At 41.5% G+C, this 142,573-nt stretch overlaps 11 protein-coding genes and 1 long non-coding RNA gene across 17 annotated transcripts; 6 read left to right on the top strand and 6 right to left on the bottom strand.

Annotated features, from left to right (window-relative positions):
- The first annotated feature begins 3,897 nt into the window (after positions 1-3,897).
- Positions 3,898-8,913, top strand: sgk2b (serum/glucocorticoid regulated kinase 2b). Its single transcript, XM_084050821.1, has 12 exons — positions 3,898-4,065; positions 4,242-4,332; positions 4,420-4,486; positions 4,580-4,614; positions 4,702-4,759; positions 5,662-5,745; positions 6,395-6,526; positions 6,828-6,940; positions 7,348-7,567; positions 7,980-8,135; positions 8,262-8,351; positions 8,645-8,913. Exons 1-12 carry the CDS (start codon positions 3,999-4,001, stop codon positions 8,825-8,827), a joined length of 1,296 nt encoding a protein of 431 aa, XP_083906947.1. The 5' UTR covers positions 3,898-3,998; the 3' UTR covers positions 8,828-8,913.
- Positions 8,914-9,995: 1,082 nt separating this feature from the next.
- On the bottom strand, positions 9,996-11,965 carry LOC311042572 (putative transmembrane protein 244). The gene is made up of 6 exons (XM_084053377.1): positions 11,892-11,965; positions 11,429-11,514; positions 10,995-11,068; positions 10,786-10,911; positions 10,508-10,552; positions 9,996-10,420 (listed from the first exon to the last, which is right to left on the bottom strand). The coding sequence occupies exons 1-6, from the start codon at positions 11,922-11,924 to the stop codon at positions 10,326-10,328; spliced, it is 459 nt and encodes a 152-aa protein (XP_083909503.1). The 5' UTR covers positions 11,925-11,965; the 3' UTR covers positions 9,996-10,325.
- A 1,534-nt stretch (positions 11,966-13,499) lies between these two features.
- l3mbtl1b (L3MBTL histone methyl-lysine binding protein 1b) lies at positions 13,500-26,487 on the top strand (the record flags this gene model as incomplete). Of its 3 annotated transcripts, none has more annotated exons than XM_084053748.1 (22): positions 13,500-13,835; positions 16,173-16,316; positions 16,430-16,619; positions 16,944-17,163; positions 17,667-17,802; positions 18,262-18,313; positions 19,050-19,144; positions 19,340-19,444; positions 19,626-19,761; positions 20,007-20,098; positions 20,205-20,356; positions 21,163-21,239; positions 21,923-22,008; positions 22,424-22,534; positions 22,625-22,739; positions 23,180-23,279; positions 23,419-23,625; positions 23,757-23,858; positions 23,967-24,031; positions 24,156-24,328; positions 24,416-24,478; positions 24,878-26,487. In XM_084053748.1, the coding sequence occupies exons 2-22, from the start codon at positions 16,206-16,208 to the stop codon at positions 25,004-25,006; spliced, it is 2,517 nt and encodes an 838-aa protein (XP_083909874.1). In that variant the 5' UTR covers positions 13,500-13,835; positions 16,173-16,205. The 3 variants fall into 3 exon arrangements, with proteins under 3 accessions (XP_083909874.1, XP_083909873.1, XP_083909875.1); XM_084053747.1 differs by having other exon boundaries at positions 21,163-21,248; XM_084053749.1 differs by lacking the exons at positions 23,757-23,858; positions 23,967-24,031; positions 24,156-24,328; positions 24,416-24,478; positions 24,878-26,487 and having other exon boundaries at positions 21,163-21,248; positions 23,419-23,728.
- A 1,012-nt stretch (positions 26,488-27,499) lies between these two features.
- On the top strand, positions 27,500-31,967 carry LOC311041515 (uncharacterized protein). Its single transcript, XM_084051919.1, has 2 exons — positions 27,500-27,681; positions 29,316-31,967. Exon 2 carries the CDS (start codon positions 29,330-29,332, stop codon positions 30,206-30,208), a length of 879 nt encoding a protein of 292 aa, XP_083908045.1. The 5' UTR covers positions 27,500-27,681; positions 29,316-29,329; the 3' UTR covers positions 30,209-31,967.
- Positions 31,968-37,579: 5,612 nt separating this feature from the next.
- msh5 (mutS homolog 5) lies at positions 37,580-45,386 on the bottom strand (the record flags this gene model as incomplete). Its single annotated transcript, XM_084052292.1, has 25 exons — positions 37,580-37,846; positions 37,945-38,015; positions 38,099-38,236; positions 38,708-38,854; positions 38,961-39,035; positions 39,403-39,552; positions 39,676-39,802; positions 40,016-40,134; positions 40,386-40,453; positions 40,613-40,700; positions 40,801-40,881; positions 41,116-41,225; positions 41,369-41,441; positions 41,641-41,769; positions 42,402-42,464; positions 42,629-42,767; positions 42,925-42,970; positions 43,064-43,146; positions 43,240-43,275; positions 43,387-43,496; positions 43,815-43,936; positions 44,064-44,117; positions 44,337-44,417; positions 44,554-44,677; positions 45,291-45,386. The coding sequence occupies 25 exons, from the start codon at positions 45,384-45,386 to the stop codon at positions 37,735-37,737; spliced, it is 2,442 nt and encodes an 813-aa protein (XP_083908418.1). The 3' UTR covers positions 37,580-37,734.
- Positions 45,387-48,299: 2,913 nt separating this feature from the next.
- Positions 48,300-59,506, bottom strand: siglec15l (sialic acid binding Ig-like lectin 15, like). 3 transcript variants are annotated; one of them, XM_084051990.1, is made up of 9 exons: positions 59,428-59,506; positions 58,681-59,052; positions 58,132-58,494; positions 57,981-58,002; positions 57,863-57,903; positions 57,479-57,520; positions 57,259-57,357; positions 48,554-48,601; positions 48,300-48,352 (listed from the first exon to the last, which is right to left on the bottom strand). In XM_084051990.1, exons 1-9 carry the CDS (start codon positions 59,474-59,476, stop codon positions 48,318-48,320), a joined length of 1,071 nt encoding a protein of 356 aa, XP_083908116.1. In that variant the 5' UTR covers positions 59,477-59,506; the 3' UTR covers positions 48,300-48,317. The 3 variants fall into 3 exon arrangements, with proteins under 3 accessions (XP_083908116.1, XP_083908117.1, XP_083908118.1); XM_084051991.1 differs by lacking the exon at positions 57,479-57,520; XM_084051992.1 differs by lacking the exons at positions 57,479-57,520; positions 57,863-57,903; positions 57,981-58,002.
- A 2,464-nt stretch (positions 59,507-61,970) lies between these two features.
- On the top strand, positions 61,971-64,406 carry LOC311042103 (sialic acid-binding Ig-like lectin 15). The gene is made up of 3 exons (XM_084052656.1): positions 61,971-62,029; positions 62,853-63,242; positions 63,604-64,406. The coding sequence occupies exons 1-3, from the start codon at positions 61,975-61,977 to the stop codon at positions 64,020-64,022; spliced, it is 864 nt and encodes a 287-aa protein (XP_083908782.1). The 5' UTR covers positions 61,971-61,974; the 3' UTR covers positions 64,023-64,406.
- A 135-nt stretch (positions 64,407-64,541) lies between these two features.
- Positions 64,542-68,570, bottom strand: LOC311042102 (IgGFc-binding protein-like). Its single transcript, XM_084052655.1, has 4 exons — positions 68,542-68,570; positions 67,913-68,006; positions 66,550-67,650; positions 64,542-66,399 (listed from the first exon to the last, which is right to left on the bottom strand). Exons 2-4 carry the CDS (start codon positions 67,971-67,973, stop codon positions 65,987-65,989), a joined length of 1,575 nt encoding a protein of 524 aa, XP_083908781.1. The 5' UTR covers positions 67,974-68,006; positions 68,542-68,570; the 3' UTR covers positions 64,542-65,986.
- A 1,817-nt stretch (positions 68,571-70,387) lies between these two features.
- LOC311041458 lies at positions 70,388-73,700 on the top strand. Its single transcript, XR_014600409.1, has 3 exons — positions 70,388-70,548; positions 71,899-72,086; positions 72,358-73,700. It is a non-coding gene; the product is annotated as an uncharacterized lncRNA (long non-coding RNA).
- A 1,956-nt stretch (positions 73,701-75,656) lies between these two features.
- LOC311042643 (sodium bicarbonate cotransporter 3-like) lies at positions 75,657-131,138 on the top strand. Of its 2 annotated transcripts, none has more exons than XM_084053500.1 (25): positions 75,657-75,795; positions 86,944-87,025; positions 89,468-89,611; positions 90,688-90,826; positions 91,605-91,765; positions 92,497-92,685; positions 97,572-97,696; positions 101,172-101,329; positions 101,624-101,711; positions 102,365-102,511; positions 102,598-102,701; positions 103,200-103,374; positions 104,217-104,350; positions 110,369-110,614; positions 111,137-111,227; positions 111,592-111,753; positions 112,746-112,859; positions 113,320-113,481; positions 115,123-115,374; positions 115,569-115,637; positions 115,923-116,096; positions 125,862-125,993; positions 126,886-126,950; positions 127,519-127,629; positions 128,159-131,138. In XM_084053500.1, exons 1-25 carry the CDS (start codon positions 75,751-75,753, stop codon positions 128,238-128,240), a joined length of 3,351 nt encoding a protein of 1,116 aa, XP_083909626.1. In that variant the 5' UTR covers positions 75,657-75,750; the 3' UTR covers positions 128,241-131,138. The 2 variants fall into 2 exon arrangements, with proteins under 2 accessions (XP_083909626.1, XP_083909625.1); XM_084053499.1 differs by lacking the exon at positions 75,657-75,795 and adding an exon at positions 82,611-82,818.
- LOC311038620 (complement C1q tumor necrosis factor-related protein 4-like) lies at positions 105,462-108,301 on the bottom strand. The gene is made up of 6 exons (XM_084048192.1): positions 108,051-108,301; positions 107,342-107,621; positions 106,791-106,891; positions 106,648-106,698; positions 106,162-106,296; positions 105,462-105,894 (listed from the first exon to the last, which is right to left on the bottom strand). Exons 1-6 carry the CDS (start codon positions 108,232-108,234, stop codon positions 105,575-105,577), a joined length of 1,071 nt encoding a protein of 356 aa, XP_083904318.1. The 5' UTR covers positions 108,235-108,301; the 3' UTR covers positions 105,462-105,574.
- A 1,588-nt stretch (positions 131,139-132,726) lies between the features above and the next one.
- Positions 132,727-139,878, bottom strand: LOC311041806 (ectonucleotide pyrophosphatase/phosphodiesterase family member 7; the record flags this gene model as incomplete). Its single annotated transcript, XM_084052291.1, has 7 exons — positions 132,727-132,799; positions 133,311-133,379; positions 133,562-133,577; positions 134,045-134,270; positions 134,651-135,274; positions 135,837-135,982; positions 139,638-139,878. 7 exons carry the CDS (start codon positions 139,876-139,878, stop codon positions 132,727-132,729), a joined length of 1,395 nt encoding a protein of 464 aa, XP_083908417.1.
- Positions 139,879-142,573: the final 2,695 nt, after the last annotated feature.

Genomic DNA, 142,573 nt, shown 5'->3' with positions numbered 1-142,573 from the left:
AGATTTTGTCCAAACATCACGTAAATTGGTACTCAATATCTCTATACAGTCATTAAACCAAACAGGTATTTCAGATTTTTCATATACCATCCTGATTGGCTAAGATTGTCTTCCAAAGTTTGCAGGATTGGAATCATGACAGGAATCATGAACACAGCGTCTGATTGCTGTGAAAGGCAGATGAAGAAATGGCACCCTTTTCACATTGGCCTATTATAGCGCCACCAGGAGGCCACAATAACCTACCCGACCTGACAGAGACCTGTGAGCCGATCAGCACTTTTTGTAGTTTCAAGTAATTCCCATATATTTTTTTGAAAAAAGAGACTGATATTGTTATTTAGATAAATAAATAAATCTGTGGTTTGGGACTCCCACGGGGGTCCCCACATTTTGGATTTTGGAGGGGTCCCCAGATGACAGTGAAGTGACAATTGTAGGACTTTTAAGACTTTTTTTTTTTAATACCCAAAAAAAGAAAGAAAAGAAAAAGACCATTACTGCATCAAAGGTAATCAACAAAATAGACCATAACAACTGGTCCAACATTGGCCAAATTGTCAAATAACATAAGAAAGAGGCAAACATTTTGAAAACATTTCAACCCCTCACAATGCGAGGTGTTCCGACTTGGGTCCTAGTACAGTAGGAGACCTGTCAACCATGGATGTATTAAGAGAATTGGGTGGGGCTTGATTCGGATTCAAATAGTTTATAGGGGGACACCTCCCGTTTCAGCCAGTAGAACATTATGAAGCCTCTCCAGTCCAATGGGATTGGTTAGTGTGTTTTCCACTGACCTCTCTCAGAGGCGCTCCAGGAGGCTCACTGGGCCAGAGTGATGAGAATGTACGAGTTGCATGCATGCGGTGTCAAATGTTACAGTACATGCCTGGAGAGTCAAAACCAGCGCAGACCAGTTGCCGTGCCAGTGAAGGAATGAATCAAGTGACCGCTCAGAGTAACAGTGGTCAGTTAGTCCTGTAGAGACCGGTTCCCACGACTTTGGGGTGCTACGGAAAGGGCAGGGGATCATTCACCCACTCAGTCAAACACAGACAGACAAGGCACACACACACACACACACACACACACACACACACACACACACACACACACACACACACACACACACACACACACACACACACACACACACACACACACACACACACACACACACTCACACTCACACACACACACACACACATGCGCAAACGTTCTCTGACTTTCTGTCTCTCCCTGTGCTGGAGCTCCCTGTATCACTGTCAAAGTATCACTTTACTGCGACAGTAACTAAGACCTCATGCATGGCCTGAGCCTAAGCTCCCAAAGTATAAAAAACTGTCTGACCGAGGGAGTGAGCGTAATGATATGGTTTTGTCAAGAAAGGTAATAGTTAGTTATTTTAATGCTGCCACTTCACACCCTTCACTTCACCCTCTTCAGATAATCGTCTGTAGGCTATTGGTGTAATTTTAATGTCTACTATGTAGACTATCTTGTGCACCCCATACAGTTTTGAAGTTGCTTAATGCGATATATAGATATTTATTATTTGATCAGAGACCCCTCCTATATTCAATGAACTTCAAACACCATTTGAACCATGTTAGACTCATTGAAAACACACATCCCTGGTTCTGGTGACTGATGTTGTCCTTCTAATGCGTGAGGGGGGCACCATTTTTCAATTACTTTTTTCTTCTCTTTTTTAATTGTTTTAAAAATTAAAATGAAAAAAGCAATTGAAAAAACACGGCCCCTCATGCATTAGAAGGGTTTACATCACATCACAGGTTTACTAAAATCAGGGACGTGTGTTTTCAGTGAGTCTAACATGTTTAAAATTGAGTTTGAAGTTCAATGGGTTTATATAAGAGAGGAGCGTGTCTGATAAAATGAGTATCAAATGTCTAAATATTGAATCAAGCAACATAAAAACTGGGGTGCACACAAAAGCCAGACTTGATGTTAAAATTACACAATAAAATACCCCTTTAAAACATATAATACTTTGTTAAACGGTTTCCAGACTAAAATACACCAAATGACAATGTAAACACACTATTTCTGGGTAGAATGTCAATGGATATTTATACAATATAAAATTAAGTGTCCAGAACATGAGCTACATGTCTGGTTGTCAACCTGTGGATATTTTGAAAAAAACAACAACATATATTTCTAATAGTCGATAACAATATCACTAGTGTCCTGTTCTTACAGATAAGGTTAATGAATAAAAGTGCTCCAATGTGACGTTGCCGGCGTTAGATACCCGGAAATACATTTTTGGTTGTGGTGATGTCATGATGATTCGGTCTGTACTAGTACTGTAGGTGCCCTACTTTTTTTCCTCTTCATACTAAATCTCTTTGCTGAAAACTGCTGATCTAACATTGCCCCAGAACAAGGACACTAGGGTTCATGTGGTTAAATCAGGCACCAGTACATGAGGTTATGGGGCATTTCTCTAGCCTAGTCATGTATGTCTTCAAACTTCCATCTGTTTGATCACCACATGATCTCTCTCTCTCTCTCTCTCTCTCTCTCTCTCTCTCTCTCTCTCTCCCCCTCTCTCTCCCTCTCGGTCTCTGTCTTTTTCATTCATACATAAGAACATCTTGTTCACTACAGACTGTCTCATTTCCCATATCTATTTGTCTTTAATTGTGTGTGTTTTATGTATATATCCGTTAATGATGATGTAATTCACGCTTCTCTTGGTGCATTTAGACTGGTTGATGACATAGAATGTCTCTGTTTGTGTGTACTGTATATTTACAGTATCACCCCCAAAAGAGGCATTGAAAGAATATGGTGAAAATAGGTGAATGTGAAATGGCGAAGTAATTTGGTCATAATACTGCCGTGTAGGTCTGCTATGGTCTAGACAGGTCCCGTCATTCACACAGACAGGGGCCATAGGAGACACGAGGAGAGATAAAGTAGAACGTGTAACATGCTGGAATGCTGTCTAGCATTGCACACACCCTATGACTGTCTATCCTTAGACTGGGTTACTTAGCTTCCAAACCAGGTTGCGTCCTGTAAAGCTGGTGCCCTAGAAAATTATGTCACTTCCATTCTTTCCGTGTGATTGTGGGGGTCAAACACATAGAACACACACACACAACACACACACACGCACACGCACACGCACACGCACACGCACACGCACACGCACGCACGCACGCACGCACGCACGCACGCACGCACGCACGCACGCACACACGCACACACACACACACACACACACACACACACACCATATATATACACACACACACTCACACACACAATGCCATACATATTGCCTCAATATTAGTGCTGCCACTAGGGCTGCTACTATCGATTATTTTATTTGCAGTTATATATATATTCTTAAAATATATATATAAAGAAATATGTCAACAAATCTAATAATTTCTTAGAACCTATTATATACTTTGTTGCACAACGGTGCTCTGCAAAAATAGTTAAAAGAGCATATCTTCAAGCTCACAATGCATCGCATTGTTACAAAGAAATGGAAGCTTCTCGTATATTATTACATGCCCAAAATAGGCATAGATTATTAATTCTTATTTTAATAAATTATCTATCATGTTGATTAAGTCGATTAGTTCAATTAACTACTGTACCCCTAGTAAAGCATGAAATAATCCAGTAGATTGGATCAGTAGGTCAGGAATCAGGATTAGCCAGGGTTAGAGTTACAGTATGTCAGCCAGTGTTTGGGGGTGGGGGTGTTGAGGGGGACTCCAGTAGTCTGGATCTGAACCATGTCACAGTTACGTCAAACAGGGGAGTGGTGGAGTGTGTTTTGGGAGGGGGGCAGGAAAGGTTTTAATAGCTACAGACAGCTTGAGCTCACTGCATTGACAAGTGTCAGCGGTGCAGAACTCCAGAGCTGGATAATTCCATCTCCTCCACCTTTATAGGTTTTCTTCTGGATTTTGCCAGGACCTCTCTGGCCTTCTATCCTTTTTTATATGATGACTCGTGATCGACAGCCAACGACCAAGCCCAAAATGAGGGGGATTGTGTCATTTTTCTCAGGTAATAGTTTATAGACAAATATGTTTTTATAGAGCAATCATTTTTTAAGTTAAAACATTTTAATAAACAAGACAAGACATAAAGCATGAAGCCATATAAAGTAAAGTATAGATGATTAACAGTCAGCTGTGGAACACTTATGTAAGGATAAGGATTCAAACTTTCTTGTCCTACAGTTTTGCTCAAAGGGAAGAAAAGGGGATTCAGTGACTTAATCCACAACTTCCACAAGCTTGTTTCCAGTCAACACCTCTGTCATCACTGCCAGTAAGTCAATAACATTAGAATTTGGACAAATGTTTCAAAATGATTTAAATTGAAGATGGCCATTACTCACATATTCACATCTCAAAGCCTGGATAGCCAGAAAATCAGATCAGATGGACGTTTGAGAGAAGAGCAGGAAGAAGAAGGCAATCTGGTGAGTAGAAGGGGTTGAAGAACTGTTGGCTATTTGTCTGTTCATGATATAGCAACCAACATGTTTCATAAACACTCTTTCTCTCTCTGTCAGGCTCTGCAAAGCTCAGTGAACACTGCTGATATTCAGTAAGTAATTTATATTTATTGACTATTCTATCTATAAACATATATGATTCTAAAACAAATTGACACTCTTTCTGATATGCTCACCAGGGTGAAACCATCAGATTTCAACTACCTCAAAGTTATCGGCAAAGGAAGCTTTGGACAGGTGGGAACCATATTATTTTGTGTGTTTGGTAGATGCAGGTTTTGAGTACTAGTACACACAAGGACCTGGGTCACTGGGTGAGCTTTTAAGCGCAGCATTGCACATTCCATAACTAACTAACTAAAAGTAATGAAATAATTAAAACAAATAACTGGAATAAAAATAAAAACAAGTCTTTACTTGTTTTTATTTGTTTTGTGTGCTTACTGCTTACAAAACTAACTAAAATCATAGTAACTTAGTTTTAGTCTTTGTCAATTTATTCCATACATAAGACTCTATTATGGTTTTGTTATGAAATCTATTGTTTAACTGTGCCTGTTTTAACTGTACATAAAATGTAGTTTTTTATTACACAATACTTTTTCTGACCTTTTCGAATCTTAAAAAATACCCCATATTATGAAAAACTAAAACACTAAAACTAATAGGCCTACAAACTAAACAAAAAAAAAGCATTTTCACAAAATAAAAACTCAACTAAACTAGCAAACACACTTAAAAAAAAACTAATTAAAAAGTGAACTAACTGAAGTTGATAAAGATAAAGTCAAAACTAAATTGAACTAAAACTATAATAACCTTGATCCTTGTGGGAATTTATCTTGATTATCTCTATCTTTATCTTATTAGTATATCTTTATGTTTATATTTATTATTGTTGTTATTGTTATGTTCTGTTAATACAGTATTGCGGACCTTACCACACCTGCATTTCTCTGCTTGTACCCGTATGAGCGGTGACAAACCTTCTTGATTCTTGATTCATCAGCAGGGTGGCCGAGATGGGACCGTACTGCCACTGTGACCAATCAGACAGGTGTTCTATCCTCTCAATATGAGTGTTAAAGGGCTAAAGGTCTACCACCTGAATGTAAACATGAGGTTCTTAATTGTTACAGGTGCTGCTGGCCAGACACAGAGAAAGTGGAGTTTACTATGCTGTGAAGGTACTCCAGAAAAAGGGCATTGTCAAGAGGAAAGAGGTATGTTTCTCACTGTCACTTACCTGTCTGTCTGCTTGCCTATCAGTCTCTGTCTGTGGGGTTCTCTGTGTATCATATGTTCCAGTGGTGTAAAGTAACTAAGTACATGTACTGTACTTAAGTACACTTTTGAGGTGTTTTTACTATACCGGAGTATGTCCTAATTTCAGTATTTTTACTTCGACTCCACTACATCTCAGAGGCAAATATTGTACTTTTGTACTCCACTACAATTATTTGAACATTTTAGTTACTAGTTACTTTGTAGGTTTTGATTATTATTACAAAAAAAATACATTAATCACTTCAGCCCTATATACACTTTGGCTATTTGAAAATAGACGATTTACAAGCTCACAACGGTCGCAGCGCGACGCGTTGTGAACTTGTAGATCTGCTATTTTCAAAAGCATTTTATACATTTTAACTTGTGAAATGGGACATTCTGCATAATGAGTACTTTTACTTTTGGTACTTTAAGTATATTTTGATGCCAATACTTTCATACTTTTACTCAAGTAATTTGTTTATACAATACTTTTACATGTAATGGAGTATTTATATATTGCGGTATTTATACTTTTACTGAAGTAAAAAATGTGAGTACTTCTTCCACCACTGATATGACCACATGCTCTTCTCTCTGTAGCAGAGACATGTGATGGTAGAGAGGAGTGTACTATTAAAGGGACTGCAACATCCATTCCTGGTGGGCCTACACTTCTCTTTCCAAACACCAAACGCTCTCTACTTTGTCCTGGACTACCTCAATGGAGGGGAGGTATGTGAAGAATTGTTCCCAGTATAGGTAATTTCAAGATATATAATATCAGTGGAAACACAGTAACATGTTGCATCATCATCATGACACCCAAACATGATGGATGGATGCGTTGTGAGCTTGTAGATGCATGGGCTAAGAGATTTGGTGTAGACAGGAAAAAAAGCAGTCCAACTACAGTTGCAACTCAGGTCCGTTTCACTAAGACTTGAGGGTTTAAGTGGTTAAAATTGTAGTCTGTTGACCTTTTCCTTGTTCTTTGTGAAACTTTTCATTTGACTGCTAATATGTTTATCCTCAGCTGTTCTACCACCTTCAGAGAGAAGGGTCATTTCATGAACCCAGAGCCAAATTCTATGCAGCAGAGATGGCCTCTGCACTGGGTTATCTCCACTCCCTTAATATTGTTTACAGGTCCACAAACACACACACACACACACACACACACACACACACACGTGCACGCACGCGCGCGCGCGCACACACACACACACACACACACACACACACACACACACACACACACACACACACAGTGTGTATTGTATTTCTTCGCTCAGTTAATTTCTTCACATATGAATTTCTTTTTTTTCCACTATTTGACTTCGCCCAACTTCTACCTCATGTTTGATGACATAACTAAAATCCCATTGAGAATTATATGTAATTTTATTTAAAGAAGGGTGGGTGGGGTAAACTGTTTAAACTTTTTCTTTCACCAATGGGCAAGTCAAAATACCAAACACACTTGGTAGATGGGCTATTTATGCTATTTTTTAAAAAATGTGTTAAAATAAAGATCTTGTGTCTCCCTCCCTCAGGGACCTTAAACCAGAAAACGTCTTGCTGGACAGCGGAGGTAATGTGATGTTGACTGACTTTGGGCTGTGTAAAGAGGGCGTGGCCATTGGAGGTACTATGCAGACTTTCTGTGGGACTCCTGAGTACTCGGCTCCGGAGGTGCTTCGGGGTCATTTCTACACTCCTACAGTGGACTGGTGGAGCCTGGGTTGTGTACTGTTCGAGATGCTCTATGGGCTGGTAGGTGAGCATGTGTTTAGAAGCATGTGTATTGTGTATGAGAATATAAATTATGCAGGCAGTCTGGGGAAATGCACGCACATCCAAAATATTGGATGTGCAGGATTAGTAAATGAAAAGACAGTATCTGCTCAGTTTTTCTTTTTGCTCCCAAAGTGATTTAAATGGTACAACAATCAAGGTCTTCATCTGGTGCAGTGGATGTAGGCTACCTAATAAAGACCTTTGAGGTCGAAACGCTGTACCATTAAAGTCACCTTGGGAGCAAAATAAATGTGGGGATATATTCTTTCTTCTCACAGAATATATACATTACACTGTGAGTGAGTGGCAGAACGAGTTCAACAACTTAAATTCCCTGGTCACCCCAAGCTATTTATCTAGTCTCCCCCATCTTCCTTGGTTTCCCCAGCCTCCGTTCTACAGTCGTAGTAAAGCACAGATGTATGACAACATCCTTCATGCTCCCCTGGTACTCGGTCCTGGAGTATCCCGGGCTGCTCGTTCCCTGTTGAAAGGACTGTTGGAAAGGGACTGTGCCAATCGCATAGGGCGGAACTGTGACTTTGTAAGTATACAAACAAACAAACAAACAAAAGCAAAACAAAAAAGGAGACAAATGTACTTGTGTGCTTACCCACCTGCACACACTCAGATGTTATCACTGAGCTATGGACTTCCTGTGTAATTCCAGGAAGAGCTGCAGAGTCATCCATTCTTCCTGTCCATCAACTGGGATGACCTACTGGCCAAGAAAGTCACACCTCCATTTGTCCCCAGTGTAGTAAGTATCTCTATCTCTCAGAGCTAAATAGAAGGTGTTTTGATTTGTTTTGTTTTATTTATTTGTACAATAAAAACATTACATATGGTAACAATTAAAAAAGACACAAAAATAAGTGCAGGTGAGAAGGAAAACCCAAGTAGGGCTTGTGCAGTACAAGGTTCTCACAAATATAAAACAAGAAAGTAAGTTTAACATCGTAATAAAATTTAAAAAAAGCAATTTATTCTTTATTTTCAAATCGAGTGTACAATATAGTATCTGGGTGTAAATTCATTCCTCTATTTTCTCAGGCTGGCCCATGGGATGTCCGCTACATTGACCCTGTGTTCACACTACAGCCTCTACCAGCCTCTGTGGGCTTCAGTGACAGGTGCCAGGAGGGTGGAGCTACTGAGGCCTTCCTAGGATTCTCATACATTCCCCCAGTGGTGACAGAGCCACTACCACAGATAACCACACATCATAAACTGTAATTGTTGGGCCAAATCCTTTGGGCAGGGCCTATATTTGTTAAAATGCATATTTTTATATTTTTTGAATTAAATTAGGTTTTTCTAAATCCTTGAGTAGACTATTCTTCCCTGCAGTGTCCGAATGTTTATTGTCTCCGCCAGGAGACATTGTTTTCACTTTCCGTCCCCGTCCCCCTCGGCCAAGCTAACATTGGTCAAGCCTCACGTGACACGTGACAATAAGGTGAAATAGTGTGCTCTGATTGGCTAGTGACGTATAGCGGCCTATAAATACATGTGTCACTTTGAAAGAGTGTTAGCCTCTTTCAAAGTGAGGTAAGACAGGAATAATCACGAAATGGCTGAGAAATGGCGGAGCAATACATTATGTAGACACACTGGTGTCATCACAATATGTAATATAAATACACAGACAGGACGGATAGGACACTTACACAGACAGGACGGATAGGACACTTACACAGACAGGACGGATAGGACACTTACACAGACAGGACGGATAGGACACTTACACAGACAGGACGGATAGGACACTTACACAGACAGGACGGATAGGACACTTACACAGACAGGACGGATAGGACACTTATACAGACAGTGTGTCATGTTACTATGACACAGTAACATGTTCTATTTTTTGTAAGAATTAGAACATAAGAATTAGAACATTCCCAACATTCCCAACACAAGTCTGCTGGCGGAGACTTGTGCTCCGAGGAGCACATTTTCTAGTATTGCATTTGTTTTTTGTTAGTTTCATTTGGGGGGGGGGGGGGGGGGGGGGGGGGGGGGGGGGGGTCTGAGCTCCTCGAAGCGCATATCCAACCCAGAGCCCGCAAAATGTAAAACGGCAGTCATAGCCAACTGGAATGGAATCTGCCAAACCTGACTGATAAATCTTGATCACATGACTCCAGAGATAATATGTACCAATTCATGTGAGTTTTGGACAAAATTTGTAGGAGTGGTAACAAAAAGTGTGTTTTTGAAAAAAAATGAAATGGAAAATCTAGTATGGCACAAACCGCCCAGGCCTATATGTGGAGTTGCATCGTGATCCAAGGAATCCAGGGAAATAAATATTTTGATTGCATGAGGTTCAAGAGTAATAGGCCAAAACAGAGGCCTGTTTTTGGAGCCACCATGAGCCTGATACTCAGGATGTCTTCATATACTGAATCACAAGCAAAAAAGCAGAACATTCTTTGCATCCATTACACTAAAAACATAATTCTGTTTAGAATTTTGGTCTCTTTAGAATTCGAGAGAATTTGCCAGAGTGGCCTCAAAGTATGTATTTTGTGTGTGATGGGGAGGTAGCATTGTTTCAAGTTTGACAGTTCCACAAAAAGCACATCACCTCAGAGGCACTGTGAAAGGGCACAGAAATCTTTTAGTCTGATCATTTCTATCCCTTAACCAAAACACTGTGCATCAAGCTTTGGTTTAGAGAGAGAAAGAGAGAGGGAGAGAGAATCAATCCGCATGTGCGTGTATCTCAGTAGCTGCTGAAGAGGGGATAACTCTGGTCACTCTGGCAAGTGAAGTAAGCAATCAGCTGACCATTGCAGATCATCAGAAACAAACCGCTGCCTGCGAAACATGAAACCCAACAGCATTAAGAACTGGTCCTATAATATTGAACGTAACTATGACTGAGAAGAATCATCCTGGTCTTACCCAGAGCCAGCCACCATTGCCACACCACGGGAAACTCAAACATCACTGTAACACACATTGCATTTTAAAAGTATGGAATTAGAATAAAAAAAGAATAATCATCATCATGAATGTGTATGTTAGTAGGTCTGAAAACATATGGTATAAGATTTTATATTACAACAATGTGTTTAAAAGGAGAATGTGTGTGGTGTGCAAATGTAATTCAGTGAAAATATCAGTATTGTTTCAATAATGTCTGTCCCAATGTATAAGTGGTAGTGCATGTGTGTGTTCACCTAAACTGGTGAGCAGTACATGGAGCAGAGTGACGGTGAGGGCATAATCCCAGACCCATCTCCTTACCACTGCAGCAAACAGCAGGCCACTGAAGAAGTAAGTTAGCTCCATGGACAGCAGGTTTACTGAAGAAAACAACAACACATCAGTCACAACACAACACTGGTATCCTCATTACTTATCATGTTGTCTGTTAAATTGTGCTTACCTAAATATTTAGAATTAGATTCTGCAGGCTCTGTCTTAAAGTCAAATGGAATCAGTCCATCAAAGTGGTCCAACCTAAATAAGTGGGTTAGGGGTTTAGGTTAAAAGTTCCAAGACGATGACAATGTATGGATTGGGACCAGATAAAAATGGATAATAAACAAATGACTGCTCATGAGAAACTACTGTATGGCCCATTATTTACCTGGCAAAACTGTGTGTGTGTGTGTGTGTGTGTGTGTGTGTGTGTGTGTGTGTGTGTGTGTGTGTGTGTGTGTGTGTGTGTGTGTGTGTGTGTGTGTGTGTGTGTGTGTGTGTGTGTGTGTGTGTGTGTGAGTGAGTGAGTGAGTGAGTGAGTGAGTGAGTGAGAGAGAGAGAGAGAGAGAGAGAGAGAGAGAGAGAGAGAGAGAGAGAGAGTAGAGTAGAGATTCTTACCTGAAGGCACCAAAGCACACGCTTCCAATCATGTAGTAGAGAGAGTAAAAAATGACCAGACAAAGCAGCAAATGGACTAGCACGGTCTGAAAGAGTGACAGAGAGGGGTGTGCATATTAATATTAATCTGTCCAATAAGCATATTATTGCATATTTCTAATAAACTGCCTATAGGCTACAGTATGTGAACCGAACCTGCCTACGGTTGCCTCCTGCAGATGATGTGCAATTTGTGCAAGCAAAGCAGGCTGCAAATCCTACTGTAATCTGTTGCATATAGTATGATTCGGAGTAGTTCATAGTGCAAGCTGTCAACCTTGTAGCCAAAACAAAACAGGTAGCTATTCAATGTTCTATTTATTTACTATCGCATCAGACTTTGTAGCGTATAGTCGTCGACCCTGACACCCCGAACAGTTTTAGTGACACGTGTACATCTTGTTTGCATTGATCGCACTCTTACCTTAGAATCGACCACTTTGCCTTTGAATGCCATCTCATGGTTTACATTTTATGTTGTTTTGCAATAATAACGCAGGCTGCACCAATGCTGCGACTCTCTTAATCCTCGGGAGTTTGGACGTATGCTGCCATCTAGAGGCGAACATAAGCATAAGCTGTAACGTTGATGTGATTTTACGTTGTAGCAGCAGGGTTGCCATGTCCGCTTATTATAAGCGACTTTGGGCTTGTTTTTCCTGTAAAGTCGCATGTAAATATTGGTAGTTGCGGGTTGCGTTTTTTTTTGGCTTGTTTCTAAAGTGTAGTTGCTTAGTTGGGCTTGTTTGCTAATGTTGTTTAAACCAGTGGTTCTCAAACATTTTCATGGCAAGGACTCCCATAATATGTATTTGTCCGCACCACAGTCTGAACATATTTTGTGCCGGGGATCCCCCATACAAGTATGTATTGGTTAAAATGTTTAAAGATATTCCAAAATTACCCCTTGTTTTAGTTGTTGAAAATAGCAGACCTACAAGCTCACAACGAACTTGAAGAGCGGCTATTTTCAAATAGTCGTAGCCCATAGTCGCTTCTTTTAGACCTGGTTGCTTATTTCTGTCGCAGAATTTGGCAACACTGTGTACCAGCCCTACTACTAGTATTACCCATACGATCTGTTGTCTGAAGCAAACAAAAACCATGCAGGCAGCAATAAGTCACGTTTTAACACGTAGTAGTGACTGTGTTTTCACAACTGCAGTAGACCTAATCTATCACAGCTAAACACGGCCCGTAACGTTCTGTTTGCGGGTGCGTAGTTTAGATTATTCGGCAGAAACTAGCCCCACCCTGTAATGGAAGAATAAATGGTTTAGTGAGTGAGACTTGGTCAAACATCATTATACACTCACTGTATGACTATTATTAGCTGTCTAAAAGACTTCTTTAGCCTGGTTGATCAAAGAGTTCAAAGTCAACGAAGTTTAGCGCTTAGTTAAATCGGCGCCGCTCTTCTCTTCACCTTGGTGTCTGGAAAGCAATATTGTGCTGAAAGGTTGATGTTCTGTTAATGTGAAGGATGTCCGCCTGATGTGTCAAGATATGGGCCTTTATTATTATTATTATTATATAAGGCAACACTACGTGGGTTTTGTAGGCTTTAATATGAAGGGAAGCACATTCAGGACATTATTGGTTGGCAACTGAGCAGCACGGTCATTTCATACGGCATCGCACGACGTCGGTGCGACGCATCAGCTTGTAGATCTGTTCTTGTCGACAAGCGACACTACATTACGTCGTGCTACGTAATAAAATGAGGCAGTCGGAGGCCTGTTACTTTTTGTAACATATGAGGCAGAAGGAGGCGTCTCTTCAGGCAGTATTATTGGGTTTATGTTTGAGTGCTCATCATACACAGAGTGCGACAGTGTTGTTTGACAATGACATTTATAAAGCATCCCAGGACTGTCGCTTGACGACAGACAGGGACGTTATTATTATTGCGGTCACTCAGGCAGCGCTCCTGTCCTGGACTCACTAACACAGACCATCACACATTCGCTGTGATGTGATGGTCTGTGTTAGTGAGTTCTGAGTGTTATTATACTCGTATCATCCGTCGGATCGATATGGACCATCATCGATGGTGCTTATATGTTCCACATTGTTCCACATTGATGATCGATAGTGCTGAAGTTTCCCCTGTCATCATCATCATCATCGATAATACACAGTGAAGCAGAAGCTGAAGTTTTCCCTATTGATCGTCATCATCATTATAGTGAAGAAGAAAAGCTGAAGTTTTCTTTTCCCTATTGATCATCATCATCATCATCATCGTCGATATCAGTGAAGCAGAAAAGCTGAAGTTTTCCGAGATCCAAAGTTGTCAGGCAGCGCACATGACACGCATGCGCATCTCTCTATATCCAGCTCTAATAAGAGTTAAAACAGAAACGAGGTGAGTTGGATAATTTACAAAGAATAATAGACCGCGATGCTCATTCATTGCCGTTAAATGGCAGCGACGTCTGATAAATCTGTGTTTATTTTTTGGGGTGCGCAATAATAGATCTCACTATTTTCCACTTTGATTTAAAACAGGCGAGAATAAATCGGTTTTTCAAGTTTCTATTGAAGAAATTAATGAGGCAACACTATTGCATGTGGGGAACAATAACGCAGTGTTTATTACACGCACGTTTCATTTAATGCAAACTGTCGGCGGGCCGTTAGAATGCATTTTCCCCTTGTTATTAAGCGCTAAACTTATTGATTCCAGATTGTCCTTATAGCTCCAGTGCTAATGTGTCGCTAGCCTGTCTAGCCATCATCAATAGAAGTGAACGGATCGAGCTAGCAAGGAGCTGCTAGCTTTATGGCAGCTAGCAGCACAACCTGGGCTGACATTCCGTGACAAGGGGAAAGTAAAGAAAACGGCCAGAGTGACAGAAAACACTCCATCAGGAAATTACATGACACACACTGGCCTTTGTTTGGCATGTACGTGCCTCGTGTCATTTGTTTAGAGGGGTAACTTTAGTAATTTACATAGTTTAAACGTGTTCGTTGGCCTCTCTTTCCTATGCTCCGCCATTTTGTATAAGACGAATGCTAATCATGGGCGCTCTTACATACACTTTATTTATGGCTCAGAATAAAACTGAGGTCCCGGGGTGGGAAGTCTGACTTGATCATGATCACATAGCTTTGACTGCAATTTACTTCTCACATGATTATTAACTACCAGGCGAACGTGAAATGCAACCTAAATTCAATGTTGAACATGCGTCAAGACTAAAACGTTATATCGTGATGTTAATTTGATTAAAACGCTTTCAAGTTGGACCAATCGGCGCGGAAAACAACGTTCGCTTTGAAACCGATGAACAATTAAACGCCACATTTGTCCATGACCGGGCAAACGGCCGATTTTAAGAGATACTGTTAAAACAAGGAAAAGATGAAGTTGTGTCGTTAACTTAAAGTTGGCACATCTTTCTTCGTGTTTGTCAATGATGTTGATGGAGATTTATCCCCATGGGACCGTGTGTGTGTGCATTTGGCTGTTAGTTGACCTGCAAAACATTATTATTATTGACTGTTTTGTCTGAAATCGAAGTGCATGGTGTATCCTGCAAGCCAGCACACTTGCGCCCTCCAGCGGTGATGCAGTGCAAGACAGAATTTAACAAGTGACTATACAGTAGACCAGGGGTCTTCAACGTTTTCAGGCCAAGGACCCCCTAGCTGAGAGAGAGATGAAGCAGGGACCCCCTCTATATTGTATAAAAAACTTTTTTTCGTTTACTTGGTCTGCTCTTTTTTCCCTCTACACCTATACCTCTTTGCCAAAAAATAACCGATCTACAAGCTCACAACGCCTCGCAGCGCAAGGCGTTGTGAGCTTGTAGATCTGCTATTTTTTGGCTAAAGTTTTCCTCAGAAAAATGGATGCTAGGGTTCAAGTGGTTAAGGTAAAAAAAAAATATCCTATCACACAAAGATTTGGCGGACCCCCTGTAGTAACTCTGAGGACCCCCTAGGGGTCCCGGACCCCCTGTTGAAGACCCCTGCAGTAGACTATACAGTAGAATCTTCCTAGGACTCTAGAGTGACGAATACTTTTACATGTTATTTGAGAAATAGAAAACGGCCTCAAATAATCGGCCACAGTCAGTGGTGGAAAAAGTACTTAGTTATTTTACTTAAGTAAAAGTAGCAATAGCACAATATAGACATACTCTGTTAACTTACAACTTAAAAATGTTACTTGAGTAAAAGTAAAAGCATCAAAATATACTTTAAATACCAAAAGTAAAAGTACTAAAATGTTTGAAAGTAGCATCTAAAAAAAGTAGATCTACAAGCTCACAACACGTCGCATCGCGACGTGTTGTGAGCTTGTAGATCTGCTATTTTCAAATAGCCGAGGTATAATATAGGGCTAAAGTGGTTAATGTACGTTTTATAATGTAATAATGTATATCTGGAAAGTAACTAGTTACGAAAGTTTTCAAATAATTGTACTGGAGTAAAAGTACAATATTGGCCTCTGAGATGTAGTGGAGTAGAAGGAAAAGTATTGAAAATTTGAAATATTCAAGTAAAGTAAAAAAAATACCTGAAAAGTAGTAGTACAGCACTTGAGTAAATGTACTTTGTTACTTTACACCATTGCCCACAGTAAATACAATGGTGCAGAAAATCACACATGTAGTCTGGATGGTGTATTTTAGATGACCCTAAAGGTTCTAGAACATTTGTAACTGGGTCTTTTATCACCCTGTCTTTTCAGGAGGTCAGTAGAGCAGGGAGCAGAGGAGTAGTGATGACTGACACTCCCCCAAGTGAAGGCCCTTCTCAGGGTCCAGAGTTTGACATGATGGGGGCGCTGGATTGGAAGGATGGCATAGCCACACTGCCAGGCAGTGACATAAGGGTATGCTGAAGATTGCTCTTGTGAGAGGAAAATCCCTCTCCCTTCATGTGCATCTGTGTGTTTCTGTTATTGTGCACACAAATAAGCACCCCCCCCCTCCTTGTATCTCACAGTTCCGCATGACAGAGTTTGGAACTCTAGAGATTGTCACAGACCCAGAGGTCAAAGGGCAGGAGGCAGAGCCTACCTCTGAGACCTTGGACCCAGCACCGTCTCACAGTCCCACCCCGCCACCAGAGGGCCAATCAGAGACTGGCAAAGCTTCGGCTCCAGCCAGTCAGAGCAAGCCAGGGTCTTCGCAGGGTAAAGTGCCGACAGTACTAACTAAATACTTACACCATTGTTATGAGGCCAATCCTGCATACCATATTCATGAATGTGCTTATGTTAAATGCAGTGCACAGTTTCACTACTTCCAACCTGGCGTCCATATTTTGGGCATGTCATTATAGGCAAAAACATTCAAAAATAGCGAGAATAGCAGATCTACAAGCCACAACACGCCGCATCACGGCGCATTGTGAGTTTGTAGATTGGCTATTTTGGGCATTTGTTGTATGACGAAGTACATGGGGCTTAAGTGGTCACTGGTTACGTTTCATGCCTTGTGTTTACTCTGTTCTGCAGCGCCCCCTGGTCCTGTGCTATTATCTCTTGAGGAGGGTCCCAGTATGGAGGGTCCTAGTGTGGAGGTTGGACCCAGCATTGAGGTGGGCTCCAGTGCAAACATGAGTGCCAGTGCAGAGATGCCACGCTGTGGGGCCTGTGGTGGCCACGTTCCTCGAGATACTCCCCTACTGCAGGGCAAATTCTGCAGCTCCCTCTGTGCCCAGCCTTCCAGTGGCAGGTGAACTCACATCCTCTGTCTCTGTATTATCCATGCTGTTGTTGTGGTGCAACGCTGTGCTCTCTTGAGGTTGGACATGTTTAAAACCAAAACCAACGGACTTAATCTTGCTCATTTAGGTTAATCATATAATCGAGAAGCAGGTTTCTTTTCCCTTATATATCAACAAATCGACATATATTGTATATTATAATTACACACAATATATTATAATTGACTGAATCGATTAACCGTTTAACACGTATTATACTTTGTTGTACATTGGTGGCGTACAAAATAGTGAAAATATCTGCTCTACAAGCTCACAATGTGTCGCATCGCGACACGTTGTGAGCTTGCGACACATTGTGAGCATGTAGAGCTGCTATTTTCACTATTTGTAAAAATATATATATATCATTCATTAATCATAATCAAGGCAAAAGTTAGAAATAATCTTGATATTGATTTGAAGTCATATCGCCCAGCCCTAGCTGAACACCAGTCTTGCATGACTTCTGCAGGTCTTCTCCAGGGGAGCCCAGGGAGAGTCAGGCAGTGGAGGGTGAGAAGCTTGGTAAACGAGTGCGTAAAAAGAGGAAGATCTACATGGATTCTGGTGAAGAGGAAGAAGAAAACCGAGGAGAGGAAGAAGAAGAAGTGAGGACGAATAATACGATCTTTGTCAAAATGTACCATCACTGTTCAGTTCACCACAGTACACAAGCTTGCTGAGTCTTGCCCTGTATTTTACCGGTTTACAGGTTCAGTATAGCTACAGTACGTTGTAATTACTCGGGTGTACTGTACGTATGAAAATATTCAGGTTTCATACAAATTGAGGGAGTTGTTTATATTCTCTAAGCCTCTCTGCTTTCTCACTCTATGAATCAAAACCAAGCATGTAAACAGTAAAATCCTCTGCTCACTTATCCATTTGGAACTCTTAAGAATATACAAATGCAACCAAATAGACCTTTACGAGTCTATTTGGTTACAGTTGTATACTCTCGGAGTTAAATGAACAGTCAGGATTTTACAGTGTAAGGGCAGTGAACGCTGCTTCTTGTTTTTCCTTTAAAAAAAAGTTGTAATTTGGTTTGTTCTTTTGGTTCACAGGAAAAGACCAAGGCTTCCAAAGGCAGGAGAGCTGCCAAATTGGCCAAACTTGGTATGTCACAATGCTGTCACTTTAAGAAAAGGGAAGGCACTGAGGATTTGAGTGTTTGGGATGAAGGATTGGGGGAGTGAAGGTGGTAGAGCCAGGGTCCTCTGCAGCACTGATTGATGATGTCATCCAGAAGCATTCCACTGCTTGAGAAGCATTCCACTGTCAATTTAACCACATGAACCCTAGCGTCCCTATTCTGGGGTGAACATGAGGTAAAAATAGCCGGCTGTTTTCTACGAAGCTATTTGGTGTACAGGGAAAAAAGGAGGTGGCCTAGACTCCTGGTGGACTCCAGTCAGCTAAGTATATAGAGTTTAAGTGGTCAATTTAACTCTTGAGAGTGTACAAATGTAACCAAATGAATTTGGTTGCAAAAGGAAAACCTGCCACAATGTGATATGTTAACACACGTTGTGTAGATAATTGGTCAAATCCTAGATAAAGTTTTATTCTGGATAAGCTATTTTTGTGCATCTCATTATTTTGCACGCCAATGTAGCTGTATACGTAAAATGAGTGAGCAGTGTTTTCAGAATCTTACTCCGTGGAGACTGAGCTAACTCAAACTGAACCAATCAACCTGAGCATATAAGGCGTAGGGTTCAGTATCTGTCCCAGATATAGTTTGTGGTGGGTGTTCACCTGTACTTTCTAAAAACAGAATAATTGGCGTGGAATACTTAAAAATGAGAAACACCCTCACTCATAGCAGATCTTGTTTTGGACTTATCTCCAGTAACTGCCCCGCCCAATAAGAAGCGAGCGTGGAGCTGGCCCGCCTACCTAGAAGAGGAGAGAGCCATAGCTGCCCCTGTGAAGCTTTTCAAAGAGGTATTTCTGCCCAAAACTACACACACATTCAGGGTTATACAGTTGGAAATCAATGTCCTTCTTTAGCTCCTCCATGTAATACAAGAAGTGTGTGTGTGTGTGTGTGTGTGTGTGTGTGTGTGTGTGTGTGTGTGTGTGTGTGTGTGTGTGTGTGTGTGTGTGTGTGTGTGTGCGTGTGCGTGTGCGTGCGTGCAGCACCAGTCCTTTCCTCAGAGCAGGAATAGCTTCAAAGTGGGGATGAAGCTTGAAGGATTAGACCCCTGTCACCCATCTCTGTTCTGTGTACTCACTGTGGCAGAGGTAAGAACATGTATGTTTAGGCACATACCGTACATACAGTATGTATATAACCCCACACAGTAAAAGTGTCTGTGGTAATTTATCCATTTGTAACTCTGAGTGTACAATTGGACCACATTTGTACACTCAAACACTGGGGATTTTACCGTGACTTCTCCTGTCTTGGCATCCTGCCGTGCAGATTCAAGGCTATAGGATAAGGCTCCACTTCGATGGCTACCCAGAGTGCTATGACTTCTGGGTCAACGCTGATTCGTGGGATGTGAAGCCAGCTGGTTGGTGTGAGAAGATGGGACACAAACTACTGCTACCTAAAGGTACAATTGCATCTATAGAAATACCCACACACTCACCTCCGGAGACATTAACACACCAGCCACCCGTCATCACAAATGACAGCAAGAGAACCTGAGATGAACTCCAAAACTGTGCACCCTGGCTTACAACGTAACGTGTGTGTGTGTGTGTGTGTGTGTGTGTGTGTGTGTGTGTGTGTGTGTGTGTGTGTGTGTGTGTGTGTGTGTGTGTGTGTGTGTGTGTGTGTGTGTGTGTGTGTGTGTAGGCTGTAAGGATGGGGAGTTTAACTGGAGCATGTATGTGAAGAACTGCAGAGGACACCTGGCTCCCAAACATCTCTTCAAGAGCCTCAACACAGTGAGTCCTTATTGTGCTATTCATTTTAACAATGTTTTGGTTTTTCTCATCCATTTGGATATTTAATGTGAAATGAGTAGTCATAGAATGTGTGTTTCTTTTCTAGTCTGTGACTCCATCTGGTTTCCGTGCGGGGATGAAGCTGGAGGCTGTAGACAGAAAGAACCCGTCCTTGATCTGCGTAGCAACCATTGCTGGTGTCGTTGACAACCGACTCCTCATTCATTTTGACAACTGGGAAGACACATACGATTATTGGTAGGAGCCGTGAAGGTGTGGGTGTTGGTTGGACAATAGCCATACACACTGTAGCGCTGTTCTGTTATACTGAGGCTGAATGTCCATACAGCATCTGAAAGGCATACACAGTAAAATCCTGAGTGTTATTTTAAAGCTGCAATCCATAACGTATTGTGTGTGTTAATAAAAGGTTATCTGTATAATAGTGTATGTTAACACACTAGTTACACAGTTTTCTCCCCGCTCTTGAATGAATGAATAAATGGTTTATTTTCGTTTCTTTCACCAAAAATAGCCGATCTACAAGCCCACGCAGCACAACTTTGTGAGCTTGTAGATCTGCTATTTTTGGCAAAGAGATTTGGTTTAGACAGAAAAAGTGGTCCAAGTACAGTTGTAACTCAGGTCAGTTTTACTGAGAATATAGGGTTTACGTGGTTAATGTAGATCCTGTGGTTGGGTAGCACCACTACTGGTTGACAAGAGGTTTTTGATTGATTGAGTGATTGAATACGTTGTTAACAGTTTGAAAAAAAAAGCACAGAGGTACAGTTCCATACAAAAGGATGCTAAAAGGATAAACCCAACCAAACCAACCCAAGAAAGCACTATAGCTTGTCTCCATTGGGGTCCTGTGTATTCAATTCATCGAATCCCAAATGAGCTCTCTGTTATAGCTCAACAGTAAAAAGTTTGGTGCTCGCACGGTGGACCCGGGTTGGAGAACCGTATTGCAGATATTACTCTGAGAGTGACAAATGGCTAAATAAACACTGAGGATTTTACTGTTAAGTTTCATAACCCTGGTGTTCACGTGTGTTCAGGTGTGATGCCAGCAGTCCATACATTCATCCTGTAGGATTCTGTGAGGAGGCAGAACTAACCCTCACCACCCCAGCTGGTAGGACACGTACGCAAACATTTGAGTTTTTTCTTCACTTTTATGAACAGTGTGTAGTTGAATCCCAAATATGTATGAGAGAGCAACACATATGTATGAGAGAGCAATACTGAACTGTAGTCGACTATAAAACAAATTAGCTACATGAATAAATTATAGATAGATAGAGGGTATTAATCTTTTATCTTTGTGTGTGTGTGTACATAATGAACATTTAAAGTAATTTCTTCTTGTGTTAAATAACAGTTAAAACTACAAATATACTACCAGTTTACTCCAGAATGTGAAAGGCTAATATTGGCTGTAGAAAGTGCTGTTCAAGTCTTAGGTTGAAGTGTTTGTTATGTTAAGCCCTTTGACCCATTAACTGATCCTGTTCTATAGACACAGGGAATCGTACAAATTAATATCCCCTTACATCCAACCCAGCACTTTATTTTTTCTACATTCTTTGCAAATATCTACAAGCTCAGAGCGCGTTGCAACTTGATGCATTATGAGCTTGCAGATTGGCTTATTTTATACTTTGTCAACGATGATGTCTACAAGCTCTAAACACATCGCATCATGGTGCCTCATTTTTCTTTTAAAAAATGCACCTATAATGCCGTACCCCATATAGGGACAGCATGTTGAAAGTGGTTAAATGACTGACAGGCTTGTCGTGTGTTTCCGCACCTCAGAATATAAGCATCCCAAGAGCTTCTCCTGGGAGAAATACCTTGAAGAGACGGGGACACAAGCTGCCCCCGCACGGGCTTTCAAACCGGTTAGACACTCATACTCCTACGTACAGATGGCATGCATATTCTATTACAACACTCGTAGGGGCCAGAAGGGTTTGTCCACTGGGTTGGCTGATATCCTCCAAAACTCAACTGCCACCTTCAGTCTTTTGCAGATAAAATGGACTGACACATACATTTACAACAGTTAATCAAGCTAATTGATTATAAGAAATAATCACTTAGCGATTATTAATAAAAATATATGCCCTATATTGGGCATGTCATTATAGGCAAAAAGTAGTAAATACATAATGAAAATAGCAGATCTACAAGCTCACAACTCTTCGCGATGCAAATAGTTAATCGATTCATTGATATAAAAGGCTTACTAACGTATGAGTTGCAGCTCGCACTAACCTCTCACCCTGATCGCCATTATGTGTTGTTTTGTTCCAGCGGCCTCCTCATGGCTTCCAGTATGGGATGAAGCTGGAAGCCGTTGATAAGAGGAATCCCATGCTTATCCGCGTGACAACTATAGTCGACACAGAGGACCACCGGCTGAAGGTACAAATGGCGTCTGACTGTCTCGTATGATGACTTTGTGGTCGTGGTTTCATGGTTAATTGGCTCTCGCTCTCCCTTTGTGTCATGTAGATCCACTTTGATGGATGGGTTTCAGAGTATGACTACTGGGTGGACACCGACTGTCCGGAGCTGCACCCTATGGGCTGGTGTCAGAAGACTGGACATCCCCTACAGTACCCCAACGGTGTGATATGGACGTACACATACTTGCACACCTCATTCACATACACACATCGTCTCGCCATCTGCCTTCATTGTGACAGCCAGCAATGTAAAGTATGATTTATACCCCGTTGTGCGGCTGTGTCGCTTACGACGAGCCGATCTACAAGCTCTCGACGCATTGTGAGCTTGTAGATTGGCTCATGTCGGCTAGCGACAGAGTGACACCATCGTATAACGGTGTATAAATTAGGCTTTAGTTACTGAAGTCAGCTGAGGATCTTCAACATGGACATCTTAAATCTGAATGAATTGATGAGTCAGCGCTGTTGCTGCCTCTGCTTAGCTCCTCGGTTATTTAGGAGGACAAGAAAGGATTGTATAATTCAGTCAAAATGGCAGTGGTCTTCATCTCATCAGGTTTCAGTGTTATTAACTCTCCCTGATGAATGTGCATCTTAGGCTCCACGGACACGCCGGTTCCTCCAGGACAAGGCTGTCCTACCCCAGGATGCAATGGGGTCGGCCACGTCAGAGGACCACGCTATGGAACCCACTATACGTTAGTAACACACTTTTCCTTTCCTTTCCTCACATATAAACACAACATTAAAGCACCTTTCTCTAAATATTTGATAGACTTCATGTGTTTATAACAGTCAGAAATTTGTGTGTGCGTGCATGTGTGTTTGTGTGTGTAGTCAGGTGAGCTGTCCATACTCTGAGTTGAACTTGAACAAGGAAGGCTTGGTGCCGGACCGTCTCAGTGGAGAAAGACCCTCAGTCCTCAGCGGACATCCCCGTGGCCGACGTCCCGACACCCACACTAACCCAGCCACGCCCATGACGCACACCCCCACCCCACCAGAGCAGCCTGAAACAGCTGATGACGGCTCCCAAAACAACAGGTGGAGCCAGCTCGTAACTTGCACCAACACTCTCCACTTCACATCGTGCAACTGTCTTTTAAAGCCAGCAATAATCCCCAAGAGATGTTCTATTGGTGTTTAATGTATGTCACTGTTTTCTGTGTTGCTAGGAAACCTGTGGTGGCTGAAGGAGAGCGTTCTGGACGCAACAGCCAGCCTGAGCCACAAGGTGGGGCTAGTGAGCAAAGCCAGAATGGAGCCAGACCAAAGCGGTAACTAACTAGTTTCTTGCAAATAACTCCTGTGTGATGCTGAAATGACAGAGACTATGTAAAGTTTTCAATAGAGGAACCTCTGACATTTCTTTATGGTTATTGCAGGTCTGCACCAGTTCCGAAGTATCTCAAAATGCACTATGTTAAAGAAGAGATTGGAGATGGTAAAGGTATGAGAGAGTATGTGTGTGTGCGTGTGCGTGAGACAAAGAAGAATGGCATAATGTTACAATGACACATTATGCAAATGCATCACAGCTCTCTCCTCTCCTCTCCTCTCCTCTCCTCTCTCAGCCTCTCCAGACTCTATATCCCTTCAGCAGGCTCTCCATGAATCTGTTTTCTCCCCTGGTATATCTGCCTCCCCGCCCCAGAGGGTGGCTCTCTGCTGGGACAAACATTGTCAGCTTCTCCCCGAGGTCTTGGGTCTTACCGCCAAAAGAGTGGCAACCTGGAGTGCCGAAGAGGTCAGACACATGCTCATTTATTTAAAAGAAAGACAAAACGTACGCTCCATCCATGTGCATAACATGTCCTGTTTGTGTGTTGCTCAGGTGGCCAGTTTTGTCAAAGGACTCCCAGGTTGCAAAGAGCATGCTGCGACGTTTAGAACAGAGGTAAGTAGTTAATCACGACTACATATAACGGCAGACAGCTTATTTGAATTGACGACTACTATTGTGTAGCAGCGTTATGCTATTGTAGCCAGCATGAGATAACGACTCGCCTACTGCGAGGGACATCGAAAGAGATGATGTGTACAACTAACTGTACATTATGTAGGATTTAGCCTAAATATTGCAACTGGTCATACTGTCCTCCAGCAGCTCTGCTAGGGAATTACTTCTGTGGTTCCCAAACGGTGTCCCATGAGACAATTTCAGCTGTACCTTGGGATTTTGTATACAACTATACAAAAAGTTATGAATGCTTGTTTTATTTAGTATACAGTATCCATACTTTGTTGTTGGCCAATGGCATGGAGCTAAACTACTTTCTCTGCATCTCTTTTACAGCAAATCGATGGCGAGGCCTTCTTGCTTCTCACTCAAGCAGACATTGTTAAGATCCTGTCAATCAAACTGGGTCCTGCTCTGAAGATCTACAACTCTATCCTTATGCTGAAGAATGCTGACGAAGAGTAGGACTCGCCTCGGGGTGGAATCACTTCCTCTTATAACATAAACTTCTCCAACTTCCCCTTCATCTACACTTTTGGGTAAAGGATAAAGATTCAAAAGAAACCAGGGCTATCACCCGTGAAGTTCTGTTACAGTTCAGGTAGAGACAAGGATGAGTGGAAGCCGACTACTGCAGATTTCACCCATCTCGTCCCCAAGGCTCTCTCCGTGATGGACAGTACTTGTCGCCCTGAGGGAGAGTATTTACATTGTAATATAAGGATTCTTAATTTATATTGTATTCGTTTTCTGAATGACAATGAACGTAACTGCAGGCACCTTTAAGGCTTCTTAATGATGTACAGTTTGTGTATTGGATTTAATGTCATTGCTCTGCTGCATTTCCCTTTTTATTTGAATCATCTTGAAAAGGTGCTTAAACCCAGAGCTCACAGAACAAGCTAAGTGTGTGATTTGTGGCTTTTACTTTCTTTTTTAATACATGCAAAAACAGACTTGAGCAGAGTGCTTTTAGTATGGAACAACTAGATTGTTATCACTATTTGTTTCTCCTCTAGATGGAGACATTGGGCTGCTCTTCATGTCCATGGCAGAGGGTTTTTAAGGTTGGCTCCAGAAGAGAGTGTGTGTGTGTGTGTGTGTGTGTGTGTGTGTGTGTGTGTGTGTGTGTGTGTGTGTGTGTGTGTGTGTGTGTGTGTGTGTGTGTGTGTGTGTGTGTGTGTGTGTGTGTGTGTGTGTGTGTGTGCGCGCGCGACATGCGCGTGTGCGACATGCTTGTGTGCGACATGCATGCGTGCGCGACATGCGCGCGCGTGCGTGCGTGTGCGACATGCGTGCCCATGAGTGTGCTTCAGAAATGAGGAAGTATCTTCCTGCCAGCCCCTGTATCTTGCACTTCCGATCACAGGATTATTTTGTGATTGATTTGGAAGGGCTAATGGTTATTGATCAAGTAAGAGAATTGCAAGCAAGGCTAGATAGTGCAAGACAATATGAGCCAGTTCTGTTTTTTGTTTTGTTTTTTCTATACGTTTGCTTTTGTGGAAAGGCAAAATGTATTTGAATGTAAAAAGAAATATATATATACTGTATATATCTCATTTAGTTGTTTTCATTACTATTTTTTTTCTGTCCTGGTTGATCTAATTGACCTCTGGCATTTAGAGTGTAAATAGTATGGCTGCTGACAGTCATGGCAACCCCAGTAGAAATGACTCCAGAAAATATGCAAATAAATACTTTGAGCGGCAGGACAATTTGTAAAGATTTTGTGGAATACATAATACTGAATTTCACTCTTAACGCTACATGCAATTCAGTTGGGATGTGTACATTAAATTGTTTATACTCAAACGGCTATTATTTAATTTATGGGGTAAATGGTAGCCTATGCAACATTGGCTTGTGAGGTTACTGTAGCTGTTTGCTGGAATGTGTGTGACTGGACAAAATAAACAAGATGCACACTAACTGTTGTTGACTAACTGTTGTAATGTGGTCATTACCTCAGACCTGCAACTTGCAGATCTTTTTACATCCTCAAATTCCCAGCAGGGCCTCACGCAAAGCACGGGAAGTCTCTCCACACAACTTTCATTGCTCTTGATATTTGCACATAGAAATAATAATGCATAAATAATCAATAGGCTAGATGCGAGCAATATTGTAGGTTAATTACAGATTTGGGGTTTTGAATATAATTTCTTCATATTTGTATTTGTCATGGTATCAGCCACTGACACTCCCTCGCTCCCCCCTTCGTCTGACAAATTGTTTTGTACAAACTAATAATAACTGGTCTCGTCGTGGGACTGGCCTGGACTCTCCTTGATTCCCACGACCCTTAAACCACCAGTGGTGTGTAAAGTAAGTAAGTACATTTACTCAAGTACTGTACTTTTGAGGTATTTTTTACTTTACTGGAGTATTTCCAGTAAAGTAATATGTTTTCAGTGCTTTTACAGTACTTCTACTCCACTACATCTCAGAGGCAAATAATGTACTTTTTACTCCACTATGATACTTTGTAGATTTGGATTATTATTACAAAACATACATTTATCACTTCAGCCCTATATTTCGGCCATTTGAAACGCATAGTGAGCTTGTAGATCGGCTATTTTCAAAGCATTTTGCATGCATTACAGACAGTGCACACACACACACGCACGCACGCGCGCGCGCGCGCGCGCACACACACACACACACACACACACACACACACACACACACACACACACACACACACACACACACACACATGCATTGCATTGCAGACAGTGCACGCACGCACACAGCGAGAGAGAGAGAGAGAGAGAGAGAGAGAGAGAGAGAGAGAGAGAGAGAGAGAGAGAGAGAGAGAGAGAGAGAGAGAGAGAGAGAGAGAGAGAGAGAGAGAGAGAGAGAGAGAGAGAGAGAGAGAGAGAGAGAGAGAGAGCGCAGATCAGATCAGCAGCGTGCTTGCTGTACACTGGCTGAAGAACCACTGGATGGAAACATCTGAAGCCAGCAGGGACATGATGGGAAAGTCTTCCTGACTGATACACATCTAAATGGGAGAGAAGATAAAGCTACTATTCTACAGATGATTAGACCACGGAACTTATTTTTTATTTGTTAATTCTTATTTATTCTAACAATGCCGACGATCTACGACGGATGGACGTGAGATTGAAGGCGTGAGTATGAGTAGCTTATTGTTCATCAACTTTATGATTGTAGGATGCGTAGCGCATTCTGATTATAATATAAACACATAAGACGGTAAAGCTGCAGTCAGTGGTGTAAGTATCTAAGTACATGTACTCAAATACTGTACTTAGGTATTGTTTACTTTACTGGAGTATTTCCGATTTTCAATACTCTCAGAGGAAAATATTGTACTTTTACTCCACTACAATTATTTGAAAACTTTAGTGACTAGTTACTTTGCAGATATACATGATTATATTATAAAACATACATTAACCACTTTAGCACCATTTTATACATCGGCTATTTGAAAATAGCCGATCTACAAGCTCACAATGCCTTGCATTGGGAGTTGTGAGCTTGTAGATCTGTTATTTTCAAACATTTGTGTACGTTTACTTATATATAAGTATATTTTGATGCCAATACTTTTGTACTTTTACTCAAGTAAATTTTGGTTTTATCGGACCTTTACTTGTAATAGAGTGTTTCTACATTGCTGTATTTATACTTTTACTTAAGTGAAAATGTGAGTACTTTTTCCACCACTGCAGGCTGCAGTAGCTACGATGATACGTGTCAAGATAAGATAATGAAGGTGATGTTCCTTCCAGCGTTAAGCAGGATGAAAACGTGATCAAGATGTTGGCTACTCAGTTTAGCAACTTTCCTCATCAACTTTTGATTTGCTTGATTTATTTATTTATTATCTCTAGCCCAACTGCATGGGCTACTATATCCAAGAGTCCTCAAACATTCAAAAAAACACTTTCATAGATACAAACACAAACAAACAAACATGTGTACAAGTTAATCACTTAAAATCCACATTAATCCATCATTATGCAGCATACAAAATAACAATAGCAAAATAATATTAACATTAAAACAGTAATTATGCACTGTAGGGAAGCCATGCAATGCACTTTATCATCATTAACTATATATCTATTGTTGCACATAAATGAACTTAAACATATCTTTTTTTAAATCCATTAGTGGTGTAAGGTAGTTTATTCCACCTTTGACAAGCCTGATTCGGGAATACTCTTCTCTTCTACCAAGCTAATTTGGGTTTTGGTAGGACATAATCTGTGCTCTGCCTGTATTCCTTTTCTCATTGACAGAATGTATCTTTCCCCAAAGGGTGTCAGTCATAAATAGCTCTTGGTTTCTTTGTATTAACCATTATTTCTATGGGGAATACAATTTTAATTAGCTTAATTAGTCAGATCAGAAGTGAATTCATATGGTCTGGGCTTATTTATTACTTATTTCTATTAAATACAACTGATATAATAACTTTATATTAACCAACATCCATGGCCACAGTAGGGAGTTTTGTGAGTGGAGACACTTGCATTCCCCTAGAGGGACTTGCTAAAGTAGTTATTTCCTGTTGTGTACAATGCAAAGGAAAGCTCATATTAAACAAATTACATCTGTCATCCTGCCGGATCCACATTCTTATGCTCTGTCGTAAGATGTTTCATGCGCTGAAAATAGCAGATCTCCAAGCTCACAACGTGTTGCGTCGCGCAACGCTGTCGCGCGGCAAAGTATCAATCAGGTTTTAACCCTTCATGTTTTGCTCTCCAATCCCCTCTACTGTCATTTCCAGTGTGAAGCTGAAGGATGACAGCAGCGGGGTCCAGTGGAACGGTCAGTCCTGTCTGTAGCCCCACCCACTCCCACTCATCCCAGTCACCAGCACGGTCAGCCTGTCCCCCAACATGCTGGCGCCGCAAGAGGAAAGAGAGGATTCTTCAGACCAGGCTGCCGCTGCACCTCCGCTCTGCTCCAGGGGTGTGGCTCCTGCTGGGTGTCAGCGTGGTGCTGGTAGGGATGTCTGTGGCGGTGGCCGGCTACGTGGTCTCCGCGCCCCGACCTGGGGGCGGCCGTGGCAGCTCTCACGCCGACCGAATGAAGCTGGCCGGGCCCGTCGTCATGGGCGTCGGCCTGTTCGTCTTCATCTGTGCCGCCACTCTCCTCTATGAGAACCGAGACCGCGAGCTCCTCAAGCTGGTGGCGTCCGATGACCTCGAGGACCTGAAGCCGGACAGCGGCTGGGAGGATTCTGAACAGCACGATGATAGCTTTCAGGACCGCCGTGAGTCAGTGGACATGGAGCAGGGATCCTGCAGCATTTCCTCCCACGCACGCTCGCCCTCCAACCAGATCCGGGGTCCTCCTCTGTCTCCCCGGAATAGACGCAACATCAGCAGCTCCCCAGATGGCCAGCGTGGCCCATGGGAAACGCCGCCGCCACCTGAGAATGGAGAGGCTCTGGGAGGGAGGGAAGGACCGGGGTCAGAGGGGAAGGTGGAGGAGGGGGAGGGGGAGGGGGGATCAACACGACTGACTCGAGTTCTGCACCATCAGGAGCCAACCACTTGCTATCCCTCCTCCCACTGTCCGTCCCCCTCTACGTCCTCGGTATACTCTGACTCGTGCAACTCCAGCGAGATCAATTTTAACATAAGGACAGGCTTGCCCCCCAATGATGGACAATAACACATCAACCACATGCCTTTAAACTCTTACTTTCTAATCGAATGAAATACACACATGGAGATACATGGATGCTCAAGATGTTCCTCCTATTATTATTGGTGACCTTTCATTAAAACCCCAGCATCCGTATTGTGGGGAAATCCTTAGCAGAAAATAGCAGATCTACAAGCAGAAAAGTCACTAGTATAGAGCCCTGAGGGACTCCGGTCAACCAAGTGTAGGGTTTAAGTGGTTAAAACGGGCTGAATGTCTTGTATGCTTCAGAGTGGTGCAGTGGTGAGTGGTGAGTGGTGAGTGGTGCTCCCTTTTCGCCCACCCAGGTTTGGTGGAGTTGAAACTATGCTGTTTGATGTCAGCTTGCCAGCTTGTTGTCTTTACTCTCCCCAAATCCCCAAAGTCAGAGTTTGACCGTATTTGGTCCTTGAGGAGGATTGCAAAAAGTTGGTTTGGTGCCATATTGGGAGATGGACACACACACAGTCACTCATTCACTCCCACTCCCACAGTCATGTTCACAAACCCCCCCCCACGCACGCACACACACACACACACACACACACACACACACACACACACACACACACACACACACACACACACACACACACACACACACACACACACACACACACACACACAGCTTTTGTGTCCCAGGGGTTTTTGTAGGGAACAGAGCTTGATTAGAGGACAACCCAGATTAAAGTCTCCAATGAGTTTATATAATCTCACATTTTATTAATCTGAGAAAATGGCTTTTCGGTGTAAGATGAGCACATAAGGACACGATCCACTCACACAGTCAACACCCACAAACATGCACCATTCAGTATAAATATTGTTTGGTATTCCGTGCACATGCGAATGCAGACTCAAGCTGTTTTTAATTGTGATCCAACCTTTTTATGTTACACAGTGTCAGCCGCACAGCTTTGTCATTCTCAGGAGTCTGTTTAGGCTAGATGTTGAAGAATTGCAAACTTTGTGGTGTAGAGGCCGGGTAGAAAACAACAAGAACAACGGTGGTTGTTAGGAGTTATTCCTGACACGGCTGAGCGCACACATACGGTCCTCTGAGTCCTGTTACTGGAGGCTCACTCACCCACTGTTCTGACCTTTCATCTCTTCATCATCTGATTCCTACGCTTTATTCAAATGTGAAGCGCTTCGGAGCAGCTTGAATTTTCATCCTCTCAGGGCTCAGCAGAACTGCACAAAACAACAACAAAAAAGCAACAGGGAAGGTTCACAGCTATAATGATCCACTTTCTCATTTAGATTCAGGAATATATAACGTTGAGTAAAAACATAGTTTCCACAGGGCCAGCATGCAGACAAATTAAAGAGAGGTAGGGTGAGGCAGGGTGGGATTTTTAATTATCCCGAGCATTCTCCTCCAGCCGCTAATTACGCTGAGGATCAGACTGAGGGGTTTTATAGGTATTTTAGAACTGCAGAGCATTTCCTCTGTTTGGGCCCATGCTGGGTTTCTGCCATCCAGATGAGGACTGAGACTGAAGATTGCAACAATCTGCAAGCCACAATCACACATATCACTCCGACAGCACTTCTCTCTCAGACACACAATGAAGCACTTTTATACGCAAAGATATGATGACATCGATGGATTGCTGATATGTCAGTAGTAGGATTAGGGAGAGAGATCTGTCGTGAGGGTTATGCCATTGTAAATCTGCATACAGTTTTTGTTTGGTTGTGAAATTGTAATCCGATGTTTACATCAGATTAAATTCAGATGTGTTATCTGTCCCTGACTCTGACCCTAAACTCTCATATGAACCTCTGAATCTTTATACGCATACAAATGCAAGATGATCCAAGAATTCCAGAAGAGCTTATTCAGATTAATGTGTGTGTGTGTGTGTGTGTGTGTGTGTGTGTGTGTGTGTGTGTGTGTGTGTGTGTGTGTGTGTGTGTGTGTGTGTGTGTGTGTGTGTGTGTGTGTGTGTGTGTGTGTGTGTGTGTGTGTGTGTGTGTGTGTGTGTGTGTGTGTGTGTGTGTGTGTGTGTGTCTGTCTGTCTGTCTGTCTGTCTGTCTGTCTGTCTGTCTGTCTGTCTGTCTGTCTGTCTGTCTGTCTGTCTGTCTGTCTGTGTGTGTGTGTGTGTGTGTGTGTGTGTGTGTGTGTGTGTGTGTGTGTGTGTGTGTGTGTGTGTGTGTGTGTGTGTGTGTGTGTGTGTGTGTGTGTGTGTGTGTGTGTGTGTGTGTGTGTGTGTGTGTGTGTGTGTGTGTGTGTGTGCATGTGTGTGTGTGAGATTACATCTATTTGGTCAATATGTTTAGAAGCATGTTGTGTGCTATGCTACTCATCAGCACAGGTTTTATAGTGGACTAAGTATTGAGCAGAATTGAATCCTCTGCCCCCCTTTGTGAGCGTTGTGAGGCTGATCATTTAGATATATCAATAGCTGCTTAACCCATTTCTGACTCAAGACACATTCCTCCCACAGTTCCTCATAAGGAGAGGGGAGCTCGAAAGATAGACAAGATAGACGTTTGTGTTTGTGTTTCAAAAGACACAAATAACTGAGAATCACCCAAGCTGATCCCAGCTGTTATGTTAATTGATTCATCCATCCATTGGTTCACAACAGAGTCACCTTGTCAGTCGGTTTGACTGATGATGCCTTCATGAATATGGAAAAGACAAATATCAGTAGATGGACAAATGTTTCTACTCTTCTCTGAGGATGTCATAAAACCAGTGTTCTCAACTGGAACACACACTTCTTAAAAAGAAAAAAGGTGAAAAAACCTTATTGGACTAAAAGCAAAAATCAACTATTAATATCTAGGAAGTGGAACAATGCTCCAAGACACCCTCCACCCTCCGTAATTAACTCAAATATACTTATATCACTCTAGTTTCCCATATTGTTTAACAGTTGTGATTGGTCTAGATTATAGAACTAAACCTTTTAATACCGTGACCCACCTGTGGAGGTACTTTTGGCTCAGGATCCACCAAATATTGTGTGCAGTAATTAAGCACTAAATTCTCATTACCATGTCACAAATGTGAGATAATTAACATTTCTATTTGTATATTGTTCAATCATAAGTACAGTATTCTACCTTTTTAGTCTTCAAATATAGGCTACTAATGATCAAATGAAACACAAGGAGTGTCAAGATCACACAATATTTTTGTGGGATTCTTTTAACAATAATTTACATATATATTTTACATTCAGTGTACAAAGTGCCGTAAATTTCTGTCCCAAATAGTGGATGGAATTGTATTTTTAAAACAAATTAAACGTAGCATATCCTAAAATTGTGTCAGGCATAAACAATACTTATTCAAAAACTATGCATGCATTTCTTTCCCTCTACATGAAAAAGACCCACCTGGCCCTATGCTGTGACCCTCTCATTTATAGTCTATGGCTGTGACCCACTCATGGGTCATGACCCACAGTTTGAAAACCACTGGTCTATAAAATATTACGGGTGAATTACTGACTAATCCAATTGTAGTCAGACCTAGACCTCCTAAGCCCTTTTCTCTTTGCATGCATGTTGCAAGGAGCATTGTTCTGAAATGAACGGCTTCATCTTTTGTGTGTTTGCCATCTTGATGCTCACACCAACTAAAGGTAAGACAATCTGTTCCTTTCAAATTCCATTGATCACATCTGTTCATTTGAGCTATAAACCTAACAACTCTGTTTCCTGTCTGTAACCCATCTCCTGAAGGCAAATAGCGTAATGCGTTTTATAGCGTAAAATTTCATTCTTCAAATTTCAACATTAAGATATAAAAAACGAGTTCCCTTACAAGCACCATTATGCTATAACTTGTAACTGTATTCATTGCTTAATACAAAAAAGATATATATATTTAGGACAAGGGATTAGATGTATTAATTATAAATTAAACCGCTTGTTGATAGTCAACAAAGTGTTAAACTCAAGGGCCTATTCAATGTCATGGTCCATATCTTTGATACTAAAGTTAAACTTTCTTCTCTCATTCATCAGCATAAGAAAATGGATTTGACTGTCTGGGGTCTAGTTTAGGTTTGTAGTATGCAGATTACATACATTTAAATGTTTCACGTAATAAAACGTAATACAATTAGTAGAGGTCACTGACCAACAACACACTGTAAAACACTTTCTTATTCCAACATACAGTAGTTGTGCTGTGGCGGTGTAGCTACCTCAGCGTCCTATTTGGGTCCTATTACAGTAGTTTACCTGAGCTAGCATCAGCTAACAGGATGATAGGGGATAAGCACCCTGAGCTCCTCTCAAACTAGTCTGACTCCAGGAACCAGGAAACAAGATTACTTGTTTTTTCCACTGGTGGCCCAGCAGCAACAAAGCTAACTGTTTAACAACAGAATGTGCTCAGACAGTAAACTCCAAACCTGAATTCTCTCACACAAACAATGGGTTTCAAAAGCACAACGTTCTTTACTGTTTTGAGTTCATACTGTTACATTGTGAATGTGAAATCACATAATGACCGTGGGGGTTATGGTACTCATCATCAAGTACAAATTTAACAAATTGAAAAACCCCAGCCAATTTTGCTCCTGACCACTCATTTCAACATGCCCAAAATATTTCAACAGAACAAGATTATATATTACATTTTAAAATAAAGTTGTTGTCTTATGCAGCCTAAAATTAGTGCTGTGCAATGCCTTCTAGATGTCTGTAGCACATTGAAATCAGCTTTTCAGACATGTTTATGCTTTTCTTTTCTCTTTTTGCATTTCATAGTGTCCCTAGGGAATTAACCGAGACTCCACTTGGCTCTAAGCACTTGTAAGTGGCTGGGGTTGATAAATGAGTAACCAAGCTTCCAAGCTATCATTATGTCCCTAGGACAGAGCTTTAAGATGTGACTGGAATGTACAACTGTAGCAGATTTTTCTCCCTAATATGTTGCTGTCCAAACATTTGGCCATCATTTTATAACACACTCATCCAAAGCCACAGCTTGTACACAGTTCATGAATAATAATAACCACGGTACATTTAGTGCTATTCCTCATTAGTTTAGTTCTATTTCCATCAACAGGCCTCCACTTTCTTTTGTCACACTCAAAACACAATAGAGTAAATGGTGTTGTGTTGTATTTTTCTGGGGGTGTCAGGTGAGGAAGAGGAGCAGCTGGAACAGTTAGATCAGCTGGAGAATGAGGAGGAGGCAACGTTACTAGAGTGTTTCCGCTGTGACCTGGGCTTTTGGGATGCTTGCTATACCACCACCACTAACTGCAGCACTGGAGAGAAGTGTTACACTGGCCGAGGAAAAGCAGGTGTGTTATGAACATTTGGTTGTCTGTGTGTTACATTGTTGGGTGCAGGTCAAGGCATTTGTAAATGAGTATGTGTGTTTTTGTGTATTGTTTATAAATTAATAAAGTTAAATGTCCCAAGAGTATAAAACATGAAAATAAATTAATGGAAGATGTAACAGAGAGGACCTCTGTTACTATGTTAAACATGTACTTGAACCCTTATTAATTGAACAATATTTGCACAGCATATGGGCACTTTAGATATTGGCACTTTAATTATTTGCACAGTTGTATTTGGCACAGTCCTGATTTTATTGTTGATTGAATACATTTGTAACTGAACATTTGAATTGTGTTTCCTGTTTGTTGAGCTGGCCACTCAGCTATGTAGTTCCATCTGGAGACAAATGTTTAGTGGTAATCAGGAGGGGCAATGCAATGTGTAGAATAGAATGAGTGCAATAGAGACTTGAGTGCAATATGTATGGTGTAAGATAGGTAATGTTGAGTGATGATTGGAATCTTAACAGTTACTGTTCAAGTGCAGCTGTTCTGTCCAGTGTAATTGGGCTGGACCAAGTCAGAATGGCAGAGGGGGGGTTGTGATGTGTTTTAGACTTGCTTATGGTTGTAGTAGAGGGGAAAGAGTCTTTTGTAGTTCAGTCAGTTTGAATATACTTGTGGGGGTTAAGGGTATTTATGGGGTGTTTATTTATGTATTGTATGTTTATTTATGTTGTGCTCTGAGTCAGAACACCCCTTATAATGGTATAGTCCAGGCTGGCTCATTAGCTCAGCTGAGCATAAAAGGCAGTCACTTGCCATTATTGTGAGAGGTCTGTTGAGAGTGAAGAGCTGCTGTGATGTCCTTGTTCCTGTATGTATTTTCTGGGTGAATAAATACACCTTTGGTTACAACCTAGTACCTGGCTCTGTACTGATTTCCAGACGCTAAATGGCACATTCTCACAGAAGAACTGGAACGTGCATAAAGTTGGTGCAGAGTTTTCCAGTGGTTTTCTAGATTATCTCTGGACACACACAAACAGACCTTCTCATAGCCTCTTATCACACCATAAAAAGACATGTACTGTACTGTGTTTGTATACAGGTGTGTATGTGGTAACACTACAATACTAGAGCAAGGACGGCTCAACGTGTGCGGTGCTGATTAGTATGACGAGTCATCATGCTAAGTGTATTATACTTAAGTCTGACTGTCATCATTGTGCATTGCTGTCTCCTTAGCGGATGGCCTGGATGTCAAGACCCTGGGCTGTGTGAAGGAAGAGGAGTGTGGGACGGAGACCACAGTGGAGTTCTTCAACACCATTGTCTATGTCATGACCAAGCACTGCTGTCACACACCCTTCTGCAACGCAGCACACAACATTCACATCAACACACCCCTGTACCTGACTGTGGCTATACTAACAATCTGGCACCTCACAGGGGATTTAACCAACAAGATTATCCTGAGTCCCTCCTTCTCTTGATATATCATGGCTCCCCCAGAAGAGTTAGTGTCGAAGTGTCCTTGAGCAAGACGCTGAACCCCTAATTGCTCCCGATGAACAGGTTGGTGCCTTGCATGGTTTCCTCTGCCATCGGTGTATGAATGTGTGTGTGAATGGGTGAATGTAATCCATGTAAACCATCCATGTAAAGCGCTTTGGATAAAAAGCGCTATATAAATGCACCATTTACCGTATAAAAAAAACCCATCAGCTGTTCTTTGCAAAATAGTGAAAAACCTTTGATGGTTGTGTCAAACCAGTGGGATTTCTTCACCAGGACACATAACAGCAGTAGAAAATAGTCAATGTGATGATTGCGTCAAATGTAAAAAAAACCAAACAAAAAACATGTACTTAAAAGTCTTGGTCCGGGAATACAGGAAGGTAGTACGTTTGTGTGTAATTTATTGAACATTTGTACAAGTGTACAGTATTTTAATGAAAATGAACAAAATACATAACGTGGGAAGTTGATTCATGTTTTCTGCAGCAAAACATTTATTATTATTACCATGTACCACAGAATTATTTAATCCAAAAAGACAACAAGTAATAGGATTATTAATGTGGTTATATTAAAGTAAAAATCTGTTTGAAAGGGAAACCCCACATCATGACTATGACGTAAGAGCAAAAAGGAATGGTGAATGTGGTGGGGACCTAACTTCATAGTCAAATTGTGACTGAAGCACTGCAATAACCAACTTATACTGAGCAGTGTAGGCCAGGACATAATTTACAGTAGGTCTCCACCTGAGGGCAGTATCACTTCTTTCATGAAGCGCTGCAGATCAACATCCTTGTCCTCCAGGTCCATATGTAGGAACTTCTCCACCACAGATGCACACCTGGCACAAGTACATATACATTACACAGCCATACCATGCAAGTTCATGCTTTTGTCTTTGTATTGTAATTGCGTGTTATGGTTTGAGTAGGAACTCACCTGGTGGCCTGATCATCAGAATTTCTGTCGATGCGTTTGATGGTCTTTCCTGTTCTGTACAGTTCAGATACCTTGCCAAGCACACACCCACACAAACAGTAAGGCTCACTCTGCCTACACATATTATTTTTTTTGTGTGTAAGTGCGTGTGTACCTCCACTCCTCTCTGTACGAGGCTGGCTGGCAGGCCCGCCAGTGTAGCGATGTTGGCAGCATAACTGGAGCGGCAAATCCCTTCTTTCAGCTGGTACAGAAACACCAACTCATCCTTGTCCACGGCAGTCTCTAGAGTCTAACACACACACACACACACACACACACACACACACACACACACACACACACACACACAAAATACTGACATCAGATCTGATATCAGATAGTTTTTGATCAATTGATCATACATCGACACAACATCAGCGTTTCCTCCCAAATAAAATTCAACATACACACACAGACACAAATATAGAAAAATAAGCTATTAATTAACATACAAAACAGAAACTTAAAAACAGCATAAAATGGAAAGAGCAACGCTATAAAGTGCTGAGTGCAGCTGTTTGACTGGTCATTTGGTATCAGCAAATGTCTACTCTACTGTATAGGACATTGTTTTGCACCATTATTATTATGCAACCATAATTCTTTACTTTGATTAAGTATAAACTATCCTTTACATGCTCACACAGATGTTTGATTGGGTCAGGTCTGGTTATGTTTCTGTAACTGTCAATTCGTCAACATTATGCCAATCTGTCAGTACCATCAGGGACAGCTGCCCCGAGGAGGGGAGGAGGCCCATCTGGAGCAGACTGTGGAAGTTAGTAGCCAATAGGACATGAGGAACTTCCCCAGGAACTCTTTTGAGCCAATGAGAGATTGATGCCGCCAACAGGGACAGGCCATCCACCTAGAGTATTAGAATATTAATATAGTTAATTGTGTGATACAAATGCAAATATAGAAAGATTATATAGGCATGCATGTATACTTTTGCACAATCAAGGTTTTCTTACAGTGTTGGTTCCTTTACCGAACTCATCGATGAGAACCAGTGAATTGCCGCTACTGTTGTTCAGAGCGTGGGCCATCTGGAATACAGACACATTCAGATTCACAATTTGTTTTTACAGATAATTATGTATATTATGCACATTTATTATGTCTTTCTCTCTCTATCTTTCTTTCTCTGTATCTTTCTTTCTCTCTGTGTGTGTGTGTGTGTGTGTGTGTGTGTGTGTGTGTGTGTGTGTGTGTGTGTGTGTGTGTGTGTGTGTGTGTGTAGGCGGCATGCCTGCAATGCCTGAACAGGAGGATAGTGGGAGTGGACCTGGATACAGTAGTGTTGGAATATCAGTAAAGACACAAACGTACACAGAAAATGTACACGTATACGCCCACACAAACACAGCTGTTAGCGCACTGTATAATGCATGTGCGTAGGCGTACAACAGTTACCTGGTTGAGGTCTATCATGAAGGTGCTGAGGCCCAGAGACACAGACTCCCTGCTTTGCATGCGTGTGAAGATTCCGTCTACCAGACCAATCTCTGCCTCCTTCACTGGAACGTCTGAGCCAATCAGAGCCATGAACACAACCAGACCCACCTAGCAAAGTCAGTCAGGGGGGGGTAAAGGAGTTTGTGATCGGCTAATAAGATTCGGAGTAGAGGCGTTACACTGTTGTTAACTAAATGGCCAGAGACAGATGAAGTGTATTGACTGTAATACCTGTTTAAGGTAGATGCTCTTGCCAGATGAGTTGGGTCCGGTGATGATCTTAAGTCGGCCCTGTGACTCAGAACTATGGAAGGAGTTGGCCACAAACACGGGTGAGCACAGCTCGAACAGTGGGTGTCTGCAAGACAAAGGAATTCAAATCAATCTGGCTCTCTATTAAATTCCTCCAAAGTCGCGCGCACGCGTGTGTGTATGCATGCGTGTGCGTGTGTGCGTGTGCGCGTGTGTGCATGTGTGTGTGTGTGTGTGTGTGTGTGTGTGTACTTTGGGTGTGGGTGCACACGTGTCTGTGGATGACTATTTGTATGTGTGTATGTGCATGAGTGGGTACCTGGCCTGTATGAGTGTTATGCGGCTGTGGCTGGCTAACTTGGGGGAGGTGTAACCGTACTCCTGGGAGGCACTGCTCAAAGCCATTAGGCAGTCCAGCTCAGCACTCAGCTCTAGAACCTATAGAATGCACACCATAGATATACAACAGAACAGATAGGTCATATGTGCCCTACTTATGTGTTCACTGCCACCTGTGTTGCTGGGTGACCTGATGGCATTATGCTATGGATACCGTCAAATCCATCACATTGTCCTAGCCACTGTGATTTGATTTCTTCCTCTTCCATGTTTGACACACGTAAAGAACAGACAGAGGGCAACCAAAAAAACACAAACACACCTGGAAATTTAGTGTCATATTTACCTACCTTGTACAGAGAAGAGCTCCTCTCCAGGGTTATGGTTTGAAGCTGTGTCATAACAGCTGTCTCCATGTCTGAGAGGAAGGAAGACAAACTTCAGCAGGAAAGAGAGCTAAGAATCTAACATAGGTATCTAAATTGCATCAAATATTGTCTAAGACAGGTATCCAGGTGTTGTATAAGACAGGCGTCTAAGTAATTGTTGGATAAGACCAGGGGAACACAAAAAGCACCTCTGATGTCACAGTGTAAGTCACCCAGCAGATCATCCAGCTCTCTGGTTCTTTGGCTACGGTAGTGTAGACGTTCATCTGACAAAAACTAGACAACCAAACACAGACACGATTGCAGCAATTTTGTCTGCTGTGTGAGAGGACATGCATGCATTTGGGTGAAAACTCAATCACATAGAAAAACACACCATGAAGTCAAGTCCCGGTATCTCAAAATCCTCTTTGTCCACCATGCTGGGCAGCCGGGGGACAGACAGCAGGAAGCCTATCTGAATAAGAAATGTTGTGCTTGCACTTAATGTTTTTGCATATCACTCATATCTGCTTCTCTACTGTGGGTGTGGACACAAGTGTGGGCATCCTGGAGAAACTATGTTATCTTCACATAACTTCTGGAAATCATGAATCAGGAATTACTATGTGTATACATAAATCAAATAAGTGCAGAGAATTGTTTTTAAATTCAACTGCCAGCGTTGTAGGTAGACATGACTGTATCACACCAGAGGGATATAGATCGCACAACAAGATGGGATGCGAGCGTCCAGGTGTTCCAGCTCTCTCCTTGCCACATCTGTCAGGAAGTCTGACAACCCCATCATCTTCCTCTTCTCTATGGAGGATGTGCAGAGAAAATGTTTTATTCTATGTATACATGTGTGCTGTCATAAAACAACCTGCATTTTGAACAGAAAACATGTTTACTATTTGCAGAAAGCTCTAGTTTTAAATATGGAAAGGAAAGGGCACACTCACTCTCATCGATTGCAGGGTCCACATTTGGTTTAATTGTGAAGCGGTTCTCTGTTGCACTGCTCTCAAAATCCACCTACACAAAAACACATTCAAACAAATTGACACTCGAAAATTGCAGGAAAGAACTAATGAATGTGAAGATGAGAGATAATTCAATTTCATAGGAGTGCATACAGCACGTGTAATCAAATCACATACATATACGTATGTGTGGTCATACCACAAATGTTTGGGTGAGACAAAGAGAACAGAGATAGAGGGAGAGAACTCACCACCCTGCTGATGACAGAGGTGATGTATTGTAGGTCATCAGAGAAACCCTCACTGATTTCACGGAAGAGCTGAATGGACTGAGGCAAGAGGCGCACTGTGTCTCTGATGCACACTGCACTATACACCGTCTAACACACAAAAACGTTGTAATATATTATGCATTGCCATGCACATTAAAGTAATACAATGCAGGTCCACAAATGACGATTTTTAGCAGCCTCTGCTGGTCATTACCGTCACTGCAGGCCGTTTGTTTATTCCTCCGTTACCCAGAATTCCATTTGTTTTCACCGGAAGACGGAAGCGTTTCAAAAAGCGTTCTTTTAATTGTTTTATACTATCTGTGGATCGTTTCTCTTAGCCAGTGGAGCTTTAGTTACCGTGAGCTGTGTTTTCTTTTTCTGTTGTTTTTCGATCTTCAAATCCTACAATCTCTTAAAAACAGCGTGAGATTCCTTTTTGTTATTAGCGCGGTAGTTCCTGGCCAAACAGGAAACTGGTGCGGTAGTTCCGGGCCAAATAGGAAACCGGTGCGTTTCCGTTTTCCGGCCGGATGACATTTTTGCGGGAAAGGCTCACCGAGCCACCTTTTCAATAGAAATTATAATAGAAAAGGCTTTCGGGGGTGAAATTCATGGAGTGGGTGTTGTGAAACATTTGCCACTCACAAAATATATACAATTTAACTTTAGTTTTGTTGAAAAAGTTACCTAGTATTACTTTAACTGTCTGGTGACATCATGAACCAAATAGCTGTTACCTTGTAGAGACTCTGCCAGTCAGTGACTTTGGTGTGAGAGAGAGACATCCTGCGCAGCAAGGTCTACCACACAAAGAGTACAGATGTGCAATCACACACACAAACACAAACAAAATGGACATGCAGGGACACAAACTTCAGGCAAATAAAATGTCATCTGTGGTTAGTGATTTAGGTGATGGGGTACAGAGATGCACAGGAATCAGAGGTTATGGGTCAGAGTTTACTGGGATGTTCCTGATGTTGCGTAGTGTAGACTGAAGAGTGTTGAGGGCGTCAGAGTTGCGTGGCGTTGTGAAGAAACGGATCACTTCCTGCCTCCTGTTTAAAACTGCCAGGTCACGTGTTGGCCGCAGGAACCACTGACTGTGAGAGAAAAGGCCATCACTCACATTCACAACAAGGCCACAAGTACTGCTACACCAACAAATGCATCATAGAAAACTAATGGCATATGTTTCATTTTATGTCATTTACAGTTCTTCTAAGCTGTGGTAATTTCTGTGTCTCAAGCAATTTTCACCGTAGCATTCTGGAGCCAAACTTGGACCTGCAGCGGTTTAGTATCCCTGCAATACACAAGTAAGGGTAAGAGGGAAGTGAAACACACACCACTACAAAGGTCTGGGGAGGTGAAGTACTGAAACACTGATGTCACGTACCAAAGAGACTGAGTCCCTCCTTCTCGCCAGACTGCAGCTTGTACACTGATGGGTGAAGTTCTGCCTTAAAGATCTGCAGTACACTGGACACATACAGTACAATACATGGTGATCTCTCCCCTCCTTTCTCTAATACGTGTGTGTACTGTGTTGTGCACATCTTAGAATACTCTCACCTGTATGTGTCCCGGTCCACATACACCACATCTTTTCTATGAGAAAATTGAATACAACACAACATCACCATTTCAGAGAATAAATACTGGTTAAAGTACAGGTCTCCCTGGTATTCTGTGAGTCATGACCCGCCATGAGTTTCTTACAGTGTGAAGGTGTGGACCTGTAAAATAGGAACTCCTACACTGCTGTCTTCCAGCTCCACTCCCACTCTCCTTCTGTCCAAGCATTTCAACAGGGCACCCACAGCCCGCAACTAACACGCACGCACACGCACACAAGCACACACACAAGCGCGCACACGCACACACACACACACACACACACACACACACACGCACACACGCACACACGCACACACAGTTGATCAGCTGCAAAATGATGGACTGATTGAAGTGCTGTGTGTAGCAAAGCAAGAAATCCAAACAGCAGCCACAGAGGCTGGTTGAAGTAGCCACTTAGATTACTTTACCTTTTTACCTTTGAGTGTACAGCTGGTTACCTGCCATAGTGGCTTGCAGTATAAACTAACTTCCCAGCCACTGACAGTAAGGGTTAATTTTAATTTGCTCACCATAAGGGGAGAGTTGAATGAGATGCAGGAAGAAAGGTAGGACAGCTTCTCTCTTTCAGTGATGGAGGGAGGAAGGAAAGGCAGGTGGGCAGACAGTAGCCTCTGCTTACTGACCTCCAGACCTACACCATGAGAAACATCACGTGGGAGCCATAGGGACAAGTGCAATATGAGACACAATCATACAATTATTTTTGTCATGCAAAACTAAAACCAAAACATTATGTTGCTTTATTATTTTTCTTTTACCAAAGTCAACATATGGATAAGTCACCACCTCTGGTTTGTAGTCCGGATTGGAAGCTGTGATAACGAGGGAACAGAGAAAATTGCTGCTTGTGGATGGAGATCAAATAAGTGAAAGAATGGTTCATTTCATGAGTGAATAACTTTGAAGTTCATATGGGTAGACTAGAGAAACATTGTTCACTGTTATTGCTAGTTTGAACCACCTATAAGTCACACTGTATCAGAGATATATATCAAAAACAATGGCAGTATATTTTGTGCATATTGCCCCACCGAGTCTCTGCATGAAGCGAACCATCCTGCGCTCCTGCTTTGCGCTGGTAATGATCACGTTGGGACTGACTTCCTGGAGAACTAAGATGACAGAATGAGACCATAGAGAAATAAGACGGAAGATTAAAAAAAGGTTAATAACAAGATACATTTTTGACTTGATTCATGAATAGTACATGTTCTGAACATTAAACTGATCAGTGCCATTGTAGTTCACCTCTAGACAGCAGGTGGAGCTCGTTGTTGTCAGGAGTATCTGCCATGTAATGCAAGGAAGAGTCTCTGCTGTCATAAAAGCACAGGCCCACCTGGTCATTCTGTGCCAGAACACTCAATAACACCTATGGAGAAGAGACACACACATCATTCATGTAATAGTGTATCATCATTAGACATGAAAGAGCAGCACATTTTGACATGAACTGTGCTGTAGACCAGTGGTTCTCAACCTTTTCAGGCTGTGACCCCCAAAATAATGATATTTGAACTGGGGACCCCTCCACCCTGATAAGCAATGCAGGAGTTGAGGTATTACATTTCTTTTTACTCGGTTCCACAGATACAATATTTTGCCTCTTTCTTATAATATTTGAGAATTTGGCCAATGTTTGACCAGTTAGTTTGTTGATTACTTTTTATGCAGTAATGGTCTTTTTCTTTTTCATTTCTTTAAGGTATTAAAAAGGTCTTAAAAGTCTTTAAATTGTCACTTCACTGTCATTCAGGGACCCCCCAAAAAATCAATCACTGACCCACAGGTTGAGAACCACTGCTGTAGAGTGTAGACTGTCAGTTATCCATAATATATCGGCTACAATTTAAATACGAATGACGGTAGTATCCACATACACCAAAAACAGCAGATCTACAAGCACGTAGATCAGCTATTTACAGCACAGGACACTGTCGGTCATACAACTAATATCAGGCTGTTAAGCCCACAGGGGGGCTCACATCTGGTGACTCTTCCTCCTCTTCATCTTGTCCATGTAGGTCGGTGGTGAGGCCAAAGCTTGTCCCTTGTCTTGGAGGATTCTCCTGAACATCCATTGTGTCCTTGTTCTGGTTCTGAATCTGCCTGCAGCGTCCTATGAGAAGAATAAGATAAGATGGCTACTGTAAGTATTGGCATCAAAATATACTTTAAGTACCAAAAGTTTTCAAAATGTATACAAATCTTTTTAAAATAACCAATCTACAAGGTCACAACGTGTTGTGAGCTTGTAGATCTGCTATTTTCAAATAGCCAAAATGTATATATAGGGCTGAAGTGGGTAATGTTTTGTAATAATAATCAAAATCTACTAAGTAACTAGTAAATAAAGTTTTCAAATAATTGCAGTATAAAAGTACAATATTTGCCTCTGAGTCGAGATGTAGTGAAGTAGAAGTAAAAGTATTGGAAATTAAAAATACTCAAGTAAAGTACAAATACCTCAAAATTGTACTTTAAGTACAGTACTTAAGTAAATGCACTTACTTTCCACACTGTAGTTCTTGTAATTACAGCTCAAATGACATGGTTGTGAGATAGATATTAAGGTTTATAACAAGGTAAACAGAGCTAAACAGCCGCTGCTTCATTCCCGCCCAGAATGTGTCATGTTTTACTTGATGTGCTCGAGCTGTGCAAGCCAGGTGTCCCATAGCCCGCATGCACGGTCTTATTGTGTCCCATAGCCCGGATGGAATCGCGCTATCGCGGTGTGAATGGCTGATATATTATAACTGAGAGTGATTGAACACTAATGTTGTTGAGCTGTAAATAAATATATTCACGTCATATTATAACACTGTAAAAAGGAATGTGTCATATCTCTAATGTGAGAAGTAGTTGTTTAATACATTGATGTATTCCCCATAATTATATTAGCCTACTAGTTGGCGTAGGCTAACTATAGGCTACATTTACTCGAGTAGCCTACTGGCTGCTTAAGTCAAGTAGGGCTATAGCCTAGTTTTGAGGTAGGCTAAGGCTACTATTTGCCTATACTTCATACTTCTACTCCACTACATCTCAGAGGCAAATTAGTAGCCTTATTTTATTTCTTTATTTTGTTTATTTACTTCACTACAATTATTTGAAAACTTTACCTAGGCTATAATATCCTTACTCTGGTTGTTGATTTGGAATCCATTCAGTGCACCAGCTATTTCTAGGCACCATTTAAAAAAAAAAGTATTTATTTTGTTTATTTATTTTATAAATGAGGGGCCAAAAAGCCTACATAATATTTTTTAAATTACATTTAAGGCCCAATACTTATATAATTTCTACAAATTGCTGCAAACCCTGTGATATCCAGTCATTTCGGGGATATTTTGAGGGGTAGGCTACGTCTATGTCTGATAATGATGTGCCGTGCATGTTCAGATATCCAACCATTTCCCATAGGCTACATTTATTCTTAATTTATTTTACATTTAGGAAAAACAGCAAATTTAACATTGAGGTGCACAGAAATGCCTGGTGCGCTGCACACCTGTACAGTATATCTGTTGATTTCATTCACCGTGCATGCATGCTTTTATTTATATAAAAAAAAAAAGAATCTGCTTGCTTTAATCATTAGGTGTTATTATCGCTGTTGGCTGTTCGGTTTCAAAACCAGTCAGGAACAAACACAGTCCATCATCATCATCATCGTCATCGTGATAAAACACCACATTGGTCCATAGCGTTAGATGGAGTTTCTCCTTAACTCCTTCTAACGCTTCTAACGCTATGGACCAGAGCTAACAGTAGCCTAGGCTACCGTGATCCTGTACGCCCGTCCATTGTTCTATCCTCCTCCTCCTCATCCTTTCATTTGGCACATTGCTTCAGCGCGTTCTGTAATGAATATACACATAAACAGCGAAACAAACGAAGAGGATCAAACTTGGACTTTTAATAGCTAAGAAAAGAAAAAGAGAATAGAACCAAAAGCGGCTCATTATTCCAGAGTGCGCGCACCATGCGCACACGCGCTGACCTGACGAGACGCGTGGAGAAGGACGCTGACTGCACCTGCATCGCCATAGTAGGCAAACAACGCCCCTCCCTGGCAGCCCATCATTACCGCAACATTGACAACAAGGTAGCCTAGTCTCTAATTTCTCTACCACTGCATGACAAATTAAATTGATACAAATTGATTCATTGTCTTTTGTAACCGTGGTTCTCAACCTTTTCAGGCCGTGACCCCCCAAAATAATCATATTTGAACTGGGGACCCCCACCCTCACAAGCACTTGGAATGTAGGAGTTGAGGCATTACATTTTCGCTTCCACAGATAAACATTGTGACTGTGAAAATAGCAGATCTACAAGCTTGTAGGTTGGCTATTTTAAATTGTTTTTCCTCTTTCTTATATTATTTGTCAATTTGGCCAATGTTTGACCAGTTTTTATTGTATAGTTTGTTGATCACTTTTGATGCATGCAGTAATGGTATTATTTCTTCCCACTTCACAAAATACAATTAACTGGTCTTTGGATCTGAGGGAGTAGGACAGCCTATTGCTCCCATCACTATAGAGTCAGCACAAAATACATTACATCATAATTGAATTACATTGTATTACACAAAGTAAGCTATAAGAGCATTTTAGACTATATAGATACTACTATATAGACATCAGATTTAACAGAATAGTCATTCTTTGTGTTCTCCTAATCAATCTCCAAATAAAGCATTTTATTGATCCTGCAGAGGCTAAATAAAATTCAAGTACCGGTAATTACATCAGCCAATAAAGGTATGAGGGTGCACATTGCACAGGTTCATAAAAGAGATTTTAAAGCATCATATGCAGTCAATTATCTAAATCAGTAATGTTTGTGCACAATTCCATAAGAACAGGTCTTATGAACAAACAGTACATATAGGTTTGAGTCAGTAAAGAAAAAGTCTTTAAAAAAAAGAGTCTGTTAAAGTTTGTTTAATTAGATCCAGAATAATTGGTAATACTACAGCATTATTACAGATTAATATGGAGTTATTGTGGGATGTTCAGAGGGGAATAGATGACACCTGAAATGACAAAATAGTGAAAGTCATTAATAATCCCGAATGTGAAATATTCTAAATAGGTATTCTCTCATTTCATGATTTGAAACCACACCTATAGTAGTACCCTGTTGTGGCAAAAAAAGATTGTTGCAGTGCTATTACGCTGAACTTTAATATATTATGGATATGGGATGGTTGCAGGATCAAACCATATTGACTCACATGACTCATCACTGCCTTGTGTTGAGAATGGAAACCCTGTCTGGAGAGCTTTTTAAAAAAAACAGTGAGATGTTTTATAATCTTACAATAAATGCATGGAATCTCTGTACATACGTCTGTAGTTTATGAATGGGCATAAAAGGGACACAGACAGACAGACAGACAGACAGACAGACAGACAGGTATACTTGACCCATATATTATATATACTGATGATATCAGGGATCTCTGTATATGAGCATAAAAGGGACACAGGCAGACAGAAAAGGGACACAGGTAGACAGACAGATACAACTGGGTGGTGCATATGTGACAAGGGTGAAATGAGGGGTTCTTAAAACTTTTGTAATTTGTTTTTATTGGTGCTTAATGTGTATAATTGCCTCATTTAACCCCACCATCTTATTATTTTTGTACCAATTATTATTACGCACTGTATTGTTTATAATTGTTTTCCCCATGATCCACTGGTCACATGTATTGAGAGACATTGAGTGGCAGAGCGGCAGTCACGCGGTCACGCCCAAGGCCACGGTCATGGCCAATGTCCCCAGACAGACTGTCACCACGGACAAATGAAAGAAGAGGGAGGTGTGGTTTGGCAGGTACAAAAGCGGAGGCGGGACCGTTTGAAAGAGAGAACAGAGCACCCAAGTGACAGAGGCGTCAGTGAGGAGAAGGACAGCAGAGGGGAAGGTTGTGCCGAGACACGGAGTAGAGGAGTGCATAGATGAAGTAGACATACCAGCCACCTAGGAGTTTGGAAGCCGAGGTGTGCCTACATTCAAAGGAGAAACCAAGAGGAGAAAGCGATCGAACCGAAGGGGAGGAAGAGGCGAGTGAGACCAGACCATATGAGAGACGAGTGAGACCAGACCATATAAGGAGCGCTGAGACTGGAAAGTGGCGATAACGTTGCATACGCAACCAACTCAGCGCCAGGTGTAAAAACCTGGCTGGCGAGTGAGTATTCGAACAAGCAACGTTGAATCCCTGTATAACCACTGCCTGAGACAACGCAAATGTATCGTGTAAATGCACAGTGAACTGGTCTAGATCTCTATAATTGCAGGCGGAGAGAAAGAAGAGAGAAGACGAAGACGACTGGCCTCAAACCCTTTCCCATCTTACCCCCATATATGGACATGCAGCATTACCCCTGAACAAACCGTGTTGAGTATCTTGAAGCACTTTATTGGCACAGCACTTTACTTGAAAAGTATTTGTTGCACAGAAACCCCCCATGCTAAGGAACCCTTGTGATTAAGCCCCGCGTAATTTGCACAACTTTATAATTTATTTTATAGTTGTTGTGTAGATTAATTGTGTTTTGTATGTTTATATAGGTTTTATTAGTATAGTGTTTATTTGATTGTTTTTAAGGCACAGAAGCCAATGTATTAGGGACCCAATAAATATGACTTACCTTTTTTGATACACTGTATTCGTGTCCAGTTTCTTAAAGGGATATTCTCATGCCAGTGTTGTATTCTCAAAACCAAAAGTATTGAAACTTACCAGTTAACCTCGAACCTGTGAAAGCCTGAAGAAGAAGTTAAAGTGTATTCAAAGGGGACTTCCCTCTATAACAAAAGTGGCGTAGTCGACAAACAATTAGTTCAGATAGGACTCACAGTAATTACGCACCCAGCACTTTATTGTGCATTTATATTTTATTGTTGTGAGTTTTATTCTGGATTATTTATTAAAGGAGAAGAGTGCAATAGTACAAACGAATTGCAAGTCAAATGTGATACAATTTCGGCCCTGTTCACATATTTGGCGTTGGCGGCAGGACTGGTTGAGAACAAACACATGAGAATACCCTTAAGAGAAACTGTACTGTTTTGTTGTTTTTGTTGCTTTTTGTTTTTTGCTTTACGGATTCAGAATGATGATGATGGCGGTGTATCCCGGTGCCCCATGGTTACCCACCTTTGGTGGAACAGAAGGCGAGAGTAAATATAGGGAATGGAAAGACCAGATTAGAGGATTATTAAGTACCCAGGAACTACCAGAAATCAGGAAAGTTGCTATTATAATTAAAACGCTAACCAACGAAGCTAAACGGCAGATTAGTGTGGTTGAGGAGGGCGAACGCGACACAGTGGCAAAAGTTTTTAAATACTTAGATGCTGTATATAAAGAAACTGTCTCTGTCGCAGAAATGCGCTCACTATTCTATCGGTGCGCACAGCGCGCAGGAGAGAATGTACAAACTTACACCCTGAGACTTAGAGAGCTGTTTTGTGGGCTGCGGCAGCACGACCCAAGCACCGCTCCCTCCGAAGCCATTCTTCGTGATCAGTTTGTTATGGGTTTAGCTGAGGGCCCCCTGGGCCAAGCCTTAAAAATATATGCTCGACGACACCCAGATGAAGATTTTGCTGCTTTACGCGAAGAAGCCTACCTGTTAGCTGCTGAACATGGAACTACTGAAATAACGTGCCACGCTGTTAATCCTATTTCTGTCCCCTACCCTTCTCAGGACCCTGCTTGGAGAGAAAAATTAAAACAGGAAATCATGGACGACGTAAAAACTCAAATGCAAGGATTCACGCAGGAACTCATGAAAGAAATCAGACCGCTCCTCCGCACTGGCACCAATGACGCACGAGCGCGCACTCCACCGCCACCTGAGCGACGGTATACGGCCTCTCAGCGCTACGAATGGGATGAAGGAGGTAGGCCGATATGTAGCCAGTGTAGACAGGCGGGTCATATAGCGAGATTCTGTAGATCCGACCGAAGTCAGTTAAACTAGTACGCCCTGTCGCCGAGGTCCGGGGGGCAGAGGTGCAACGTTCACAAAAAAAGTTAAGGGCCAATGAAGTGTTTGTGGGGGAATGTCCGACAATTGGGATAACAATGGGGGGAGTCCAAATGAGGGGTTTATTAGATACGGGGTCTCAAGTCACATTGATGCAGCAGAGTTTGTTTAACGAAAAGTTCTCGCAAGATAAAATGGAAAATGGGCCTCTGGTGTTTAGCCTACGGGCAGCAAACGGCCTTGATCTACCCTATTCTGGCTATGCCATATTCGATTTAGAATTAGAAGGACTGAAAATACCGGGAAGAGGAATCGTAATTGTAAAAGATGAACATTGTATTGAGCCGCTGATCATTGGGATGAACGTAGTCCACGCAGTGTGGCATGCATTATTTAAACTCTCTGGGAGGTCTGTGTTTCCATGCCAACAGGAGAGGACACCATGGAAAAAAGCATTCGCCGCCTGTAGGAGAGTGGAGGCAGTGACCCACGAAGACGGAGCATTGGGCTATGTGTGGCCTGTCGGCCGACGGAGAATCCGAGTCCCCGCCCGCAGTGAGTTAGTAGTATGGGGCCGTGCCTGGAAAGGTCCAAATGGAGCCGAATACGAGGCCCTGATGGAGGCCATGCCGGAAGGAACTGATCTGGGAGTGGCCCGAGCGTTGGTCACCGTGCGTAATGGCCGAGTCCCCGTGCGCATCTGCAACCCCCACGCGTATAGCGTGACCGTGGGCAGACATCAAAAGTTAGGGAAGCTATATCCAGTGGAGGAGGCCGACGTCCGTGGACGACGAGACCTGAACCTGTCCCTAGGAACCGACGGAGCCGTGGAAGTGTCCCTGGTGAGCATCGAAGACGAGGGACCCGTGAAGACCTTACCTGAGGAGATGGAGGCGTTGACCCGGCGAGATGACCTACCTGACCAGCAGAGAGAAGAGCTGCATGCGATGATGTGTAAATGGAAGAAGGTGTTTGCAGTCCATAATGAAGATTTTGGGCAGACGGACGTGGTGCAACACCAAATACCAACTGGAGACGCGGCACCCATCCGCGAGAGGCACCGACCGCTGCCGCCCTCCATGTATAGAGAAATGAAGACCTTATTGAGTGACATGCTGGACAAGGGAGTGATAAAAGAGAGTTGCAGTCCCTGGGCAGCGCCCATTGTCCTGGTGAAGAAGAAAGATGGCAGCTGGCGTTTCTGTGTCGACTACCGTAAACTGAATGCCGTGACGCACAAAGATGCCTTCCCTTTACCTCGGATTGAAGAGACTTTAACAAGCCTGACCAAGGCTCAGTGGTTCTCCACACTCGACCTGGCCAGCGGTTATTGGCAGGTGGGTATGGACCCTCGGGATCGAGAAAAGACAGCGTTTACCACCCCTTTAGGACTGTTCGAGTTCCAACGTATGCCGTTCGGTTTATGTAACGCCCCCGCGACCTTCCAAAGATTAATGCAGCGATGCTTGAGTGGCCAGGTGACAGAGTCATTATTAGTGTACCTCGATGACATTATTGTATATTCACCTGACTTTTCCTCTCACATGCAGCACCTTGACCAGGTTTTCGAGCGGCTGTGGAGACACGGATTGAAACTGCGCCTCGATAAATGCAAGCTTCTCCAACCGGAGGTAAAGTTCTTGGGCCACGTTGTAGACAAAGAGGGAGTGCGCCCGGACCCTGAAAAGTTGGCTGCGGTAAGAGACTGGACCCCACCCTCGACTGTCCGCGAGGTCCGCGCTTTTCTAGGTCTGGCTGGTTATTATCGCCGCTTCGTGTCCTCATTTGCTGCCATAGCTAGGCCGTTAAATAGTTTGTTGATCGGAGTCCCGAATGATGTGAAGTCCCATCAGTGTAAAATAGAGTGGTCCCCTGAATGCCAAAACTCGTTTGATGCTCTTAAAACTGCCCTTACGCAGGCTCCAATACTGGCTTATGCAGATTATGACCGACCGTTTGTAGTGTATACTGATGCGAGTGGCCGCGGGCTCGGCGCCGTTCTGGCACAGGTCCAAGATGGCCAGGAGCGAGTAATCGCCTACGCCAGCCGAAGTCTACACCCTACCGAACAAAATGATGCAAATTATAGCTCCTTTAAATTAGAACTCTTGGCACTTAAATGGGCAGTGACCGAAAAATTTAAAGATTACTTAACTGGCGCTCATTTTACGATTTATACAGATAACAATCCTGTTGCGCATCTTCAAACAGCTCGACTAGGCGCGGTGGAACAGCGCTGGGCAGCCCAGCTAGCATCATTCACCTATGATATAAAGTACCGACCTGGAAAAAGCAATGCGAACGCAGATGCCCTGTCTAGGTTCCCTGTTCAACCTGTAGGAGTGGCCGTAGTGGAGTTGGCACCGGTGGAGAGAGAGGACGGGTGGGCTGGAGCTGAGTGGCGGGGAACACAGGATCGAGATCCGGACATCCAGATGGTGAAGAGTTGCGTAGAGCGGAGGAAACTGCCTACCCTTATGGAGAAGAGGAGTTGGTCACGGGAAGCCAGGCAAATGTTACGACAGTGGGACCGGTTGCGCATCAGAGACAATGTGTTGTATAGGCAAGTGATTGATCAGCATACACAAGAATGTTACTTACAGCTTGTTTGTCCAGGGGCGCGACGAGAGGAGGTGTGGAAAGGACTCCATGAGGCCTCGGCACACGCCGGAGTGGACCGGACTTTGGCGCAGCTTCGGCGCCGGTTCTACTGGCCGGGCATGGAGGGGGCGGTGCGACAGTTCCAGCGAGGTTGTGTTGCCTGCAGCCTACTGAAAGACAGGATAGAGCCCAGGGCCCCCTTACAGCCATTCGAAGTATCGTATCCTATGGAGGTAGTGGCTATTGATTTTCTCACATTAGGTAGGCCGAATGACGCATGGCAGAATATTCTTGTAGCAACCGATTTATTCACCAGGTACAGTTGGGCTATTCCAACGCGTGACCAAACTGCGCCCACGACTGTCCGTGCGCTTTGGACACATATTATTCAGCCATTCGGTTGCCCGGCTCGTTTCCATTCGGACCGAGGCCCGAATTTTGAATCCGAATTAATGCAGCAATTGTGTCATACATACGGTATTACTAAGAGTCGCACCACCCCTTACCACCCAGCTGGTAATGGGGGGGTGGAGAGGTTTAATCAAACACTGTTAAACATGTTGCGCTCTCTAGATACTGATCGCCAAGGCAGATGGAATGAACACTTACCTGAGTTAGTACACGCTTATAACAATACTGAACATGGTGCGACAGGTTATGCGCCTGCGTACTTAATGTTTGGTCGCCACCTGAGGCGTCCGGTAGATGTAGCATTAGGAGTACCGTTGTCACGAAATCGAATGGGAGTGGGAGATTGGGTGCAAGATCACCAGAAACGAATGGCCACAGCGTATAGGACAGCCGAGAAAAAAATGGTGCATATAGCAGGACAGCGTAAACAGGTCTATGACCGCCGAGCCGGTATGCCACCATTGTTACCTGGAGAGAGGGTGTGGGTACGAAACCGGAACCGACAGGGACAAGGTAAACTGGGCCCATGGTGGGACCCAGAACCTTTTGTGGTATTGGAGAGGGTGGGGGATGCGGGCCTAGTATACAGGATCCGACCTGAAAAAGGAGGGCGAGATAGAACGATCCATAGGAATGCATTAAAAGTGTGTATAGCCCCCAGGTCACCGATGGAGAGCCCCGAACCTGCCCCAGTAGCCGAACCGGTGGGACCAATATGGCCGCCTTATGTAGGGTTTTTCCCCGGTCCTAGGGAACCTGAAGGTCCGCGGCGCTCTGGAAGAGCGAACCAAGGACAGCCACCTGAGAGGTACGGGCATGACGTTTAGAACCAGTTGCCAGGGACTGCCAACGAAAAAGTAGGGGGGAATGTGACAAGGGTGAAATGAGGGGTTCTTAAAACTTTTGTAATTTGTTTTTATTGGTGCTTAATGTGTATAATTGCCTCATTTAACCCCACCATCTTATTATTTTTGTACCAATTATTATTACGCACTGTATTGTTTATAATTGTTTTCCCCATGATCCACTGGTCACATGTATTGAGAGACATTGAGTGGCAGAGCGGCAGTCACGCGGTCACGCCCAAGGCCACGGTCATGGCCAATGTCCCCAGACAGACTGTCACCACGGACAAATGAAAGAAGAGGGAGGTGTGGTTTGGCAGGTACAAAAGCGGAGGCGGGACCGTTTGAAAGAGAGAACAGAGCACCCAAGTGACAGAGGCGTCAGTGAGGAGAAGGACAGCAGAGGGGAAGGTTGTGCCGAGACACGGAGTAGAGGAGTGCATAGATGAAGTAGACATACCAGCCACCTAGGAGTTTGGAAGCCGAGGTGTGCCTACATTCAAAGGAGAAACCAAGAGGAGAAAGCGATCGAACCGAAGGGGAGGAAGAGGCGAGTGAGACCAGACCATATGAGAGACGAGTGAGACCAGACCATATAAGGAGCGCTGAGACTGGAAAGTGGCGATAACGTTGCATACGCAACCAACTCAGCGCCAGGTGTAAAAACCTGGCTGGCGAGTGAGTATTCGAACAAGCAACGTTGAATCCCTGTATAACCACTGCCTGAGACAACGCAAATGTATCGTGTAAATGCACAGTGAACTGGTCTAGATCTCTATAATTGCAGGCGGAGAGAAAGAAGAGAGAAGACGAAGACGACTGGCCTCAAACCCTTTCCCATCTTACCCCCATATATGGACATGCAGCATTACCCCTGAACAAACCGTGTTGAGTATCTTGAAGCACTTTATTGGCACAGCACTTTACTTGAAAAGTATTTGTTGCACAGAAACCCCCCATGCTAAGGAACCCTTGTGATTAAGCCCCGCGTAATTTGCACAACTTTATAATTTATTTTATAGTTGTTGTGTAGATTAATTGTGTTTTGTATGTTTATATAGGTTTTATTAGTATAGTGTTTATTTGATTGTTTTTAAGGCACAGAAGCCAATGTATTAGGGACCCAATAAATATGACTTACCTTTTTTGATACACTGTATTCGTGTCCAGTTTCTTAAAGGGATATTCTCATGCCAGTGTTGTATTCTCAAAACCAAAAGTATTGAAACTTACCAGTTAACCTCGAACCTGTGAAAGCCTGAAGAAGAAGTTAAAGTGTATTCAAAGGGGACTTCCCTCTATAACAAAAGTGGCGTAGTCGACAAACAATTAGTTCAGATAGGACTCACAGTAATTACGCACCCAGCACTTTATTGTGCATTTATATTTTATTGTTGTGAGTTTTATTCTGGATTATTTATTAAAGGAGAAGAGTGCAATAGTACAAACGAATTGCAAGTCAAATGTGATACAATTTCGGCCCTGTTCACACATACATTTCTAACTTGCATTGTTTCCAAGTAGGCTGGTGCCCAACGGGAACTGGTCTAATAAAATCAATGCTTGTTCTATCACACTGAAATGTGTTAATGTGTTTTGGGAAATTGGAATAATAAGACATTTGGGAGCTTGTACTGTTTGCATTGTAAAAGAATAGTGATTTTCTTAATAGGACTCACTAACCTGTGGCGATTTATCATAATATTACAACAAAGACCACATGAGATGCAAAGCTAGTAAGCTACCGAATAAAATCCTCAAAACTAATTTCTCCATTTGTAACTTATAGTGTGCAAATGAATGAAACCAAATGGACCCATAAGGGTCAGAGTTAACACTGAGAACTTTACTGTGTAGTATCAAATGGTTTATGTTTAAGTATCTGTGAAAACAGTAGGCTATTAAAGCACTGCTCTCACTCGTCTCAATATGTTGTTTAGTCACTTCACAAAGAAGAGAGCAGAGCAAATTAGTTGCAGACATTTCAGTGTGCTTTTTGAGTGCCTCCATGTTTAAATATCACAATAGGGGTAATAATAACACCAGTTTGTCCTAGCCTATAGAGTAAAATGACTCACATAGAGGAGAGGAGGGCAGGTTGATGGTTGAATAAACCAACTGAAGCTCTGTAGCGTCATCTCTTTGATTGTCAGAGCTGCTCAACTGGTGGCTGGTCGCTGGCATGATTACAGATAACAAAATGTTATTTCTAAATAACATGAACGATGTAAGCAAAACAGTTTGGCGTAGATACATTACACAATAATAACTTTGAATCATATAGGTTCAGTGACTTACCCATTTCTGCATTATCATAAATGGGAGAATTGTTAGATTGGGCTGTTAAAATATGAAATATAAAATGTAATAAAAGCATGCATGGCATTTAAACATTTATAGAATGTTAAGAGCAAAGTAACAGCGTTAATTTTAGGGCATTTTCAACCACACTCACTGACCAGTTGGAGAAGTAAACTATTTTCACATGTGGTATCTCCATATCAAGATGTCCTTGTGCCATGACAGTTTAAAAATTATATTTTTTGTCTGTAAGTTATTTATTTATTCATTATGTTTAGTCAAATGTATCTTCCTCTTTAATCACTCTTTTAACTCTTTGTATTTATAAAACTAAATGAATATGGCCTGTTTCTTTGTAAGACAACATAAACATCAACAAACCTGTGTCATGTTCAGTGTTGGACTCAGGTCGCCTTTGACAGCTGAGGAAAGAAAAAAACTATGAAGTGTTGGAAAAGTGTTTGACACTGACAATTGATATACTATTAAAAAATCTCACCTGCTATTGGAATATTTTAAACCTTTTAGGAGAAGAGAGTTTTTCAATTGGCTTGATGTCATCAGATAGATCAGTGCATGATTTCATTAATGTCAGTACCCCCACGTTTACATTATTGTGCCATGCAAAACAGTATAATGTAGCCGCCTACCTCTTTTTCTCAGATAGAAAATCACCACACCAAAGAACAGCAGCAGTATTAAAGAACTCCCACACACAATGAGGCTTACTCTCAGTGTACTACTGCTAGGGAACTGTCTCTCTACACTCCCCAGCTGGTTCTCTGCCTTGCAGGTGTACACATCGCCCACCAGGTAGGGGACGGAGCTACTCAGCCTATAGGGCCCATGTTGTTTAGGCTGGACATTGTGATGTACTGCCCCCTTGGAGGAGGTGAACCACGTGATGTTTGGCGGAGGATTTCCCTCAGCGTCACAGTTAAGGTGGTGCTCTGTGGTGCCATCTGGACTGGGGGGTGTTTCGACCTGGGAGAGACTCAGGATTTGAACCTTTGCTGGGGGTGAGATGAAATGCTCAAAATAACACATTATTATCCCCTTCTAGTATTACAGAGTCATTCTTCAACAACATCCTTTTTATCTTCCCTTTATGGCTTAAAATTCAATTAATAATGGTGTGGAGGGGATATTTGTGCACAGACAGTGTAGGCTAGGGATGAGTGCCCCAATACAAAACTCACCTGTGACATAGATCTGTGTTTTCTTTTCAAAACTGTCTTTCTTCTGTTCCAGCTCTACACGGCAGATGTATGTTCCATTGTCCCTCAGCTCCAGCTGGTTGATCAGTAAGGAGATCTGTCCTTGTCTAGGGTCTCCATCCAGTGAATAATGCAGGTTGGTCCCAGACACACAGTCTGTAACTCCTTCCTGCGTGTTATTTTGCACTTTACATTGAAAGAACAGATCGCTGTTCTTTAACCATTTAACTGTGATCATCCCAGAGTATTCTACTTGTTTGGGGTGAGTGAAGGAACAGGGCAGGACTGCTTTACTCCCCCTGCTGCCGTTAACCACAGGTGTAACTGCCATGGTCCAGTCTGTGGCCTGTGATCCTGAAAGGATAGAGGTAGGATAGTGTCATCAATGATTATATTTCGTCATATGACCTTGTCACTTGACAAAAGAAGTAATTGAAAATATGTTGTTTATGTTGAGTTATATACAAAAAACACCAGTTTATATCTATGTCTGCAAAAAGATATATCTGTGAAGTTAATCATTCAGTGTCTATAAAATATTGAAGCAAATTCCGTATGCACAAGTGTTCATTTATCTCCTTTTTAGTACACAATTTGTTTTGTGCTATTAATCATAATGCGAGAGTTGGCCTCACTGTTTTAAATAAAACATTTGGAGCTATGTTAGATATGCAAAACAAACCGGGTAAAATACTCCAATAATGATAATAATAATAATAATGAACTTACCTCTAAAAATTATAATTGAGATAATAAGAAAATAGGACTGGGTGTGCATTTTCTTCAATTTAGCAGTAGAAACCAAAAGGTCTACTTCTATACCATGTCAAAAACAATAAGACACTCTGAAACAGTTGTGAAACACATGAAACCACCAATGTGGCTATTTCCTCTTAATACAAAACAGAAAGGAAGGAAAGACGTTTGTGGGTGACTCACCCCACCCCGAGTATTTTTCTCCCTGCAAAAACACCACTAAAGGAGCTTTATAAAATTGTTCTTTGCTATCTTTGTCCTCATTTAGTATTGCAGGATATATGAAGATGTATAAGTTTGAACATTTAGAACTACAAAACGGTACTCCTCTGAGCACTTCCGCCAGGCTGGGTTTCCTATACCCATAACTGCATATACTGTAAGTCGTGGGTTGCAGCGAGGATGCGAGGAAGCTGGGGTAGCATTTGTACGACATGTGGGGCAACCCTTGCGCAGAAGTAACAGAGCTTTTGGCTCTGTAGAGACCCCTCACATTTTGGGGTTTATTAGATGCTGCGTTCATGACACTGTAACATTGAGAGGATATGACCGCGCAGAGGAGGGGGTAAGCCAACTAAGCCTATAGAGGGCGCCATTACCCGCAGCAGCTCTGGTCAAATGTCCATTCATAAAAGAAATGATCTTCACCGGGTTTAATGAAAGTAGATTAAATTATGCAGTTTGTAATACCTTGTTTACTCAATAAAAATGATTTGTTGGAAGTTGTATCTGTTTGTATATAATAGCAGCATTATGCCTATTATGCCTATAATAGCAGAATTATGGCTAGCTAACTCCCGAATATAACAACAGAGTGAACGGCGCAACAATTCGTTTCCCCCAGGCATGCGCAGATTGCGCATTCTGCTCTGTGATGACGTCGCGCGGAAATCCGTCTATACAGTAGGTGTTTTTTTTTTGTAAGAAATAGGCCCAGCCCACTATATTTTAAGCCAATTACAGACAAACAGCATGGAATAGCAAAAGCTTGTTTGACTCATTTTGACATGACTCACAAGATCCTTTGTACCTAATTTGGTGAAAACAAATCATGTAGCATTTGTGTTAACCCCATATGGGTCTACGGGAAATCGCTTTTGGCTCTGCGTTGTTTAGAGGGCCCTCAATATGTGATTCAAATATGGGGTCAATTTGATGCTGTGTTCATGAATTTTGATGTTCATGACCTAGCATGGGAGCACCTCACGGGACACCAAGCCTGCTTCTCTCGGCACGCCTGCCTTGGTTTCAAGTGGTGTAAAAAGTAATCAGAATCCGGCCTGGACCGCTGGCGTAGTGGGTTCAAGTCCCGATCCCGACGGCCTTTGCTGCATGTCACTCCCCATCTTTCTCTCTCCCCATTTCCTGTCAGCCTATACTGTCCTATCGAATAAAGGCAGAAAAAGCCCCAAAACAAATCTGAAAAAAAGTCAGAATCCAAATGTTATCAGGAACATTGTTGTCATACTATAAAGGAGAACTAGAGATTGATAGGGAACTAACCGTGTTTGGCTGTTGTCTTCTGGTTTTAACTTTGCGCTGAGGTCTGCCCCTTTGGAGCTTAATGATTATTTTGGTCTGGGTTGTGAAACTCCCTGGTCAAGAACTGCCTGGGCTGTATGCCTGTGCTCCAGGTCTGCAGCCTCTCCATATAGAACTTTACTAGACTCTCCTTTAGCATGTTGATTGGTCTGGCCATGAACATACCTGCCGGTGTTGTGGCTCATAATGAACAAACACGCCAATCATTTAGCCAAATGATTGGCTCATAGTAAATGTCATTCTCATAATTCTTTGGCATGTCTTACAGTACAACAGGATGCAATTATGTAACACCACTACTGAATATGTCATATAGCTGCATATAGTGCTGAATGCATAACTGGTAATGGTCCTAGATATGCCATACTTGTTGAATGCATTATTGCCATGGTAAAAGTCCTACTGGGTACAGTAAGTTAATACAGAAGAGAGTAGACAAAAAACACAGATTATTTGTATCATGCTTTCATTGCCTTTGTACTCTTTCTTTCTTTCTTGTTTGCTTATTTGTTTTAACTTTATTTAGTATTGTTCCTGTCAGATAAATAAATGACATAGCTATGGAAAAAAGAGGAGACAGGTCAGTGCAGGAAGACAGCAAGATACAGTATTTAATTTAACACTGCAGCAACAATGTTGTTTAATCTAACACCCACAACAAGTGTTTATCGTAATACCCCCAAATAATTAGTCTTTGTTAAAAGGTTTTCATTCAGTGTTGAGTAGACTGTATATTTTCATTTTAAATGACATATTTAAATAGATTGGAAAGAATTAACCACATGACACTGTCTGGGGTGATGGTGAGTCACACTAATGACAAACACAAACACACACACACACACACACACACACACACACACACACACACACACACACACACACACACACACACACACACACACACACACACACACACACACACACACACACACACACACACACACACACACACACACACACACACACACTCTCACAATGGATGTTCAACAGATCTGCTGCGTTCTGAGCCTGCTGTTATCTTCAATAAAAGGTGAGCTTAGGCTATATTGGCTATATTGTGTCTTTATACACAGACTTATACATATGCACTGAAATGCTCAACTTGATTGAAACACACATGCTACTGTGAGAAAGTAAAGTAAATACTGTAATGTAATCAAGTATATCATTATTGTACATATACCAGGGGGGGAAAGGGTATGCAGTCACAACAGGTTCCTAACGCCAAATCAAATGGGTTCAGATCTGAGCCAAGTCTCCTGAGGAGGCACGACTGAAGCCTGTCCTGGACAGGAGTCTCCGGACGTAAAACAGATGATGATGATACCAGAGGGAAAGAATGCTTTTATTACAGGGGTCAATTCACTTGGTCATGTCAAATGATTGTCTCTCTCTTGATAAGTGCTGGATGAATAGCTACTGGTTAATAACATGCTCACAGTTGTTTGGGGTCATAACAGTCAAAAGTGAACTTTACATGTATTAGTAATTCTTTGCACTGTTTAAAGGGATATGACATTGACATTCAGACCAAAAAGCATGCCGGGCTTAATGATAGACACATTCTCTTCATAGAGCTGTTTACAGGCTACAGCTAATGAAACATTTTAAATTATTAAACTTTTTCTTTGAAGACTGATTGCTGTTTTGTTTGTGTCAAGCACATGTGGTATCCCTGTAGGGCCTACTCTCCGCATAAACAGGCCTATCTTTATGCCAAAGTAATGCTCTATCATATGAAGGTGTTGCACACTGAAAATAGCAGATCTATAACTTCTCTACTCATGTGATGCAACGTATTGTGAGCTTGTAGATGTACAGTATAATAGTTTTACGACTTTATCCACCCCCAGGGCAGAGCTACAGTGATGATGGCTGGTCCATGAAGGTGCAGGCCGAAGTGAGAGCCATTGAGGGCTACCCGGTGGTGCTTCCCTGCTCCTTCAGCCACCCACAGCACACCCAACACTCCTCACTGCAGGTGGTCTGGCGTCTGGGTCATGGGCAGGGCTCCACCATTCTCTTTCACTGCACCAGCCACATCGTGTCTCAAACCTGTGATTCGGGACCCCAGCAAGATCAGCGGTACCGCCTGGAGGGGAACCCGCGTCAGCATGACCTCTCGCTGCGTATCAACAGCGTCGGCCTGCAGGACAGCGGCCGCTACTACTGCCGTGTAGAGGTGCCCGGCCACGACCACACCAGCTATGAAGATAAGATGGGCACAAGGCTCAGAGTGGAGGGTAGAGTTTTTTGTATAATTTTCAGTCAATATCCAGTATCCTGTTGCCTTTTTAACATCTAATTTTCTTTCATCTAATTTGTTCCCTATATTATGTTAACAAGAATTCTTCTGTTTATGTTTCTGCTGGAGTTTAAATCCTGTCTGTACTTTTACCATATCAGTCATCTTTCATTGCCCCTCAAAAGGAACATCTGATAAGGGCAGTTTGCCCTTTTAAAATATGTAGGCTATGTAAGCTAAATCTTTTGGATGGAATAATTGAATATTGTCAAACATGGCCAGATGTGTGTGTAGGCACTGGTCTTGCTGTTTACTTCATAGTTTGGATTTCTTTTACATGCAGTGTTTGTGTTTTTCAGCTCCCCCAAAGATCCTTGGCCTGTCAGTAGAGGGCAATGAGGAGTCAGGCTACAGAGCCCTGTGTCGGGTCCAAGGCTCCCCGCTACCAGATGTCCAGTGGGTTGGTCCAGAGGAGTTGCTGGAAGGACTTGCCATTTCCCCCCTGGCACAGGGGTCTGCAGCGCAGCACCGCACCATCAGCCAGTTACAAGACGTTCACCCTGGACAGCAGTACACCTGCAGTGCCTCCAACCCATTGGGCAAGGAGCAGGCCACCCTGTATGTGCTGCCCCCCAGGCTGGAGCCGACCTCTGGGGGGACGTCTACTCCTCTCCTGTTCCTGATGTCTGTCTCTCTGGGGGCCAAGCTACTGCTTCTGCTGGGCGTGGGGGTGTGGATGGTGCAAGGGCGAGCTCAGTTCACATGTTGGTGGAAATGACCTTGTCTTTCAGGCTTCCTGACTAAACTAAACTATTCATCCCTAATGATTTATGATAACAGCAAACAACATATATCCAAATACGACCTTGTTTATCTATATAAGCCATACTTGTGCTTTTGAAATTTTGTATTATGTGACTTCCATATGCCATATTACACCTTGCGGGGAGGATTTTCAGACATAATTAATAAGCATGGGAATTAAATAATTAAATTCTACATTATTGGATTTGTGGCACAGACTTGTCGTCAGTGTCACCGTTTCCAAACTGTACAGCATCGCTGGTCTTACTTCCATCTTATACATCTTCCTTCCAGTGGTATAAAGTAACTAAGTACATTTACTCAAGTACTGTACTAATTTTGAGGTACTTTTACTTTACTGGAGTATTTCCAATTGTCTATACTTTTACTTCTACTCCACTACATCTCGGAGGCAAATATTATACTTTTACTTCACTACAATTATTTGAAAACTTTAGTTAGTTACTTTGCAGATATAAATTATTACTTTATAAAATATACATTAACCACTTTAGCCTTATTTTATACCTAGGCTATTTGAAAATCTGCAATCTACAAGCTCACAACGCGTCGCATTGCGACGTGATGTGAGCTTGTAGATCTGCTATTTTCAAACATTTTAGTACTTTTACTTTTGCTACTTTAAGTACATTTTGATACCAATACTTTTGTACTTTTACTCAAGTAAATTTTGAATTCCGGACTTTTACTTTTAACAGAGTACCTCTACATTGCGGTATTGATACTTTTACTTAAGTAAAACATTTGAGTACTTTTTCCACCACTGCTTCCCTCTCGCTCTTGCTGGTACCCTTCTGTCACAAATCACTCTTGACACTTCATCCATATAAGTTCCACCCTGCCTGCACTCTCTTCACCTCTCTTCCACTTCTTAGTTAGATAATTGACCCCAGGTAATTAAACTCCTTCACCATCGCTTCATACTTCTTCTTGCAACCATTGCACTGTCCTCCTGCTTTGATTCTTCGTCTCTCCATCTCTCTATTACAGTATTTGAATATGTATAGAATAATTGAATTTGTGAACAGTGTATTTTGATTTACATTTTAAACATGGTATGCAAATAGATCCCTGGACAGTCGGTTTGGCCATTGTAGGAAAATACTCAGATGAGGATCCAACTCTTTATTTTTATTTTATTTTATGAAAGGATACCGATTGGCCAAAGTAACATGTGCTTATCACAAAACAAAAGGTTTGTTAAATGATTAAACAAAAATGATCAGAAACCCATCTGATCAATGGGAGTACCGATCCATTTAGGTGATAGGCCTACAGTATATGGTTACAGGAAGGTGCAAACTTCCTGTTTCTGCTAAAATGTTTTTATTTCTTGTAGTAAAAGTAGTGATTTTGTTTGATTCATGTCATCATTTTTAAACAATTACATAATGACCAGGTTCTTATTGTAAAAGAGGGCAAATGACTAGGCGGGTTTTGCAAACTTTTATTAATAATGATGATGATGTTCTTTATCATTATAAGTCTCCAGTCAGTCATCATATGTTACAAATAAAGTTGAAACAGTAATGTTACAAATATGGTTGATTACTTATACTACTCAAATACAGTAAATGTAGCCTACATCTTGCAGCATGTAGCCTAAATCAGGATCATCAATAATCGTCACCATAATAGACTTTTAAGCCAATAAGCTTCACTCAACCAGAGACTGGTGAGAGTGAAAGTGAAATAGCTTTCATTGTTAAAACTGGGTGGATTTTTTTTTTAAAGTTTAAAACAAAACTTACATTTCAGAACCAATCCAAAGTCTTAGGGCAGCCCTTCATATACAGTAGGGACGGTGTTATAAGCAGTATAGGTCTATTATTCTATCAGCTACATTGAATTGAGATGTCACCATCGGTAAGCAGAGATCTCTGCTCGTCTGGCAACGCAAGACTACTGTAATCATCATCAAGTCAAAGGAAACAAATGTGGGCTTCTGTAGCAGATAGGATGGGCAGCCTTACAGCAGTCCTCATCACTCCAGCCAAAGCCCTTGGTGGGATCGAGACTCATAATGGCACATTGGCCATCTTGAGGGGTGCCTGGCTCCCCTTCGGCCCAGCTAGTGTTCTCCACTGTTGTCCCATCTACCCAGTACCAGTTCCCTGTCAAGGAACTTCGACGGAGACCGATCCATGCCTCCTTTTGCTCATCTGTCTTGGCCTCCATCAGCTTTGGGCCGATGTGTTGCTGTAACTCAGAGGTGACTATGTTCATCAGCTCAAGGCCCTTGCTTTTGCAGTATTGGACTGATTCAGGCCAGCCCATCTTCTCAGCTCCGATTTCCAAAGCTTCTTGAGCCACAACACAGCCCTTAAAGTCTGTTCAGGAGTTGAGAGAGTTGAAGAAAAAAAACCCAGTTTAATTAACAATAATACATTAATTTAATTGTAATTAATAATCTGATCAATTCACTATGAGTAACATTATTATTATCGTGATTATAAATATTATTTGTGGTATTATTATACCTGGATATTTGCTGATGCTAGAGGCTGCATTCCCAAAATAAAGACTTTCTTTTTTCCCAATAAAATAGACAGCTATTTTAGAGGAAGTGTGCCAGATGACATGTCTTTTTTGTGTCAGACCAATCTCTGCCCAGGAGTACTCTGTACCGTCCATCACCTCCCACCTAACATTTGACAAAGGAAGAGTCTCCAAGTGAACCCCATCTGTTTGGTCTTTGGGGACAACGAGAAGGGCAACGTTTTTTATGTCTTGGGACTCTTGGAATGTGTTAAGTATAAAGCAAGAGGAAAAGTCTTGTATGGAGATGAGGCTGAGGAGCATGCCAGGTCGGTAGAAGACAACAGGACTCAAGGTCTGCAGGGGCAAGGCTTGAGGGCTGTAGGTTTCTGGACTGGGCTTCAGAAGTAGTAATGACCCACTTTCAGCATTTTCTGCCAGCAGTGGTGGCACCAAGAACTGCAATTTGAACCCAGCCCTGGTTGGTGCCAGAGGGGTGGAAAGCATACCACAAGTGCAATTGTCTATGGTAGAGCATGGGTGACTGAAGAGGACTGCCACAGGTAGCACTGCCGACAAGCTCCGCATGGACTCACTTACCGCAAACTGAGCCAACTGATATGGACGAAGCAAAGCTTTCTGTGTCTCTGCTCCAACCAAAGTGACTGTGTTATCTTTGTCAGCATTGATGATGATAATTTTGAAGCCTCGTTCAGAGGTTACTTGGGGCCATGATGGGATGTGGTACTCTGTGCCCAAGTTATCAGTTGGTACAACAAGGGCACTCTGAATACTGCCAATTTTTTTGCTGATCGCATAGACGACAATTGTTTTTGTGCTCTCAATAATGACTGTACGATTGGTCAATTCCTGCCTTTTGAGCTCCATTGCTGCTTTGAGTAGCAAATCAGTTGTCTCCCCAGCACTTAAGTCCTTTGTTTGTGTATTGAAGGTATGCTCCTTAAGGACGACATTAGTGTTGTCATACAGCGCCGTGATTATGATGTGGTTCTCGGGTTTATTGGGATGATAATGAGCAATGTTCTCAGGAAAAGCAATGATGAAGTTTTTGCCACTGGTGTTTAGAGAGGTGGCTGTGGATTCTAGAAGAGAGACAGCAGTAAGACAGATTTTCATCTTAACCTTAATTACAGTATACTTTTGTTAACATGTATCCTATGTCCTTATCTCATATACAGTAGGGACTGTATGAATGCATTTTAAGAAATACCCAACTAATTTTAAAAGCATTTGTAATTAATATCAACATCATAATGTGGTTTAATGGATTCAAATCTAAAAGCTTATACAATACAGTAAAACGTGAGGTTATATGATAATGAGTTAAGTTTGGATGTGACTTACCTTCATGAAGGGCTAATAGGATAAGGAAAATAACCAGGCCCATTGTGGCAGAGAGGTGCATGGAAGCCAACCTCGTTCACTTTGTTGCCAGTACCTAGAATTAGTTTAATGTAAAAGTATGAAATGTAATAAGTGTTCATTACATTTACAATCACAATTATTAGTCATATTTTTTTAATGATCTCAGTCAAATGACAGGATTTTGTATGACAATATATGAAGCAATGGAAATGTACATGACTTAATATTTCATGCATAATAATGGGGATGTTTACCATGACATCAACAACTGTTATCATACATTTTTGATAAAGACAATTATGTTCAGTTGCCTTGTTGTACATTCTACAGTATTGCCCTTTTTTGTGAAGTGAAATTTGTGATATATAAACGTAAATTAACAGATTACCAGAAGTGACAGGGTAAAAGAACAATACAATGAGGGTGACAGTCTTCACGTTAATGTCATGTAAATGTTATGTCAAATATTGTATTTCATTTTTGGTGCTATGGTTACTATAAAGGGTAACTAAAATGTTTAAACTAGACGGTCAGAGAAGCTAAACATTTTCTTAAAACATGTATGTGTTTCTAATTATCAATTATATGACAAAAACAAAATGTCTCACCTGTCAGCAAGCCAGCTGTCTTCTACCAGCAAACAGTGAGCTGCTATTAGACTCTAGTAATATGTCATCTTCAAAACAGGTGAACACACATTTGGGAGTCAAATGCTGCCCAATTTGGTAGTCAAGAGTTTGGCACTTTGCATACGATGGGCAGGATGCTGGCAGGAAGAGAAAACTAAGGCTTAAAGAGTCTATAGCATTTACTGCTAACTGCTTAACTTGTGGGTATATTCACCTTTTCTCAGCAAGCCATTTTTATCATTGCTTACAAACATGTCATGCAGATGCCAAAGGGTTGTTATGGTGCAGTAGGCTATCCAAAATGTAAAAGTACTTTGGTCCAGTTATGGTTCTGAATCTGACATGAGTAGGCCTACTAGATATCTGTCTAAATATAGTATATAAACTAACTAGATTTACCTCTGTGTGTCCATGATTTATTTTAATGTGTATGGTATAGGCTACATGCCTAAGACTGCATATTTAGTTTGACAGTACCAGATGTGTCGCCTCAAATTAATATTAAAGGCAATAATGTCAAGGTATTATCACAGCAATAACAATAATGATAGATTGGTGAAATTTAAAATGATCAAATATAAACCTACTTTAAGGAGGTCTCCTCTGAAAAGATGTGTAGCTAGTAATTTACTCATGCGCAGGCCACAGACAAAAGTGATTTTGATAGTAAAATAAGCTCTCATTCAAATTAACACGCTGCTCAAAGCCACTACCAGCCACCATCTGCCATATTGTCAAAACAGTCAATGTAATACAGTATCTGGATTAAATTAATTATATTTTCTTTTTGTGGCAGACAGAGGGCAGAGTGAGGGATTTTTTTTTATCATAATGTTGCATCTGAAGGAGCTCACTTTCTCTAGTTGAATTCAGAATGTTCTTTTTTCTTAGGCTATTTTGGCACTGTAAAATCCTGAGTGTTACTGGAACTCTGACAGTGTACAAAATGGAACCAAATGGACCCAACAAGTCCAATTGGAAACAAATGGACCCTCACATGTTCATTTGGTTCCATTTGTACACTCTCTGTTCAATTAAAAGGATTTCACTATGTGGTATTTTCATTAAAAGGATCTTCTTAATGCTCAAAATTAGAAGGGTGTGAATGAAATAGCTTCTTTATTCGCATAATACTCGAACCTCATTTTCATTATGTCAATTCGAACTCAAAATGGAAAGTAATAGCTTTAATCTATTCCAATAATTTCACCATATGTATTTTATCTCCATTCCCTATTTATTTTAATTGAATATATATGTAGATCTGTTGAGTCATTGTTAAGCCCTACAGCCCAACTACACATAGCCCTGCAATGCTCATGCACACACGCACGCACATTCTCTGCTCTCTTTCTCTCCAGATTGTGTGCGAGAAACAAGCAACCAGTTCTATGTAAACCCAAAAGAAGCGACTTAGGCCACGTCGGCCCACGTGACATGAGCACTTTAAATCTATCATCAGCTCACAGAGCTTGTAGATCTTAACACAAATCTGGTATGGGGGTCCCTGGCAAAAAAAAAAAAATGAGATGGGGGTCCGTGTGGACAAATACGGAATACAATTTGGTCCTTGACATGAAATGTTTGAAAGTCCGCAACCCGCAACAACCAACTTTACAGAAGCCCAAATTCGCTTACAATAAGTGGACATGGCAACACCGTTTCTCTCTAGTCTAGTCTATTTCCCCCTCTCTGCCTAATTTTGTTCTTGCCCAAGTTATGGTAAAATAAGCTGCCAGAGCCAATCAATGGCTTTGAAAGTGCCTATCTCTCTGGTTGGTAAGTGGTAGCGTCACTGGTGACAGACGAGAAGAGCCTTGAAGAAGAGCAGGAGCACCAGCAATCCAGTCCGTCCCTGCACCTGCACCATTGGCACTGACAGACAGTAGGCTACATTGATTTGAATTCATTGTTCATTCGTATCATAGGCTACTGAATATTTGTCCACTTCAGACCTGACAGCACGGCATGGCAACCTTTGTTACCGTAAGTAGCCTACCTTTCCCCCCTTTTTTACGTAATCTTAACACATATTTATTTCGCCTTGCTTATCGCAATGATTCATCTGACAGATATTCAATGGGGTTTCTTTTCTGTTCTTTTTTAAATCGTTTTCTGCACATGTGATTGTTTCTTTATGTACTTGTTTTTCTATTATTTTTTCATTTTTATTTTTCAATTTCTTTAGTTTTATGATATATATTTTTTTGTGTAAAGCACTTTGAGTTGCATTCTATGTATGAAAGGTGCTATATAAATACATATCCTTATCATCAGGCTATAGCTCTTGGCAGCAGTAATTTAGCAAGGCTTATCCTTTTTTACAGACTGTGGGTTATGATTATAGCATATCCGTTATGAAAACTAAAGAGCCACTAAATTGTTTGATAAATAAGAACCTCAAAAGCAGATGTAGGCTACTGCCTGCACAGAACCTTTATTGGGTGGTTTAAGGCTTTTGTGTAGACTGCAACTTTTTTTTTTTTATACAAAATTGAATACAGTGTTTGTCACTTTAGGTCTATAATTATTATTTGTAGTTTACTGAGAAGTCCTCAGTATCCTACAGACATTTTGAGCCAACATATAATGAAAGAGACTAGCCAAATGATTTGGCATCTTTCTTCTACACAGCCTCTATACAGTATTTATGTGAATATGCACAACAGACAGCAGAAAGATAATGAATTATTTCATGTTGAGGTGGTCCACCACAATAGAACAAGAAAATGACTGCATAAAAAAATCAATTTATACAAAGGAAAAGTCACACATGAATTAAAACCAGTGTTAAGATGAATACAAGAGATACATACAAGAGATACATAGAATACATGGAAATGTAGAATAATGCGGCAAACCTGTCTGTTTACAGGCTAATGAAGAAGTGGGTCTTTGACAAGTTCAGGGCCTTCTGGGAGCTGTCCTGATATTCTGTTATACTTGCATGTGTATATGCCTGGAATTAGAGCAGCTATAAAAACACTGCATGGGCTCTAGGGTTATGTGTTGCATCAAGGCGGTCCATAACATGCCATTTTGACTCTAATGGGAAAATGGATGAAAATCTGTCATATTCTTTAGTTTATGAATTAATTTGTAAAACCTCATAATCATTACAACATAATATAATTCATATTTAAAGGGTTACTCAATCATGACCAAAGATTATGCATATTGGAATGTGTTACTTAAATCTGAAAAGTACTGAGTGGTGCACACGTTGTTGTGATCCAAAAGGTCCCTTTAGAACTATATATGTTTGTTTTTTAAATGGCAATCTGAATCTGGACATTCATACTGAACTATCATATTCCTCGGTTCTTTGTCTTTTAGCTGGCGACATGTCATCACTGTAACTTGTCTACTAGACATGGTCTGGTCTACAGAGACTCCCTTTCAGCTCTGTCCAGGAACCTCATGGGTCCTGGTTGCTGTTACAGACCTCCTTCTATGGTCCCACGTCTGCCTCTGGTGGCCCATCGGTCTTACATTTACAACAAACATGGCTCTAAATTGCAACGGTAAGGAAAATCGTAGTGATTGGGTCCTGCATTCCTCAGCTGCCATAGTTTTTAGAATAGAAAAGATTGGCTATGGGATGACAAAGTGACTCATAGAATCTTAGCAGACATTTGACTGGTGGCTGTTATTGTTGACAAGCTCTCTTGAAGAGTAATCGGAAGAGGAATGCGAGCATTGTAATAATATGATGAGCATATCACTAACCTGTTCACATTGCTAATATTAATGAACACTAAATATTGTTACTGCTGTTTCTCCTTCCTTCCTCAGCAATCTCCGAGCACATCCCCCAAAAGCCATTACTTTGGCTCACTCTAAACCAGCCAACGTGAAGAATTTTGTCTTTTCCCAGCTACGCAAGCTACTGACACTACGTCACAACAAGAGGTGCAGAGAACAAGGTCTTAACCTTCTAGTCTGAACCATAGGTCTGAACTTCTCCACGACATACAGTACCACTACCGTACCAGGTGATGTTTTAGATTCTGCTACCCAGTAGGCTACCATAGGAGGTGTCATCCACCAGAGGGCACTGCAGTGGTTCTGTTGGACAGGTTGAGGAGGTTTGTGAGACTGCAATGCAATAAGCCTTCAACAGTTGTAACATAGATTGGCCATAGAGTCACTCTATGGTGACAAAAACAATACATTTAGTCTCCCAAGTCTCTAGGCTGAGCAGTGCCAGTGCTGGTCATGTTGGGAAGTTTCTGACTGACAAAAGAGCATTTTATAGGGCTTTGGATCATTTCATTATACTTTCACAGTCGCTATAATTCAGTGTGCAAGTAACATTACATTACACGTTGAATCAAACAAACACTAGCACTGATTAAGCCTAATTTGTGTTGTTCATATGAAAAGTGTATTTTTTGTTGTGTGACAATTTGACATCAGACTAGCAGTATTTGATAAGTGATTTATTTGATTTTGTATTTAAAATTGAGAATAATTGAGAATAATTTGGCTTTGCATTAGCTTTACTCTGAACTGTTGAATGGATTCAGAATAACTGTACCAACTAGTTAGTGCCTACTGCTACTTTGAATATGATTTGAATATTATGAATGTGATCTACACTGTTAGGGTGTAAAGGGAAATTACTTTGTACAATCATGTTTGCAAAAGCAAAGTGTAATCCATGTGATGCAGAGGAGAAGCAGATGATACTTGATTTGTCACATAAAAATATATTAAGTCTGTACAGTGCTGCTTAAACAGAACTATACCTCTAAAGAATATATATATCTGCATTCGTGTTTATGGAGCATTTGTGACAATATATTAATAATAATGCTAAATGTTTTTATTTTTCTGCTTAAAAGTATGTAATTGCACTGAAAATAGTCAATATGCTCATCTCAGATGTTTTTGATCTGTGGCAATGCGACCAGAAATAGTAGCAACTATCTTTCTCTAACATGGTAAACAATACTTAATTCAGAATTAGCAGATAGCTAGATAGCTTGTTCCCACTCAGGAGGGTGATTAAAAACGCTGCTTTTAGAATGAAAGTTTTCATTTGACTACAGTAAAGATGTGGTTTATAAAGGTCTGGATAACGTTGTATTCCAGGGGTCAAAGATCATCTACAATATTAATTTTAATCCCAGAAGGGGCCCTTTGATGCTTGCTGAGAGCCTATATTAAATCCCTTAAGTTAATAAATCCTACCTGCAAAACTGGACCACTTCTTGTGCTGCTTCTCTTCTAATGCCATCTAATTCCACAGCATACTTTCCAGTAACTAGCAATGTAATCTAAAATAAACAAGAAATGTGCATGAATGCGTGGACATACTCATGCACACATGCATGCATGAACACGCATGCACGCGCACACACACACACACACACACACACACACACACACACACACACACACACACACACACACACACACACACACACACACACACACACACACACACACACACACACACACACACACACACACACACACACACACACACAACCTGGCACATTACATGAAACGGAGACACAACTGCTCTGCTACTAGAGTTCTGCAGATCTGGTATTTCGGCGTTGCTGCATATTTATTATTCACCATCATTTTTTAAGTTCACTGTAGTAGTGGGTGGCATCATGAAGGCATAGGATTGGTTAGTTATATAAACTGAAGAATTTTGTGACATCTTCTCTTATATTGCTTGACAGTAATGACTAATTGTGACACTTTTAAGGGTCATGTAGGATACAGTAATGGAAGGACAATTCAGAGATAGGAAGGGAATCCTCTGTCGACAAAATGATCGCTTTTAGAAACAGGACATCAGATAAAATAATGAATGATTAACTCCCTCCAACATGAATAAACCACGAGAACCTTTCATTTACTTGTAAATAATGAAAAAAATATTTAATAACTCTAGTTGTAATGGATACGATGTTGTCACATGTTGACTTGTACAAGTCATCAGGACTGCTTAATGAATAAGTATCTAGAAGGGATTGAGAATGACAGAGCTTTCTCAGATTCAGGTGTTAGTTGATTTACTGTGGTCTTTTAAAGAGGCTTATTGGTGATTAGCCAGTTCATATTTGAGTAGCATTCCCCCTTGCTGGCTTAATCCTGATGGATTACTTCATTACTCTACATGCCCTGCTTCTCAATATGTGGGCCCACAAGTCCACACGTTTGAGATTTTCAAGTGGGCCCTGATCAAGAAAAGGTTGAGAACCACTTCTTTACATGTTTACCATTTACAAAAAAAGAGCTTAAGTTTGAGGTCAATTTGTAGGTTATCACTTAATGCAGGGGTCTTCAACAGGGGGTCCGGGACCCCTAGGGGGTCCTCAGAGTTACTACAGGGGGTCCGCCAAATCTTTGTGGGATATGATTTTTCTTTTTACCTTAACAACTTGAACCCTAGCATCCCTTTTTCCGAGAGGAACTTTAGCCAAAAATAGCAGATCTACAAGCTCACAAGTGTGAGCTTGTAGATCGGCTATTTTTGGCAAAGAGTTATAGGTGTAGAGGGAAAAAAGAGCAGCAAAAGTTTAACTGAAACACACTTGTATACCATATAGAGGGGGTCCCTGCTTCATCTCTCTCTCAGCTAGGGGGTCCTTGGCCTGAAAAGGTTGAAGACCCCTGACTTAATGGAATACAATGGTTTAATGTGGCTGCCTACAGCTGTGTGTGCCACTGTCCCTCCTACTACACCTTTGTGTTTTTATAAAGTAGGTCTGTTTAACAGGAGCTGTGGTTTAATTACTTCTCCAATCAAACTTTGACAGGTTCTTGCTACAATTCACATCAAGGTGAACCAGATGCCATGCCAGCCCATCCACAGCCCATTCATAATGTACAGATTAAACCCATGGCCCATGGGAAAGACCCAACGGACTGAAATGAGTGATGAAGGATGTTTGATGCTTTGTTTAGCAGGCTGGCCTCGGCGAGCACAGCGCCCGCCCCTCTCACTCCCCCGACCAACCGTTGGCAACCGTCAAACAACTGCTTCGATGTGGGGAGACACTACAGCTGTCGCTCAAAAAAAACGGGGCGGGTTTAATTCGTACTTACATTTGCCAAGCAGTTGTAAAGTAGTGGAGGTGGCTGACACGTCAAAGGAAGGGGGTATTTGGCAGTTGTTTCCAGCTTCTAATTCTCCCAGAGGACAGAAATAAACGGGCAAGACACATGGAGGAAGATACCAGCGAACAGATGCGACCTCTCCTGACATCAGTAGGTTCACTACTTTTCCTTTAGTATACCTGTTAGCTGAGAGGCTAAGCGCTTCACTTTAGTAGCCTGCTCATCTATCAACGAATAGGAAGAAAGAAGAAGGGATGAGGAGCCTACTAGAGTAGATCTGGTTGTTTTCTATGGACTTGCCTGGACTTCACTTGGGAGTCCCCGTTGAAATTGAAGTGTTGGTGATGCGGTGTAACTTATTAACCGGGGTTGGACGAGCAGATGGACGTTATAAAGAAGAGTAATGTAGCTTTGCCTTTGTTGCCTGGGGACCATGCTTATGCCAGGAAGTGGTTATCGCCGGTTTCTGTTGAAAGGGTGATTCATACAGACAGGCAAATGATGTTGGGGAGACAATGAGAGAACATGTGCTCCGCTCCTCTGACTGGTGCCTGACTAACAGATAATCACACAAAGAATTGTGCTTTTATAGTATTTAGAGTAGACTACTATTTGTACATTACACGAGAGAATCTGCATGGGCAAGTTTATCACTGTCTTCCTTTCTTCCACTTGGGTATGAGAGGCTGAGAGCTAATATGGACCTCTATACAGAAAGACTACTTTTCTGAAAGGTACACAGCAATTTGAAGTAAGCTTTTCTATGATCTTGAGTATTGTGGTTTTAATCTTTCAAAGTGTAATACTTGTAAAATATTCAGGCTATTGTAGGCCCTGTGACATTTTCATTGATCCAGCTAGTATGCAGAGAGATGTCACAAGAAGTGTGACCATTTACCCATGGTGGTCTGAAATGCTCTGCGGACAGGACACAGGAGATGATGGAGATTGATTAATTGTTAGGTTATCAACATAAATGCTCTCAAATACAACTGTCATATGCTCCTATTACACTGGGATTCATTCTCTGTCTTGTGTGATATTGGCTCATCATGTTGACGGCTGCTTCAAAGGAATGGTCATGAGTCAGTGTTAATCATCTTTCTGTCTCCCCAGTCAGTCTCTTACATTCACCTGGGCTAATCCTCCTTTACTTTCTGTTATTTCTAAACTGTGAGGTTTATTCCAAATTTAAGGTTGAAGTTGATGCAAATGTAAGGTTAAGTGTTGCATTTGAACATTTAGTATTTCATCTCCCTGAACATAAGCAAGATGTGCATGGCACAATATTCTATCCCATCTATTCTCTATTAATATCTTGGCTAATCTAATCTGTGTCTTCTGCAAACATTTAGTGTGTGGACAAGCTTTTTCCTTCTAGTCAGGCCCTCTACCCCATCCATTCTACTGTGTTTATGGTCCGCCTGTATCATTAACAGATGTGGCTGTTCTAATGCCAAGCAAACTGGACTGAATTCCTGGATAATGGTGTTGCCAAACTTGCATTGTTCTTAAAGTGGGGCATGACTTTGTCAAAGAATTCATGTTATTCCTGTGGTCTGAGACTGTCCCATGAATGTTTGTGAAGATCAACAACTGTCTCTCAAAGCTTTGAAATGTATACAAACCAAGACTCAAACCTACAGTATGTTGTTGTTGATGTAAATTCTGGAGTTTCTCCATAAACAAAATAGATTGAAGCCTGTTTGACTCAAGTAAAGTGTGCTTGTGCTATGCTCAAGCAAAATGTTATTACTACTTAAATACATCACAGGTTTGAATCCTTGTTCTCTGGATTTGGATATGAGTTCTTCTTTTAGACAAAATGTATTCTGTTCATATACCTTTTGTCCTGCACACACACACACACACACACACACACACACACACACACACACACACACACACACACACACACACACACACACACACACACACACACACACACACACGTGTGTAACCAGTGTCTAGAGAGGCCTCCCAAGTGATGCACCCTGATGTCAGCAAAACTACACTCTTGTGGCCAGATGATCTCTGGTGGAATATAAGGCTCTACTTTATGCTAGAATGTAAACTGGTTCAGGAAAAAAAAGTGCTGTCCAAACATTTCACTGCTTTGTTCAGTGTGTTATTTCCACATTTAAGAATATTTTGAGATTTTTGCCCTGCTAGCGGGCCAGCGGCAGAACTTTATTTGGCTGTACCCGTCGGTCAGTCCATCCACACTTTCATCTCAAACAAGATATCTTGTATACTATAGGCTACAGTGTCATGGAATTTGTTTTGCACCTTCATGCTCCTCAGAGAATGGTCTCTACAGATTTAGGTGACGCCATGGCCTTTACTTTAGCGCATTAGGCCAAAATTATAAATTGCACACGAAATGTTTCTAGAGCTGGAACATCAATTCCAACATACATTTCTGATTACAATGACACTGCTGAGCTTCATGACTCTGTTTACACAAATATCCCTGCTCATTGACCAATTTTCAGTTATACCACAGTTTAATTTGCTCTGCTATAATTTCACATCGACATCCCCCGTGACACCTACGCACGTGCACACGTGAACGCATACACGAACAGTCATAACATTTCCAGCTGTAAGGCCAGAGTCATTAACATCATGCTTTTCAGCTTGGAAAGTTTTCCTGGAAGGTTACACTCATGTTTCCTTGCTTATAGCTCCTCAGAGATGCCTCCTAATCCTCACTCCTCGCTCCTTGGAGCTGGAAGAAGAGACCTGGCATGACCGTCATAATGCCGGACTGAGTTGAACTTCCGGTTAAAGTGAGGACAGAGGCGGGAGGAAACATGAGGCAAGAGACTTGTGATCCGGCCCATGGGCAAGATGAACCCTACTGATTATGGTGACCCCTTTATGGTGATTTCCTCTAGCACCACCCTTCGGTCAACATTTCTATTTGGGTGTAAGGAGCAGATTGGACTCTAGGGGCTGCTAACAGGACTGTTGACTCTTATGATGATGACCACACACTGTACAATATCGTCCGCCTCAGTATCTTCCCATAATACATTTTCACATCGTAGCATAAACTTGACATTCTGACAGTCTCGCAAAGGTTGGGTCATGTTCGTGCAATGTGGCTGGTGCTAACAGAAAATTCTACCGTTTCCTATATGCTAGTCTATGTGAATGCAGATTTGTGGAAAATGGTGGAGATATTGTCAACACACATCTTCTGCCAAGCCCGGTCCAAATCTTCCTTTCAAAAAACATAAATATTTTTGTATTCTTGTGGTAAAACAAATTCCAGCCAGTAAAGGTCATGCTTTAGTTTGCACATTATGTCAGGTAGACTCACTCAGTTCAACTTGCCTAGTCTGACAAGGTGGATAATTAGTCTTAAGCACACAGTGTGACATGTAATGATGATACTGTATAAGGCGACCAAAATCGTGCAGTGTGCAAGCACCCATAGTCTTTCTGTTTAATTGAATGCCTATTGCCTAATTGTAACTGGGGACTGACCGCACGTTTGCCTATTTGTCACTGGTGACTGACCACATTAGAAAGTTCAAATTTGACACTGTATATCAGAGACTACTCCTTGGCATGCAATAAAACATCAGACTTGCCTTTTTGTTAGAATTCCTTTTCTTTTTCACATTAGTGCTACTCCAATTTTTTAAGTGGCCGACAGCTCACAGTGGCTGCTTTGTGCTCAGCATTTCGTGTAAAGTCTGGACTTACTGTAGCTACGTAGTGGAAAGTGTTGCCTAAATTTAGAAGTTTTCTAAATTGAGAATTCAGTATACAATTCAGTTTTCCGATTTTGAGCAATCATATATTTTCTGTCTTTTTAATTTCCTTTTGAAATGATCTGTCTATCTCATTTTGGAATTAATCTGTACATTTTTAGTTTGGGTCTTGTTAGCGGGTGGAGGAAGGTGATTGGTTTCTGCTCTAACCCTGACTTTAAAAAGGAGCTTTAGAATCCAGGAAGTATGTCATTGCGTTGGTTGAAACTCAGCAACTCAGCCTGCTGTCTGGCCTGTGCCTGACAAAGCAGGGCTCAAAGCAGCGGAGGTGCTCAATACAGACAATTAAACACACTCACATGGCACACAGACACTGGTTCAGCTATTCATTGTAACACACTCTGTGTAACACATGCCCTCTCATATGCACACGAGCTGGATGGGTGACAGAGGTTTTCATGAGGTGAAGAAGTAATTTGCTCCTCGCAAAGTGTCTACAAAGCGTTCCTCGCAAAGCGTCACATTCTCACAATACTACTCAGATTGATGCTGGACCGTACAAGCAACCACTTGAACAGAACATAGTCCACGCACAGTCTACTGTTGTGCACGTGCTTTAAGAAACTTATCTTTTTTCATCTCTTCAGCTAGCTGGTGGGGTAGGGTTTAGGAGGACTGTGTCACAGGAGAACTGGTGTATCATGTGTGGTGAAAATGCTCTCTGCCACCCCCCACCCACCATTGGTTCAAGACTGGTTCGTATCATCTATCGGGCGAGCCAGCGGGCGGATCTCTGATGTCACGCTCATGTCACCATGTATATAACCGTATATAACCGTACATAACCATATAAGGAGTTCCCAATACAGCTACGCCCAAATATGGAGCGTGTTGTCTAACCTCAATGTGTCGCCATGGCATCAGACGCAAACAAATCAGTCAGCTCCATATATGGGCACAAAAGTGGTATGCCCTTATATGGGCATATACTGTTGACATCAGGGGCATAAAATATATGTGCATAAAAGGGACAAGGACTGACAGATATCCATATATGAGCATAAAAGGGACAAGGACTGACAGATACAGAGATCTCCATCTATGGGCATGTCAGTTGGATCGTGGTGTGACGTAGGTGTGAGGGCCGCATACTAGCCCGAACCTCTAGTGTTTTACTAAAAGCAGAGTGCTGTAAGAGAATGCCTTGCTTGGCTATTCTAAAAGGAAAGTTCAGTCAAGTTTTTAGTCATGCTTGTAATTGTATTCCGATGCTCTCACTGTTGTCTTCAGTTTCCATCTGTAGAGAGTTTGCAAGTACATTCTGGTTTCCTCTTATAGAAGTCATAATAGAAGGAAGGGCTGAGGGAGAACTAAAGAGGCCAGGCTGGCTGGGCTATTATGAAGCTATTATTTATATCATAGGTCTGATTCCTGTCAAAAGGTAACATTAAAAACATCTCCATGCAGTTCAGTACACTACATACTTTATTTTCTGTAGCTTTTACTTATCAAAAACATGGCTACCAGCCATGTTCTGGTATTAAGCTTACAGCACGTTTTTATGTTCTGGACTGAGCTAATCTAACCTGGGTAACCACACCCTATATTATTTCTGCATATGGTTTGATTGCTTCATGGAGTTACAGTTTTCTATACTTTTCAGCTGCACATGGATTGGAACCCCTGAGGACTTCACTGTATCACTGTACTGTTCTAGTGCCCATATCATATAATTGTCTTATACTGTCTCTTTAAAATTCTGTAGGTGAATTCATGTTTTCCATGTACTAGGACAGATCATTGAATGATATGTAGGCTATTAATATGCAATATAAAATATTGGAGTTACATAATTTCACAAAGATTATTGTGACTTGGAAATAAGGTAGATGTTCAGTACTCTGTGTTTTGGTTAATTTATCAGTAATTCTCAATTGGTCCACAAGGGTCAGTCTTTGAATTAATGGTTTCATATAGTTTTTTTCCTCTGAGCTCGGCTGGTTTTGTAAATAAGGAGGCTATCCTGGAGAGAAAGCAGAATGCTGGATGGTTTCATAGTGTTTCAATCTCTGGTCTATGGAAGAGATGATCTATATATACTGTGTGCACTGTGTGTGCACGTCTGACGCTGTCCTCACTACATGTCACAGTAGCTCTAGAAGGGAACGTTATGTGACCAGGTGGAGTGAGACCTGCATGTGAGAAGGTCTGTTTGAAAATGAGAGGAAACCTGAGAGAGGTAGAGTGAGAGGGTGTGTACTGTGTAAGTGTGAGAGACGTTCTCTCTATGCATGTTGTAATTCTAATAAAAGCTCTGTATAGGCCTGGTTATTTAGAACATGCAAAATGTCTTGAATTGATCCATTTTAAAAGAACTACAACAATTGCAGTTTCTGGCTGGAATAGAAAGTTGTTGTATTATGTAGCAGTCAGTATTGTTATTATGATAGTCTCGCACCCACACACTGTCATCCTCTCATATTATTTTGTGAGTTTTGGCCTGTGGCTCTATGCTGTGATATTATCATTGCCGTATACAAATGCCTGTGTGCAAGGTCACAACTGAAAGAGAAACTTGTGTAACATTTTGTGGTTCAAGTCTTCCGCTGACTATTCTCTTCTTGGTACATACTGCATGCAAGGATTTACTGTATAATGTCAAACTGACTGCACAGCAAGATCCGGACCGTTAATTAGGGATTAATGCCCAGCTTTTTAAAAGGATTACTTTGAAAGCAATTCATTTAGTAGTATCAGATATCTGGTTTGATATTGAATAAACTTTCATTTGAAGTAGTTGGACCACATTTTTGTACCTTTTTTAGTGAAGGGTTGATTTATAACTACAATGATGGGGGCAAACTTTTTTCTTTATTTTTTGCTCTGTAAGCAATAGCATTGTAGCATTGTATTTAAGTTTACAGTCCGACATACAGGGAGACAACCAGCAGAGAGCATGTTCAACATGGTCCTGCCCCCTTTTTGCCTGATTTGTTCCTTATTTGTGTAGTGCTTTGCTCACGCACAGGATTGCACATGCAGCTATAAATATAGAAATCATAGTTGATCCTCTCTGGCAACGGATGTAACACCTGAGAACTTACATATTTACTCCAGCATGCACCCACGGGTCCCACGTGTATGCAACTACGCAGCTGCCTTGACTTGGGCGGAGCAGATCTGCTCAGAGCTGTTTGCCTTCTGAACTAAACTTGCTGAGGTTTTAAACAGTTTGCCAGGACTAGGCGGATTTCAACCTTTTTGGGGATTTTTTTATATCATTTAGTTTTGTTTCTACTTCTGAAGTATCAGTATTAGCAAGGTTGAAATTGCTGCGAAAGCAGTGTTTAGAAGACTGCTGTTTCCTGCTGCTGGGTAGGATCAACCAGACATGGGGGACTTTTGGGGAGATATCGTTAATCACAGGAGGGTCAGAGCAGCTTCTATGGTATGTACCACTGTTTTATATTTTACATACTCATTTTAGACAGCTCACACTGCTGTATTATTGTTCTTCTTCAGAGCAATGTCTAATGAATACAATGGTAGACTGAGCTTAAATTCCTACGCCGACAATGTTCTCAGTAGTAAGGAGTGGGACTGCAAGAGATAGGTGCCAAAAAAAACACCCTGGCAAAAGATGTGACAAATATTCCTGTATCCCCAGAATGTCAGCGTTGAGTGGTGGGAAAGCCAAAGGGAATATGACATCTTGTGGAAAGAGACGACGCTTTTACTAGTGGTGCAAATTGGAATCCAAATTCAAACAGCAGTTATACTTCCATTTTGTGAGGCAGTGCAGTTTGACTAGTCAATATGTTTATGTACGGTATGTTTATGTAGTTTACACCTGTAAACTTTGATGTGACAATAAACTTGAAGTTAAAGTTAATGTGCTGGAATGAAAGCTGAACAGACTGACAGCTCCACAGTACACGGTACAGACTGCATGGATTTAAGAATGCATTTTATTTAACCTACGGATTTAATGTAGGCTATCTTCAGTTTTTCAAATCTCAGCCACGATTGCTGTCATTCCACAGAATAAAGGGTTCAACTTATGCACTTCAACACACATGAATGAAATGTGAAGGGTGATGCTCAGCTAAACTAATCATGTCATTCAGAACAAACTACTTTCATGTTATCTTGCTTGCTTGATTGAGAGGCTGGCATTTACTTATTACCAACATATTTGCAGCCCAACCAGCCAACCATATTAGACAGCCAAACAAACTTAACAGGCTTACAAATGGGAACCATCTGTTTTGTTTTTTGCTTTATGTCTTACCTCAACTTGCTTCTAAGCTAGAATGACTCCATTATTGACAAACCCTTAAAAGTGTTGTTGACAATACTTGATATCCATTTATCATCATTCTTTGATCCCAGTTTCTGGTTTTGTTTGAAATTAGTTGTAAGAAAAGCCTGGAGGTGTAGTTGAAGTTGGCATTTTTTCAGTTGTGCATTCCCAACATATCCTTGTACATTAGCCAACACCCACATGATATTGTGTCAGTCCCTGCTACGATCTACTCCATTCATGCTGTTTTTGTTCTGATATTATTGTATTCTCTTATCTTGGTTTTGAGTCATTTAATCGTGCAACGGCTCGTGCTGCTATGATTTATACCAGGGATGTTATCAGGAACATAAGATGCAGTAATCTGTTATTAATGCATAGGAGGAAAAAACTGAAAACAATAAAGGGAAAGAAAAAGGTAAATATGTATGTGTGTGAGCTTAAATGCACAAAAGGGTGCATTGGGGCACTTTTTGTGAGGCTGTATTTAGCCCCTGCTGTATTTCAGGTAGAGCTGTCCTGGGAACCACTCTGAAAAAGTCCAAACAACCAAAATAGCCATGGCACGGGGTCAGTGATCTAGCCTTTCATGACATTATCAGACTGCACCAGTCGCTGCGTCCTCCCAGGGTTATTGAGACGTTGTATGGATTACATAATCTGGGACTGCTCTTTCCCTGGTTCTTCTAGTATGTGAAATTAAGCACCAACATTTTCTGGACATTCTTAATGCCTTTCTGGAAGCTTGTGATCTATATAAAAGGTCTACAGCAGCTGCAACCATTCATCTCTGTGAATAATTGATTAATTGAATGATGAAAATAATACTTTTAGTGAATAATTTCTAATTGTTGTATCATCATGATGATCATTGATTTGTGGTATTATTACATAATAGTATAACAAACATTTACACACTTTGTTCCACAATATGACTACAGGGTAAAGAATAGAATGCACAAAGAGCAAAGAATTGCTCATTGTTGGAAGACAAAAGCCTGATTTTATACCACTTAGTCGATAGTTGGTGTCCTGTGCAAAAAACAGCCGATCTACAATCTCACCATGCATTGTTTTGCACCCGGACGATGGAGTATAAATGAAGATGGTTCAACTTTAAAATCTTAAAAAGTCAATTTAGATGATTTGAAGACTTGGTTAAACAAGATTTTGACTATCTTCAACTTTGACTGCTGGACACGTGATGAGCATGATAGCATCTACAGTCATTGTGTGCTTTATTACCTCATTTTACTGTCATTTTATGTCCTGAATTAATTACATAGATTAATCAAATAGTTGACAGATTAGTCGTTTATGAATGTAATAATTAGTTGCACCGTGGGCCTGGGGTGAGGATATGGTTGAAACCAGAATGAGTCTAGAAGTCCCCCAGCAGATCTAGCTTTAGGCTCTGCTGCTCCTTACATCGGATCAAAGTGGTTTGAATTGCCCGACATTGCCATCCCTAGAGCCCTGCCACTAGCTGGGCCAAAATGGTCACTTTTCAATATACTGTAGATGTGAGCTAACGCTCCTTCACGGCTGCTCTTGTCCAGCATTTCAAAAATGCTACTACTACAACAACTATGGTAATTCCTGGAAATTGAGTACAGGTCATTTTAGGTCAGGGACTTTGGCTCTCTCCTCTTGTTCCCAGAGTCAACTCCACTATCTGTTGCAAATGTAATCTCTCAAGATAGATTAAGAGCCCAAATTCAAAGGATCCCCCCCCCCCCCCCTTTTTGGCGATGGGTTCCCTTCCCAGATTGGTTGCAATGACATAACATGGCTCTGTGTCACTTCTGTTATGATCTTCAGTTACTGTATCAACTTTGTTCTGTCTGTTTTATTTTGGGTTGAGCACAAAGGCCAAATTAAGCGAACATGTCTACACTCAGTGTGTGACAATAAATAGTTTATCAACCACTTGCCACCCATTGTTATTGAAGATAAGCACCGTAATCCCTTGATTCCAGGGCATTCACATCATAAAGTACAATAACCACAGGCTTAACAAACAAGTTATGTTGTGCGTTTGCTGTGTATTTAAGTTGTGTATTTTAGTTATGTTGTATGTTAATTCAGCCAAAAAGTTCTGTGAAGCAGGCAAGCAGCTGTAGTGTAATTGTTGGCTTTTAGCATGCTGTCCTGCAGGAATGATGGGATCCGATTCCTCAGCAGTATCAGAGGGTTAGTTTTGGTCACTCCAGTAGGTGTGTGACTGGAGGAATGTAAATCGACAGATGATGATTATTTAGTAGGATCTCAATGTCCGTTATCACTGTTGTGGCTTTAGTGTGGAAAGAGATAATACTCTGTCATAAAGTACTCATCAATAGCAATGCTGGAGCAGTCATTTCCTGTGATGGTCTGCTCTAGTCAGGGAGATCACAGTATACTATTTTCTCTACTGTAATACAATATTGTATGTGTGCACATGTGGTGTACAGTATGCTATCTGCTCTAGTATGTACTGTATACAGTATACAGTATGTGTGTGTGTGTGTGTGTGTGTGTGTGTGTGTGTGTGTGTGTGTGTGTGTGTGTGTGTGTGTGTGTGTGTGTGTGTGTGTGTGTGTGTGTGTGTGTGTGTGTGTGTGTGTGTGTGTGTGTGTGGTGTTTATTGTGTTTGTGTTAGCCATGTGGCTTTGTAAAGTTGAGGTGTTGTTGGCTTGTGGCCAACACAAATATTGACCTCGTGGCTGCAGGTGTTGGAGCAATGCCTAGCCTTGCCTAGATCTGTTTCTCGCTGGTCTGTCCTGCCTACCACCTCTCCCAGGCTCTGCCACCTGGAGTTGAGTCACATTTATTTATAAACTACATTTAATGAATATGTTAATCACAATGCTCTGCATTACAGAGCATCAAATCATGAGAAAAACAAAGGACACGTCACACATTGTAGCAGTAAAATACCCGTGTTTATGTTGTAGAGGGTGTGCATGCACACATGATATGTACAGAATAGATATGTTTAAATTGTTTACACGGATACATGTATGTTTGCTCCCAGTTCTATTCGTATTTCCAGTTTCAATTCCTTTTGCCGTTTAAAAAGAGTCTATGAAGCAAATTGTTGCTTGTGGTTTTGTAAATATGCCGAGCATGTGCCTTCAGTGTAGATCTTCCCTACAGTGTACTCTAACTGATTGTTTTAACATGTTTTCTGTCATTATTATTGTACAGCACTTCATTTCAAGGAAACAACTAATGTAATATAGAGTATTTTACAGTGTTATTATACTAAATCAGTGTGTTTCCTCTCAGGGGAATGACGAGGAAGCTGTGGTGGACCTGGGGAAGACCAGCGCCACCCAACACACCAACTTTGAGAAAGAAGAGCTGGAGAGTAAGTGCTGAATGTGTTTACACATAAAACACCATGTAGCAAAAGACACACACACACACACACACACACACACACACACACACACACACACACACACACACACACACACACACACACACACACACACACACACACACACACACACACACACACACACACACACACACAGTAGCAGATATGTCTCAGACGCTGTTTTATGTACCCCACAGACATTCAGTTATCGTCCTCCCTATCCCGTTACACACAAGCTGGTGCTTGACGCATCAAATATTCTGGAAGATTTAACAACGTTTACTTTGTCCTGCTTGGCTGGGGATTCCCAGATAAGGTCCAAGTGGCACAGGATGTATATAATACATCACATAATGTTGCCGGCCTTCTTTCAAAGGTGTAAAAGAATGAGCAATGAAGTGTCATCATTGCTGAGGTCTGGAGGAGAATTATGTGATTTTAAATGGAAAATGGGTAGGAATCATCCATTCTGTGTGGAGACTGTCTGTGCTTATTCTCGGTGTTTGTTAATATAAATCTGACATGTTACTATATAAGGTTTGGCCAGTGTCATTTTAGCTGAAATTCTAGAAGTCTGATTGGAGAGGCAGATTGCACAACGTTGGTCTGTGTGTTGTAGTTACTGTACTGTACTGCTCTGTTCCACTTTCCACTTAACAACATGGACTTGATTACACCCAAGCTCTGGTCTGGCTCATTAAAAGGAACCAACGCATGTGAGTGCGGAGCACACATGCACACACGCACGCACGCACGCACGCACGCACGCACGCACGCACGCACGCACGCACGCACGCACGCACGCACGCACGCACGCACGCACGCACGCACACTGTATTCAGGCCTCTACATGAGGTTGGCAGCGTAGAATAATAAAACAAAGATAACCTCCTGCTTAACGGAAGCAGTGGAGGCAGAACCCTAAAATGTTCAATCAATCATTGGGCAGGACAGGAAACATCACTCTCCTTTTATAAATTCAATGTTTATTGTTGCTGTTGTGTCTTTTCTTTGCCAGGTCTCTCAGTCTGGATAGATAAAGATTAATATAGTCCATTGTCATTCAACAGCTGAAAACGGCACAGTGAGGTCAAATAAGAACATGCTTGAATTAATTGATCACATTAAAATGTATTTAAATCAGTGTAAAAATGGACATTCAAATAATTTTATACTCAGAGTTGAATCTCTGAGTAGAATTGGACTTGCCAGAGTCAAATTTACACTGGGGATTTTATTTTGTGGTCTGTATTTAGTTATAATTTGACCTTTTCATCAAGATGCATGTGGTAAAAGATTTAGTAGACTGTGTTCTGCTCGTCATTCTAAAACACACTTGGTAATGAAGTAAATTATAAATGCATCTCCAATCCACAAAGGTGACCAGCAATTAAGAGTAATTTAAACTAGCAGAGAAGTCAAAAAATATATATAAATGACTGGCATGATGCAAGGGGTAAACGTGCGTGCCTTCATTTTGAAATGTGTAGTTGGAAGAATGCAGCACTTATGTATGTATGTACTGTATGTATGGGGAAGAGATATGTGAATTCAATAAATCCGGATAGGAGATGCAAGTTATTGGGGCCTAAATGTGTTTGAGCCTGCATGTTCAACCTGCATGTTTGGGTCGGGGGAGAGCAGGTGTTGACATGTTGCATGTCTCAGTGGAACTGCTGGTGGGAGAATGGAAACAGGCGTGTTTATGCTACTGTAGGAGCTAGGAGGAAACTGGAAGATCTTGACTTAATAAATAAATGTAAAGCAATAAAATGTCAAGCAGTCAACAAAGAACAACATACTGACAATACATGTTGGGCTGCTAGTAATAATAGTTATAGTTGAAGGTAAATAAATAAATAAATGGCTGCATTATTGGTTAAACTGAATCTATTAAGGCTAAAAAGGTTGCAAGACTGCAAGTGTCAGTCACGTATTAAAAGATACAAGTATTTTAAGGTTGAAGTATAAGATACAATGAATGAACATGTATTTGCTACTGCACTGTCTGCCATGTACGTATCTCTACCATCTCCATTGACGTCAGTAGGAACACCACACAGTAAGGGATACCATCGCCAGCAATATAGTGTTTATAGAGGAGAGGAGCCTGCATGTCCCCTCGTCTCCTTTTTAAGTCTTCCGTTGTCTCCGTCCTCTGGATGAAAGATGGCCACTGTCTTTGTTCTCTAAACTCCCTTGTTCTAATCTCAAGGGAACAAGGAACCACACACACACACACACACACACACACACACACACACACACACACACACACACACACACACACACACACACACACACACACACACACACACACACACACACACACACACACACACACACACACACACACACACTCTGTGGGCAGCTGCATATCATTTAATAGTTGTTACATCCAGCGTTGCTCTCTGCCTCCTCTTGTCCCAGGCCACAGAGCGGTGTATGTCGGTGTCCACGTCCCCCTGGGCAGACAAGGACAGCGAAGACATCGCCACCGCGGACACAAGCACCACAGGAAGAGAAGGGAGCGCGAATCGGACAAGGACGATGGACGAGAGTCCACGACCTACGGTACGTTCAGCGCCACCTGCTCCCGCATTACTTTCACCTACAGTCACATTTGAGTCAAACGCTGAGCCACCCACCTCCTCCTTTGTGGAGTACATCTAAACATGCACAATAAAAAGTAGGATGACTGAAGCAATTGTTGCAGGTTGCTTTATGGCAGTGATTTTCAACCTTAGAAAAAAAAGTTTGATACGCATTAGACCACGGACGTACATTTGATAGGTTTTTTATCTCGGGATCCCAGTCTACTCTGTAAAATCCTGTTTTAATTTAACTCTGGAAGTAAACAAAGGGAATCAAAATAGGGATACTAGGATTCATGTGCATTTGCAAGTGGTGTTTATTTCCTCCTCACCTTCTCTCTTCAAACAATTCCTGCTTGTAAGGGTGTAAAATAATTATTGCCGGATCCCTGTTCTTTTAAATCCAAGCCCTTTTTCCTTTATATTTTTCTTGCTCGTCAGAAGCATGCTTGATTGATGTCAACAAGCAGCGTGTTGCACAACACCTCAACAGCGACTCAGCTATGCTGCAGAGCTTTGTAGTTTTGTATCTTTTGTAGCTGCTAGTTTGAATGCAGCACAAAAACAGTTGCTCAAGGACATTTTGATAAAACAGAATAAACAAAAAACATCTGAAGCAGTAAAGGAGTAGTTCACCCTAAAAAAATACTTTCTATCAATTATTACACACCCCATAAAGCCTTGAATTCATGGAGATTTTTTTGTTTTTGTCACATTCCTAATAATAATTTGATGACCGGGTCTTCGGTCTATAGGAGACTCATCAAATTATTGGCTTAGGAATGCAACAAAAACAAAAAAATCTCCATGAATTCAAGGCTTCATGGGGTGTGTAATTGATTGAAAATATGACAAGTTTTGGGTGAACTACTCCTTTAACATCAAACATGAAATGCTTACCCACAAGATAAAAACTTTTTTGCTGAATATAATACAGCAAAAATCATCTGCATATACTGAGACTTATTGAATCACAATTTGTCTATTTGTCCAAATTATGGACACGCTTTTAAATAATATTGTCCAGCTACAGTATTCCTATCCTTCTCTCTTCAGACACACCTTCCCAGAGAGTACAGTTCATCCTTGGGACAGAGGATGATGATGAGGAGCACATCCCCCATGACCTGTTCACGGAGCTGGACGAGCTGTCCTTCAGAGACGGACGCATGCAGGAGTGGAAGGAGACGGCCCGGTATGGAGAAACACTTGATGCTTGATTCAGGCTTTTTCCTGACCTGGTTCTTAGCTTTAGTAGGGGGCTATTTCAATCCAGCTAAAATAAAATATTCTTTTATGTTTGGCAAAAGCAGAAAAATACGTAGTTATTTTGATATTCTGGTACCAGGCCAGAATCTGTTTGTATTAGTATGTAGATATTGATTAAAGCCCGACCAATATATCTGCCATTATTTGACTTTTTTAACAACATATCATCATGTAGGCAATGTGTCACAACTTTTAACCACTTTCAACCTGGTGTACCTATTTTGGGTATGTCATTCTGGGTGGAAAATCTCAAAACAAAATTAAAAAATGAAAAGCTTGTGGTGAGCTTGTAGATTGGCTATGTAAAGTTCTTACCTCTCTCTTATCTCTTAAGTAATTAAATAAAATAACGTTCAGTTTATATATTTTATATTTACTTGCTTGTTCATTGTATAATTAAAGTTCAATGTTCTTTATATATTAGAAGTTTTATATATTTACTAATAAATATATTTATTGTTTATTTTTGTTTGCTTATCAGTTAAATGTTCTCAAATAGAAACTTTAATCAAATCAGTTTTTCAAATTGATTACAAAATGTTACACTTTCTGACACTATCGGTCAAAACATTGTTAATTGCTGAGCTGGGACTCTCCAATATCGAGATTGGTATCAGACCCAAAGATCTGGCATTGATCAAATTCTAATATTGATGCATGTGTAGCTTGTTTTTAAACGGCTTACTTTTGTGCATGCATTTCAGGTGGCTAAAGTTTGAGGAGGACGTGGAAGACTGTGGTGAGCGCTGGAGTAAACCCTATGTGGCTACGCTGTCCTTGCACAGCCTGTTTGAACTTCGCAGCTGTATTCTCAATGGTACTGTCATGCTGGACATGAGAGCCAACACCATTGAAGAGATAGCAGGTCAGTACTGCAAACAGGCACTGCAGGGGTCAGTGCATGAGAGCTAACACCACTCTTGAGTCAGTGCATGAGAGCTAACACCACTCTGAGTCAGTACATGAGAGCTAACACCACTCTGGGTCAGTGCATGGGAGATTAACTCCCATGCACTGATGATGACTCAATCAGGCAATCCGGTATAGACCTCCCCTTCTTGAGATTCTAACTCCCTCTTCTGTGGAAGTTCTTGATGTCCGACTTCCCAGTAACTGACAACATTGACACGTCATCATAGGTCGCCAGTTCATTAATGTACTGTTCCGAAAAATTTAAATATCCATTCCTTCATTACTAAATGCATGGTCAGGGACCCCATCACACACCATCATACATCACACGGACCCTGGTGTAGAGGGAAAAAAGCAGGGGGCAGTATATAGTGTATACATTACATAAAGACCCCAGGTTGATTCTTAGTCAGGGTGGTGGTCCCTGGTTCACAATCAGTTGAAAATCCCTGCTCTACACCAAACGTCTCACAATCGCAAAGCGTTGCATTGCGCCACGTTGTGTGAGCATGATTTGTTGTTTTCCCCGAGAATCATGTGATTAAGTATAATTCAGTCTAACAACATTTTTACCATGAAAAAAGTAAAACAAAATGAATAAATCTGCTCTTTTCAGTGAGTGATGTATACAGTAAATGAGGCTTTACACACTCACTCAGGTGTCTCTCACCCCTGTGCCCTCAGACATGCTGATTGACAACATGCTTGCGTCTGGCCAGCTAGAGGAGGGGATGAGGGAGAAGGTGAAGGAGGTCATGTTGAAGCGCCACCACCACCAGAATGAGAAGAAGTTGAGTAACCGGATCCCATTGGTGCGCTCCTTCGCCGACATAGGCAAGAAACACTCTGACCCCCATTTACTGGAACGCAACGGTGAGGCCACACAGCTCTTCTCATTCTCTTTACTGTATTATCACTATGAAGAGTCGTTACTATTACTGATATAGATACATTCTCATCAGTACTTGGTAGGAGGGATATTGGTGTGAAATACTGCACTGCAGAAATAGTAACTGATAAATTCACACATTGATATTTGATGTTTGATGTACTATTATATTTTAATGATGCCATGGGTTTTCCTTCAACTGCGGTCATTCCTCTGCCATATTATCTTATCCAATCAAAGTTAGTGTCCAAAGTGTGTGGGGTCTGTAAAAAACATATAACATGCCTATTGTTTGAGGTAACAGGGATAAGACAACAGGACAGGGCAAACAGGACTCTGATTGATGCATGGCATTCAGTTGGCATGTGTCGCTACCAACATCCTGTTGTTTTGGCTGCAATGTGCTTTTGGATTGAAGACGGACGTTTCTTGAAAGTTCTTGGCTGAATTATTAGCTTTGAATCCCTAATGCCTAACCTTTTTGCCGACCTCTCAGTAAGAGGTGTAAGGTGGTATGCGGGTAGATGTGGGATTATGGGATGATGATGAACACCATATGGCTCGGTGAGTTCAGACCCCAGTGTGGGCTGGGTCTATCCGAAGGGTTGCTGGACCCTACTTTGAGAACCATTGACATTCTTTTAATGATTAAGTGCTTTTGGTCAGCACATATTCTAATAGGCTAAACTAATCCATGGCTGTTGTCTGCTAATATGTTGAGTCAGCTTGGTAAATAACTGTCTAATGTCTTGTGACTAGTCAGTGTCATCTGTGGTCATCTGTGATTTATAAAAAACAAGTCTATTGACAACTAATTAATATTTTCTTTCTTTATACGGTAATGCAACCTAAAAGGCATAGGTCTGTCTCTGCTGCTGCTAACATTGTGCAACCTTGTAACAGATGTAACCGGTTTGTTAATTTGCTGCCTAACTTGTTGAAGTTGCAGCTTGGAACCTGTCATTTAGCTGTGGAATTATGGCATTCAGCACTGTTATGGCTCTTTTCAAGTACCACAAAGGGAAACCCAGAACCTTTCATATCCTGAACATTACCAGAATCCGTGAAGTTCTGTGATTTTGTTTAGTTTAGTTTGTTTCCATTATAACCGGGACCACCCCTGAAGGGCGAGGTACGTCATAAAAAAAATAGTGTGCAATATCAGTTTTTCCAGTTTGATTTAGTTTTTTTTAATTGTTTTTACAGATGTACTTTAAGCACATCAACCCTTCCAGTATTTTGTGATTGTCATTATAGTAAAACATTTTCCAATATTTTCTAAAACTTTAGGGAATTTGTTTTTTTTTATTTTTAAATGGCAAGGAGCCCCCCCCCCCCACATCATCAAGCTCACAATGTGAGCTTAGATAGCTATTTTTGAACATTTGTGAAAGTATAAAATAGGGCTTAAGTGGTTAAATTGCATCTGGTTCCAGTGTCACCACCTCAGCTTGACTAATCCAGAGCAATAGAACCGCTTGCTCCTCCAATGGCTTTCCACAACTTGGGGGTTAGTAAAGTGCAATTACATACTCCCCCGGTTCAGAAAGGCTTCCGAACTATAGTTTGGTGAGTCAGGACATCTGGAGGTCCACAGGTTCCAAGGAAAAGTTCTGGGACCGCCCTTTCGAAGCTCGGAATGAGGTCAATTTGTAGTTATATATCGCCTCCCTTTCCGATGAAAAGTTTGGTCTTCGGAAGGAGTATGTATTGCACTTAATGCCTCCTGAGCAGGGCCCAAATTAGGTTCTGAGAACCTTATCTGAAACCCAGCCGTAGCGTATGGAAATCCAGAACCCGTGAAACATGGCATGACATGATTCGCTTAATTCTTGTAGTCAAACTCAGAATTGTCTGTGCACAGTGCACACGCATGTGTGAGCTAGGACAAAATATGTCTTGTTAATATGCTCTATATTCCTAAATCCCTAATGGCCATGTTCTTACTGACCTGGTTGCATTGTGACTTGGTGTTAAATTGTCTTCTAACTAACCCACCATCTGCACTCCTTATTTATACTTTTCATGTGACCGTGTCACTCGCTGAAAATAACAGCAATACTAATATACCAACTATGCCCTTTCCTCTTATACTTGACACCTCTGCTAACATTTCAACTCAAGTCTTTATTGTCCTGTCAGGGAAATGTGTTTTGAAAAAACAGCATGATCATCATTCCACCAATCAATAGTTTTCTTTGTGATCAACCACATTTCTTTTTTCTTCTGATGCTCTTTTCTGTCCTCCATACTATACCCTCTTCCCTCCCTTTCTCTCTCTCTCTCTCCTCAGTCTCCCCTTCAGTGGAAGGCCTCTTGTCCTCCCGTCCCTCTCTCTTCCGACGACTGTCCTGTCCTGTCACTTCCTACCACACCGCCACCCCCCCTCTGTTTCCACGAGCCACCCCCCCTCTGTTTCCACGAGCCACCACGGTGTACGGGGGCGCTGGCCTCCTTGCTCACCTCCTTACCAGCCCTACGTCCTCTCCCGGTGCCTCCCCGTTCAGCACGCCCCAGAGTACACCTCTGTTAGCTCGACGCCTCCATAATTCCCCTCCACTACGCACTGTTGACACGCCCCTTTTGAGCGTCTGTCACTCCTCCACTCTTGAGGATCTGTCTGAGGAGGGTGAGGAGTGGCTGGAGCAAGGTGAAGGTACTAGGATTCCCCATGTGGTGGTTTTCTCCCCTGAGGGAGAGGAGGAAGAGCTTGACTCGTCTGAAGACCGTCTGGACAGATCTCGACTAGATCTCCGCTTTCCCTCTTCTCAGCAAGGCAAATATCCTGCCTACATCGCATAGCACAGCATGGTATCCTTGCTTTTATTGCAGCGCTCTAAATACAAGTTTATCAACTCATTTTGTGTGTGTGTGTGTGTGTAAAGAAATAAACAAGATACTCCCTCTGTGGTCAATAATGTAAGGTATTTTGCCCTCCACAACTTTAGCTCCAGTTGGATCTGACATGGCTAGTGGTTGTGTCGCTGTCATCAACGCCAGAGAATGTGTGTGTGTGTGTGTGTGTGTGTGTGTGGAGTTTGGTAAAGGTTAACCACTGCCAAAGGGACATGATCTGATCAAGTCACCATCGCCAGCTCCAATTGCAATCTTTCACATTTCCCATCTACTAACATCTAGTCGCAGTTTACATAGTTTTAAAAAGGCTTTATAACCCTGTGAAGTGAGCACCACTACTATAATAACACAGATCCAGTTTCAAGTATGTGCAGACACGTTTCTCATTCATGCACTCAGACACGTGTGTGGGAGCTTTCTGACACAGCCACATTACAACCACTGATGGCCACTGAGCAAGCTCCACCCAATCAATTGGGGTTATGTGCCTTGCTAAAGGGCAACCTTGAACGTTAAATCATCACCGGCCCTCAACTCCATGTGCCGATTGTTCCACTCAGTCCCTCAACTCTCTCTCCTGTGGAGTGTGGTCACAAGCCCCTTTCTCTAATCTAATCTTTTGCTGACGCTTCTATTCTATTCTGTTCTGTTCTATTCTGAGTTAGGCCCACGTTTTCGTAGCATCAGCAGACGTTTCATTTGACCCACACTGATCTCTGCACAGTAAAGTCCGGAGAGTTAATTTAACTCTCCAGAATTTCCTGCATGGTCATTCCCTTCTATTTATTATTGATTTTTAGAGGTGCCAAACCAAAGGTGCCACACTATCACTTGACTCGTCTCATGACTCACACGTACTGAGTTACTTTGGTTTACATATCAGGGTTTTGCCAGGGATAGCGATATCTTCTGAGGAAATATTAACTATCCAGTTATGGTCATTATTAAACTAGAGCCATGATCATGTGCTGATGAAGGATATCATGTTCACAGAGAACACTCCTCAGACATCGGTTAGCGTGGAGAATGACTTTTAAAAGTCCTCCCCTTTGCTCTAGAAGGCCTGGCTCTTATAGACGGTAACATGAGAGCAACGTAATCAGCGTTAGTGATGTAGTTGGTGTAGGGTGCCGTCTGTCTGTGTGGTCACGTGAACACTGGGGCAACATGTGAGTGAGAGTATTCCTTTGGGTCTGACTGGGTCCATGGTTTCTCAAGTTTAACCGCTGGGACCATTTGGCCTGAATAGCAGGTTTAAATTAACACCCTTCAGCTCCTCCAGACCACCACTCTTATTACAACCTCACACTTCATGATGTAACCAATGCTCCAATCAGCCCAAGCCAGAAAACCATTTCAGTGGAGAAACTTAAAAACAACCAATCACATCTTTTATAGATTTTAGACATGACAAGACATTGGCAGTGCCTACAATATAACAGTAAAGTGTTCAATGCTAACTAGCTTGCAATGCTATGATGAACTAACACACAGGCTTATTTTTTGTATTTTTTGTAGTGCAAGAAAAGTTGCACTCATATCATGTGTTTTAGTACATGTACACATGTGTGTTAAAGTCATACTGTGTAACTTTTTCAACAAAAGTTATTGCGAATTGTTTTTCCACAATAACACGCCAAAATGATGCAGGCACCGTCAGTTTTACATGTATTTCATTTTAAATATTTTACTCTTTCAAAACTGTTGTGCATTGTGTACATGAAAGTGTGTAGTATCAAAGCCTTTAACTAACAACGCTCAACACAGTAAAATCCTCAGTATTAATACGAATGAACCCGTACGGGTCCATCTTGTTCTATTTGTACACTTTCAGAGTTAAATTAAGTCTCAGGATTTTACAGAGAACCAGCCCAGGTGGCGTTGATGACTTGCCTCTGTTTTTTTCTGTGATATGAATTTGTAAAACCATGTTATCGGTTGTCAATAAGTCATACTTGATGATCACGAAACAGGTGTTTGATGCTACTATTAACACAATGACCCGTATTCCCAGGTCTGTTGGCATCTCCTCAGTCAGCCCCTGGGAACCTGGAGAACAGCAAACCCAGCGAAAGCCGCATCAACGGAGGCAATGGTCATGGTGGCAGCAGGGAAAACAGCACTGTAGACTTCAGCAAGGTAAAAGCACTTTCAGCTTTTTCTAAGCCTCCGTTCTTCTTTGCATGTGTTGTTAGATTCTTTTTGCCAGTATATTATAATATTTCGAATTTGGATTGAAAATAAATTCTTGAGATGCTTACTATTGTTTACTGTACATAAGCTCCTAAATGACATAGTTAGAAAGCTATTTAGGATTGTGTTGCTTGCCGTAGTTATTCACTTTTATATTCAGCAAGCCACATGGTTGTACGACAAAGTATATATTAGCTATTTTTCAGAAAATGACAAGGCCGGCCTAGCTCCAGTCCCTGAATCGCTAGACTCGCATTCAGGGTCTGGTGACGCTGTAGAAAGTCAGGGTTTTCACGGTTGAAAATCTAACCGGCCCAATCGGGCTCGGGATAACCCAGTATGAACCAATCGCCAAGGAGTCAAACTTTGGCCACGCCCCATCTCAGAAAAACTGCTACACTCAGAGGGCTTTCAGACTGAATAATGGAGTGAAACTAAATGAAAATTCAGGCTGAGTGTCAGGCTACGAGGCCGGCATACCTGCTGGCTAATGAAGATGTGATGACAATAGGTAGGATGTAGCTGTGCTAAATTATACACAATCCAATGTAAAGGGCCTACTCCAGTGTCATGAATATTACAGGAAGACATATTTGTGTGTATCATATGTCACTGACTAGAGCGATGAACAAAATCTACTGACACGCCGATTCACCCAGGAGTCACTGATCTCCTCCTGCCTTAGGCGGTGAAACAGACAGAGACTTGATGCCAAAAGAGTTTACTGTGGAATTTCACATAAACACAAGTTGTACATCCTGTGTACAGCCTGTGTAGGTGGAGGGAGGGTTACACAATCTCATTCTCATATGTTCACACCTGGGGACTTCCCAGTGTAACCAAAGTCCTGCGCTGAACAGACACAGCGGAAGGGGCTGGCCGGGCGTTCACTGTTCAAGAGCAGTATTACTAGTAATCGTAGACGTTGTTGGGAGAGAGAATACCATTTCTCATTCACTTTCTCTGCCCATATTTACCTGAACAGCTTTAAAATGAGCCCTTTGGCTGTGCTGGTTGAGAGGAGATGAAGTCTAGTTCTGTTTTTCGGCAGGACTGCCACTGTAATTGTGGTTCCTTGGGAGTGGCCACCAAAAGGCCTGCTGTAAGTCTGTTCCCCTGTCAATCACTGACTGGATCAATCAATGTGTTGTGATTCGTTGTGGTGAAGTGCCTGAATTTAATGTGTCCGTTAATGTCTTGATCCAGTTGTTGTCTGTGATGTTAATATTGTGAGTGTGTCTTTCCTTTTGAGTGAACATGTGACCTTGATGAGGATATTATTTACTGATGACAGTGATTTTGTTTTGTTGCTTATGTCATACTTGAGGATGGTTGGTAGTGTGAGTGGGAGGGAAGGATGGTGCACTCCTGCTTTTTAAACGGTCGGGCAGCCAGGTCAGGTAATTAAAGTCCCCCTACAGAAGGGCAAATAGACTGAAAATTTGTGGGAAAGCTTTTCTCAACCATCACAAGTTCACGGCTCAGATAAATGTCAAATCAAATGAGCGAGAGGAATGTGCACCTTCCTCACACCATACATACTGTACCAACTTTGACTCAAGGAAATTACATATTGGAAATGCGAAAGTAGGCTCCATGACAGCTTGGCAGGTGGTGCCAGATGATACTGTATTAAGCTGCTGATCCCATCATGTCCCATAATAGTAAGCTGTATTGTGCTGTGTTGTAATTGCTGTTTTGCTACTGTACAACGCTGTGGTTTTATGCAATGTGAAACCATGATCCCATGGGTGTTTTCAAGGTATTATAGTTCTTACATTTTATGCTATTGCTTCTCGGTTAATCTCAGTTCAAAAAGTAAAATGTGTACTCCCAGGTACAGTAGTATGTGTGTGGTTTTAAAATACAGTCTGTAGTAACAGCAGCCTGGCCGTAAGACCTGATTTATACTGAAGCAAGCTACTTAAAGAGATTAGTGTCATTGATATATATGGACTGTATGCTTTGTAGTACACTAATGACTGCTCACAGAGTCCTATCTACTGTAATCAAGCCAGTGTCAAATCCACTCGGCACTTGGCATGGAGCCATTTTGATCTTTCCACACCTGCTTTTCCCATGGACCTCTCAATGGGCAGTGATGATCAGAGCAACACACTACAGACACCAAGGCAACAACACATGCTTTACTTATTTAGAATAGGCTGACATGCCCAAACGATTGCTTATCTGCCAACTGCCAAAATGGCTGTTCGGGTATACAATCTTACCAGCCTCCCCAATAAATTGGCATCCTGTACATACATATGTCATTGTTTTAGTCATTTCTAAGAGCTTGTTTTCCTTATAAGCAGCTCTTGTTGTCAGGCTGCTGTTAGAATTGCTGTGTTATTTGATATTGATGGTGTCTGACTAGTCTTTGGGTGCCCTGAAACTGAGCAGGGTATAACATCATGACATCATAACCCCTGACATAATATAGCGCATTAAGCATTAATTCCCATATCTTTGTCCCTTAGTCATGTGAACTGACAACTTTACAAGGATTATATCTTTTAGTTGGTCCCCTGTGAAATTATTTGGTCAGTTGATACCGTGGGAAACTAGATATTCCATGAGACATTCTGTACTGCTCTTCATCTTATAAGCTTTTTCTAGACATTTTAAGGTTATGACTGCACAGCAAAAAGGACCAGTTTTATATTATATTATAGGTATGCTGTATCTATTAACGACATTTGGAGATAGTGGAATGTCAACAGTTTCCCCCCATGTAGTTTGCACATTGCTTTTTGTGTAGAAATACTCTGATTTGTATTTTTTTACTTCTGGCCAATGAAGAGTAATTATCTGATCCATTAATACACAAGACTTTATAAGCTACATCTTTGCATTAAAATCACATTTGTGTATAGAGGAACGTTTGCACTACAATTAAATAATACCCTATTATGTGTATTGTTCATTGTATATTTGATTTGACTGTGCCTTCCTGTTATTGACATGTTCTTTGCCCCTTCTCTATGCTTTTGTTCTCTATTCTGACTCTTCCTTGTTGTAACTGCAAATATTGAGATCTTGCAGACAAAAGCATGCCACCCACTCTTTTACACCTGTAATCCAGTGATGTGACAATAACGTTGATTCTGATTCTGATATTAGCCCAGTATCGGCCTCGTATCCAATACATTTACTTTAGTGCAGTGGTTCTCAACGTGGGGTGAAAGGACCATCAGGGTGGTTCATCAGGGTTCCAAATGGTCTGTTACAAGTCTGTAACTCTTAGTGTACAAATGGAACCAAATACACCCATTTGTACACTCTCAGAGATATTGGGGTCTTTGAAATGTAAACATTTGAGAACCACTGCTTTTGTGACTTTCGAAACAAACAGTTTGTCTTGCGGTCTTGGTAATGTAAAGATGAGTTGGTATCATCTGTAACGGTTTGTCTGCTGCAGGTGGACATGAACTTCATGAAGAAGATTCCTCCAGGAGCTGAGGCCTCCAATGTCCTGGTAGGGGAGGTGGACTTCCTGGATCGACCAATCATAGCCTTCGTTAGGCTGGCTCCCGCTGTGCTCCTCACCGGCCTCACTGAGGTCCCTGTTCCCACCAGGTAGCACCTCATATTTCTGTGTGTGTGTGTGTGTGTGTGTGTGTGTGTGTGTGTGTGTGTGTGTGTGTGTGTGTGTGTGTGTGTGTGTGTGTGTGTGTGTGTGTGTGTGTGTGTGTGTGTGTGTGTGTGTGTGTGTGTGTGTGTGTGTGTGTGTGTGTGTGTGTGTGCGTGCGTGCGTGCGTGCGCACACATTTGTAGACTCTCACTTAAGAGGATTTTACTGTGTACATGGTATACTGTTTATATGGTATGTTGTTTCATAGTACATTTGGACCTTCTGTGTGACCCCCCCAGGTTTCTGTTCCTGTTGCTGGGACCCTTTGGGAAGGGGCCCCAGTACCACGAGATTGGCCGCTCCATCTCTACTCTCATGACAGATGAGGTTAGACCACAGAGGATGTCACAGCTGCCTCACGGGACAGCCTGTGCTATTGTGCTGTCTACAATGTAAAACCACAAGGAGAGTGTACAAATGTAACCCCAAGGGTCCATTTGGTTGTACGCTCTCAGTGGTTGTACACTATCAGTTACAAATGGATAAACTATCACTGATTTGTGTGTATTGTATTGTGTATGTATTTGTATTGTATAATGAAAGGATTACATGATTTGATTACAATGATATTCTTGACCATTTGAAAACTCACCTCTGAACATGACTGAGGTTGTTGGCTAGCTACTCCTTTTCCTATAAATCATATCATAACCTAGCTACTCCTTTTCTTATATATCATCACCTAGCTACTCCTTTTCTTATAAATCATATCATAACCTAGTAGCTACTCCTTTTCTTATAAATCACATCATAACCTAGCAACTCCTTTTCTTATAATTCATAACATAGCATTTTAGAGGACAGTCAGTACACAGTCACCTATTTTTTTAGAATTAGAAGTATAATCAATCAGAGATTGGAATATTTTCCAAAATGAATATACAGTACCTACACTGTTTATGTTTTCACCTGTTGTTCCAGTATGAATGAATGTTTGTCCCTGGTGATAATATATGTTTTGTGCATCTGTCCGGTGGTAGATCTTCCACGACGTGGCCTACAAGGCCAAGGACCGGATTGACCTTCTGTCTGGCATCGATGAGTTCCTGGACCAGGTCACTGTGCTGCCCCCGGGGGAGTGGGACCCCACCATCCGCATCGAGCCCCCCAAGAGTGTCCCCTCGCAGGTGTGAAGTCTGTAGGCTTGTTCAAAGAAAGAATACAAAAAAGAAACGGGTGTCTCCTCATTCTGATTGTGTTCTGCTTCCTGCAGGAGAAAAGGAAGATACCGGCCCTCCCCAACGGCTCCGCCTGCCCATCTGACAGCATCAAGGAGTTTGAGGACCATGCAGGACCAGAGCTCCAGAGAACTGGGAGGTGTGACATTACACACGCACACAAAAACATGCACACAGTATATATACTGTATATCGTCGTTGTCGGGGCAGAAACCTTTTATTTCCGAAACGCGTTGTCGTTCTCAATAAAATAATGTGCATCTGAGCCTGTCTTGCACTTATTGTTTTTGGAGTGCCGCTTTTACCACTTTGGTCTTTTGAACTAGTTGTTTCTATAGCTGAGCACCCACTGCCTAACAAAAAGGCATCCAGAGGAAGTGCACCTGCTTGTTTCTCACTTGTATTTCCATATTTCAGCATTGTATGTTTTTCTCGTAAATGAATGCCGTACTTCGTCGCACAAGCTTGTAGATCGGCTATTTTTGCTACTTCTGAAACATTTTGAAAGTGAAAGTGGTGTTTGAGTTTCATGAATATTGAACCAATGAAAAGTATTAACGAGCACCTGTGACTAAATAATAACCAACGCTATTGGATGTTGCTAATGTCTATCTCTTTGTTTAACTCAATCTCTCAGGATATTTGGTGGTTTGGTGAATGACGTAAAGAGGAAGGTCCCTTTCCTGCTGAGTGACATAAAAGATGCACTCAGTCTTCAGTGTCTGGCGTCTGTCCTCTTCCTTTACTGCGCCTGCATGTCTCCTGTCATCACCTTTGGAGGGCTGTTAGGGGAGGCCACCAAAGGAAATATAGTAAGACCTCATCTGCTGTCAGTTTTATGGACATACAGTTAACTGTACTTATCTCCATTTATGTACTGTGAAAGAATGTCAACAAAACAGATTCCTACTACATGTTTATCTGTTTTTTTAAATTGATTCTGATCTTGAAAGAAAACTACAAATCCATACACTTTAACTCATTCTCTGGCAGAATAAATACATAAATAATCGATTTTCTTACCTATTCAAGTAGTCGCAGAATATTTATCTCCAGTATGATCGATCCCCTGATCGTTGCTAATCACGGGGGGTTTCACTGTGCTTCCGTGAAAAAGAAAAAAAGTGTCATTGCGACCCCCCGTTAACTTGTTATAGGGCGTTGAAAATAGCATGTCTCCTCAAAACAGGAGGCGAGATACAGGCGATTTCCCAAATACGTTAACCAGGAGGTGAATGGAGCAGTAAATCTTGGGATCACGTGATCGCCTGGTTCTGTGTGCATCTGGGGATGAAATGGTTACTCATGTGTTAGTGAAGAGTGCCATCTAGTGGAAACACCAAAAACACGAAAAGTCATCAAAATCGTTCTTGGCAGTGAATGAGTTAAGGCAGTGATTCTCAAACTATTTCATGTCAAGGAACCCCAAATTAATATGTATTTGGGCGGCAGACCGCGGCGATTTGCCGATGTATATAGGGTTAAACTGGTTCAAATGATTTTGATGCTATATTATTAACACATTTTTCTGGGGACCCCCTGGATCCCCTACAAGGACCCCACTTTGAGAACCACTGCTCTAAGGTTTTAAGTTAGCGTGTTTTGACATTTTAAGGTTTTTCACCATAAAAATTCCACTCCTCCTTTCTCTCAGAGTGCTATAGAGTCACTGTTCGGAGCGTCTATGACGGGTGTAGCGTACTCCTTGTTTGCTGGCCAGCCACTCACCATCCTCGGAAGCACCGGTCCAGTGTTGGTGTTTGAGAAGATCCTCTTCAAGTTCTGCAGGTGAGTCCAGTCCACTATCTAGGCTGCCTCCTATCACAGTGCAGTTTAGCTGGTGCTCCTCTAGTGGAGCTCTTTAGTGGCTAATGGTAGCAGACTGGCGGTGGCTGTACCTGTACATGGTAGCCATGAACCTGGATTATTGTATGATGATCAATATGTTGTAGGGCTGCTGGGAATGTGCTTTGCCAATAGTCGATGAAAATCACAACTATCTCTTTGTCCAGTAATGTTGTAATGCAGAAGGATATAAATTATTCAAGTAAAAAGGGCTTGTGTCCAGCCCAGAGAATTTTAATTCAAAATGGTTTTGAAGAACTGAATACTCTTGCTGCACTAGTGGTGTTATACTGCCCCCTGCTGGTTAAAATTAGCATATCTTATCTCGAAGTCAATTTGACACCCAGTTCCTCGTTTGCATGTGGTGTGTGTACAGTATACAAGTATGTATTGGCTATAACCAATTGCCAGAAAAATGTTTTAATTCATTTTATGTATAGAATACACAGATTGTTAATAGCCTATGATGTCATCGTCTCATGATGTGCAGTGCAATGGCACATTTTTCCAAAACATGTTATAGGTCTGTATAGCCTACACCAACTATGCAATTCGAGATAGATAAGTTATTTTGTCAATATTTATTGGAATGTGTAAATCAATGACACATTTTTTCTTGAATTGCTCGCAAAACTGTGTCATTGGTAGGAAGGAACCGACGTGAAGTCCTTTAGGTGTTCAATTAAAGTTGAAATCGCCAAGCGAAGACAGCTCGTTTACAAAACAATAATAATATACCAGAGACGAGTGAACAAATGTGACTCTTCACCTGATTGATTGTATTTGTGCTGAGCTTTTTTGTGTTGAGATCACAGGTAATGTTTTGATAAAATATCAGCAACACAGAAGACTCGGAATGCTGTGTTTATGTATTTGTTTTAATGGTACATCCTTACATGACACACAGTAACAAGCTGGTTGTAAGTGGTGGAAATGGTGTCGCTGAGTCTACACAGTAAAACCCTCAGTGTTAATTTATCCATTGCAACTCTGAGAGTGAACCCTTATGGGTTCATTTGGCTACATTTTTACACTCAGAATTACATTAACACTCATGCTGCATCCAGGGCAAGCTTGAGCAAGCATCAGTCTTTGGGCATGTACTGCATGAGGTATCCTTTCTACACAGTATGTCTGTGTATAGCTTAATATTCCCTCTACAGCCTCTTACCGCTCCGCCAAATCTCCCCTTGTCTCCTCGCCCCTCGTTATGGGGAAGAGCAGGAAGGCGCTGAAGGTGCTGTAGTGGCTGCTGCCGTCCCAGATCTGTGTGTTGTGCCAGAGCTTCATGCTCAGCCTGTCTCCCTCCTCCAGCAGCAGGGCGGCGCCATTGGAGCCCGTGTCGCTGCCTTCGCCCGACGGCTGCTCGTGGACGATCAGCTCTTCGATGTTGTTTTTGTAGAGCACGCCGCTTATGGTGAAGTTTGTAGGGCCGTGTACTGTGAAACGGACGTAGTAGACCCCACGAACCGGAGCTGTGAACTCACCTGAGAGGAGGAGAGGAGAGGAGACGACAGAAGGCGTGTGTTTTTTAACAAGAGGCAGACTGATCTGTGTGTGTAAATAGTTGTTAACGGGCAATTGTAATATTTAAAGAATTAAATACCATGAGTGTTTAAACGTGCATCGCTGTTCTGTGTTAAACATGGGATATGAATTGTTGACTAAATAGACTTTCCAATCCGTCACCAACATCTAATTACCTGAATTTATTTAATGGATATTTGTGTAGAAAGTTAGTGTATTAGCCCCACCTGTCTCAGAATTGTATGCATTGCCCACATTGGTCAGGACATCTCTGTAGATGAGATCTTTGTTGCCTGATGTCGTCTTTTGGAGTCCATCACCTCCAAGTGATGCTGAAAATGCCACCTTCAGCTTTGGCATGTCTGTCAAATATGTGAAATTGAATGTCATTCCAATATAAGAACAAACTGATGCTCTGCAAAATCCAGAGTGTTACTTTAACTCTGAGAGCGGTCATTTGCACATGCGTGATATTTGTCCTCTTCATTTACCCATCCTACTTGGAGCAGTGAGTTTAAAGATGGACCTGTGATATCAAATTAATAATTACAAACTTAAAAACACACATACAGTATATATCTAACGTTATCCCTCATGAATTCCCACAAATTGAGCAATACACATGAATACATTCCCTTTCTATTTGACATTATATTTTTGTATAGAGGGAATGTGTGTATTTGTGTGTGTGTCGTGTAGCGGAGGTAACTGACCTTTGTAAGCCTTCAGCGTGTTCTCTGTAGCCTCCAGTCTCTCTTGCATATCTGCACACAATTGATAAACCATAGTCCTTTAGTACGATGTGTCGCTTTGGCCCTGGAAATGATTACTGAACATTTAACTGTGGTCATCTTACCCAGATTGTCGGTCTTTAGCTGGGCCATGGTGGTCTGAAGCTGCTTCAGCTCTGTCATGGTGCCTGTCATCTCCTCACCTGGATTAGACTCATCCACTGGCCTTCATCAGAATGAGAAAAATGGATTTGATTTGGATTTGATCAAGTACTTGCTTGTTTGGTTGTACCGGTATGCAGGCTACTCATTTAGAATCGGCTCATTCTTCTTCCATGTTCTGTGCATAGTGGATGGGGTAACATGATACTGACTCCATGTAACCCATCTACTAAGTACTTGGTGGCATTACATTGCAGTACCCTATCCTACAAGTACCCTACCATGTAGGGTACAGCTACTAACCTAGCCTCAATGAATCAGTAGCTTTGGAACTGACTTATTTGAATGTCTAATGTCTTCCATCTCATAAGGTTTTGGGCAAACCTGTCCAGGTCATGCCATTTATGTCCAACTTTGCAACTAGTCTTCCTTTTATGTTTTTTTAGTAAATCGTATATTTTACAGTCTAAATGGCTAAATTAAACATGTAGAAGAAGTTTGGCAAGGTCCTTACATGGAGAAGAGCAGGAAGCCGCTGAAGGTACTGTGGTGGTTGCTGTTGTCCCAGATCTGGGTGTTGTGCCAGAGAACCATCTTCAGGTGGTCTCCCTTCTCCAGCAGAAGGGTAGCACCGTTGGAGGCCGTGTCGCTGCCCTCGCCAGACGGCTGCTCGTGGGCGATCAGCTGGATCTCCATGTTGTTTTTGTAGAGCACGCCGCTGATGGGGAAGTCAGTAGGGCCGTTAATGGTGAAACGGACGTAGTAGACCCCACGAACCGGAGCTGTGAACTCACCTGAGAGGAGATGGATGGTAGTGTTTTTAAGGAAGTGGAAGGAATCATTTTGTGTGTGTGTGTGTGTGTGTGTGTGTGTGTGTGTGTGTGTGTGTGTGTGTGTGTGTGTGTGTGTGTGTGTGTGTGTGTGTGTGTGTGTGTGTGTGTGTGTGTGTGTGTGTGTGTGTGTGTGTGTGTGTGTGTGTGTGTGTGTGTGTGTGTGTGTGTGTGTGAGAATTCCAGGCTTCATTGGACTAAGTTGATGAATATTGCTTTTTAATAGCTAATGAGTTGCATTACAGCAGTGTTAAAACAGGCATTGCTCTTCTGTGTTAAACATAGGATGAGAATTGTTGACTAAATACAGTAGACGTTCCAATCTGTCACCAACATCTAATTACTTAATTTATTTAATGGATCATTACTGTGTAGAAAGTGTATTAGCCCCACCTGTGTCAGAATTGTATGCATTGCCCACATTGGTCAGGACATCTCTGTAGATGAGATCTTTGTTTCCAGTTGTGGTCTTCTGTAGTCCATTTCCTCCCAGTGAGACTGCAAATGCCACCTTAATTTCTGTATGAGCAGAACAGTGCCTTATTGAATCTGGAGTTCTAAATGATGATTTGTGCATTTAGCTCTGAGAATGAGTTAAATGGATGACACGTGAATCAATAATCTCCTAAAGTAACAACAAACCAGTACAAAACTTCAATTAGTGTCCTTAGATAGGTACTTTCATGTTTAATAAGTACACCTCCATTTGTCCCTATGAGTCTGGTGGTTAATTAAAGCTCTCACCTTTGATAGCAGTCAATTCCTTCTCAGCAAACTCCAAGCGCTCTTTCATGGCTGTAAACATGGAAAGACAATTTATGTTTTTCTGAGGGAAATTGCAAATACATCATTATGTCTGTACTATAGTATTACAGCTCCCACCAGAGGAGAAAGACTACGGTACTCTTATCCAGTGAAACCAATGAGACTATAGTTTAGTACAACAATAAGACATTTGTATTTTCAGCTGACAATATTTTCCAGACTTGACTTTACAGTGAGTAAAGCAACAGCAGCGGTAGAATGACAAAAGCAATAGAATGTTGAACTCCTAGAACACCAGCTTTGAAGGCATCCAATAGCAATCAGTGCAAGGTTCAGAGCCACAGTGTCCAAATAATGAATGCAGCAACAAAAAAGCTACACGGTACTGCAGAGGTAGGTAAGTGATTTTTAAAAACATGACAGGGCTGTAGTTTCTTAGAAATGGATATCCTGTAGGCCTGAGAGAAAATGTATCATTCTGTAAGGCAACATTGATTTTGATGACTAGAGATGCTTCTGCAGTCTAGTTACAGCAGAGCCAGAGCATGTATTACCAGCTACCAACCAAATGTTAGTTTCACTTTATCATTCTGGTAATTAACAAACCCTTGTTCAGCCCAAAGTCTCTATTCTTTACCCGCTAATAAATTGGAGATAGTACATAGTTTACATTTACTGAAAAACGGATGCTTTCCCTTAGACAAGGAACCTGTCCTTAAGGGGACGCCCACAACTGAATGGGTAAAGACCACCTGGGAAAGGGAAGGTCCCAAGTTCGATTCCTGGCCCTTGCAATGTGTTGAGGTGCCCCTGAGCAAGACACTTAACTCCTAACTGCTCCTCCCCTGCGCTCAAGTCTGACCACTTGGGCAGCAATCTGCTGGGTGAAGCTGAAAACTGAATTTCCGCCGCAGGATCAAATGGGTCTTATTTTAGCTCACCCAGCCTCTCCATTCTCAGTTGTTTCATGGCGGTCTGAATCTTCCATAACTCTTTCTCCATTTCTCCTTCGGTGGGCTTGGCTGAGGTGTACAGCACAAGGCTGGCCAGGGCCAACAACGACAGGAGGGGGAGACGCACTGCCATGGTCTCAGTCAATACTCTGGGACTAGAAGTGGAGAGATGCAGCAAGCTAATGTGGGCCATGGCCCGCTTTTTATAGTAGTCTATGCACAGACATTGGCCTGATGTTCGTCTGGTTGTTAACCTCTGTTCATGTTCCAAAATCAACATTACTCTTAATCCAGGTCCACTCTTGACCTATACTCGTTTACTGTGTGCCGAAGTCTGTGTGTTTTTCTATCATTAACATAGTTATCTGATAGTGCTATGTGTACATGATAACTTCATTTCAATGCAGAATGTGCGGTCTCTTTGCCTTTGTGAGAAGGGTTTCACAACACAGTAGAGACGTCATCTATTGCCTCATCTGTTATGGGTGCTTTGGCTTTGTTTCTTCCACTCTTTAATGTTTTGTAATCTTATATTGTATATAATTATGTAATGATCTCTAATATTTGAAAATATTGTGACTGAACTTTTTATTCTGGGACTTTTTCTAAAGCATGTCTACATTTTACACTATTAGACTATAACATTTTTATTAGAAAGCTGTTCTAGACCATCTCCTTAACTATGGTTTCTGTCCTGAAGTGTACCTGTAGTAGTAGTACACTTCAGGGGAGGAACATGTAGGACATTCACAGCAGCCAACCTGTGCGGCTTCACCACTGAACACCACATTGAGATTTGTGTGGCTTTGTTAACAAACTGCAGCCATAGTGTTTAGAACTATCGATAGTACACGATTGGACAGAGAGGCCATGCCATTATTAGAGACTGTCTTATTTAATCAATATCATGCAGGCCAAGTAGTCATTCTTTCTGAAATCCATTCTACATACATGCGTATCTAACCTGATCCATCCTTCTGTGCTTTTCAACAGTGACTACGGCTTGTCCTACCTGTCTCTGAGGACCAGTATTGGTCTGTGGACTGCCTTCCTCTGCCTCATACTGGTTGCTACAGATGCCAGCTCCCTGGTCTGCTATATCACCCGCTTCACTGAAGAGGCTTTTGCTTGCCTCATCTGCATCATCTTCATCTACGAAGCTCTGGAGAAACTTGTCCACTTGGGACATGACTTCCCCATTAACATGAACAACCAACTGGACAACCTCACTTCCTACACGTAAGGAGAGCCCAGGGATGTGTGTTTGTTTTATTTATTATTTTTCTTGGCAGGAGTTGAATGGCATTTGAAATGGTATTTAAAGCATGTGTCACTAGAACAATCCAAACAAATTATAGATGAATTTGTCAATGAGGTATCAATACAACTCACTTAGCACATACACAGAGCTTACTTTGGCATAAAATATAAAACCAGAGGCACGTAACAAAGGGAAAATGCAGAATAAGGGACATGCAGTAATTTACATTAGTACAGTACAACATTGCATAACCCTATAAGTTAAGACTAGACTAAATCAGATAGCAGATGTTAAACCCACAATCTTATTGCTTCAGTTAACAAGTGTGTATAATTGAACAAGACAAAAAATCAGTGGTGCTGGGTGGCTACTGACTACTCCCGTGAAGGTGTCCCATGTTGTACTATTCACTGGTAGGGGAAACATGGGTGGTGGTGGTAGTATGACACTATTGTACTCGTCCTCACACTGTAATTAATCTTGTCTGTACTTGGTCCCAGGTGCGTGTGTTCTCCGCCAGCCAATACTACGGCTGAGGCCCACCAGATCTGGAACAACACTGATTTCAACTGGAATCAGTTAGGTGTTGAGGTATAACATGAACTTGCTGCAGAGTGCATACAAAGGATATTCTTTAATTGCATGTGACTACATTATGTTTTGCCCTGTGCCTTATACATACATAGGCACCCTCCTATGGATAGAAGCCACGGGGAAAATAAAATGGAGCTATAAATTATATTTTGTCGTTTTGATATATAGTTTTCAATCATCTTTGTATGTGTGTATCAGTCCTTGTGCTGCTTGTAAAACACGTTGAGCTATATTCTATGTATGAAATGTGCTATGTAAATTATTATTATTATTTTATTTCCTATCATAATAAACACCACCAGTTGAATGATTGCTCTCTCTCGATCTTAAACCTCCCTGCCTTTCTCCCTGTGTATTCTAGGAGTGTAAATTGCGAGGTGGAGAGTTTTTGGGGCCGGCTTGTGGCCCTGAAGGTCCTTACATCCCTGATGTTCTCTTTTGGTCTGTTATCCTCTTCTTCACCACCTTCTTCCTCTCTGCCTTCTTCAAGCAGTTTAAGACCAAACGCTACTTCCCCACCAAGGTCTGTATTCTATGGTTAATGTTTGAAGATTCATTGAGTTTTTGTTAAATGTTTGAACGTTTCAGCTGTATTAGAAGTGGAAGTGATATATATATATATGTGTCGTGATATGGAGGTCAAAGCCATGCCCTGGCTTATTTAAAAACAAAAAAGTGCTCCTCAGAGCACAGGTCACCGCAAAGTCAGGTAGGTTATTGTGGGCCAGCAATGATCAGATTAAGTCATTATAGATAGGCAGACTATGTTGACCTCAGCCAACAGGAAGCTTTTTGTCCTGTGTGTCCAGAATAAACTTTGGGTCTGGGACCCTGAACTGGTTTCGATCTATGCAGGCTCTGGTTCCTGCCTGGAACAGTTCCTTGACCGACAGCCAGACTAAAATGCTGCAAAGTGTTCAGAAACGGGCTTGCAAAATCATACTTGGCTGGAGGTACTCAGGGTACACAGAGGCTCTCCGCATTCTCAGATTGTGCATTCTAGTAGAGAGGCACACTCAACTGTGTCTTGACTTTGCCAGAAAGTTGTTTAAGTCCAACTTCAGAAACTGGCCACCCCCCTCAGGGTGGAGATCTCAGGTAGCCAAACAAACACAGTGGACATCCCAAGATTCCAAACTGAGAGACATAAGTAATCACCAATCCCATATACTGTATGTGCAGACTCCTAAATGACTGGAATGGAATTTGGTTTGTGTATGAGGTTATTTGTTAAGACATGGAGCGTTGTCCACGGTGATTTAGGGAAGGCTCAAACAGACTTCCTGTGTTAGCTGATCTAAGGTAGCGGGAAGGGTTGTGGGGTTGGATCATGTGTTGAAGGTATGGGGGTGCCATGGTGGAGACACAATTGCCTCTTTATATATGAATAAACACTAAATGACCAATGTGCTTAGGGGTTTGAAAAATCTGAGAAGTAGCTAGCTAGGAGTGTGTTACGTTGAAGTGCCTATCCACCTGTGATTCATTCCCAATGTTTGCTTTCTGTGCCTCCAGGTCCGCTCTGCCATCAGTGACTTTGCTGTGTTTCTGACCATCCTCATCATGGTTCTGTTGGACTACCTGGTGGGCGTTCCCTCTCCCAAACTCAACGTACCCACCCGCTTTGAGGTAGCGACAAGTTTCACAAAATGTTTGCGAGAGAGATTTATCCCTGTGTGAAAACAGACATGTGTTTGTGCGTGTGTTTGTTTGTGTGTGTGTATCCTTGGACCCTGAGGCTGCCCTCAATAGTAATAGTAATGTAGCTCCACCACTTATGTAACCCACCGCACGCACGCACGCACGCACGCACGCACGCACGCACGCACGCACGCACGCACGCACGCACGCACGCACACACACACACACACACACACACACACACACACACACACACACACACACACACACACACACACACACGGCAGATAAGCTTCACCCATGAACAAGGTAGCCCTCATAATATTGACATAGCAGGTCACTGGCTCCCAGGTCATAAGATGTCCATTCCTGACCCCCTCGTGAAAACATTCATGTGTTTTATGAGGCGATGCCCTCAGTCTAATCTTTATTATAAATGACCTTCCAGCCCACGTCAAAGCACCGTGGCTGGCTGATCTCCCCACTGGGTCCCAACCCCTGGTGGACCCTGCTGGCAGCAGCCATCCCTGCCCTGCTCTGCACCATCCTCATCTTCATGGACCAGCAGATCACTGCTGTTATCATCAACAGGAAGGAGAACAAACTCAAGGTCAGAGCAGTGCTCACTCATACGTACACGAAGCTGCTAATGATTGAGATACAGTACTAATCAGTACAGTAAAATCCAATTGTACACACTCAACAACACAGTGAACACTGTGGATTTTACTGTGTATGCTCATAACACTGGGTTCACCATGGCAAATAGTCAAATAAAATGGTAGCCTTACAGTGTGCATTACATTCACCCATTCACACACACATTCACACACCGACAGTGGAGGAAAACATGCAAGGCACCATCCTGCTCATCCAGAGCAGTTAGGGAAGTGCCTTGCTCAAGGACACTTCAACAGTAACCGAGGGCAAGCCAGGGATCAAACCAGGAGCGTTCCAATTCCCATGCGGCTGCAGTTACTCTCCATCTGTGTATATAGGTCTCTCTGTCCGCAATGACTCGATGCACTGTATCAAATCAAAAGGCTATGAAACTTCATATATATATTATCATTGTTATATTTCTAACTCAATATTTGATGTATAGTGCAATTTTGTCCAAGGTCAAGAAGTTCAATTACAAACACATGTCGTACATAACCTCTGAACTATTCATTGTAGATAGGAGGAGACGATTGCATTGCAAAACTTGGCTTAATAGTCATTTCTTTTTTTTTTTTTTACTTTGTGTTTATTGAGGATACATCAAACAGTTACATTTATCACTTTTTCCAATAAAATAAAACAAAACAAATCATAGAACAGACATTTACATGAACTTAGACAAAAAAAAAAAAAAAAAAAAAAAAACAGAAAACATATTTACATATTACCTTTTTAGACCTTTGTGGGGGTGCACATTAACCTCATTTTCTTACGTCATCACATCCCTTCTCTTAAGATTATGTATATTATCCATTTTCCCCATCTTTTTTCATAGAGATCTTCCCTTATTTTCAGTTAAATGTCAATTTTTCCATGTCCTGAATATTGTCCACTATATTTCTCCACTGTGTATAGTCCGGTGCCAGTCTTGAGCCAGTTCCTGGTGATAGCCTTTTTCCCAGCCGCTAGGAGGATTTTGGCTAGATAACAGTCTCCTGGATGTACAATTCCCTCCATATGACCCAAATACATTACAAGACAAGAATGGGGAATTTCATAGCCTAAAACCTCACATATTGTTGAGTGCAGAGTTTCCCAAAAAGGCTGGATTTTCGTACAGCTCCAGAAGACGTGTGTATGATTGGAGTCAGAGTTTCCGCAGTTTCTCCAGCATAGCTGTTGATTCTTAATTTGTTTGCTTTTAATCTGGGGTGTGATAAAATACCGGATTTGATTCACTTAATAGTCATTTCACTTCCCATTAAGTTTCGTACTGTAGATGATGTAAGATAATTATGCAAATTGATGTTTACGTTTGTCATTTTGTGTCTCAACTATGCACCCCTCTCTGTTGTCCTTGTTTGAATGTTTTTTCAGCTAGAACCAAGTGTTAAATTTAAAGTGTGATGGCTAATTTATTATTGAATGACCAGTGTTTACTTCAAAATACACTGAGCTTCTTAACAATGGTCTACCGTGTTGATGCAGATATTATTTAAAAAAAGGCTTAAGGACCACCTGCAGTACAGTTTTCGTGGTTAAATAAAAATGAATGTTGATAGGTACCCTGTTCCATCCACTCCCATAGAAAGGCTGTGGGTACCATCTGGACCTCCTGGTGGTGGCCTTGATGCTGGGGGTGTGCTCCATCATGGGTCTGCCATGGTTCGTAGCAGCCACTGTGCTCTCCATCTCTCACGTCAACAGTCTGAAGCTGGAGTCGGAGTGTGCAGCGCCTGGCGAGCAGCCGAAATTCCTGGGCATCAGAGAGCAGAGAGTCACTGGCCTCATGATCTTCATCCTGATGGGCTGCTCTGTCTTCATGACCTCTGTCTTGAAGGTGACTACTGTCTTATGCTGTATAATAATAATAGTAAGGAATAGGATGTTGGTTAATTAATTCCATAATTAACCATTCATTTCTATTCCCAATGTGTACAAATATTTCTTCCTGCACATGTTGAGTGTCGCTACATGTCGTTGTAATGAATGTGGCAGATATCAAACAATCATTGTATTTCCTTCTCTGTCTAGTTTATCCCTATGCCGGTACTCTATGGTGTGTTCCTGTACATGGGAGCCTCCTCACTCAAAGGAATCCAGGTGTGTGTGTTTATGAGAGTGTGTGTTCTATCATGGCAGGATAATGCCACTGGCTGAGGTTACATGAGACAGAACTTTTGCATTCGGAGTGAAATCTTCTAGATTGACTGTACAGTAACTGTATATGTATGTGTGTTGGTTTGTATGTTGTTTGTATGTTTTCCTTTTTGCTATCTGATGCTAATGCGACAATGCTCTCAGCGATAGTGTTAATAGATGAACTAATACAGAACACTGGTGAGGGAGTTTAATGTCTAATCTTGCTTTCGGTGTCTACCCTTTTAGCTGTTTGACCGTATCAAGCTGTTTGCTATGCCAGCCAAACACCAGACAGACTTGATCTACCTACGCTACGTCCCTCTATGGAAGGTCCATGTCTTCACAGTAGTCCAGTTGACCTGTCTCATCCTGCTGTGGGTCATCAAGGCCTCCGCTGCAGCTGTCATCTTCCCCATGATGGTAAAAGACTGCACACACACCACCCTCATCCAAGGCCTAAGGCATTGATTCTCAAACCTTTTCATTTCAAGACCCCCGTTTTGGCATGCAGTAGTAGGCCACGGACTCCCATAACTCAGGGAGTGTACCAATGGAACCAAATGTACCCTTATGGGTGCATTTGGTTCCATGTGTACACTCTGAGTTACAGACCCAAAAGGGTCTATTTGGTTCCTAACTGTCAATCATTTAGCTGTGATCCCCTGGGAACCTCCTCAAGGAGGTCCCCGGACCCCACTTTGATAACCATTGTGCTAAGGTTACCTGGAATTTATCTAATATTCCTTTGATTGACCTAAATGTGTTGTTTACTTTGATTAAATAAAAAACTGTGTGTGCTCACATAGAACCAAACTATGGCCTATTCAACATTTTGACATTTTGAAGGAGGATTTGACTGGCACAGGCAAGGGTTTACTAGATACTTTGACATTTCCGTGGTTTATTTTCCTACATATTTGTTAGATTGCACAGAAATGGTCCAATATTCCTCCTTTGGTTTCCTTTATACTTGGTTGACCAGAGTCCCCCAGGGGCCTATACTAGGCCCCCTCGTTTTTAGGACGGCTCAAGCGAAGCGAGCCGTCCTCTATGGAGAGAGATCAAAGGCAAGTGAGATATGTGGGAGTTAACCTCTCGAGCTATATAAAGAGAGGAGGTGGCTTAGGCGAAAAAGGGGCGTAACGGGGCGTGATTTGGTCAGGGACTCTCTGTTTGTGGGAAAAAGGGGGCGGTCTTGGTAAAAAAGGGTCTGGAACGCGTCGTCATTGCTTCGTTGCCACCGATTGGTTGCTGCAACTTGGCTTCATGCAGGGCGACGCCCCCTCTTTGCTCCAAACACCGATTGGTTGCTGGCTTCATGCAGGGAGACGCCCCCTCTCACGCCCCCTCTCAGGTCTGAACATGCCCCCTCTCACAACTGAACATGTTTGCACCGCCGCCATTGTTCCAACACCAGTGTCCGCCCACGCAGCCTAAAGCCCCGCCCTCCCCTCTACACACTGAGTTAGTTCTTAATGCAGTATCACTCTGCAGAGAGGCATCAGAATTTTGTATTAAATTATAGAATGCACCAAAACATTAATAAGTGTCGACTTGAATCTATTTAAGCCACAATAAAGCCCCGCTTTTATTTTTGATATTTTTTTGGGGTTTATTTCGCATAGTTTTAGATGATTTTCCGTGCACATTTCTTCATTTAAGCATCGCGAGCTGCGAACGGCCTTTTTGCATGTAGTTGAAGCGCAAGGGGGGGAGAGAGTCGCAGATAGACAGCTGGAGAGTTGAATAACCTCTTCAAATAACCAGATTTATTTACCAAAGTAGCCTATGTAGGCGACCTACATGTTTATGTTTTAGCTTAGACACGGGTAGCCTACAATAGTTGGTAGATGATTGGTTTCTTTTAGGAGCGCTTTGTGATGCACCGTGCAGTTAAATCCGCGGTGTCAATAAATTCCACTGCCCGCTCTTTGATGAGTCCTCCATCCTCCATGAATCGAATACAAACTGCAACTAGTTCCCGTTTGGAAAGCGGAAAATCTTTATACGCGAGTAGGCCTATTGCAAAATATTGTCCAATGTCCACTGAGTTCAGCCTTTATTTTACCAAGCAGGACTGATGCTGCAGCCTGAAGCAGCTTGTCCTGAAAGTGGTTTAGGCGGTCGATCGCGGTGGCTACCGTTCGTTTAGGCGTCCTCGCGTCGATGAGTTTGCTCTGGACAAACTTTTTTTTTTACGCTGGTGCCATTGCTGCCTCAACAATCAAAAATGAAGAGAACGAGGCCAGGACATGTGTGTGCTGTTTATATTGTGCGCTTATGTCATGACGTAGAAAACCGGTTCTGTGAATGAGGGACACAGACAGACACATTTCACACTCGAGTGTGAAATGGGATTCTGAGAATACACATTGGCTCAATTGCTCAAAAGACCCAACATCCTCCAGACACGCAGGACGTAGAGAGAATGGATGTGTATTACGTTATTTGTCAGCCTTAAGTATAGGGGCGATATTCATAGTAAATACACAAGAAGCTGTCTGGCGGAAGGAAGGCACAGTGGCCCTCATTTATCAACGCGGTGCAGCCCGAATAATGAACGTACGCCGATATCACCGCACCTTTCGGCATTTATCAATATATCCTGACGAGGCCTTCATCCTACTTTACGCTGAGATCTCACGTCTGGTCGAGACCAGTTGTTGACGTTGCCTGCGCCCGTTTATTCCATTCTAGACCTGCGGAGCAGACGGTCTGACAGGCATCTGGACACATATATCCACTCCAAAATGTATATCTACACTAATAAATAATCCCTGTGAAAATATAACATTTTATAAAGTAATTTAAACAAACTGCTTTAACAGTCACTCGGTTAAGCTTGCAGATCTGCATGGCTGCGTTGGCTATTTGAAAATAGCAGATCTACAAGCTCACAACAGGTCCCATTGCGACGCGTTGTGAGCTTGTGGATCTGCTATTTTCAGCGCAGCAGCGATTCTGCGAGATAATTTTCGGGAGCCCCGACATTCTTTTCATGGACACGTGAGGTCTACAAACTTACAGTAGCTTGTCCTATGTTATGGAGTTATGTCATAGAGAGTTATGTAGGCTACACAACCTGGCTGGGTTAAGGATATAAACCCGACGCTCCAATATTAACGTGGCGGCACGGAATCACTGCATTCCGCCCGAGTCTCAAAATGCACAATTTGTGAGCGCCATCATGTTCACACATTACAACAACAATAAGGCTCAAACCCATTCAGGGACATTAATCACTTATACAAAATGTTTTGCATCAATGAAGTCAATAACATGCTATTCAATCTGTCGCATCATACACATGGACATAGTAAATGCATCTGTATGTTTACACATTGAAATGTGTAAACATAGTGGAGCACAATAGCATAAGTGTAATGTCACCTTAAACATGTAGGCTAGCTTTGTTGTTTTATAGCAATAGTATATAAATGCATTTTCTGTCATCAAACCTATGTATTCCTTTTTACGTTACTGTATGTGTTGTTTAGCATAGGACAACCACAACATTCAGGTCAGCTGTTTGTAACATCGCATCCGGGGTACTACAGCCAACGTCATTGTCAAGACAAATAGAGTGTGTGTGAATGGCCCCTGCTGGACGGGCTGCTTTCCCAGTTAGCAGTACTTCATAACGTCACTATATCACACAGGTTTATAGACCTTTAGTTATGAATTGCATTGCAAACTGACGTGATTCAAATATAAATGAAATGGCATGGTGGAAAGAAGTGATCGAATGTTTTACTTAAGTAAAAGTATCAATACTGCAATGTACAAGTACTGCATGATGAGAAAGGATTCGGAGATAATAATGTGCTTCAGTAAAACTATTAGTATTTAAATGGGCTTACAGTACCCAAAGTACAAAAATGTTTGCAAATAGCAGATGTGGAGCTGACAACGCAACTTAAACTACGACAAACTAAGCGTTATTCTCTGCCAGCCCTTGAAATACCCGTACACACAATTAGCTTTGGTGCCATGAGGTCAGCTTGTACATGGGCAGTTTAAAACATATTTTTTATAGGCTAGGCTACATGTTACCACTTGAAAATGGGACATTGTGCATAATGACTACTTTTACATTTGATACTTTACGTACATTATGAAGCCAATACTTTTGTACTTGTGAAACTCTAGTAGGCTACATGTGGAATTCCGGACCATTTGTAACAGAATATTTTAATATTGTTAGCCTTCAGTGCTATCATGCACAGTTCTAAACTAATTCGTCTCATCGTCCGACAACAGCACAGTCAAATGCAAAAATCACACATTGCAAAAAGCACACATTTCTTTGATGATGATGTTGGTTTGGTAATTGTTGTCGGCCAACCGAGCGCGTCCTCCTCTCGGAATGGGTCGCTCCGCTCTGCTCAGCTCTTTGATGAACAGCTGGCTCTCCCGCACGTCCTCCACGTTGCTTGTCCGACTCGGAACCGAACTCCCTCTCGTCTCGTGGGGGTTGGTTTGGCAGAGATGATTACGTTTCGCCTCTCCCACGACGCTCGTCGACAAGAGACCCACGACGTCGAGCTAGCCTAGCACTCCTCACGTGAACAACACCAATCTCCGTACTTTCCTCGTCGCACGGGCTGACTGTTAAATAACTGTACCGATATCTGAGCTCAACCTAACTCAAGCTATTCCCTTCGGTCCAGGGACGAATACACGTAGTAGATTTGGCGTAAAACACTCAAACTACAACACAACAACTACACATAAAAACACGCAAAACCGATACTGACTTTTGGTAATTTATTACACACACACACACACACACACACACACACACACACACACACACACACACATACACACACGGTTACTAAACTACTAATACTTGGTACAGTATCTGATAGCCTCAGCCAGCCCAAGAGAAACTACCCACATTAGCTCTCCTTAAAGTGGGTGCTAAAGATAAGCATTGTAAGATGCTGTTGCAGTAGAAGTAGCTTATTTAACTGTAAACAGAAAACACACAAATGGAAAATACTATTAAAACTACGCAAACAACATGTATAATAAAATAACACACAAAATGACCATTTTCCATGCACAATTGTTTACCAGCTCGCATTCAAAGTGCAGTCGTTCTCATATGCTGGGATGAAATGCTCTTTCAGATGTAAACAACTTTACTGCGCATGTGCAAGACCACTCGTGGAATTCCTTTGCAATAACACACAAGTTTCACATAAACACGGATGTTTGTCGCATCACAAAATTAAGTCATTCTTCCCATGACATCTTAATTTCCACAGGAATCAAAACCACAAAGAACATTTGCAAATTGGAGTAAATACGGTTAAATGAGTGGTAAAAGTGGAATCGAAAATAACAGTGCGTCCTCCGTGCGCTAGCCTAACTTGGTTAATAATGCGCTTGTATGAGGTTACCAAACACACTGTTTTTAGCCAAACACAGTACTGTCCGCTATTAATTACTTACTTATCGACGCAAGTCACGTTATTATGCTTTTTCATGGCCTTGTAAAGACGATCACTTCCGCATTTTCTTCTTCGGTGGTATAAACTATGACACGGTTGCCAGATTTTCGAGAGAGTAATAAGCAACCAGGTCAATGAAAACAAGCCCAAAGATGTAAGTGGCTATATGAGCACTATAAACCTATATGCATCGGCTTTTTGAAAATAGACGATTTGGAAATAGCCGATCTACAAGCTCACAACAAAATAATAAAAACAAAATATAGCTGCAAGCAGCGATAATATGGGGCCAGGAGAGAGAAAGAGAAATGATAATTCCTTTAACAGGTCAGTTCATGAAAGTCCTTGCGGTCTTGTTTCCAATGAGTGCCTGTGAGCAATTAGGGGTTAAGTCTTGCTCAGGGACAAATTTCATTTCATCGACACATTTGCTGACCTGGCCTGGAATCGTACCTGGGGCAACCAGAGTCTCTGGCTCCCTAGGCGGGCTCACTAACCACTCAGCTATGGCCACCCCTGAGAGAGAGAGAGAGAGAGAGAGAGAGAGAGAGAGAGAGAGAGAGAGAGAGAGAGAGAGAGAGAGAGAGAGAGAGAGAGAGAGAGAGAGAGAGAGAGAGAGAGAGAGAGAGAGAGAGAGAGAGAGAGAGAGAGAGAGAGAGAGAGAGAGAGAGAGAGAGAGAGAGAGAGAGAGAGAGAGAGAGAGAGAGAGAGAGAGAGAGAGAGAGAGAGAGAGAGAGAGAGAGACGGAATAGATTGAAGAGACGGAATAGATTGAAGAGACGGAATAGATTGAAGAGACGGAATAGATTGAAGAGACGGAATAGATTGAAGAGACGGAGAGAGACGGAATAGATTGAAGAGACGGAGAGAGACGGAATAGATTGAAGAGACGGAGAGAGACGGAATAGATTGAAGAGACGGAGAGAGACGGAATAGATTGAAGAGACGGAGAGAGAGAGAGAGACGGAATAGATTGAAGAGACGGAGAGAGAGAGAGAGACGGAATAGATTGAAGAGACGGAGAGAGAGAGAGAGACGGAATAGATTGAAGAGACGGAGAGAGAGAGAGAGACGGAATAGATTGAAGAGACAGAGAGAGAGAGAGAGACGGAATAGATTGAAGAGACAGAGAGAGAGAGAGAGACGGAATAGATTGAAGAGACAGAGAGAGAGAGAGAGACGGAATAGATTGAAGAGACAGAGAGAGAGAGAGAGACGGAATAGATTGAAGAGACAGAGAGAGAGAGAGAGACGGAATAGATTGAAGAGACAGAGAGAGACGGAATAGATTGAAGAGACAGAGAGAGAGAGAGAGACGGAATAGATTGAAGAGACAGAGAGAGACGGAATAGATTGAAGAGACAGAGAGAGAGAGAGAGACGGAATAGATTGAAGAGACAGAGAGAGAGAGAGAGACGGAATAGATTGAAGAGACAGAGAGAGAGAGAGAGAGACGGAATAGATTGAAGAGACAGAGAGAGAGACAAATGGAATAGATTGAAGAGAAAGACATGGAAACGGAATAGATTGAGTCATGTTTTTTGCATTTCAACTTAAATGAGTCTGCATCAAGTGAGGCTTGAACCGGCAACCTTACGGTCATGAAGCACTCTTAGGTAGCTGCAACACTACCTATAGTGCTATATCTTTGTCCAGGCTGATCTTGTCTGTTGAGGATCACAAACTCTTGCCTTCTGTCATGACCCAAGCCCCTGTTTCACTAACACTAAGATCACTCGTTCACAAACCATTTACCAATGAAGAAATTGTACATCTCCTCAGAACCAAAATTAGTGAAAGTAGCCGATCTACAAGCTCACAAACCATTAAAAGTTGTCAGATTGTACATTGGCTATTTTCACAATGAAGTATGTTATACATTGAAAAAACATACTCTCATTGCTATCTGAAAAGTTGTGAGATTGTAGATAAGCTGTATGTAAAAAAACACTCAATTAAGTATTGCATGTTATCTTTAACAATTGCAGATGTATTCATTGATAGTCATGTTGTGTGAAATGCAACTCAGATGAAGTCTGCACCAAGTGAGGCTTGAACTGGTGACCTTCAGGTTGTGGGGCACACATTTAAGCGAGAAGCCACCAACAGACAAGAACCTGTGAAAAAGGAGATCACACAGATCATACAGTTTCACGCAAATAGCTGAAAAATCCTGGGTTTAAGTGTTTTTCAAACTGCTCAAGATTGCGGACAATCTAAGGGCGGTGCTTACTGGTCAACGTGATAGATGTGTTCCTCATTAGTCAAGGCACATGTGTAAGCAGGTCTAATGGCTGTCGGCCAAACGAGGCATGACTTTTGCCTGTTTAAAGTTTCAATTTTCAAAAAATTGCTATAGCGCCCCCGTTTGACCAATTGGAGTAAGATTGGTTTCAGTGATATTTGGAATGGCCCTTTACATTTCTGCAAAGTTTCAAAGAATAGTAAGTCTGCATGTATGCGTTAGGGGCAGATGAATAATTGTCATAAAACTGCAATATTCATTGGCTCATTAAAGCTTCATTTTTTCACTTATGGAAGATATTTTGCAAACGTTTTTTGGTATAGGTCCAAAGTTCATGTGTAAAAAGTTTCGTGCAGATTACTCAAAAATCCCAGGAGGAGATAGGTTTTAACTGTTTTTCATATAATTCAAAATGGTGGGAGATCTAAAGGTCAGAGGTCAAAAGTCAGAGTGTGAAAGTTGTTCAGCATGAGGAGACGCATGTGTGCATCGAAGTTTCATGGCTGTAGGTGAAACAGGGCATGAGTTGTACCTGTTCAAAGTTGTCATTTTCAACTGAGTGCTATAGCGCCACCTTTTGACGAAAGATTGTGAGATTTATTTTTTGATCGTTTTTCATGACCATCTACCATATGGCCGAGTTTCATAAAAAGCGACTGCACGGTTCAGCCAGAACTGCCAAAAGTGGCAGAAGAAGAAGAAGAAGAAGAAGAAGAAGAAGAAGAAATGGAATAATGCGAATAACAATATGGGTCCATGCTGGAAGCCTGGCCCCATAATAAAAAGCAACTAGCAATATTTGCAAGCAACTTCACAGAGAACGAGGTCGCTTATAATTACTATACATGGCAACACTAGTTACAAACAAAACATGTGTCATGAAATAGCAGATCTACAAGCTCACAACGCGTCGCCGCCTTGTGAGCTTGTAGATCTGCTATTTTGTATTTTGATTGAATACTGTATTTACAAAAGTATTTGTAGCTATGATTCCCTGCTTTCATATGACATGAAATAACAAAAATGAAAAAAGCCTAGATGACTTATCTGTTGTCGTGGTGGGTTAGATAGATAGATAGATAGATAGATAGATCGATCGATAGATAGATACACACATGCATTTAAAAAAAAAAATCTCAATAGCACAATACCTCCCTACAGCAAACCACATCCCATCTTCACTTTTAAAGACCCACCCACACAACAGCATTACTTCAATTCACGTCTACACAAAGTAGCTTCAATGATGTACATGTTAATGCTTAATACCTTTTCATGCCACCTCATGCATTGTTTTTCTCCTCTGAATGTACATAGCCATGGCAAATGCATGTCAAGTTGATCAACAGATTGTATTATTCCCCAATGCAATAACAGTACTGAAATGAAGGCTATAAGGGCAATAATGGGAGCCCTTTTTTTTTTAAGTAACTTCAAAGTTACTTTTCACAGTAACGCATTACTTTTTGGTGTAAGTAACTTGTAAAGTAACTGAGTTACTTTTAAATGAAGTAACTAGTAATGGCATTGGTAACTGGTCACTGGTTTTCAGTAACTAGCACAACACTAGCACAACACTACAACGGTGTCTAACCGAGAGTTATACTTCTCCAGTACAACGGTGTCTAACCGAGAGTTATACTTCTCCAGTACAACGGTGTCTAACCGAGAGTCCATGCAGATCACAGTTGACAAATATTATATATTATCAGAGCTATTATTAATGTTATCGGTTTTATTGGGATGACGTCATAATTCCTGATATCGAACCGATAATTATCGGGCCGATACTTATCGTGCACTAATAATTTTATCGCGAATTATTTTTATATTTTTCTCTGTTGTTGGTGACAACTCTAGTGCGTCCCATGGACGCCACGACGGTGTCATGAATGCGTCCTTTCACAATATTGTGCGTCAGCGACGCAGGACGCAGGCCTATGAGCATCTCTGCTCAGTGCGGCTGCAGAGTTCATGTGCAACATCTTGCATGCATGGCTGTGGCTTTACAGTTTTCCTTCGCCGTGTCTGTAGGTCACCCCCAGGGACCCCCAAGGGTCTCCAGGGACCCCTAAGGGGGGGGGGGGGAACGCGGACCTCCTTTTTTTTTTTTTTTTTTCATCCCATGCTTTTGGACCCCCAAAACTATTTTCTTTTTTTGGGGGGGGGGGGGGGGGGGGCCTGCGCCGTCCATCATGACATCTATGTCATTCTTTCTTGTTTTCCCCTCTACACTAAATATCCTCGACAAAAATAGCACATTTACAAGCTCACAAGACATTGCAATGTGATACGTTGTGAGCGTGTAGATCTGCTATTTTCGCTGAATGTTTGCCCCAGAATAGGGACACTAGGGTTCAAGTTGTTAAAAATCCACAAGCCAGCTAACTTGATTTCATATCATGATGATTTGTGGCTAAAGTTGGGTCTGGTAGTATTGGCCAGACCCAACTCTGACAATGCTCCTCTCCTTGGCTGTAGGTGCTGGCTCTGGTGTTTATTCGGAAACTTTTAGATTTCTTCTTCACCAAGAGAGAGCTGAGCTGGCTGGACGACCTGATGCCTGAGAGCAAGAAGAAGAAGGAGCTTGACAAGAAGAAGAAAGAGAAGGAGGCATGTTCCATATAACCACCCACACACATTGGATGTGGATATACTGTATTGAATTGTTTCAAGCTCATGAATCTCATTATTATTTCAGGATACACTACAATATTTCCATTCATAATGCTCTTACATAAATGCTCCACTATAATCAGTTGGGTGTTGCTGAAAACACATTGTGATTTGTGCGCACTCCAGGAAAGATTTCTAGAAAATACTTTTCTTGCACATATTTTAAACTTATGAGACTACACAAGTCTTACAAAAAACATGTGACTGACAAATACATTTTTTTTGATGCCCAATGCCCAATATTATGGACCCCAGGTTGAAACTTAGCCTTTTAGGTAGAGGTTGTACCCATTGCTGTAAATAACTGTTCATGACTAGCATGTCCTACATTTACAAGCATAAAGGTGTGCATAGTTGAGTTGCAGCACCCTCTGGTGGACAGACAGACAGACAGACAATTACATTTCTCATCTGGAAAACATAAAGAAATCCTTCATCCCTAATGCAGTAACCCTTGTCAATAAGAAGTATAAAGTAAGCCTGAGTGACAATCATACTGTTTACACTGATATGTTTTACTTTCCTTTTTCCTGATAGCTTGTATTTTGCCTGCCTTTGTTTGTTTGATTGATTGATTGAATACTTTATTTGACAGAAATGTAAACAGCACGAAGTACAGTCAGACATTAACCCATTAAGACCTGAGGCCGCTTCTAAACATTTTTTAAATCCTAACAGTTTTTCGGAAAAAATATTAAAAAAACATTTTCACGATTTTTCAAAAATAGCAGATCTACAAGCTCATAGCGCGGCACAGAGTGCCGCATATTGCATAACCGTTGTTAATGTTGACACCTGTAGAGATTGACATGTGTGTGTTTTTTCCCAGGAGGTGCAGCAGATGCTGGAGGAGGTGGATGCAGTTGACCACCCATACAACAAATCTAAGGCCAGGTCAGTTGGTAGTGAAGTGTGCCCAGTTGGCATCTTGGCATATTTCTTAAAAGCTAGCTTGGGGTTACACCACGGATCACAGAGTAACGTCCAATTATTCACACCAGCGTGTGTTAAGTTTCGGTGCAAAGTCTATGGAGACGAGCGTCTCAGCGTTTTTTCCACCTCATCGGGATACCACATAAATAAGACTATAGTCCTTCCCGCAGCCGTTCCTGGTTCGAATCCGACCTGAGGTGCTTTATTGCATGTCATCCCTTCTCTCTCCTTCCATTCCTGTCAATAAAGCATAAATGACAAAAAATGATCTTACAAAAAAAGCTAACTTGAAGCTTACTTGTTTGTAAATGATTGGGGATGACCACATTCAACCGTGTGTGTGTGTGTGTGTGTGTGTGTGTGTGTGTGTGTGTGTGTGTGTGTGTGTGTGTGTGTGTGTGTGTGTGTGTGTGTGTGTGTGTGTGTGTGTGTGTGTGTGTGTGTGTGTGTGTGTGTGTGTGTGTGTGTTTAGTACTTTTGTGTGAGTGAATTGGAAATAAGTTTGATGTGGTGTATTTCTCCCCTGCAGTGCGGACCCTTCTGTAGTAAACATTTCAGACGAAATGGCTAAAATGGGCATGTTGAATAAAGCTGTCTCCATGAACTCGGAATGTGCCAAAGCTCTGAAACCTTGTCCAAGGTAGCTATGACAACCCCCCTCCCACGATCCCCCCTGGCTCTCCTCTCATGTCTCTCTCCTCTTCCTCCCCAAATTCAAATCTCTTGTTTCATCTTTTTATTTTTAGCATTGCTTACATTTAGTGAGATTCTACTGCTAATGGTGCTTCTGACATTTAGCACAGTGAGAGCACTCTTACCTTCTACAACACTGCACTGAGAAATACATTATTAATTGAAACCATATTATCGTTGCTGTCGGGCAGAAACCCATTGTAAATGGATGCCGTACTGGCGTACTTGATCATACTACAGCGTCACACAAAAGTATCAAAAATAGCAAATCTACAAGCTCGAAATGCAGCTCGAAATGCAGCACGAAGCGACGCGTTTTGAGCTTGTCGATCTGCTATTTTTTCTGTTTTTGAATTTGAAGCCTGAAGAGTAACAGTTTTGGACATATGAGGTTTCCACCTGACCGAGACGATATATTTGATAGTGGGGGCTTATGTATTGCGATGACAACATGAACTCCCATTTTGTTTCCCCAGCCAGGAGAAGGTGTCGAGTGTCCAGATTATTGTAGAAGACGAAGAGGCACAGAAAGTGGTGGATGCAGAGACCTCCTTATGAGCCACTGGCTCTCGCCCACACCGCGAGGCACTGTCACTGGCACTTTGAAAACTGAGGTGACAGGGGTGGGTGGGTGGGTGGGTGGTGGAGGACCCCCACGGCTTTGGCCTCTCCACGGTACCTGTCCTATTGTTGGTCTTGAGAAAGGTGATACTTTTATTTTCTCATCGTTTTATGGTGAAACATGCTGACAACTCTGTGAGAGCATCTTGGGAGTAAAGATGGGGGTCGCTTTTTGAAGAGGTCCCCCAGGTCTATTCATATGGAGGTGTCATTTAGCACCATGGTCCTGGCAATGACTCTATTTCAAAGACTGACTCTCATTACCTACCTAGCAATAGAAATCAACAGCTTCATTCACTTCATCAGAAGTGCTGTATTAATGTGCTGATTTTCCACTTAAGTGCTGAACCATTGCTGTGCCTGCCCTCTAGTCAAAGGTACCTAAATCGACTCAAAAGAGGACTCCCACAATCCCCATATCTCTCTTCCACAGGCCTAATCTTATATCTACCTGACAGACTTTTGATGATGTTTTGTAATGTAATGCACCTGAAGTTATTTTAATTGAATTTGTTTTATATTTTATATGTTTTCAAGAAGCAAATTAGGCCTCTCCAAATGGTCCAAACACATGTTAGGCTGTGTTTTTATTTAATCCGTTATGCTGATTTAATGTTTTGTGATGAATTAATGTGTGTGTGTGTGTGTGTGTGTGTGTGTGTGTGTGTGTGTGTGTGTGTGTGTGTGTGTGTGTGTGTGTGTGTGTGTGTGTGTGTGTGTGTGTGTGTGTGTGTGTGTGTGTGTGTGTGTGCGCGCGTGCGAGTGTGTGTGCGAGAGTGTGTGGGTGCATGTTCATTCTTGTGCTGCTGTACCTCACTTTATTGCCTATAGTGGCCAACTGAAATGTCAAAGCCACTGTCACCATAGTTACTTCCTACAGCATCAATAAACGCTGTCTGACAGTTCTCACAATGTGTGGATCATATTTGAAGGGACACACTGTTGCTTTAAATTATGACAACATCAATTAGGGCTGCCAGTGAAAGCAGATGCTAATTAACATTTCGCACAGTTGAATTACAGTTTATGGTGCAGGTGAAAATTGTGTCTCTAAGTGCCTCCAAACTAAGGAATACTCACAGTGGACATTGTTGCTATATTGTGCTGGATAAAGAAAATGTCACTGTGTTTGCAATCTAAAATAAAATCTGAGGTTAAATTGTAAAACTTGCACAGAACTTTTGAGTATTTGCCTTAGTTTTGATTTTCACCAGTTGGCCTTGCCTTGATTTCCATGTTTGAAGCTAAATTACTGTAGGATCTGTTGATGGTGCCTGTATCACGTAATTACATTTTCCTAGCATCTAACATGATACACGATCAATAATGTTAACATACAATACTATTGATTCAAAGCCAGGTGATGAAAGAAATAATTATAATTACTAATGGCCTCATTTTATGTTGTGGAGGTCAAACCTATGTTCTATAATTGAAGGCCATCTTTGAAAATGGATAGTTATCTTAGTAAAGGAAAGATTAGTTTTTTAACCTGTTTAAAAAATAAGGAATTAAACGGACACCAAATGTAATACTGTAAAATGGTAAAAAAAAAAAAGTAAGAAAAAAAGAAGAAAGAAATGAATTAAATTGTCATGGCTTATGTAATCGATTTAAAGCCATTGTCTAGACTCTAGAGGACCCACTGCTTCGATTTGGTGTAGAGTACTATCACCCATGTCTAGTTGGCTCTGTAAAGGAGCAACCTGTACTTCTATTGATGGTTTACAGTGAAATACTGTATTTGTTCTGCATAATTGATTTTTATGTTACTTGATTCATGATGTTTACAATAGTCTGTGTCTAGTATGTAAAGCATTCTAATTTATTTTGCAAATAGAAGCAGTATAACTGAGCCTGTGAATGGTGAGAATGAACGTTAAATATGTGTTTTTGCTGGCCTATATACATTTTCAGGACTACTTCTAGGAATACATCACACGCCATAGGCTTAAGTGTACCTATATGTCTGCATTGGTTTGCATATTAAAGCCATTGTTTTTGTTTTTGTGGTTTGTTTTTTCCACTGTGCACATTGAGGTTATAAATGTACAGTAGTGATAAATAAGGTCATCCAAAAAGGGATGTCTACCCCTTACTACAGACTAATGGCAGAACATTATAATTTCTAATTGAAACTGCAAGTAAAGTAATTGAAGAAAACGTAACATAGTTACTGCAAAAATGTGATGGGTGCCTGACAAAAACACATCAAAGTTGAAAATGGTTGCATATTTTAATAAGAGAAAGGCAATATTTAAGTAAATGAGACTTTAATTATAAAACTGCATTGCATAAAACTAACAATATATTCTTCCAATGTGTTCTCAATCCAAAGTGTTTTTATAGACATGTTTATAGTAAAGGTGGGTCATATGGAAACAATGGGCTCAAACAACTCAACTTTATTAAGAAGATTTGCCCTGTCTATATGCTTCACTGACTTTAGTATGTCAATTTGCAGAAAACCAAACCATGCATTCCAGTTTCATCTGACTTTGCTTAGACCAGAGCTGTCAGAATGTCATCTTTCTTTTTTTCCCCACTGCTAGATAGACAGCCAACTAGTATGTATCTGTTTGTAATTCCGTCTTTATACAGTGTCTTCAGAGTCTTGACCAATTCTCACATTTTACTGAATTACTATTATATTGAAATTGTGTTCTGTGGCATTGTATTTAAAAACGTGGAATCTCTAAATATTTTTTAGATTACATTGTTTTAAGTTAGAAAATATTTGTGGTTTGCATAATAACTATTCAACACATGTACCGTACTCTGGAACCACCAAGATTGCACAAATGAAATAAAATTCCTTACATACACAATATACAATTGCCTTACCATTTGCATCTACCTGTGTACCCATTTTTCCTTTTTGTTTTAATGAAGCCACTGTTTAATTATTCAATTATTGCTCAGACTGGATATCTCAAGGAAGGGTGTGTAAATGAAGTCTAAACACCATTCTATAGAAGTTAGTAATAAAGTAATGCAAATGTATAAAGAAATGGGTACAAAATAATGTGTAAAATAAAGCATTTGGATAACCCAGTGTGTATTGTTGGATCAATAATTAGGAGGAAGCTGCATCACACCACCCAGGCTGGGACTGACTATTGGGCCGTCCTTCAAAGTCCAGTGTCTGTGCAAGAAGGAGACTTGTGAATGAATCCACAGACAGGCCAACAATCACTTTGAAGGAGTTACAAGTTCAGTGGTTGAGAGTGGAATAAAGGTGTCAATATAAATAGCTCTGCATAAAACTGTGGCTGTATGGGTGGGTGGCAAGAAATAAACCATTACTCTAAAACAACCATTAACCACATTATCACTCCCAAAGTACATTCCCCCAAATACTTGAAGCAGTTACAGCAGCAAAAGGTGACTGCCAAATATGTGTGGAAATTATGTAAGCAGCATATTTCAGTTTTTCATTATCTCCACCAGGCCGGACTTCAAAAGGCTGGAGATTATGGTTACGCACCTGTCTGTCTGTTTGTCTGTCTGTGAACAGCTAATCTCCGGTCCGCTGGACTGAATGATGTGACAACTGTCCTGACGGCTGCACCCCATGACTAACACAGCCCCGGGTGGGCAACCCGGCCTAGCGGAAATCTGCACTCCAAGGAGCGCACTTTTCTAGTTTTCTTTAAAATGTCTGCTGACAAATTTTGGCTTTGAAACTTTACTACTATGTGGCGGCAGTGGCTCAGGGGTAGAGTGGCCGGGTAGAGTGAACTAGAAAACCGCAACGTTCCCGGGCTGGGGCACTCCCCTAGAGTTAGTGTCGAAGTGTCCTTGAGCAAGACGCTGAACCCCTAATTGCTCCCGATGAGCAGGTTGTTGCCTTGCATGGTTTCCTCCGCCATCGGTGTATGAATGTGTGTGTGAATGGACACAATGTAAAGCGTTTCGGATAGAAGCACTATATAAATGCACCATTTACCATTTTACTATCGGAGCATATGAGATAACAATAAAGTGATTATAGTGATTGTAAAAGACTATGTAGCTATTGTACAAAGACATTATGAAAATGAGCATGTGCTTCTTACACACAAAGGGGTCACTGAAACTTATTTTGTTGTCATGGTGAACTCTGTTCTGAGTTTTTGCCCGATGCCACAAGTTCTATAAACTGGTTGTACCTATCTTTTACATGGCTGAATTATATGAGTGTTAAAATGTAGAACACAGCTGATGCCAGCAGTCCAAGGGAAATCTGGCCTCTTCTGCCATTTCCACCTAGAGTGAGATAAGCAAATAATCATATCAAACATTTCACTGATACTATTTCATCAGTAACTACCATCTTTCCAGCTCTAGTCTTTAATAAACAGAAATTATTACAGTAATTATTACATTTTCATGTGAGTTGGAAGAACACTATGCTGTATTCACTGTACATGTTTTAGTTGGTTTACCTGATGTAGCTGTTGTAGACACTGCAGTTGTTGGAGTCACGGTATCTGTTGGAGACGGTGGTGTAGTTCCTGTAAAATGAAGCATAGAATATCTAATTGTATACCTTTGTGTCTAAACATTTTTGCTACACCACCTATCCTAGGGCAGAGCGCACTGGAGTACATGGTTCAAATTATTGTATTCTTTAGTACTAATGTGACTTAAGTGAATGTCAGGAATTTCATGACTGTGGAAACCCTGGTTTAAGTACCGTTGTCTCCACTTGACTGTGGCTTGAATAACAAACTGTGCAGAATGCACATTAATCCATTAGAGCTGTGCTTCATGCATTTATATGTAGGTGTAGAAGATTGTGTTGTGAGATGACATATGCTATGTGTACGCCAAAATGTGAACATGGTGTCAAGCTAGATATATCTGTAGTTACATTAGGTCTTGTGAAAATAATGACATTTACCGTTAAAACCATCATTAACTACCATCTCTCCAGCTCTAGTCTTTAATAAACAGAAAATACGTTTTCATGTGAGTTGGAAGAACGCTATGCTGTATTTGCGGTACATTTTTTTGTCGGTTTACCTGATGTAGCTGTTGTAGACCCTGCAGTTGTTGGAGTCACGGTATCTGTTGGAGACGGTGGTGTAGTTCCTGTAAAATGAAGCATAGAATATCTAATTGTATACCTTTGTGTCTAAACATTTTTGCTACACCACCTATCCTAGGGCAGAGCGCACTGGAGTACATGGTTCAAATTATTGTATTCTTTAGTACTAATGTGACTTAAGTGAATGTCAGGAATTTCATGACTGTGGAAACCCTGGTTTAAGTACCGTTGTCTCCACTTGACTGTGGCGTGAATAACATATTGTGCAGAATGCACATTAATCCATGAGAGCTGTGCTTCATGCATTTATATGCAGGTGTAGAAGATTGTGTTGTGAGATGACAGTTAGGAGTTAGGAGGTTAGGAGGTTTTGTTCATCGTTGATAAGAACAGCTGAATGGACCTCCAAGCCTCACAATGAGGTTGGGGGTCAAAAGGCGGAGCCTGGATTCAGCAAAACCAGCTAACTCCAGTGGACTTCGCTGGTTTAGCAGAAACTTTGAGGATCCAATGGAGTTAGCTGGTTTTGTCAGAAGCGCTTTTTAATTATTTTCATTGGTTCAATATTTTTTTTACCAACACACAGACGTAAAGGGTGTTCAATGGCCCTGATTTATGGAAAAAAATGCAAAAGCGTAAAAATGGAACATGCTGTCAAGTTAGATATATCTGTAGTTACATTAGGTCTTGTGAAAATAATGATGTTTACCGTTAAAACTAGTCAGCATCGCCTCTGTGAAGAGAAGGGAACCATTGTTAGGAGCTGGGTTTATCTGCAGGAGCTTGCACATCAGAGGGTAGATGTGGACACTGTCAAATGCCTCTGACAGATGGTTCTTCTTGAAATCAGGTCCAAAAGCTCTGAAGATGGTCTTCATGTCCATCTCTGTGTTATGGTAGCCATGATCTCCTTTATTTACATACACAATAAATCTCTGTTGAGATGTATTGTGAAAAACAAAATGATACATATCAGCTTGGGTGAATGAATATCATGAATACCTTATCATATCCTTTTGAACTTAAGTTAGGCCTTCTTTTTCTTAAAACAGTTCTTTGTTTTAATTTTAAAATGTTTGCAGTCAATGATTTGAATGGAAATGCAAAGGTTAAAGCTTTGGCTATACACAGTATATATTCTACATAAACAGACCATTTCCCGATTAATGGCTTTAATGGCAACAAACCACAGTAAGCTTTGGGAAATGGTCAGCACTATGGTCCTTCATATCTAACTTGCTGAAAATAACCAATTTTGATTGGACATGTTCAGTTAAATTACACTTAAAAACTTGTCCATACAAATAATACCTACAGAATTTAAGTTGAACCCCAGATCAGCGATGATCATTATAGGCTGTATTCGATCATTTTTGGCAAGATGGAAACTCTCTGGAAGTTCTTCTTTCTTGTAAACAGTCATGTTGGGTACTTTGGATAAAGCTTCAAAGACCTCTTGCTCTTTTCCTGGTCTTGGTGTTAGAATTCCATAGCCACCATAGTCAAGGATCTCAAAACTATTGAGCTTAATTAAATTTAAGTATTTATTGAGAATGATCTCATCAACCAGGGGTTTCTTTTTAACAGTGGTCATGCCATGGTCAGAGGAAATGATCACATTCAGACTGCTGGACAAATTATGGCGATCGATGGCCTCCCTCAGATAGCCAATGGTACGATCAATTTGACTGATGATCTCTTTTCTTTCAGGGTGGTCTGGTCCTTTAGCATGGCCCACATTGTCAGGTTCTCCATAGTACAGAGTCACAAAATCGAATTCCTCTTGTGAGAACCAGTTCATGACAGTGTCTATGTTTTCTCTCCACTCTGTCTCGTTGTCATCTGGGCGTCCCTGTTCTTCCACCAGTACTCTGTTGACTGACTGGCCACTGTAATTGGCCCCTCCTCCTGGGAAGAAGAACGATGCGGTCTTCAGACCCTGAGAAGAAAAGTGAACCATCTGAATGGAAATCATTCTTCTTGTAAAGTACAAAAAACAAATTTGTCCAGGTGTCAAGGATTTGGGCTATGACTAAAACCGTCATCATGTTGTGTTATTTCGAGGAATCTGTCTATCGTTTCACAAAAAACTAGAGGGTGGCCAAAAAGTAACCATTTAAGCCCCATTTCAGAAATAGCAAAAATAGCTGATCTGGATCTGCTGTAGATCTGCTATTTTTGCAAAAAAGAAAAAAGAAATGTTTCACATGAATAACGCAGATCTAAATATCTTATTAATCTGCAAAAATATGGAGATTAAATGCATAAACTAGCTCCCATCCCCTGGGACCCCAAATGACGCCCTGCTCTCTTGACTCTGCAGCACTACCAGTTGGGGTATTTGGGGGGGTTACAGTACCTTTTGTCCCCTTGCCTCAGAATTCCTAGCAGCACCATTGATAACAAATGTTTCTGTCTTGGAAGCACTGCTCTCCTTGTCGTCTCGTTCAATTAATAACCAATAACTTTTATACGACTGAAATTGTTAACTCATGACTCACTTGGTTTTGGGCTGTGATCCATAATGGCAGAGGTCCATTGTCCCACCACTCAGACCTTTTTAGAGTGGCCTTGTGGGGGACCTTGAGATTAGTTGTGGCATTATACATCATATTGTGAACAACACCATGGTCCTCAACCCATCTTCCTGTGAATTTTGGGAAATAGAAGACAAAACGGATTGACTGAGTAAGCCAGCTTGTCTGAGACAGAGGTGGAAACAAAACACATGAGGAAATAAAGGATTTGTTCATTACTGATTACAGGCTTACACAGAGGTTTGTCCTTAACCTTGCCATTTACTCTCTTGGACTACATGTTGTAAAGTCATTAAGGATGATCTGAAATTATATAACACCTTCCAAAGCGCTACACAATGGCCCTCATTTATCAATGGAGTCTACAAACCAGCTTAAATTATATCCCAGGAATTAGTTTGCGCCCACGTGAGATTTATCAAGCGATCATATACAGCCAATCCTAGCGTAAATTTGGTCTGTCCTTTGATGAATCTCTCACGGCTGAAAGCGACTGTCATTTAAATAAAACGCCCTTAAATGTTCTCGAAACGGCCCGATTTTACGACATGAACAACCGGAATACGAGCAAACAACATACGGAAAGCTAAAAAGAAAGCATTTCCCCGCCTCGCTGGCTTTCATGTCTGCGCCCGACACGCACGCACACACGCACACGCGCACACACACACACACACACACACACACACACACACACACACACACACACACACACACACACACACACACACACACAGACACAGACACAGACACAGACACAGACACAGACACATGTGTCTACTTTTGGCTCACTGTGGAAACAGCAGTCTTTCATGTATTCCGTGACGGTACAATCTTTGTCAAGTAGACTAGTAGCCTACATGAATGACACCAATCACATCGTCATGAATGGAATATCTATGTTTGTATATTAATTTAACCCATTACCGATGACGTCCACAGTGCACGTTCGAGTTACACTAAAATAAAGCAGTCATGTATTCCCTGTGAGGGTATCAAGAAGACTCACCTCAAAACCAACTCACCTCAGAGGTAGGAATACTCACCCCGGAAGACTCACCTCAGAGGTAGGAATACTCACCCCCAAGATTTTCGGGGGGTAGGAACACTCACCCCATGACCTGAGAAAACTCACCTCGGAAGACTCACCTCAGAGGTAGGAATACTCACCCCAATGTTTAAAAAAAGGTAGATCTACCGGCTTGTGAGCTTTCCATTTTCACAGAATGCTTTCATAATGTGAGCTTTCCATTTTCACAGAATGCTTTCATAATGATGTTTAATCCATATCTGGATTAATCCATATCTGGATTAAATTCTTTCTTTGAAGGTATAGAATTAATAAAGTGCTTAAATAGTGCTTTAAATACAAGGTAGATTTCATCAGAAAAGGTAAAAAGGTAGATCTACCGGCTTGTGAGCTTTCCATTTTCACAGAATGCTTTCATAATGTGAGCTTTCCATTTTCACAGAATGAATGAAAGGTAGATTTCATCAGAAAAGTGAACAAGGAATGCAAATAGCAAATAGCATGGTCATTTGCTATGTGTCTCCAGCTCCACACCTTGCCCCATCCACCTATTAGATATCAAACAATGAATCATTAAGTGGAATGGGATATTAGTGTTAAGTGGTCAACCCCCCTCCTCCCCTTCACTCCTGTGCCCCCATCAAACAAACAAACAAACAAACAAAGGTAGGAACCCAGAGAAATGAACATTCCAATGTCAATGTATGTTGTTAAATTACATTTAGCTAATTAAAGTGCTTTAAATACAAGGTAGATTTCATCAGAAAAGTGAACATTCCAATGTGTGTAATGCAAACAAATACTTACTTAACAAAGAAAAATGAAGAAAAACTCCAGTGAAGGTAAAACACAGGTATAATGTTTTGTTTTCTGTGTGAACACATTTGTGAGAAAAGCTTTTGGTAAGCATTATTGAACTTTAGTTACTTTAGTTACTATTAGATATACATTTCACTATTGTAAGCATTATTGAACTTTAGTTACTATTAGATATACATTTCACTATAGTAAGCATTATTGAACTTTAGTTACTATTAGATATACATTTCACTATTGTAAAACATGCATTAAACATTTTTCCCTATTTGTACCTAGGATATTTAGTTACCTACTACTACTTTGCTGGTATAAATGATAACAGCATAGAACATTGCATTGCACACATGCATTGTTTGAGAACTTTAGTTTTTAGAAATATTACTTTTGGTACATTTTGATGCCTTACTCTTTGTGTGTGTGTGTGTGTGTGTGTGTGTGTGTGTGTGTGTGTGTGTGTGTGTGTGTGTGTGTGTGTGTGTGTGTGTGTGTGTGTATTTTAAACACAAATATATCATTGAACAACATAATTTGGTAATTCTATACCTTCAAAGACAGAATTTAATCCAGTATGGATTAAACGTGTCTCATTATGAAAGCATTCTGTGAAAAAGGAAAGCTCACAAGCCGGTAGATGTGCCTTTTTAAAAAATACAGACTTGGTGTAGAGGGGAAAGGTTAAACCCACCCACAAAACAAAAACTCACTGTACATTACACCATTGAGTTTTTCTGGGTGAGTTTTCCTACCCCCGGGGTGAGTGTTCCTACCCCCGGGGTGAGTGTTCCGAGGTGAGTTTTCTCAGGTCCTGAGGTGAGTTTACCCACCCCCCGGGGTGACTGTTCCTACCCCCGAGGTGAGTATTCCTTTTTCAGTTGAGGTGAGTTTGTCTTGAGGTGAGTCTTCTTGTATTCCCTGTGAGTCACACGCTGCCGTGACGCCACGTTAATGAGAGATAGCCTGGCAAGGGCCAGCAGTCATCATCTGAACGTTTATGGAGGCATTGATGAATGAATGCACAAACATTAATGGATGAAGGGTGGTGTGTGCAGGATGGTTATATCTCCGATCTCCCGGTGGTCCAAATAAATCCACAGCGTGAAGATTACCTGTGCTGGGCACAGGTTTGAAGCGTCGGGTTTCTAACCCTAACCCAGGCTGCACATAACTCCATAGGAGGCGCTACTGTATATAAGTTTGGAGACCTCACTGTCCATGAAAAGATTACAGCAGCACCAGTCCTGACTCCCGAAAATGTTCTCGCATAAGCGCTTGTATATTTTCAAAATAGTAGAACTATAAGCTCACAATGTGTCGCATCGCAACGCGTTGTGAGCTTGTAGGTCTGTTATTTTCAAATAGCCAATGCAGCCAGATCTGCAATCTTAACTGAATGACTATTAAAGCAGTTTGTTTAAATGAGTGAATGATTAAGCACCTAACTTGTAACATTGCAAATAAGCTATGTTAGATTTTAATTGTTTGTCATTGTCACTTGCGTGCATGTCCATGTATGCCGTTATGAAATGTTACAGGGATTCATTATTAATGTGTTAAATATACATTTTGGAGTGGATGCATGTGTCCAGATGCCTGTCAGATGGTCAGACAATGCTGCTCCGCAGGTCTATGATGGAACAAACAGGTGCAGCCAAAGTCTACACGGCCTCAGACTAGACGTGAGATCTGAGCAGGCCGTACGCTGAAGTCAAAGTCACGATGGAATGATAAATGCTGACAATTGCAGTGATCTCGTCTGTTTTTTGTTGCTCAGTGACAGTCTAGTCATAACCTAGACTGTAATTGAGCAACGAGCAACAAGCAACAAGCAGTCAGAGTTTTTATGGAATTGGGAAAACAGGGTTCAGGTTCAGAATACATGAACCATCTGAATACAAACTTAATGCAGCAGTCCTTACCGGTTATGGTGGTGAAATGAGATGGAGAGGTCATGGTGAGCATCGGAGGGGTGATATATTTTGCCTTCACTCCATCCCTGACAAGTTGGTCAAAGTTTGGTGTATCTACATCCTGGTCATAATCCCATCTGAAACCATCAAAGGAGATCAAGAGTAACTTGTTATGAGCCTTGTTCTCAGGTAAAGGTTTACTAGTTACACAGAGTGCTGCTGTGATCACCATACACAACTCAAACTGCATCTTGAAGTCTCTAAAGTCAAAGTGCTTGACAATCCTTAACGATGCCTATGCACAGTTGAAGCTTATCCGTTACTTATAGGGCATCGCAGTTCCCGCCCACTTCCTGGTGCCACTGCAAAATACTCAATGCATTTTTTCCCATTGACTTTTCCAAAAATATTTATATCAATTAATTTAAGCCTAGAATCAAGCTATCCAGGCTCCTGGTGAATCATGACCATAAAACGTTTGATTCTGTGAAAAAAAACTTTTTTGAAAACGGCAAAACAAAGGGTATTTATTAAATATAGTATATCATATAATTAAATATAAAATAAAAACAATCACAGAAAAAAATGTTTAATGGTCATGATTCACCAGGAGTCTGGATAGCTTGATTCTAGGCTTACATTAATTGATATAAATATTTTTGGAAAAGTCAATGGGAAAATGCATTGAGTATTTTGCAGTGGAACCCGGAAGTGGCCGCAACTGCGATGCCCTATTATCTGCTAGTTCTCAGGAAGATAAGATTTAGCTTAGTTTTCAAGGACAAGACTTTGGACACAAGTGGCTAACATACAGTTTTATCTTATCAGATAAAATGTCATCTCAATTACTTTCTTGTGATTAGTGATCTTTTATTATGTCAAATAAATCTAGCTGCTTGATCATATCGTTCAAGGTCTCATGACTTGCATTTAATTGTGAAATGTGGGATTGTGAAGTCATTACATTAATTATCTAACTTTTGACAAAGGTTTGGTCAGCCACTTTTTTCAGCCAATTTCGTTTGGTTTAAAAACAGCATCTGATGTTAAAATAAAACACTGATTTTGAACATATATATGTGTATGTATATATACATATATATACATAACATGCATACATACATACATACATACATACATACATACATACATACATACATACATACATACATACATACATACATACATACATACATACATACATACATACATACATACTGTACATACATACATACACACACACACACACACACACACACACACACACACACACACACACACACACACACACACACACACACACACACACACACACACACACACACACACACACAGGGTTCCTACGCATTTTCCATTAAAAATGCCATACTTTTCCAGAAGATTGTTGAAAATGTTTGTCTACAATGACATGACCAAAATATGGGCGCCACATTGAAAGTGGTTAACATTAAACCCAGGCAATGCTAAAACAGAGCAATGTTATTGAGAGTTTGTCAAGACAATTTTAACTAACTGTAACAGTGCTACCTACGGTATACTCATAATTGTCCCATGACCTATTGAATAAAAAAATATATTTTTTTATCCCCTCCATTATTGTTTGTTATAAATAAGAACCGAAAATGAATTGGGGAAAAAGCTCTGTGTCTGTGCAGCACAGTCTATTCACAGTGTCTATTGAAATGACGAACGAACGCAGCCATAAAGTAAAGGATAACGAAGCCATAATAAAGGCATTATAGATAAGACTGTCATAGATGTCTTCGATCAATTTTGACATTTGTGTATCTATGACAGCCTTGGATACTTCCCCAAATAGTATTTGGAGTTCTGTGTTTAAGGCCCGTACATCCCCCCAAATAATACAATAATATAATATTTAGTATCTTTTGAATTTGTACATTAATGGATATGTACAGGCCTTAAACATGGAACTCCAAACACTATTTGTTTCAAATATCTTTATTGTGAGGCACAGGATGAAGATATACATTTACAAATTCAAACATTATGCTTCCCTATTTTCAAAAACCCAAACATGATTTGGGGAAGTGTTCAAGGCTGTCATAGATACTCAATTGTCAGAATCAATAAAATACATTTATGACAGCCTTGATCCAAGGCCAGGTTTCCTTATGAAGAAAAGATAGCCTGTTAACTTTTCTCATATGCAAAACGGATATTTGCGTTTGGTAGATAAAGCAACAATGCTTCTTGCCAATAACTTTTTTTATAACTGTAAGCCTATTTATTTCCCCTTTAAATGGTGCCCCATTTGTAGGGAAGATGCATTTGTGGGATGAGCTGAGTATGTGGGTTAAGCCCATGAAAAAAATTATGGTAATAAGCTACATCTGATTCGAATGATTACATTTTGTGTATGGTTATTCTGTGGTAGCCCACCATAAGAGTCTAGAAAAGCAGATATCAGTCAGAAATAACAGATTAAACTTGGAAATTCTATTGTTAAACGCATGATAATATGAATGCTGGGGGGGGGTTACATCACTGCAGAAACCAAAGAACCTTCATGTTCAAGGTCAATAATGCAAACTCACCTTGGTGTTAGTGATCTGACGATTAATGATTACAGTACATGACGCCATACGCACGCACTATGTGTGTGTGTGTGTGTGTGTGTGTGTGTGTGTGTGTGTGTGTGTGTGTGTGTGTGTGTGAGACGTGAGAGAGAGAGAGAGAGAGAGAGAGAGAGAGAGAGAGAGAGAGAGAGAGACCGTCACACACACACACGCACACGCACACGCACACGCACACGCACACACACACACACACACACACACACACACACACACACACACACACTTTCTCGCCCTATGCACGTAAATGTAACTCAATGTACTCCTTGACCTACTACCTACATTATACTGCACTGCATTGAGAAGAGGGCTCTTCCATGGAGTGAATGTGCGTCATTCACAAATATT

This window comes from Gymnoscopelus microlampas (assembly GCF_963454915.1).
Source record: "Gymnoscopelus microlampas genome assembly, chromosome: 3".
NCBI lineage: Eukaryota > Metazoa > Chordata > Actinopteri > Myctophiformes > Myctophidae > Gymnoscopelus > Gymnoscopelus microlampas.
This window is presented reverse-complemented; position numbering and strand designations above follow the sequence as displayed.

Bases quoted from the DNA above. Each gene is read 5' to 3' on its own strand.
- LOC311042643 (XM_084053499.1), top strand. From the start codon at position 82,762: ATGGGGGACTTTTGGGGAGATATCGTTAATCACAGGAGGGTCAGAGCA. The intron at 90,827-91,604 runs GTATGGAGAAAC...CATGCATTTCAG, and splicing joins GAGTGGAAGGAGACGGCCCG to GTGGCTAAAGTTTGAGGAGG. The intron at 111,754-112,745 runs GTCTGTATTCTA...CTGTGCCTCCAG, and splicing joins AACGCTACTTCCCCACCAAG to GTCCGCTCTGCCATCAGTGA.
- LOC311041515 (XM_084051919.1), top strand. From the start codon at position 29,330: ATGACAGCAGCGGGGTCCAGTGGAACGGTCAGTCCTGTCTGTAGCCCC.
- sgk2b (XM_084050821.1), top strand. From the start codon at position 3,999: ATGATGACTCGTGATCGACAGCCAACGACCAAGCCCAAAATGAGGGGG. The intron at 4,066-4,241 runs GTAATAGTTTAT...CTTGTCCTACAG, and splicing joins GATTGTGTCATTTTTCTCAG to TTTTGCTCAAAGGGAAGAAA. The intron at 4,333-4,419 runs GTAAGTCAATAA...CACATCTCAAAG, and splicing joins CACCTCTGTCATCACTGCCA to CCTGGATAGCCAGAAAATCA.
- LOC311042102 (XM_084052655.1), bottom strand. From the start codon at position 67,973: ATGCACCTCTCTGCCACAATGGGCCTGGTTATTTTCCTTATCCTATTA. The intron at 67,651-67,912 runs GTAAGTCACATC...TCTCTCTTCTAG, and splicing joins CCTATTAGCCCTTCATGAAG to AATCCACAGCCACCTCTCTA. The intron at 66,400-66,549 runs GTATAATAATAC...ACTCCTGAACAG, and splicing joins TAGCATCAGCAAATATCCAG to ACTTTAAGGGCTGTGTTGTG.
- siglec15l (XM_084051990.1), bottom strand. From the start codon at position 59,476: ATGCACACCCAGTCCTATTTTCTTATTATCTCAATTATAATTTTTAGA. The intron at 57,358-57,478 runs GTAAGTCACTGA...TAATCATGCCAG, and splicing joins TTATGATAATGCAGAAATGG to CGACCAGCCACCAGTTGAGC. The intron at 48,353-48,553 runs GTGAGTCAATAT...TTGTCATTTCAG, and splicing joins ACAAGGCAGTGATGAGTCAT to GTGTCATCTATTCCCCTCTG.
- LOC311042103 (XM_084052656.1), top strand. From the start codon at position 61,975: ATGGATGTTCAACAGATCTGCTGCGTTCTGAGCCTGCTGTTATCTTCA. The intron at 62,030-62,852 runs GTGAGCTTAGGC...ATCCACCCCCAG, and splicing joins GCTGTTATCTTCAATAAAAG to GGCAGAGCTACAGTGATGAT. The intron at 63,243-63,603 runs GTAGAGTTTTTT...TGTGTTTTTCAG, and splicing joins CACAAGGCTCAGAGTGGAGG to CTCCCCCAAAGATCCTTGGC.
- LOC311042572 (XM_084053377.1), bottom strand. From the start codon at position 11,924: ATGGCATTCAAAGGCAAAGTGGTCGATTCTAAG. The intron at 11,515-11,891 runs GTAAGAGTGCGA...TCACTCTTTCAG, and splicing joins GCAAAGTGGTCGATTCTAAG to ACCGTGCTAGTCCATTTGCT. The intron at 10,912-10,994 runs GTAAGCACAATT...TGTTTTCTTCAG, and splicing joins ATCTAATTCTAAATATTTAG to TAAACCTGCTGTCCATGGAG.
- LOC311038620 (XM_084048192.1), bottom strand. From the start codon at position 108,234: ATGCACAAATCATCATTTAGAACTCCAGATTCAATAAGGCACTGTTCT. The intron at 107,622-108,050 runs GTGGGGCTAATA...ATCTCCTCTCAG, and splicing joins TGCATACAATTCTGACACAG to GTGAGTTCACAGCTCCGGTT. The intron at 106,892-107,341 runs GTAAGGACCTTG...ATTCTGATGAAG, and splicing joins GGCTTCCTGCTCTTCTCCAT to GCCAGTGGATGAGTCTAATC.